Here is a 121,896-nt window from a genome sequence, read left to right as displayed (position 1 = left end):
ACTACCATTTAGACTACCATTTATCTTCCCAATAAATTCAGTAGCATTCAGAAATTCCATAAGAACATTTTCTAAATGGGCTTAATTTAATACAACTAATTTTGAATAAATAATTCTTAATTGAACGTAATTACCATAACTTGAATAACCTTTTAAGAGCAGCTTTATTTTGGATTAAGGTAACAAAGAGCCTAAATTCAGCAGGCAAGTAACGACAAGATCTCTCCAAAGACCATGGAACATGGTCCTTCCTGGACATCATTGCCTTCTTGGACATCACTGCATTCCTGGAAATCATTGCTGCCTATGATTTTAGTAAGGAGTTCAGTCTCAAATTCTGAAAGGAAGAAGAAAAAAATAAAGACTTCAGAGAATCCTTTTCACAACCAAGACTTTCCGATCACTTTCAGCAGGACAAACTGCTACTCTGTGGCTAAAATAACCAACTATTTCAGTGTAGTAGGCTTTTACAAAGATAGCTGAACTCTGTTTTTGTTGTCTGCTTCCCTATCTTAAAGAAAATACATTTACAAAACAGATACATCCCCTGTTTCCAGAAAGGTGAGATTTGGCAGCCTAGCCAGACTGCCCTTGTATATACTAACGTTCATGGTTAGCATAAAGAAAATGCCATCTGTAACATGTGTGAATACACAGATAGGGATGATACATCTATGCATGGCATTTTCAGCTAAACAGTTTTTTAGAATCAGAAAGGAATGTGCAGAAGGCAAGAGCATGGATAGAAGTCCAACATGGAGTCACTAATCAAAGCTGAGTCAGTACAAACAGATCTATGAATTCAGAGGAAGCACCATTAGCGTCAGGAATTTGCCAGTATGGAATAGATTTTTTAACCATAGGACAGAGGCTGAAAAGGAACCCAATAGAAGGGCCGCAAACACAAGATGCGGGGATATAAATTTCATTCTCAGACCCATGTTGGATACTAACTCTGGTCAGCATCATCACAGATGGGCTTCATCGCTCAGACTGTGGAGTGAGGGACCTATCACACTCCCATAGCTATTGTTGACAGTTGACCATAAATCTTGCCATGCCTAATTCACATTGGCTCTATGAGGCCTGAAGTGCAGAAATAGTATGCATAGGATGCATGGACAAACAATTAAATGTTGTATGGCAGGTGGAGACATTCCAACAGCTGACTTCCTGAGCTGAAGGCAAAGACAAGAAAGAAGTCTTCTCTCTATCACTGATAACAAAATTCCTATGGAATGACATAAATTTTATATATGTGTGTGTGTACATATATATGAACAGTAAGATTAATATCAAAGAAAATAAAATCAAATCAGAAGGAGCCAACCACTCATATCCCAGGGGACTTGTAATAATAGTGTTTTCTGCAGGTCTTATTAGTTAGAAATTCAGAAAAAAAGTAAAATGTTTTATAATTTATATGGTATATACATACCGCTGAGTACGAAGAAATCTTTCTGCATGAAAAGCCAGCAAGTGGCACCTCATTAAACAGGACCTAGACTTAATCTAACTTGGAACAGATAAAAAAGAAAGAACTCATATGAAGCTATCTTGCCTGGGGGTTTAATCTCAAAGCTTTTGAGAATAATGAATGAATTAAGTAGGGCAAGTGATTAACAACAAAGAAGTGATCACATAATAAAAACAGAAATAGAACTGATTTTAGAGTAGTGTTTCCATTGCTTATGGACAAGACCCTGCTGTGCTATTTTTATTGTTTTAACTCTTAAAGAATAAATAAGCGAACCATATGACAGATGCATGTTCTCCAGGTTCAAATGGAAAGATGTGGGAAAAGGCCATGAGCAGAATGCTTAATGGTGCATAAATAATAGACTATTTGGATATCAATGTATGTATCACTATGAGAATAAAATTCAGTCTATAGAACTCACCAACATTTTAAAACATATTTCTCTTAATGATGCAGATGTGGAATAAAAGCCATCAAAATTACAATGCCTGAACCACAGCTGGTTTGCCTATCAGCTAAAGTATCACGAGGTATAGTTAGAAAACCATAACAGCACTTGGTGCTCAGTGCCTGGGCCTCCAGCTGTCCCCTCCTGCTGCTGTTAGGGGCTGCCTAGGTAGGAGGCAGTGCTACTTTTCTTGGCTGTGCTAGGAAGCACAGTGACAGAACATGGAACTTTGCCTGGACTTGCGCTTGTATGAGGTGTAGACAGGTACATAGCAGAAGAAGACTAGGGAAATGTCTTTATGGCATAGAGCTCCCAGATTAGCCTATGTGGCATGAAGGACAAATATCCTATAGACTGCCAGAGAAACAGATAATTGCTCCCAAGTAGGTTTGGCAGCACTGAGCACTTTGCCACCAGTCTTCCACTTCACAGTGCCCAGTTTCTTGAGGTAAGAGGATTTAATAGCACTTTCTGGGTCATCGGTTCTTTTCATAGTATAAGTTGAGCAGTATAATCTGTTTTCATTTCACGCACAACAACAGACCATGTAAAACAGGTAGCATGGTGGCCAGCAGACTGAGCTTTGTGATCTTTTTATTTCCAAAGTGAAACTTGTGGACAAATAAGGTAGCAACAAAGTAGTGTATTTTCTTCTACTAAATGAAGGTACTGGTGCAAAAAGTGCTTCATGGTCTAAGAGATACAAAATGAATTGCAGATAATCTTCCTCTCGTGGCCTAAAATTACAATTCTAGTGTACACTGAAGTATGTCTAACGGAGGGATATAAACACAAGCAGTTTGAAAGTTGAGATTTCAAGACAGAGATCACTAGGGAAAAGCCCAGATTTTCTCAAGGCCTTTGATTGGCTCATAAATTTTACTTCCTATTCACTAAAGCTTTCAGGATAAAGAAAGAGAGGATAAAGGCTGTAATTGATGGTACAGTGCTCACAAGCCTCGACAGATGTGATCCCTCTTAATGAAGCATGTGGGCCTAATTTGGCATTACTTACTACCAGGAGGATCTTCTGCAGGGTATATTTCTAAATCTACGTTTGGTTGGCACCTGTGCCTTGTTGAAACTGGCATAGCACCTTCTGAGTGGGCATAATGCCATTCTAGCAGATGGGCCCATAGGATGCCACAGATCTAGTATTGCATTTGCAACAAACTTAAAGTAGCAGGGGCTGGTGTCTCATTGCAGGAGAGCTGAGTAGGGAAGACGTATCCAGAAACTGGCCACTCTAATCTGCTGCTCAGAGCAGGATGAGCTGGAGAAGACTGCCCAGGGCCATATCCACACATCCAGTCAGGTTTTTATTATTTTCAAAGACGGAGACTCCACACACTCTCTGAGCAATCTGTTCCATGTTTGACCACCCTCACAATATAAAATAAACAAATAAATAAATAAATAAATAAGATTATTCTTATTTTTGAATGAATTTTTCTGTATTTTAGTTTATACACATTATCCCTTGTTTTGTTACTGATCATCCCTGAAAAGATCCTGGCTCCATCTGTCAGGTATTTATGCACACTAACAAGATCTCCCTGACCCTCCTGTCTCCAAGCTGAGCAGTCCCAGCCCTCTCTGCCTCCCCTCCTATGGCAGATGCTCCAAACCCTTAATCATCTTAATGGCCCTTTCCTATACTCTCTCTAGTATGTCCATATCTTTCTTACACAGGGGAGCTCAGACCAGGACACACAAATGTAGCTTCCAAACAGGCGAGTAGATGGGAAGATTGCCTCCCTTTGAGATGCTAGCAATACTTTTTTGTGCAACCCAAGGGACTGGTGGCTCTTGTCACAATCGTGCATTTCTGCATTATCTCAAAGTAATGAATATGAAGGGCACATTCACACATTTCTTAGGCCCAAATTATCTCTGAAAATCTAAAAAATATTCTCTGTGTTTGGGAAGTCATGGCTCTATCAAGTCAGGAGGGGAGATGAGGGAAAGAAGAATGACAAATACAGTTTACCTAGCACAGATCCCAGAAGGAAGTACCAATAAGTGGGTGGAGATACCAGAATTTAACCTGATTCCCAGCTAAATAAACCCATGTGCTACGCTAGGAAATGGAAAAAAATATCATCAGAAGATTCCTAAATGATGAACAGAAAAAAATAACAAATACATATAACAAAAATACAAATACAAATACAAATAACAAAAGTAACTCAGCTGATGTCAATGTACAACAACTTACAGTTAGGTCTAGTACATTGGAATAGCCTAAAGTTTTCCTTTGGTCCTTAAAGCCTTACTTAACTCATCAGCTGTCACATCCAATGGTACCTTCCTGTAGTGCCAGTAAAAGAAACAGTTCACAGGCAAAACAAAACACCTGATGTGAGTTAAATCTTATTTCGTTGGGAAGATGTACTGGTTTAGGATTTTTTGATTGTTTGTTTCTAAATAAATAAATAAATAAATAAATAAATAAATAAATGAAATCAGATCTCCTTTTTTTTTATTTTTAACCTCTAAATCTATGCCCAGAATTGTTATGGAATATATACATTCACATCAACTGAAAATAATTGCACTGAGCTAAGTAGAGTGGTGCAAGATATTGGCCCAGAACTCTTATTCTACTGATCAGCTGCAGGAATATATGAAGAGAGAGAGCAAACAAGCTAGATTGTAATCTTTAATCTTTTTTTTTTTTTTTTTTTTTCCCTCACACTAGTGAGGAGTTGCTAGGAGTGCATGCATCTTCAGAAATAGAGATCACTGGAGCCCATAACTTTATCTGTTTCTTTTTTTTTTTCCAGTTCTTGGTGCAAAGGGTGCTCCTCTGACTGAAAGGTATCAGCTGAAAGGAAATAATTCATCCTAGATGACAAAATGGTTCATAAATTGTATCCTAAAAAAACCTTGCTCCAAACTCAAAAATTACAGAGATTGAAGTGACTCTGTATGCACAGTGATTTGCATGGTATTCATTGTGTTAAGGTTGAAAACAACATTAACATCTTTACTCTAAACCTAACAGATTTATTTTAAGTTGCAGTAATAAAATATATTAGCAAACAAAGGTCAGCAGAAACCACAGCAGACAGAATATGCAGAAAAATAACAGACTTTGAGAAAAAAAAAGATCAAATTACTTTAAGCTTGCATAGCACAAGTGGCTCAGAACATCATTCTAAAAAATGAAATCTATTATATAACCAGAAGCATAGTCATCTATTATGCTCAGTATTAAAGCAAAACAGTACTTAAGGAAAGCAATGCAGAACAAAATTATATTAGTTTCTTGGATCACCTTTAATGACGTGAAATTGAAAGTATGATGTTTCTGTGCTCATCTTCTTATCTTTTAAGCCTGTATTTTGAATGCAAAAATTCTAGCAAATTAAAATGCAATTGCTACCACTTATTTGCAGCATGATAATCTAATTCTGATGCCTTTGCATCTTATTTTGTTGTTTTTAGAACTGACCTGCAATGTTAATAATTCAAGAACGTCTGAGACTCCAAGGCATTTTGTTATGACACAGCCTTGGTCTTTGCTATTGGATCCAAGACTTTCAGAATTTGTTACAGGTGTTTAAACCTCTCACTGTGCCATAAGGAAAATATGACCTGCTCACAAATTAAAACACATGCACACATTCAAAATCACACAAATGGACAAGGAGTCAAAGATAGCATATGATTCTATTAATATTAAGTTAAATATTCTGGATGAAGTCTCCTTGAACTGCTTGAAGATCAGACCCAGGACTGTTGCACCTCAACTCACAGAATCATTTCTTCCCTTAGACTGCTTGAGCACCCCTACTCATCTTCCTATTTAACTTCTATTTTTGTATTGCAAAGACAAATTTTATAAGTTGCTGTGATTTCTAGCCATATATATACAGTTAAAACTGCTCCCTATAAGGAATCCTAAACTGTCTCTAAAATATAGCACATTTATCAAATGAAGATTTTTTTGTGCAGATTATTTGGATGTACAAAGTTCTTTCTTGTAGCTAGTATATTGAATAAATGAACTTTCAGGGGAAAAAAAAGACATTCAGTGAGCCAGTTTTTCCTCTACCGGTGAAGTAGTAAAAAGCTAGATGGCTGTCTTTCCCTCTGTCTCAAATATATTTATTCCATTCTTGCACTTACATAAACATCCTGTGCATTACTTTTAAACACAGCCCTTAAGAAGCCTTGATTTAAATACCCAACATAAGCTTGTATTTCACACTCATCGAGAAAAGAATACAATGAAAACAGAATACATAAAGAAGGCAATTCACAAACAGTCTACAAAATGCACTGTAAAATCAGAGACACAGAGGCATTTTGAAAATAGCAATTTCTGTTATGGTATTCAATTTAAAATCAATGATAATCATATAAAATATGTGTGAAAGACAAAACTGTTTTTCTTTTTTTTTGTCTCAAAGCTTGCTTTATGAGGCCTTTCTGGTGATAAGACTAATTGATAACTGCTAATTATCTAGGGGGGTGAGTGGTGGGTGTCACCGTGCCACATGCTTACGATTGTAAAGATAAGCAGAAGAGGGACAAGCAGACTTTTTTGGGGATGCGGGTTGAAGGATCTGACCACTGCAAAAGGCAGTAATGCTTGTGCATGGCAGCCAAAGCACCACTCCCTGCTGGCTTATCTGTTGGGCCAGATATGTCACACTAACAGAAAAGAAGACGAAAAAAGAACTGAGAAATGGGGGATAAAAGGCCCTCACTAAATTAAGAACTTTGGAGAAGAACTCCCAAAGAAAAGAAACCTCTGACGGAGGAATTCCCTGAGGGGAAAAACCTCTTTGGAAGAACCCCGAGGGCCTGTTTGGTGTGAGGCTTTATGGCTCTCTCCCATCCCCCACAGTGACAAGTTCCTGAGATCAACAGATGTAGAAACCTCGCTGGACCCACGGTGGTGACTGTCTCTCTACAAAGACTCCTTGCTTTTTTTTCCTCTTTTCTATCACCCATCTTCCCTTCCCCATATCCCTAAGCAACAAGGATTTGTAATAAACTGGTCAGGCTAACATGTGTCTTAATCTCACCATCAGGTATACATGTACTAAAAGAACTTTCTCTCCCTCCTATAAATTGGAGCGAGACATATGTTAATGTTAGTCTCTAACCATGTGTTTTATGCACCCTTTTGAATGTTATGAGAGAGATAGAAAATCAGTGAATTAAATCCACTATGTGAAAAATGTCTGCTTTTATGATGCTTGGCAAAAAATCCGGTGCTCGATGATAACATGTTAGACTTCAGTTCAGTATGGATAAGGCAGAGGTAATGGTGGTTGGCAAATGAAAGTTTTTGAAGAACTGGCAAGGTTGAAGAGTACTCCCTTGCCTGAGAGCATCTGCTAATCCATGGTGAAATCACTTTATAATAAAATCTCAGGTTATCACTCTTCCTTGCCCCTGGGTTTTATGTAGCAAAAAGAATCTATCAAGCACTGCTGTATGTTGCTTTTATCAACAGTTTCTCTGTTTTCCCCTCTGATTCAACTTCTGTCCAGTTTACCTGATGCCATTTTTGGCTCAAATTGAACTTCTGACTATAGTTAAGTCCTGCTGACAGGTTTTGGTAAGTGGTGCTGTATCCTTGGAGCAACACAATCTGCTGAACACCATGCTATGGCTGAATTCTCTCCTCCCCCACCCCTGCACCAGCAGTGTAACCTTTGCATCACTGTTCACAACCAACACATGAAAAACAGCAGGAATGTAATAAAAGTGAGCAGCTGTTTAGTCTCAGATTCCTGCTGCAAGCACTGTTTGCAGTTCATGCACAGCCACACACAGGTTTGCTATGGGAGGCTCCAGTGTCCAAGGAAGCCTTCTTCTGTTCTTTACACTCTCCAAAGTGCTGTTGTGCACTCTTCAGCCTCTGTCTCACTATTCCGTGGATCTGCTGCTTATATATGCATGCTTAGATTTGGTCAGGTCGACATCTTCGAAAGTGCTCCCCTTCACCCACTCCCACTGTGCCCTTCATACTCTCAAAACACAATGCAGACTGTAGGGGCCACCATATCTTAGCAAGTATTTAATAATTATATATATATGTGTGTGTGTGTAAATATATATATATAAAAGTATGCATGCCTCAAATAATTTTGACCTAGATAGAAAATGCTTTTATTAAATTGCCACATCTATTACCAAGGAGAAAAAGTCAAGTAGGCTATAGTACTCCAGTGGTTTCTTTCACAAGCTTTTCTCTTAAAGGGAAGTTTTTGAAACATTGTTCTCTCTCATCAAAGAAGATGAGAAAGAATAGGATTAGTGTGAAGAGAAGGATTTCTTTGAATAGGGAAGATATAATTACACATTTTCTACAAAACATGTTAGAAAACGTGATATTGGATAGTGCGAGTAACCTAGAAGTTTTCATTATATTTTAACAGAGAGTTCTCTTAAGATTATATACAGTATGTAGTTGTATCTGTAGGCACTTCTCTCACATAAAAATAATTGAAAAGAAATCAAAGAATAAACTCTTCCACCCTAATCACTAAGGAAGCCTGATAAAGAAGGACAATATCTGGTTAGCTACAAATTTTCCTTCTGATTGTTTCCTGAAAAATAAACTTTTATAGTTTTAAGTTCAAGGACGGAAGATTTAGGTTGGAAATCAGGGGGAAGTTCTTTACTATGAGAGTGGTGAGGTGCTGGAACAGCTGCCCAGAGTGGTTGCGGATGCCCCGTCCATGGAGGTTTTCAAGGCCATGTTGGATGGGGCCCTGGGCAGCCTGGTCTAGTATTAAATGGTGGCCCTGCATTGGCAGGGGGTTGGAGATTCATGATCCTTGAGGTCCCTTCCAACCCGGGCCATTCTGTGATTCTGTGTGATTATAATGAACATACTCCATACAAGCTGTGCAGAGCAAGCATCTCTTCCAAAAATGCACAGAGCAGTAGTAAAAATCAAGCATGGACTCAACGACATCTGTTGTGGCATTGTTATCAAATGCCATATTTTTTATACAAATCTCTAACAGTCACTACTTTTTTCGTGTGGAAATATTAGCTCATCTGCGGTTTCTAAACGTTGGCATACAAGGCCTGACAGATGCTTTAGTTTTACCTCATCTTCAACTTACTTGGCTTCTCTTTACACTAGCTACAGCTCAGCAAATTATTCGTCTGCTTTGGAAAGCCAACAAAATGCCATCTGTCTCTGCATGTTTATCAAAACTAATATTGTAGTCTGAAAAAAAACTATGATCTTAAATTGTACCTGGCAACTATATGGTGAGGTCAAGTATTCTGTTAGGTGCTCATCTATATGAATTTCAGTTAGTAGACACCTACCTACCCCATCATGCTCTCAACCTAAGGAACAGTCACTCTCTGAACTTTCTGGCATATAACTATTTCTCATGCCATTGATTGACACCAATTATGGCTCAGAATGCAAATTGAGGTAGTTGCTTGCCAACTGATATTCCAAGGTCACTGTGATTCAAGTATAAGTAGCTTTTGTTTTTTCTTATAAAAATGAGAGGCTGAATGCATGGAGGAGACAGGTGGAAAGGTCAAAGAAAGAGAGAGAACAAGATTACATCAGTATAGTTCAGCATGCAATCAGTTTGGTCCAAAGCTGCAAGATTTGACACTGAGACTTCAGAGAAAACAAAACATGAGTGAGGTCTTATTAGATAAAGAAAAAAAGAAAAAAAAGGTATGAAAAGGCCTGATTGTTCTACTTTTAATCTAACACAGAAGAGCTAGATCGTCAGAGTATTTCTTCATTTCTAAGTACCATGGAAAATTCCTCATCAACTAGTGAAGTGCAGCCTGAAGTAAATAGCTCATACAGGTACAGGTAACTAAGCTTTATTTTCTATACCGAAAACCTTTTTTAATACCCAACTCCAGTGCTAAAATGCATTTTAGAGCTAAAATTGAGGTTATCCTATGGATCAGGATATGGATATGGAGATCTGGTCAAAATCAAATCAACACTAATTTTTATTTCACATTAAAATTACTACAGAATGGATATCAGTTTCCCTCTACAGTCTGAGACACATTTAGCTGGGGATTAATTTTTTCCAAAATTGCATAAACATAGTAATATTTAATATGAGAAAGGCTAACTCCAAAATCTTCTATCCTTCATGGATTTTCATGTTGAAATTATTCCTGTTTTGCACTGATGTATGATAATAATAAGGTTCCCTGTTGATACAAATGTGAGTTTATTTAAAGCAATTAAGGGTAGAAGGTCATTAAGATGAGGAAAAAAAAAAAAAAAAAAAAAAAAAGATAAATGGCTTTTATTTTCCCTGTAGAAATGCATTCTTAAGTTTAGCTTAAGAAAATCCACACCTACTCCTAAGTTTCTACCAGTTTTCCTTTAAGTCCATTTGTCAAGATATTTTTTAATTTAAAATATTTGTGCAAAATACTGCTTTTCAAGCAGTTCTAGAAATGGTTACTAAATATTCCTTACAGGCACTCAGTGCCTGTGCTCTAGTGAGAAGTCCTGTGGCATTTGCCTTGAGAGTGATGTTACTTTAAGTTGTCTTCTGCTAACCCTTTGAACTGTCACCATAATGTAGAAATAAGAAATCTTTATATCCTGCTACAGTTCCTTTCTGCAGAAGAAGTAGTATGCATTGCCTATCTGTTACATTCACACCTCATCTAGGAGAGTAGAAAAGAACAGAAAAACAGAGAAAGCTCAGTGCTTCCTCTTTTCCTTCAAGATTTCCTTTTTTCCTTCCATACAGCATTCTCCCTTGTGTTCTTGGGTACACTATATTATCATGAGCTCCTTCAGAAAAGACCTCTTCCACCTATCTACAAAGAAATCATTAAAAAACAGTAATGTCTTGGCTTCATTGTGTAGTTGGTTTCTCCTTGTATGTTCTTGCTCCCAGCAGTGTTAAGTCCATGTGTAGCTCTTATTCACAGGAAATCCTTTTAGTCTTACAATGAAATCTTTGTAGAGAGTCTTTGGTGTTATTCTTCTGTATTTGCAAGGACTCTTGAATACCAGGCTGTCTGAGACACAGTTTCTGGGGGAATAACTAATATAGGCTAAATGTAAACTAATTTTTGGAAACAAAAGAAGCCTTCAAGATAAATGCAAAGTTACAACAGGCTGTTTTTTCAATGAGAGTGAGTGATACTTACAGTTCTTTTGCACTTAATGAGCTAAAGCAGCAGAGACTAAAGAAACCCTCTAAATTATTTGGATGTTAAATAAAAATCCAATTTAAGTCTTGTGGAAAGTAAGAGCTGTGGTTCAACTATAGAATCCGGGTGCATAAGCAACGAAAATAAGCAGTCTTTTAGACCAGATCCCAAACCAATAACAGTTGATTATATAAAAGCCAAACATAGAAAATAAGGAAAAGAATAGAAGAATATGCTAAAGGGGGAGGGGAGTGGATGGGAGTAGAAGGGAAGGGAGGGAAAGGGTGGGGAGGGGAGAGGAACGGGAGAGGGAGAGGGACAGGGAGAGGGAGAGGGAAAAGGAAACGGAAGAGGAAGAGGAAGAGGGAGAGGGAAAAGGAAACGGAAGAGGAAGAGGAAGAGGAAGAGGAGGAGGAGGAGGAGGAGGAGGAGGAGGAGGAAGGAAAGAGAAAGAGAAAGAGAAAGAGAAAGAGAAAGAGAAAGAGAAAGAGAAAGAGAAAGAGAAAGAGAGAGAGAGAGAGAGAGAGAGAGAGAGAGAGAGAGAGAGAGAGAGAAAGCCTTGGGAGACCAAGAGGTTTGCTCAGTGTTACCATCCATGTAAAATTGTACCCATTCTAGAGAAATAGATAAACTTTGCTATTGCTCTCATTTGGGTCAGGACCCATCAGAAGGTTCACAATGAAGCTGATGTGGCAGCATATTATATAGAACTACAGCAGCAGCCAGTTCTTCTTACCACTGTTGCTCAGAAGTGCCCATCTTTCAAGCACCTAAGTCATTCTGTGAATACTTGGGAAAAAGACAATGCACTACAAGAGACTGAAACCAGTAGAACATCAACAGAAGAGCTATGAAAAGATTTACAATATGGAGGACTTCAGCCAAGTATTTTCAGTGTTTTTTATCTTGGAAAGTCCCACCTGCAGCAGTCGGGGAAGTTTTTTCATTTCTTGGTTTGTTCACAAGCAAAAGCTGTAACTTTGCATTGCTCAATTCCAAAAAAATAAATACCAGCAGAACTTTGACAGTTACCACTGTGGTATATATTTTGGAGTCTATACATTTTTTTTTTTGTTGTTATACAATCTGAGGTTATTTGGGTCAAAGATTTTATACTTCTTTGAAGACCATGTTTGCCCCTTAAGTAAAAGGAATGCTAATATGTGTATACAAATAAATATTGACTATTTGTCTTCCTGAAAAGTATGATTTTCTAGATGACAAAGTAGTTTTAAAAAGTGAAAATACACTACAAACAAAAATAACACATACAAACACATCTTCCCAAATGTCAGCACATACTTTAATGAAAATTGGAAATCTGTGTTTCTATTCTATTTCATATGAATAATCATCACACCGAGCTAATAGGAGGAGGATGGAAAGGAGTTTCTATGACATAGTCATTTTACCTCATTTCTGAAAGAAATAAGTCATAAACCCAAACACAAAGATGGAAGAGTAAGCTCAGGCTACAGATAATGAAGTTTCCCAATACAGATAAGCTAATCTAATGCTTGGATGAATCCACAACATATTTTAGGTAATCGTTGAATACAAATTTTTAGAGCAGAATGCTGTGTTCAGACTGTAAAAGGTAGGTCTTTGGTTCTGGTGACTGTAAAATTCTCACTAGGCTACCAAGATTATATCTTCCTTTTATCTTCTTTGTTTGATCCTATAAATACTGAAGAAAAGACATGATGAATCAATGAGTGATTCAGATTTTGCCTTCAGTGTTTATCATCAGGCATTTATCTATTTTTTGTGTCTGGAGTTTTCTATCTTACTGTAAATTTATCGTACTGCTTCTGAATGTGTTTTTTTTTTTTTTCTTTCACTACACTCCCCCAGTACTCTATTGATTTTCCCATTTTTACAAATAAGCATAGCGGTAAATAAAATTACAAAAGCTGAGGACAGAATCATAGCTGAATAAAGCTCATCAAGAATAAAAATTATTGGCTAGAATGGGGACGTTACAGCTCCCTCGTGAACATTCTTTATTATGAAGTGGAAATACAATTAGTAAAACACAAGAATGTTAGAGCCTAGCTTCTATTTCCTGTCTTGATTCAGATGCTCTGTGGTCACAGATGGTGTATTTAAACTAACTGAACAATATTACCAAAGATTAGGGTAAAATAGAGGTGTTTAAATCCTCAAGCATAACTGCTTAACAAGGAGGTCATTGCATAACCCTTCCATCACTGTCACAGTTTCATGCATATATGCGTATTGATATTAATCTCTCAGGTTAACAGAGAAATGTAAAAATTGAATGTTGGGAAATTTATTTTTTTATTTCTTGGATTAAAAGACTCAGTTATGCATTTCATATAGAAATTATATTCTTCTGAATGATCATTGTAGCTTACTGTTCCAAAGTATTATGGAGTTATTTTGTGACTACACGTGTTTGTCAGATCAATGCACTCTGGTCAGGAGTGATGCTAGAGCTATTTCACAATGCAAGAGAAGATCTAGCTTGTACTTCCTACTGCTAAGTTTCTGATTACTCCAGATAGTCTTCTGATACTCGAAAATAAATAGCATACAAAATATATAATTAATGGTTTCTGACAGAAACTATTTAGATCTGTTTCACAGTCAGTTAATATGCTGTTGTTTTTTTCAAATATCTTCAAATTCTGAAAAGATTTTAAAGATGTATATTTTTTTCTAAAAAAAAAAAAAAGTAATTTCACTAGACCTGAAAAACTTTCTGTAAGAAACATTTTCAAGTAGTACATTTGCATTCTCTGCTCTTCTTATGCATAAAAACTCCCTTAAAAAGTTAACAAAATATAATAGAAAGTGACCATACTTCAATATTTCTAATACCTTAGAAGTACTTTGTGAATGACACAAAAGGATGTGACTCGCTTTCCCGGGCCCCGAGGAGGCAGGGGCCGCCACGTTTCTTCTTCAGTACCTCGGCCAGCGCCCGCGGGGCCCTGCGGGGCGGGAGCAGGGCTCTTGGTTGCACCAGTGTTTGGCAACGATCTCTCCAGGATACTGCCAGGAGCTAACCAAAGCTCATGCCTTGTTGTTGACTACTTTTTTTTTTTTTTTTTTTTTTTTTTGCATTGTCTCCAATCCCATTATCCCACCATTTTGTCCCTAGTTTTTCTTCAAGTACTCTGGAGCAAGAGCAGCAAGCAGAGGAGAAACGTTGGCAATAGCATTGACTTGCTCCTGTATGTTCAGTGGCTTGGGCAGCAGCTGCACAACTGCCTTCAGCTTGGCCCTTGTCCACAAAATACATTTTTCATTCCTGTTGTATGATGCATTTGAAAAACTAAAATACTGAACAACATAGGTAATAAATGAACAACAAAGAAAAAGACACATAAGGGAGACAGAACTGAAAGAAAACATAAAATCAAAGTTGATAAATCTTTTGGGTGTTTTTTTTTTTCTTCCTCACTCTGGCATAAGGACGACAATACTATATTCTTGTGCCTTTTTCAGGGGGAATAACAATAGGGCATGGGGACAAGATTTAGGACAGCTGGAGAGAAAGTACTTCACGGCAAGATGGAGCTCATTGGAAAGAAAAAAAAGAAACGATATTCTCAGCTGAAAATAGAGAGTGTGGTTGAGAAACTGACTGTGCTGGACATGGACATGAAAGGGGGAATGTTGATGAGAGCCAACTGACTAGAAGGGCCACAAACAAGCTGGCTGGGCTGGTTAGCAGGGCTTTAAACTAGATATGATGGGGGAAGAGGGTGTACTGAGTGACAAAGAAGCGTGTGGGTACACTGTCACCTTGGGAGGCAGTAAGGGAAAACCCCAGTCTTTTCCCGGAGGTACTAGGGAAGGCTCCTCTGAGAAGGTAACGAGGCCAATAGCTAAGCTGAAGTGCTTCTATACCAATGCATGCAGCATGGGAGCTAGAAACCATGGAGTAGTTGGGAAAGTATGACCTAACTGCTATCACAGAAACATGGTGGGATGAATCCCATGACTAGAATACCCTGATTGAGGACTACAGGCTTTTCAAAAGGGATAGACAGGGTAGTGGAGTGGTGGATAGAGGGGTGGTGGAGTACAGGATCAGTCCAGTAAAGGGCATCTAGTGGTTGGGGTCTGCTACAGGCCACCTGATCAGGGAGAGCCTGTTGGCAAGGCCTTCTTGCTTCAGCTGCAGGAGGCGTTGTGCTCGCAGGCTCTTGTCCTGATGGGGGATTTCAACCACCCGGATATCTGCTGGGAGAGCGGCACAGCGGGTGGCAGACAAACCAGGAGATTCCTGGAGTCTGTTTAGGATGGCTTCCTGGTCCAGGTAATAAGTGGACCAACCCGAGGTGAAGCCTTACTGGACCTAGTGCTCACCAATGCAGAGGAGAGCATCAGAGAGGTTAAGACTGGAGGCAGCCCTGGGCTGTAGTGACCATGCCTTGGTGGAGTTTGTGATCTTGAAGAATGCGGGCCTGACAAAAAGCAGAGCTAGGACCCTGTGCTTTAGGAGAGCAAACTTCCAGCTGCTCAAAGAACTGCTGAGTGGGATCCCCTGGGGAACTATCCTTAAGGGCATGGGCACAGAACAGAGCTGGCAGCTCTTTAAGGACACCCTTCTGAGAGCGCAACAGCTCTTCATCCCCCAGCACAAGTTGAACAGGAGAGGCAGGCGACTGCCGTGTATGTGCAAGGACCTTCAGCTTAAACTGAGAGAAAAGAGGGAAATGTACAGAAAGTGGAAGCAGGGTTGTGTAGCCTGGGAGGCATACAGGACTGTTGTCTGTGTGTGTAGAGATTGGATTAGGAAAGCCAAGGCGCAGCTGGAGCTGAACTTGGTGATGGACATGAAAGATAACAAGCTGCGGTTCTACAGGTACATAGCAGGAGGAGACAGGCCAAGGACAGTGTTCCCCCTATGATGAAAGGTAATGGGAGCTGGCTTCATCAGACTTAGAAAAAGCTGAGGTACTCAATGAGTGCTTTGTCTCAGTCTTCACGGGTGGTCAGGCTTCTCATGTCTTCCAGGACCCTGAATCTCTAGGTGAGGGTGTGGGGAGCGGTTTCTGTCCCACTGTAACAGTGGAACAAGTCCAAGACCTCTCATGAAATTGAATGTCTATAAGTCCATGGAGCCAGATGATATTCATCCTAGGGTTCTGAAAAAGATGGCTGATGCGGTTGCTGAGCCGCTCTCCATCATATTTGAAAAATCATGGCCATTGGGTTTAGTCCCTGGTGACTAGAAAAAGGGAAACGTTACTCCCATTTTTAAGAAAGGGAGAAAGGATGACCAGGGAACTACAGACAAGTGAGCCTCACCTCTGTGCCTGGTAAGATCATGGAGCAGATCCTCCTAGAAGCTATATTAAGGCACATACGAGACAAAGAGGTGATCCAAAACAGCCAGCATGGCTTCACAAAGGGCCTTGCCTGACTAATCTGGTGGCCTTCTATGATGGAGTGATGGCTTTGGTGGATGGGGGAAGGGTGATGGATGTCATCTAGCTGGACTTCTGAGAGGTCTTTGACATGGTCCCTTACCCCATCCTGCTCTCTAAACTGGAGAGGTGTGGATTTGAAGGATGGACAGTTCGATGAATTAGGAATTGGCTGGCTGGATGCAGCCAAAATGTTGTGATAATGGTTCTGTGTCAGGGTGGAGGCCGGTCACAAGCGATGTCCCTTGGCTGTCAGTCTTGAGACTGGTGCCCTTCAACATCTTCATCAATGACAGATGGCATCATGTGCACCCTCAGCAAGTTTGAAGATGACATCAAGCTGAATGGTGCAGTCGATACACTGGAAGGAAGGGAAGCCATCCAGAGGGACCTGGACAGGCTGGAGACGTGGGCCCATGAAAACCTAATGAGATTCAACAAGGCCAAGTGCAGGGTGTTGCACTTGGGTCGGTGCAATCCCAGGTATTTATACAAACTGGGGGAAGATCTTGAGAGCAGCCCTGTGGAGAAGGACTTGGGGGTCCTGGTGGATGAGAAACTGGACCTGAGCCAGCAGTGTGTTCTTGCAGCCTGGAAGACCAACTGTGTTCTGGGCTGCATTAAAAAAGGGGTGGCCAGCAGGGAGAGGGAGGTGATTGTCCCCCTCTACTCGACTCCTGTGAGGCCCCATCTGCAGCACTGCATCCAGGCCTGGGACCTCAGCACAGGAAGGACGTGGAGCTCTTGGAGCGGGTCTACAGGAGGGCGCTGAGATGGTCAGAGGGCTGGAGCAGCTCTCCTGTGAGGAAAGGTTGAGGGAACGGGGCTTGTTTAGCTTGGAAATGAGAAGGCTGTGGGGAGACCTCATTGTGGCCTTCCAGGGCTTGAAGGGTGCATATAAACAGAAGGGGGAATGGCTGTTTACAAGGGTGGATAGTGATAGGACAAGGGGGAATGGTTTTAAACTGAGACAGGGAAGATTAAGGTTAGATATTAGGAGGAAGTTTTTCACCCAGATGGTGGTGACACACTGGGACAGGCTGCCCAAGGTGATTATGGATGCCTCATCCCTGGAGGAATTCAAGGCCAGGCTGGATGTGGCTCTGGGCAGCTTGGTCTGGTGGTTAGTGACCTGCACATAGCAGGAGGTTGAAACTAGATGATCATTGTGGCCCTTTTCAACACAGGCCATTCTATGATTCCATGATTCTATGGTTCTATGATTCTATGACATTAGAGACAGTAAATGAAAGCTTCATCAGGATCAGTCTAACACTGAAATAAGCTGCAAGGAATTCCGGCAAATTGACTAAGCTAATCAGAACACCCAACAAAAAAAATGAGAAAAACAAAAAAACAAAATAGACTTAGAAAACTATGTGAATATGGATAATGAGGGATGTGTTGGTGGTTTGCATCCCTGAGATAACATGCAACACAGGAACTGTATGAAGGGAGGAAAATAATATTTCTGCATGAAAGTATCTAGACTGTAAAGGCTGACAGAATTCCAGAGGAGAATAATATTGCAGAAGTCACTCATGCAAAGTTGTGTGGAATGATGATATGAACAACATCATAAGTGACCTCATCTAGCATTAGAAAAGCTGCCTCTGGCATAGGAAGTGAAGGAGCTGTTTCCAAGCACAGTCCTCATTTGTTTTTGATAAATCTTAATTAGATAGAGAAAGCAGAGGAACTTACTTAATGGTATGCTCAAATGAGAATAGCTACATTCATATCTACATGACCAGAAAATATTTACTACTATATAAAGTGGGCTTAAGTTTGCTGCATCTCACTATAGATATTGCCACTGCTGAAGAAATCACTTCTTGAGTCTAAAGAACAAATATCACTTGTGTCACTATGTCTATGCAGTGAGAAATTTCACCTCTTTTTGATTGATCAGTTGCCTTGGAGGAACTGAACTTTACATTTGTAAATTCTGTATTTAAATTCAGTGGGTACTTTAATTTTATTTTAAAAGATTTTTGTCTTTGCAAGAATGACCCAGAATATTTCATGGAAACCTGCCATCCAATATCAAGAATTTCTAGAAGGTACTGCAAACTAAACTAAACTAAACTAAACTATAAAAAAAACAAAACAAACAAACAAACAAAAAAAATCCAAAGAAACAACCACAGTCAATAAAATTTATAAAAAAAATTAAACCTAAGGAACTTACAGTATGTAAAATTAAAAGGGGAAAAAAAAAAAAAGCAACCCCACCCAAATGTGATTAAAGTTTTCAGAAAGGCTTATTCAATATATTTTTGCCTTGAAGGTGGAATCCTTCACTTGAATACAGAATAAATTGAAATAAATTTCATTAATTGGATGTATTTGAAAAGGTTACCATGAAGTAAACTGTTTCACATTCCTTAAAGGAAAGCAATGGTGTTCCTAAGTTTCCTCAGCCCTTACAAAGAAAAAATGTACTAATAAAGAGGGTCATAAGATGTACTGACGAGTCAGAACAGATTGCAATCAGAGATAAGTTTCAACCACACATTATTTTTCTGTATAGGATTCTAAATTATATTTAACACGTTGGTAGTTGAGAACTGATAAAACATAAGGTCCCTTTCCAGGGAAGAACACTTTTAAATCAGTGAGAGTAAAGTATGCTCAGTGATGTATGAATAATACCTGGTTTGCTTCTCCATATTACTACAGGAATCTTTTCCAATTTACTTGATCATCTGCCTGGAACAAACATAATGCACTGGGATGGAGAGAAATGTCTGAATTTCCAGTAGCTCAGGGGCATGCAGAATTTGGTCTTATCCTTAAGAGCTACAAAAATTGTCATAGTGGAGATATTCTACTTAATGGTGACATTTGGTCTGATGTATACAATAGCAAACAAGGAACTAATAAATAAGTAGTCTCAATATAAGTAGCTCTCTGCACTTCTGTGTCCTTGACATTTTGTCTATTATGAGTCAACTTGCAAGATGAACTCAGAGCAAAAGAAATCCCTGCCTATATCTTCTCACCCCGAACATCCATAAGTATAGAGGTATCTCTTTGCATTCTGCATTTGTTATTACTTGAAATTATCTGTTTCTCAGGGAATACATAGCTTTTTATTTTCATCAGTAAGAAGCCAAATAGGCTATATTCAGCATTAAATAAAAACAAACAAAACAAAACCAAAAACAAACAAAACAACAACAACAAAAATCCCAACCTATTAGTAGTAATAGAAACAGCAATTTTTCCTGGCAAGATGACTCCTGATGCAAGGACAGGACTGGGAGATAAGAAAGCTCATCACCTCTGTGCCACTACTTCCCTTGTAATCTTCACCAAATCCATTAATCTCCCAGTTTCCTTTTCTGCACAAAGCATTCCTGCCTCTGGGGGACACTGAGAAGACAAATTCATTAATCTCTTTGATGCTGAGAGGTCGGCTCACCACCAGTTTCAGGCAAGTATCATTATGACACTAGATCGGTTAGAATGGAAAGAGCAAAAATTATTTTGTTTGGATCCCACATAAGGGATTTGAATGATCATGACTGACAGAAGTGTGTTAGACTGAAGGACAAACATTTCTGGCAGTACTGGGAAACCTGCAGGAAGAAAATACTTGCTGAACAAATCCAGAAAGGATTAAGAAAGTTTGATGGAAAAATCTCTACACTTTTGAACTTAAGGTGCAGTGACAATGCAAAAACCCATCTGGATATAAAGCTGCAGGAAATACAGTGCATCAACAAGCAAGGCATTTGTGCTTTTTTTCTGAGTCAGAAGTATCCAGCATTTTTCATGACACCTTTGAATAACAGTTATGTATTATCTGAGTGTTCTGTCTAAAGCACACAGAAAGAAAAACCTTTAAGGAAATGCAGGCTTTTGGTGGGAAGAGAGTGCCTCCTGGCTAACATGAACATTCCTTCTATTTCAAAAGGAAACAGTTTAACTAATTCTAATAAAACCTTCAAATTGTTAACACATATGGGAACAGCTTTAACTTCAGGAAGATAATCAGAGTTTTTATCTTGCATGCATTTAAATAGAGCATTTTGATCTGAGCCTTGCAAATAAAAGATGAGGCTTAGCTACCAAGAACCACACCCAACATCAGCTTAACAAAGGTAAGCCATGGTTCTATCATAAAAGAGCTAGAACTTGCAAATGGGTGAATGAAGAATCCAGACTAAACTAATAAAAAAAGCATGGGCCTGTCAGGTCAAGAACAGCAGGGGCAAGAAGGAAGAATTAAAACTACTTCTTTTTGTCTACAATTTTTTTTTAGGGCAGTTGACTTCATACCTTTGTGGTCCTGCTAGCAAAAAGGACCACTCCTTCTTTCCTTCCATGCTTGCTTGCTTCCACAATGTACCTGTTGGTGCAAAAGCAGAGGAAAGCTTTCACACATCCAGCAAAACATTTTCTTGTAGAACAGAAAAAGATAAAGAGCCCAAATACACAAAATCAAGAAATTTCAGATGGCATTGTGAGAAATGGAAAAGATTGTATTTAAGTGTTGTTTATGCCAGGGTGATGAACTTACTACACAGCAAGCTCACAAGATAGCTCTGCTAGACACATGTGTATACTTCAGTAAGACATTTTATTCACTATTGCCCTTCAATGTGTGAGGGGAATCATTTTTTAGTGCCACAAAGATATAGTAAGCTACCCAAATTATATGCTAATATTCAATACTCTCTGACACTGTATAATGTGTTCATTACTGTAACTTTTAAGCAAATTTTATTAAGGATCTGTTTAAATAATACAATTTAGAGGGTGGAATTAACAAGCAAATAAGGTAGGAAAGTGAAGCTGAAATCACAGCACACACTGCATATTCCTTGAGGTTACTTATGTTTTAAACATCCTCTTTTAGAGAGTTGCATCGAACTTTCTGCCAAACATGACACTGTCCACTGGTGATCGACACTCTGCTAGTGCAGCTTTGTCAGCAGGCACTCAGTGAAAAAGTGAAGCCAAACATCTTTGGATACGTGTGCACTCCTGAAAATGGCCATAATTTACTCAAGAATTTTCCACTGATACTCATAGGAGTAACATTTTAAGATAAGACTGTAGGAAAAAACTGTAATTTTCTTTTTTTTTTTCTTTTTTTTTTTTCCCCAAGAGAATTAAAAAAAAAAAAAAAATCAAACAAACCAACCCAACAACTTGTTTCTGTGGGAAGAAGAAGCCCCAGGCGTCTGAATGTAAGTTCTCAGTCAACCAATGACTCTGATCTACAGAGCATAATACAGAACAATCACACCTCCATAGGATAGCTATTTGGAGACACTTGAGCTAATACAGGTGAGCTGGTTTCTTTTTTTTTTTTTTAATTTTCTTCATTGAATTTCTGCCTGGGGCCAAATTTTCTTCCCTCCTCCATATTTATTTATTTATTTTTTATTATTTCACCTCCTTCTTTGCCTTTGCCCCCCTCAAAGGTACATCAATCATCACTTCAGGCTGAGCTAGGAAAGGAAGGCTACTTCAAGGTCACTGTGTAAAAGCCCTAATGCTTTCCAGTGAAAGGAAAGGAAAAAGAAGCTGTAACGGGCTTCCTGTTTCTATTCATTGTTTAGGGAAGCTTCTTAGGAAGGAAGGTGAAAGCATGCAGAGGGAAAAGGATGCATGATCAGAGAAAAGGGGAAAGGCTATACACAAAAAGAGTAGTCCATAAAGATAATGTCTCACAAACCAGAAAAACTTACTGGCATGCTAACTGATGAGTTCAAGCTAGAGAAATGTGAAAGGGCAAAATTCTCTGGGGACAAGTAGTTCCTTGTGGCCAGTCAACAGTGAAAGGGGTTGGCCATCATTAGCAAGGACAGATACCATGGAAGAGAGACGAGAGAATAGCAGTAATAAACTCAGTATGTGTTTCTTCCTGGATTTTCTCCATGCTGCTGAAGGACCAGGCTACATACATCAGCTGCTCTTCAGCTTGGCTCTGATGTGACCTTTCAAGCTGGTTGGTGCTTCTGCTTGCACTACTCAGGTGGATACACGGGGCAGAAAGTGCTTTTGCCATAGAAGCAACTTGGTTATCTACTTCCCCTTCCTCCTCTTTTTTCCTCCAAGCTTTGATGTTAGTGATCTGTGAATGAGAGGCTGATGCCAAGGAAGCCAGAGCAGCAGAAGAGTAAGCCAAGTTTAGCTCGTAGATGCAGTGTTTGTCTCCTAGAGTAGGCTTTAGAACCAAGTCCACGACATCTCCAAGGCTGTTTCTCTTATCCAGTACTTTGAACTGCAATTCTTACCATTAGCCTTAGTTAAGAATAAATAATTTATATTCTATATTAAAATTAATTAAATTGGCATATTTTATTTTGTTTTTTAAGTGAGGGAATGTCATTCAGCCTTAACTGAAGTCTTAATTAAGAAGCACATTTGCAAAGGTAAAACTAAGTTACTACATACTATTTCTTGTAGCAGAGTATTTTCTAACACTGGTTTCTCTAAGTCTAGAGCTTTATGTTTTCTTGACTGTGGGCACAGAAGAGACAAGGGAAGTGTCATATTTTTTATTTTTATATTGTTTACCAACTACAGATTGCAATAGAGCCTTTATATATCATCTTTCAAAACACATTTTGTGTACTGTAGCTGTTGAAATATTAGGTTTCAATACCTTTTCTCCTACAGTCAATTACAATGACACTATTGCTCTAGGTATCCTACTAGCACAGGACAAAAGACAATCTCTATCTCTGAGAATTTATAATCTACAGATTGCACGTCAAATTTAGGCAACAGGTATTCTTATTTTATTGTTGGCAAGTTTAGGTACAAATCTTTTTTCATCAGCGTGAGATTTTTATAGGTGTCTAGAGAACATCAAAGCCATTAAGAGGAAACTGGTAAAAGAATACACTGATATTTTTAAAAATGTGAATATTCATGCAGAGTCATACCAAATACAGATTAGTTTTGTCACAGACAGAAATACAAGTGATTAATAACGCAGACATCCTTGAACTTTCATTTCCTCTCAAGTACTGCGATGTTAGCTTTTTGATTCTGAAGTATTCCTACATTATACTACAGTGACAAGCTCTCATCTTTAATTATCAGTTCCCTCCGAAAACCAGAGAGGTGAAACATACCTGAGCCAAGATACAGAGTTAAACAATGCCCTTCAGCTGCCCTATCGCACTGCAGTCCAGGGAGTCCACGGAGAGATTGCAACACAACAAGTGAGCTAAAAAAGGCAACCCTGGAACCTGAGATAAGGAAGCTCTGAGAAAAACAGCAGCCACAAGTTCTCATGGGATGAGGCTTGGCTGATGCTAAAGCAAGAAATACATGAAAGAAGCAAGTGAACCACGCCCATGAAGTGACAGCTTCTGTTCAGTGATAAAGACCCAGATAGTTTCTTGCAAGCTGGCTCTTTGCCTTGGTTATTTATATCAATCAAATAGGAAAGACTACTAATAAATAAACAAGAAGTCTGGAATCCAAAGCAATCGGGGATTATCTATTTAGTCCTCTGTATAAGTTTTTTGTTTTGTTTTGTTTTTTAAATCCTGCCAAGCATATTCTGTAAGGAAAGATTAAACTGTGATAAAAGCACTTTCTAATTAAAGGTTAATAAGCACATTAGTGCAGGGCTACTGACACAGTTGAAATGCGTAAAATTTTTTGTCTTAATATCTCTGTCTCACCAGTACTTTTGGCAGCAAGACAAAAAGTTGTTTCTTAAGCCTGTATTTGCATATATATCAATTTAATGTAGACAATAAATAAATAAAAATGGCTGTGCAAGAACAAACTACAAAATGTGCTAGAGCAGAACTACAAATTTTGTTCCAGAGTACAATTTATCAGTATGAAAATAAAGCCTCTTTATTTCCCCTAACATTAATGTTTTGTTTCATTAGAACAGAGCTTCCTTAATACTTCTTCTCATTTCCCTCAAAGTTAAGCAGTTTTCCCTGAGGATCCATAAAAATTAAAAAAAAAATACAATTCAACATGGCTCTTACCTATGTTATTTTTTTAACTGGTACATTGGTGTTCTACAGACAGCCACAGCAAAAAATCAATTTCTCATTTTGACATGATTACATTTACCATTTCAACAAGTATGTAAAGTAAACACCTAGATCTCCCTTTACCCCAACAAAGTGCTGTGAAGACATCCATGCATTAGTGTTTGGCACACCAGGCACACATTCCACAGCATTTAGAACTAAATGATTCTATTTTAATGATGTTGCTGTTATCAGAAAGATTCCTGTAGACCCAAATCAGTGTGTTGATGACTAGCGAAGTTGAAATAAATTTGGTCTATGTTGGATAGGTCTTAAAAGACTCTTCAGTGATGAAAGGAGTTAATTTGGATTAGGCATTCAGAGGTATGGGTCACACACTTATTTGTTCATACACTAATGAATATATACAGTACACACCTTTCTCTTTCATCTTTCTCTCTCTTGAGAAGCCTACACTGTTGATTCAGCTCTGTTTCTACATGTTTTATTTTGCCTGAACAACCTAATCGTCTATATATAAAACTCTCAGCTATGCATGTACTGATGTTTCAAACCTGCATTAAGTACATGAAAGTTAATCTCAACTGTGCTTTAGCTCCATTTAATCTTTCTTCTCCATGCAGTGAAGAGGCAGGTTTCCCGTGGATCTTTATCCACAGCTTCATCTCAGAGTGCAATAGTATTCTTGTCCAAGAGCATCCTGGCACAGGGAACTGTATGGATGTCCAGCCACACAAGTATGAAGAGAAATGCACAGAAAGTGAGATTCAACCAGAAGAGCCTAAGAAAAGTAGAATCTGTCTGGATGGATCTCCACACACTGAGGCTTACTGCACTGCATAAAATTCTCTATATTTTTCATATAGATAGGTAAGCTGCTCTTACCTCCAGAAGAACTAAATTCTGGAGTTTATCCTTAATTGTCTCATCCTTTTGCTGGGTCGTGTAGTAAAATCAGAGCCCTCCAGCACAAGAAGGACTGGGTAGAATTTAAAAACCACCATTGCATTATAGGGTGAAGAAAAATACCAAAACAGAATTTGAAAGCAAGTCCTATCAAGTTCAAAAAGAGTAGTGTAATTAGAACACATGGTAAGGAAAATTAAAAAACTGCAAGATGGACAGAATTGCAATGATGATGTGATTTAGTACATAGATAAACGCATACTAAACAGAGCAGAATTGAAAGTCAGGACTTAAGTTTATTGATTATGGCAATGTTTTATATTTCTTATGTCTTTCAATAGTATGAATGAAACACTATATGAAGTTACTGATGAAAAACAGGCTTTAGGTTGTAATCTGAAAATTAATAAAAATAATATAAGTAAACTGAAATGAAAGCAACAATGTACTGCTCATCACTATTCACTGTTAATCAAATCATTTTCAAGTTTGGAAATAAAGGAAAAGTCACATGCTGTAAATACTATTTACATAGTAGATCCATGAATAAATAAAATAAGGGAAAGATAGAAATATGATGTCTAGTAGTCATATTTGTAAAGGTTAAGCTAAAGAACACTACCATGTTTTCTTTTACGCTGTATTCAGAAAACTCAAATCTTTGGTCTTTAAAGAATCAAATTGCAAAAATAAGCGACTTTTTCAAGTACATACATTGTATGCTTAAATATTAATCTGTTTAATTCTGCGCTGTGCATTCCATTTATGGCTAAAACATAATTTCTTCATGGAACGTCCAATATTAATTCTAATTTCAGAGTGCTCTCTACTGGTAATAAATTATGCTCAAACTCATTAAGTATATGCAATACCAGAGACATGTGAAGAACACTGTTTGGCATGTATCCTATCCTGGAATCTGCACAGAAAAGAGTGCCCTAAGAAGACAACATGAATTTGAAGAGAAAAATAAATGAAAATGCTTAGGTCAAAAGAGCATTACACTTGATATTGATCCATCCTCACTCCTATCCTCACTCCCAGTGAATTTAATACCAAATATGCAAGTATCCCAGATTGTTTGGAAGAGGCCTGGTCTTTTGAAAAAAAAAAAACACCTATATGCAAGGACTGAATATGTTGTCTGCAAGTGGACAACAAGGACAGTTTGGTTCTGGCTATTTCCCTTTTTGTTGACAACCTGAGATACCTTTGTGAAGTACCTCAAGCTTGTTATCCTTAAACTTGATCTTTTTCTTTTTTTTTTTTTTTAATTACAGATTCTGCGTGCAAAATATGTCATCGATTTCTTCTCATCACTTAATAACCTGACAAATTGTTGAACCACGGAGGGGAGTCAGAAGAACTGCCACCTTGGACTTTTGCTGTGCAAGAACAAACTACAAAATGGTGTTAGAGCAGAAGTACAAATTCTGTTCCAGAGTGCAGTTTATCAGCATGAAAATAAAGTCTCTTTAGGGCAGATTTTAACCTCTTTAGGACCATATTTGAGAGAGTCCCTTGGGAGGACGTTTTGGAGAGCATGGGAGCCAGGAAGGCTGGGAATACTTTAAGGAAGTAATTTTAAAGGTGCAGGAGCTGACCATACAAAGTCACAAAAGATGAGCCAACAGGCAAGAAGGCTGGACTGGCTGAACAGAGACCTTTGGTTGGAACTCAGGAACAAAAGGACAGTTTACAGTCTCTAGAAGAGTGGGCAAGCTATTTATGATAATTACAGGTATGTTGTGAAGCTGTGCAGGGCGAAAATTGGAAAAATCAAGGCCCAGCTAGAACTGAATCTGGCCACTGAGGTAAACAATAAATATTTCTTTAAATACATCAATAGCAAGAGGAGGGCTAGGGAGAATCTCCATTCATTGTTGGACACCAAGGGCAACTTGGTGACCAAGGATCAGGATAAGACTGAGGTACTTAATGTCTTCTTTGCCTCAGTCTTTAATAGTAAAGACTTGTTACTTGCTGGGTACACAGCCCCTCGTGCTGGTAGAAGGGGATGGGGAACAGAATAGGCCTGCATGATCCACGATGAGATAGTTTTGGACCTGCTCCGAAAGCTGGATGCTCACAAGTCCAAGGGGCCGGATGGATTGCACCCTAGAGCACGGAGGGAGTTGGTGGATGTGGTTGCCAAGCCACTCTTCATCATTCTTTGGCAGTCCTGGTTAACCGGAAGTATCCCAGTGGACTGGAGACTGGCAGATGTGATGCCCATCTTTAATAAAGGCCAGCAAGATGATCCTGGTAGCTACAGACCTATGAGTCTCACCTCCGTGCTGGGGAAGGTTATGGAACGGATGATCTCGAGAGCCATCATGGACCAGTTAAAGGTCAACCAAGGGATCAGGCCCAGTCAATATGGGTTTACAAATGGTAGATCCTGTCTGACAAACCTGATTTCATTCTATGACAAGGTGACCCGCTCAGTGGATGAAGGTAAGGCTGTCAATGTAGTCTACCTGGACTGGACTTCAGTAAAGCCTTTGACACTGTCTCTCACAACATTCTCGTTGGCCGCTCACGGTTTGGATGGGCATACACTCTGTTGGGTGAAACACTGGCTGAATGGCTGGGCCCAAAGAGTTGTGGTCAATGGAATTAAATCCAGTTGGCGTCTGGTCATGAGCAGTGTCCCCCAGGGCTAGGAACTGGGGCTGCTTCTATTTAACATCTTTATTAACAATCCTGATGAGGGGATTGAGTGCACCCTCAGTAAGTTTGCTGATGACACCAAGCAGGGAGGGAGTGTTGATCTGCCTAAGGGGAGAAAGGCACTACAGAGGACCTGGATAGACTAGGCCAAGGTTAACTGTATGAGTTTCAATAGGGCCAAGTGTCGGGTCCTGCATTTTGATCACAACCCCAGGCAACCCTACAGGCTTGGGGAGGAGTGGCTGGAAAGCTGCCTGATGGAAAGGGACCTCGGTGTACAGATGGACAGTTGGCTGAATATGAGCCAGCACTGTCCCCAGGTGGCCAAGAAGCCCAATGCATCCTGGCTTGTATCAGCAATGTTGTGGTGAACAGGACCAGGGAAGTCATCCTGCCCCTGTGCTCGGCACTGGTGAGGCCTCACCTCGAGTGCTGTGTTCAGTTTTGGGCACCTCAGTACAGAAAGGACATGGAGGTGCTGGAGCAGGTCCAAAGAAAGGCAGCAAGGCTGGTGAAGGGCTTGCAGAATATGCCCTATGAGGAGAGACTGAAGGAACTGAGACTGTTCAGTCTGGGAAAGAGGAGGCTGAGGGGAGACCTTACTGCTCTCTTCCAGTACCTGAAAGGTGCTTACAGTGAGAGCGGGGTTGGTCTCTTCTCACTGGTGACAGGATAAGGGGAAATGGCCTCAAGTTGCACCAGGATAAGTTTAGGTTGGATATCAGGACAAACGTCTTTACAGAAAGGGTTGTGAAGCACTGGAATGGGCTCCCCAGGGAGGTGGTTGAGTCACCATCCCTGGATGTGTTTAAAATCCGTTCGGATGTGGTGTTCAGGGGCATGATTTAGCGGAGATTTGTTAGAGTTAGGGTAGGATGGTCAGGTTGTGGTTGGACTTGATGATCTTTAAGGTCTTTTCCAACCTGAGTGATTCTATCATTCGGTCATTCTAAATTGTTCCATAATACTGGAAAACCAGTCTCAGCCTGTAATGTACCACATATTGGAGCACTAGCATTATTCTTATTCATGTAGCATACATACATAGTCCATTTGTAAAACCCACTGTTCACAGTCTCCTGCTGCCACTGAAGGCAATAGTGAAACTGCTCTTTAAGGCCACTGGGAGACATACATGCTCTGAACCCCTGGGAAAAATGATTTTATTTTCCTTCCATGTTAGAGTAGTCAGACAGGGCCATGCTAAGGTCCTAGCTTTGAACCTCCTTAGTTACTGAGACAGGAGCTCTTGACATAGAACAGATACGAATGCCAGCCAGTCTGGTTTCCATTTATCTGAGAGTGGCCTCCATGAAAAAATGAACTACTACATTTCTGAGCCAAGCACTTTGGCCTCCCTTTACTTCTTACTTCAGTACTTGACCATGTTTTCCCATAGCTCTTTGAAACATCTCTTTCAACTCTGGAACATATTTGCAAGGGGGGGCAAAGAAGTTAATGGTAGAGATTATTCACTCTGTCCAATATGGTATGTGACAATGTTGGCCTGCATTATCTCTGTTGGTCTATTTAATGTCTTATCCCATCTGTGGCTCATTTTGTTTTCCACGTGTTCCTCAATAACTGCCCAGATATAGAAATTATGTTCTGTTTTGTTCTCATTTACCACAGACTGCCTTTGCTGAAATGTTTAATTAATCACTTCTAAAGACCGGTCAATATACTGTATATTGTTTTGTTCATCCTTAAGTCTGTATTTCTGTCATTGAAACAAACAAAAATCTAGGACTTAAAAGAAAAGAAAAAGCAAAGAAAGCAGGTTGGAATAAAATCCCATAAAATTAGGGTTATGAAATACTGGCAGATTTGTTGCCCCCATCTGTGTCAAATTAGTCCACGGTGATGATTGTTTACAAACATATGTATCACATGAAAAGGACAGAAAGTTTTTGTAGGTCTGGAGAGTTCAAAGCATCTCTCATCATGAGATCTTTCTTCCACTGAATTGAACTGGGTTCAGTTCATTTCACAGCCTAGTAGGAATTTTAATGAACTAAATCTGAGTTGCTCCATGACTCTAGAATAATTTAAACAGCATTTGGGACATCATTAACTTATGAGAACTTATTCCCAAATACCACAGTGTTGCATGACACACAACCTTTCCAGTGCTATCATTTGAAGGGTGATCCCAAAGGTGGCCCTAATGCTGACAGACTCAAAGTCTGTGCCACGGAACGCCTCGTTGGGTGGACACTTTCACTGCACTGGTACTCTTTGTTTGACTCTCATTCAGAGAATCAAAATCAAGGCAAGATCTCACTGCATAATTGAATAGCACTTCTTAAAAGGCAAATGGCCTTCATTTTTTTCTAGCCATTATATACTGAGCTGTTCAGGAAACATGACAAGGTAGAATATGCAGCTAGGCATTAACTAACATAGCAAGTCATCAAAATACCAACAAAAACAAATAAAATGATGGAAAAGTTAAAAATTAAAAATAAACACTAAAAAAAAAAATCCCAAACAACAAAAGGAGGCATTATTCCAACTATCATTGAAACAACTGAAGTTGGAGAATTTACCTCCCAATTACTATGTGACCAGCTATTGGATAGAGTTGACAAATATTTCCTCTTCTTTCTTTTGCCTTGGAATTGGCACTGTTCTGCTTTTGGAAGAACAGGAGCTCTTTCCAGACTGCTTGGCACTGCTGTAATTGACAATTTTAGGGCAGTAAATTAGCAGGGCTTTTCATGTTTTTTTACTTCTAATTTTAATCAGACACTTGGCACACCAAACCATACACTCTCCCGTGCAAGTTCACAGTGCCTCCATAAAAATGCCTTCATTGAAATGTAACTTAACTTTAAAAGAGTCACACAAAAGCAATGCGCTGACTGAATGTGCTAGTACAGCGCATTGAGAGACTGTGAATTCCAATTTCAGCCATGCCAGTCATTTGGCATTAAAATATGCACCAGCTGTGAGTGTTTGGATCTCGATAAGTCAGAGTGTGCTGGAAAGCTGACAAGATACTGCTGTGAAAATGTTTCCAGCCCCTAATCTCTGCTCTGTCTCTTCTTTTCCATATTTTGCTACCCATGTTGGTGTATAATGTAGGGAGAAATAAATGCAAAATCCAAGGAAGATGTGCATGGAGTGACACCAAGTATTTATAGAACTTGCAAGATAGTGCTGTCACTCACATGGGTCTAGACTCTGCTTTGGTGGATTGTTTCTGGTCAACCTTTCTAAATTGCTAATTTATTTACCTCACACGGGGAAGAACTCTTTATTAGAAAAACTGGGAGATATAACATTGCTAGGAAACGGAGGGATAATGGAAGTGAAATCCACAGTCTGTCCTTCAAACTGGGACACCAGGTACTGTCAAAGGTGTTGAAAAATGAGTCTTGAAGTATTTTTGGACTGATTTATCAGTAGGGCACATCATTCTGTAAACCCTAATTTTAAGCAAATATGTCTTTCCCTTCTATTATTTATTTATATCCACATTAAATCTCCTATACAAACCGCCAGATTATAACCTGCTGAGGAGGGCAGAGCAGTATGCTTCCCATCTGTTCTGCTTAGCCAGCGAGATGCTCTGGATCTTATCCTCTATTTTCAGTCTTCCTTCCTGATAGCAACGATCTACTAGTTCTACAACAGGGATAAAGCATTGGTGGAGAAGGCTGCACTTTCACAGCCTAAACAAAGCAAAAAGGACTGCTTATAAGCAATAAGCCATTGTTTGTTTTGTGGCAGTTTCAGCTGCTTAGAGGTTGATCCCAATGCTCTTTGAAGGGTAACTATACTGTTCAATTATCCTCCCTTTTTTTTTCTTTTTCTTTTTCCCCAGTTTCAAGGGATACAAGAAAGGTCAAGATGCAGAATTATGGGAAGCCATGGCCAGCGTACAGTCCTGCACTGCCTGGGAGATGACAACCTGCAGAAGGGTAGGAGGAGCTACGGGATAACTCCATGCCAACAGAAGATGTCTGAATTCTTTGCTATTTCAATGAAATTCTTGAAAGATGGGAGGATTTTTAGCTTAGCTGTATTAATGAAAAAAAAAAAAACAACCTCATAAACACTCTGGCATGAAGAGAATTTCATCCACTAAGGCAAGACAATTATCAGAATCATGCATTTATACAAAGGTGAAACTACATTTCCCATCTGGAGCAATGTTATTCCAGTAATGCAGCTTCAGGTACACACTCTCCCACACACTCCATCCAACTCTATGCACACACTCACACTATTTACTCACAATTTTGATGAAATACTAATTAAGTAGGAGGTAGATACCAATTACAGAACCTGACTTAAAAAAAAAAAAAAAAAAGAAAGAAAAAAAAAGAAAGGAAGCCTGCTATAGTAGATCCCTTTTTTTTCCCAGTGAGATCTACAAGATAAAAATGCAATTTAAGGTATATGCACAAAATTCAGAGCTGGTCAATGCAATGTTTTATAATCAAAATACTGTTCGACAAATTCAAAGGTCACCTTGTATAAATCAGATAGAGAAGCAAATTTTTTTTTGCTTTCTCATAGAAATAGACACACACAGATGCCTTAGAGCTAGTGTCTGGAAGGTTAAAAAAAATAAACGCAATCAGGTGCAACAGTTAAATCCAGGGGAGTTTCCCATTTCAAGTCAAGCTCACAACAAACTAATCATGATTCAAATCCACAATGAATGCTGCTGAAATAGCACACAATGTAAAAAATAATTTTGAATTTCCTAGTTTGTATTAGCACTGATCTGTTTTGTACACTCTAGAAGTATAACTCAGAAATTGTATTTTGTACTAACAACTTTTACTTTTTTGCAAAGAATAAATTAAAGCATTTTCAAAAGCATGCCAGACTCATTAACTAGTTCCATTAAAATGTAAAAGATGACTACATACGTTTGCCTCACTTTGGGCTTACAGCTTTCTACCTTAAAAATGCTATCACGTATTATCACAAACATGGCTGGAAATAACATCTATTATTGATATTCCTTGATGTTTCTCATTAGAAAATCCTGCTTTAAATTGTTTAGAATTTACCTAAATTATAACTTTCAAAGTGGGTATTTTAGAGATTTTCTGTCAAAATATTTCTGTCTTTTCTAAGAATATGATAAGGGAATATATCTGTGTCAATAACTTCCAGCAATTGTTTATTGAACATAAAAAACTAAATTCATCTATTAAAAACAAACAAACAAACAAAAAAACCATACACATTTTGGAAAAAAAAAAAAAAAAACTTGAAATCTATGAGAAGACTAATTCATACTGACTCTATAGAAATCTACTGGCATTTAGCAGTTTATTATCAGTCCCATTCTTCACAGACCAGTTTATTCATCAAAGCTGGGCTATGCTTTATTCCAGAATAGGGCTACTGCCAACTACCCACCTGGCTACAGTGACTTCCCTCTTAGGCTCCCTCCTCTACCAGGTCAGGAGCTCCCTTTCCTCATGAGAAGGCTCACATTCCCCCACGCAGAAGATGATAGCATGCTCCCTGGTTAGCTTCTCTAAGTTGAAGCGACTTTAAGCACTTCAGTCCTTTCACTCTACTGACACCTCCAGTAGGTAAGGTCAGTGCTCCGGGACAGAATTGTTACATATTTCATTTTCTATTCAAAAGATATACAATCACCTTAATAAAATATCCTTACACAATTTTTCTGAAATATCTTTCAGTGGTCACACATCACTCAAAAGTGAGAAAATGCTAAATTTAAGCTTGCTTCTGTGACCATAACTCATTCCTCCTTTTGTAAGAATTATTGTAGTCTTTCTATTTTCCCCACGGGATCAATTTCATCCAGTGCACAGCAGGATTCACGTTCACTAAATGAGCAACGATTCAATAATTTTTCCTTCTGTCACTGTTCATTACCAGTCTAGAGCCTTATTTTTTGCATATTATTTAGACCAACTTCTAAAACTGCATTATATCTCTGTGTTTGTCAGTGCAGTATCAGACCATTTGCAATACATTATTTGACTTATTTTCAGTTTCCCCGCAAGATAAAGGAGCTCATAATTCTCACTTAGAAATTGCAAACTAAGGCATGGTGTCCTATTGTGTATGTTGTGGCATAAGCTAAAGGAGTTCTATAATATGAGCTGAGTAGTGGAAGGGGAAAAAAAAATAAGAGTAGCCCTGTATGTGTAACTACTGATCACACTCACAAATCAGAATTGTACCCATGTCCAATTATGCATTCCTATATAGAATTAATCAAACCTGCGAAGTCCAGCCTGGAGAAGAGAAGACTGAGGGGGAATCTTATCAATGCATATAAATATTTAGTGAGTCAAGTGGCTGTGGCCAGGCTCTTTTCAGTGGTGACAGAACAAAGAGCAATGGACACAAACTGAAACACTGGAAGTTCCTTATCAACCTGAGGAAAAACTTCTTTATTTTGAGGGTAACAGATGCGGACCCCATGATCTGCAAAGGCAAGGCACCAGTGACACTTGTGCAGCCAGGCCAACTGTCTGGTTTGAAAAGAACTGCCAGCTCGTGAGGACGCTTGTCTGTAACAAGGAAATGCATTGATGTCAGTAGGGGTAGAAAACAAAAGTTACACAAGACCCACTACCACCTGAAAGACGGTGGTCCATCAACAAATATATGCTGAGCAACTCGCAAACTGAGTTCTCAGCTAAGCTTCCCACCAAACAGAAGCCAGGCATGGTTTGGTCAAAATGCTTCTCTTCTACACCCACATTTTAAAGCAGCTCTATTCTGACAGCTACCTTGGCTGCTCAGAACGAACCTTGCTGCGGCTTCGCAATCACTTCCAGCCGGGCACACATGCATGCTGCAGGCAGGGCTGGAGCAGCTGTGCTTTCCATGAGAAAGGCAATTCCATTAAGCTAGCAGCTGTGAGTGGAGTGAGAATTTACTCTACTCTGACTTTATTTTCTGTGATTTTATCTACTTATCTTTACTGAATAAAGCAATTCGGGTCTGATTTTATTGTGGCATTGCTCAGACTAACAGGTGTCCAAATTGCAGGAGTCTCCTCTGAAACTGAAAGAATTTGAAAGAATTCAGATTTCTTTTGCTTCTGGCTTTTTTTTTTTTTTTTTTTTTTTTTGTTCTTTATGAAAGAGATTCTTCAGAGAATAAATCCGCAAAGCAGTGTTTGTTTCTTGTGGTACTAGCACTAGATATTAATTGGTAAGAGTAGCAAACCCAGCCCATTATTATTATAAATGTAGAAAGAATCTAAAAAGGGGATTTCTTGGAGCGAGCATACCAAAAATCTCCTTGTGATACTAAGCCCTAATCTGTGTGGGCTGACAGTGCCACCACATTTACTGCCTGCTGACAGCTGAGTTAAGAAGTGTAACACTATGATCCAGAAGTGTCAAGATTGCTGAAATTTATACTGGGATGTGTGGTGTTTAGCTTGTTGACTCAGCTGACACAGGTGTGTTAGAGGAGCAGTATCATAAGACAGCAGAGGCACTGTAATTTAGCATTAAACTATTTCTTTTGGGAAACACTTTTGGTGCTTTCTTAGAAAATATATATTTTATACTAAGTGCGGGAAAGTGATATCTTCAGCTAAAAGACAAGCACATGTCTGTTATCACAGATAGAGAAAATGTAGTAGAGAGAATGGGCAAGAGAATGATTTAAGACTCTGAATTATGACGCTATCTTCCCACTCCCTCATTCTAACTAAGCCTTGGAAGACAAAGGGTTTCAACTCTTGCAGTGAGCGGCATGCTTTCAGAGCTCACTTGTTGTCCCTGAAGTGAGCAACAAGATGACCAAGCATCAGAACATTAAGATGTGGAGAGATCTGAGAACCTGCCTTATCGAAAGTATAGGGCTATTATCTGATCAGAGGAGAGTCTGTTCAGCACAAACAGTTGAGGATATAGTTTCAGACTGAGCTGTTCCAACACTCCAGTAGATATAACAGTAGCTCTCTACCATCCACTTTGTCAAATCCCTTGCAATGACTGTAAGGTTCTCTGTTAAGATCAGTGATTAAAAGGACCTCGCTACTTGAGCAGCTATTAGCAGAATGTTTTCTTCTTTTTTTTTCCCTTTGGGAAATTAAATTAGTCCAAGTTGGGAAATTATTAGGGTACTTTGACACAGCCAGCTAACAAATCTGCTGCTTTGAATCACTCAGAAAATACAGATTTGTCTTCTACTGAAATTTTTCCAGTATAGATGACTCAAAATTTGGAGAGGAGATGAGGAATCTCCTGTCCTACCCAAAGAACTATGAAATGCTTTGCATTTGCTTTGCCTCAGGGACCTCTTGATATCAGATCTAACCTCAGAAAAAACAACAGACAACCTTGGAAATTCATGACAATGAGCTTACTGAGCTACTGATACACATACCCTGGCTTCCTACTGCTCTTTTCTTTGTTTCCAAGAACACTAAATTCTCACCAACTAAACTTTGGAGTAGGCTACATTTTAACAATATTTGCATGGATGTTGACCCTACTGCAATGAATTCCTGTGTTTCCTCATCAAACTGAGTACCAATCTGTGCAGATGTCGAATTTCCTCAGAACACCCATGGTTCAGAATATCCTACAGGGAATTGAATCACCTCAGACTGAGCAAGAAATTAAATGCAGATCTCTCATTATCTAGGTATGCACTTGGACCACCGACTTGTGTAAACCCCACTGCCCAGATGCTATCCTCCTGAATGTATTTTCAAAGAGGAAAAAGGAGGAAACAGGCTGTTATCAGGCTTCTTCACCACCCTATGGTCAACTCACCCCAAAATGTATAGAGTCAGTCTCCCTTAGTCCCAGCACATCTGTGTAACCATGTTAAGATTGTTGCTACTGAATGAGCAGATGTTGTAAGCTCTGCAACTCATTACTGCTTCAAAGTGTGAACCTTGCAACCTGATCTTGTGTACACTGGAGCAATTGAGAGTACTCCAACTAGCCACTCAAGAACAAACTAATCTGTTGCGCAGGTTCTGTATTCTTGGTCTTCATGGAAGAGGATTCCAGCAAAATATTACAGCTTTACTGCTGTCAGTCAGAAAATTGATGTACCACACTTACTAAATGCAAGCCATGAGAGCTTTTGAAGAACTGGAAGGCCAGTTTTTTTTGTCTGTTAGTTTGTTTTGTAAAACTACTGCTTTTACTACTATATAGAGAAAACACGTTCCACTGAAAAACTTTTGGAATTGCCTCCAAAGGCAATTCTACCTAGTTCTTTGGGTAGGACAGGAGATTCCTCATCTCCTCTCCAAATTTTGAGTCAGAAAACATACTTCTTGAACTCACATGTCTCAGGATCACCTTGAGTCAAGAATGTAACAACCTATGGACAAGCCTGATCAGACATATAAGAAATGATAACATAAACATGTTAGAGAAAAATACATTAGTACAGGAAAATTTTTTAAATTAGCATGACATGAAGAACATAAGCAATTAATTTCTTCTTTCTTCTCTATACAGGAAAGGACATAATAAATTTTTAGCTATCTATACCTGTATCTACATATTCCAACCTACATTTAGATTCAACTTGCATTTTTCTTTTTGGGCTTGAAATATTTCACTGGCCTATCAGTTTCAGACAAAAGAAAATTACTGAAAATTCTCAAGTATCCTAGCCAGGCACATGTTAACATGTTAACACGTGGCTTATCATAGCATATGTACAGAATGCCACTTATTTTCAAGGCTCTGTAATGACCACATTTTTGTTTTAAGAGCATGTTGCCTACAGACAAAGAAATCTGAAGTTGTCAGTCATTACATTCATGTTACCTGAACATCTTGTTTTTTACTAGTTTCCATGCACAAGCAATATCAACATCTGTTTCAAGGATCTCTGCTGGAATTGGAGCTTCACACAGCCAAATTGCCTATGTTTCCACTGAGGAAACAGCTATTTACTTTATGCAGCCATCTGGGCTCTAAACAGTATGTTTTGTTATTTGTGATCTTGTTTTCCAGGGTTTCTTGCACAAAATTTAATTCCTTCGTAACTTTCTTCTATAAATGACATTTTTTTAAAAAAATTGAACTTGTGAATGAGTACTTTGCAAGAGGCTTATGCCATCAGTGTAAATTCTTACATATTTTGGATATAGAGCCAAACCTCAATTGCAACAGTTCTGATGATCTATATATTCCCCACCTCCCTCATGGAATTACACATGAAAACAATATTTACAAAGCTCTCTCCCAGCTAGATGAATTACATATATTGTTGTAGTTCAATAATTCAGGATGACACTGGTGAAGTCATTCACATGGTTTAAATATGTATCCCTGGAGTCTCAGAGCCCTCACCCCTTCTATTTAAAGAAAGGGACAAACTGCAAAGGCTAACAGCACGAACACATATGTAAAGCTTTACATATAGGTCATGAGAGAATGGACATGACTATACTGCCTCTGCTAAGATAATGATAGAAATGCAAAAGATTTTTTTTTTTCCCCAACATATCTCAGATTTTCCCTCAACCAATTTTAGGCTCCAAGCTACACGTCATAATTCAGAAAGAATCAGGTACCTTGGAAGATCATTTGTAGAGATGGTAAGAAATCCTAAGTCACAGACAAGAACAAATGAGTTTCCTAATCCCTTATCATCACTCTCACAAACCAGTTTGTGCTATGCTATGGAGCTCACAACCTCATACAAAGGAACCAAGGCCCAAGCATCTTCAGATTTGCTCTTAGTTCTCCAGACATGCAACCAATGTGCCTTTTTTATCCACAAGAGTCCTTTGCATCATAGATATAACACTCCACCATTCCATGCAGGTGAATCAAAAAATCTTTTTTTTTCCCAGGAAACTATTCCACACAGAGTCAACACACTAATCCATCGGCAATTCCTGGTACACCTCTTTTCTAGTCACAGCTTGCACCAAGAAAAGCTGCCTAGCACTTTCCATCAAGAGTTAGTTTTTTTCCTATTAGTGCTCTGTCAAGGAGGCCAATCACACAAACTAAGTAACACTAACCAAGCTGCTCTTCCTTTTATGCAAAGCCATGAAGGGATAAAGCAAGTAATAAACTGTACCACAAACCACACAATGCTAAGGAAACTGGGGAGTGCTTGGCTAAACCAGTCAATATAGACTCACTCAGTTTACTCTCCTGTATCTCACAGTCTAATAAACAGGAAGAAAAAAGCCATGCTTTCTCCACTCTTCATCCACTCCTAAGGCTCTAAAAAAGGAGATACCAAATTTTAGTAGATACAGAACATACTGCTGTCAACTCCCTGGATCGATTTATTTTGCTCAACTTATCCTGACCATCATTTTGTGTTACTTGCTGTCCTCATTAACTCTGCACATCCCAGACTGTTTCTGCTCTCATGTCTTGTTCTCTAACTTCCTTTTACTCAGGCTCAGTGGCCTAATCATCAGGTTCATCTGCTTTACCTGTATGCAGTGAGCATCTTAGAGATTAAAGTGTTATCCAGAACTTCCATAATGTTTCGTAGAACCTTAATTCTGGTCTTTTTATGTTGCTGGCATGTAGTCCCGTCCTCCAAAGAACCACTGTACCCTTTCAATATGACAGACATTGAAGGAGGAAGATATCACATATTCAGAGTAATGCATTAAAAGTGAGTTTGCCTACACCAGGGTCAACAAATTCACAGCATTTGTGAGAAGACAGTAAAGACTTGTAAAACTTGTAAAGAGATGAAATCTTTTTCAGCTGGTTGAATGAATGAATGAATGAAGAATTATTCCTTCCTCTGAGGTTAATCTCAGCCAAACTGGCACATTTGCCCCCTTGCACAGTACTGGGAAATATGATTCTGTAATATGGGTAAAACATATCTGGGTGGCATTCTGCCACTTTAGGAGTCCTGGCTGTGAGAAAAGTTCAACCTCTTTTCACTCTTTTCTGTGACAAAAAAACATTGGTCTCATAAGAACATTGTTACGTTTTTTTATCTGAAGTCACTGAGTTTAGGAAAACAACAGCTAAGAGGAGGCTAACTTTTCTGGGCGATGCAGCAAATTAGATCAGACAAGCCAGTTCACACATTAGTAGATAATTAACAGCTAGGTAAGGAGGTGAAAGGCACAGGCTGGAGGGCTGTATGATGCCTGCTAGTGCACTATCGGGCTGAAGCAAGAGCTGCTCCGATTCATTGCAGAGTATAAGCAAACTCTCTATAAAGTAGTACACATTAGAAATAAGTGCTCACAACATTTTTACTGTCAGAAGTGCACAACATAAAAAGTTTGGAAACCCTAAGGACCGGTGTTCCAGGTAGCACTAGCTGAACTCTAAAAGCACAAGTAGTGTTGAATCAGGAAGACAGCTGTAGTAGGTAAGTGTTAGTGCAACTAGCTATTCTGCTCACTAAGCTAGTACTAGGATTTGAACATCAGCCCACTTGGAGAATGCAGTACTGTAACCATTCCTCTGGATGGTAAAAATACATGCAAAAACAAGAAAAATTCAGCTGCTTTTTATACCTCTTGTTGCTGTTTCACAATAATATATGTGAGGTTCATTCTGTAACTACTATTACCTGTCAAGATGAGCTACAGATGAAGCATTCAACTTACCTTAGTGCTCTGTGCAGGCTTCACAAATTCTGAGTGTGTCATTCAATATTGTCTGTGTGCTTCTTTATTAACAGTGTAATCAAGTAGAAAAGCAATTGATTAAAGAAAAAAAAGTTTGTTGAAGTAAAAGAGAAATAAAGTTGTTGCTGTAGATCACAACAATTCCTTTGGACATATATTTGCATACTTAACAGTACAAATTATTTGATAGATAGTAACAGCTCTTTTAAAACTCCTAGGTCTAATACATGAATACGTGGTCTCAAGCCTGTTAATGTGCACCACTGCTACTACAGACCATGATGGCTGCTCTGCAGGTGTCAGCCTAGTTTGTTCAAATCCATCTTCATGCGAACAAATCTTGATTAGTTCTTAGCTGTCAGTGGACAATCTAAGCTGACTGCTTGGTGTCATAGCTGAGCACTGTCTGAGCATGAAGGTGTAGTATTAAATCAATTATGAACAGGCATTGCTGATGGATCGCAGGGAAATCAAAATCAAAGTTAACAATGGAGACACTTACCACGTATTTACAGAGGATAAGCAACAAGAAAACAAAAGGATGAGAGACAGACTATTATTCTGTTTAACTCTGTACTCAGCTAGTTTAAAAAACTATAAGGAGCCATTAAGGCTATGCTTGTAGCTAAAAGGCTGCAGTGGCTGCTTGCTACTTTCCCTTCTTTGCTCAACTGACTGCTGATAGGGAACTATATCATAGAATGGTTTGGGTTGGAAAAGATCTTTAAGATCATCTCATTTCAACTCCCCTGCTAGAGGCAGGGACACCTCTGGCTAGACCAGGTTGCTCAAAGCCCCATCCAGCCTCACCTTGAATGCCTCTGAGAAAGCTCTGCTACGAACAGAGTGGCGTCTCCCAGGGGTCTGTCTTGGGACTGGTGTTCTTTAACATCTTTATCAATGACATCTTTACCAATGTCATCTTTATCAATGACATCGATGACGGAATCGAGTGCACCCTCAGCAATTTGCTGACGACACCAAGCTGAGTGGTGCGGTCGACACGGTTGAAGGAAGGGATGCCATTCAGAGGGACCTCGAGAGGCTGGAAAGGTGGGCCCGGGTGAACCTGATGAGATTCAACACGGTAAAGTGCAGAGTTTTGCACTTGGGCCGGAGGAATCCCAGGCATCCCTACAGACTGGAAGGAGAGGTCCTTGAGAGCAGCCCTGTGGAGAAGGACCTGGGGGTCTTGGTAGACGAAAAACTTAACATGAGCCAGCAGTGTGCCCTTGCGGCTCAGAAGGCAAATGGGATCCTGGGCTCCATCAGAAGAGGGGTGGCCAGCAGGGACAGAGAGGTGATTGTTCCCCTCTACTCTGCTCTTGTGAGGCCCCATCTGGAGTACTGCATCCAAGTGTGGAGCTCCTGGTACAAAAAAGGGAGCTGTTGGAGAGGATCCAGAGGAGGGCCACAAGGATGATCAGGGGACTGAAGCACCTCCTGTATGAGGACAGGCTGAGGGAGCTGGGCTTGTTCAGCCTGGAGAAAAGAAGGCTGCGGGGTGACCTCATTGCAGCCTTTCAGTACCTAAAGGGAGCCTACAAATGAGGGGAAATGGTTTTAAGTTGAGGGAGGGGAGATTTAGGTTGGACGTCAGGCGGAAGTTCTTTACAGAGAGAGTGGTGAGGTGCTGGAACAGCTGCCCAGAGAGGCTGTGGATGCCCTGTCCCTGGAGGTGTTCAAGGCCAGACTGGATGGGGCCCTGGGCAGCCTGGTCTAGCATTAAATGAGGAGGTTGGTTGCCCTGCATGTGGCAGGGGGGTTGGAGATTCATAATCCTTGAGGTCCCTTCCAACCCTGGCCATTCTGTGATTCTGTGAACAAGGGCATCATCCATTGTAGCAACATGTTTGGATGCAACAAGCACACTCAATGGGAGGAACACAGGCATCAATTCCTTTTCCTGTGTTGTGGCTCTTTGGCACTTTTTTTTTTTTTTTTTTTTTTTTTTCAGCTGCACTGTATGTGCAGACAAGTGATTTTACAAAGTCACTTAAAATGGTATATCTCATATATAAGAAATGCATGGGGTTCAGAAAGTAAATATCAGCTATTCTTAAGTGCAGGCAAAAGCTAGTATAAATGCCCAGAAAATACAGCTCTATGTCTCTACCACTTTTTCCTCAAAATACGATTCTCTGTAATCATGTCATTCTTTTTTTAGACTTTTTTTAGACTTTTGCTAAGTACTGAGGGAAAAGTGGCTTCCTCTGGTAAGGGGAGGAAAATGCCTGTTGCTGGGAGCTAGCCACCATCCTAAGTCTAAGAGGTATTAAAGCCCCTAAAATTTTTATTGCCAGCAGAGCCAGTTAGGACCAGTGTTTTCCTGACAGGCACTCCTATGTAAAAACCTACTTCCCAGCAGTTTTGCAGACGTACCTTCCAGCTAAAGCAGACAAAGAATAAATGTCCATTATGATTTCATTTGAGAAAGATATTGTTACTGTTCCTCCAGTCCCTCCCACCCACTCCCATCTTTTTTTTGAGTGGGTGGGAGGGCACAGCTTGGGGAAGATAACCTTCCCCCCTGTCAGGAAATAGTCATTTCAAGGCAAGACCTTAAAACTGATGATTTTGAAAGTTTTCTCAACTGCCATGCTGTTCTGCTCCTGCATTCCTGTGGTGCCAACAGATGAAGTTGTAAGTCTGCTCGCCTCCCTGCATCTAATCCTGATACTACTCAGCAGCAGGGAAGGTGGGCAAATGTTCACTAGCAGTTGTTGGCAAAGAAACACAGCAGGAATTAAACTGGATGATGCCACCACATGTGTAAAACAACCATTTGAGCAAATGCCGCTGTAGAAGCATCTTTAACCAGTATAACAGAATGTGCTGTTAACCTTTTTCTTCCTAGCTAGTAGTGTTGAAGAGTTATGATTAATTGCAGCTACACTGTTTTTGGTTTTTTTTTAGTGAAACTATTGATAAAAAGATGATTAATGTTTGCAGCATTCGATGTGATGGACTTTTATATTTGACCACAGTAACAATAATAGATTTTAAAAGAAAAACAGGAATGAGATCCTGGTGCACTATGATAAAATGTTCTACATAATTTTTAACAATTATTTCCCTACGATCTTTCTTCTCTTCCTTTATAGAGGCACTGCAGATCTTTATTTGACGTATCCCCAGCTCAGATGTTTCACAATCTAGCCACAGTGATTTTACAGCATTTGAGGACTGTTGTGAATGAAGGATCCAAAACAGTCATTTTCCATGCTTATCCACTGTTCATGAGCTAAATCTGTCACCGACTGTGTCATCAAGATAACCGGTCAGCACCAGCCCAATAACAGCATTTTTCCAGGCTCTCAGGTTCCTTGCTTTTGACAGTTCTTTATACAGACCCATCTTTGATAAGAGAGTCCCTCTCTTGAAGTTAAGCTGTCATTCTCTAAAGCTATCAGTTTGACATCTGTGAAATACAACTTGAAAATCCAAAATATCAGCTGACAATGCATGGAGCACTCAATCTTAGGAATGGGAATTAAATTTTTCCTGTCACTGCTTGAGAAAGATGCAAAAAGATGAATCACATAATTAATTGCAATTCCTTAATATGCTTAGTTACTGCAGTTCATAAGGCCATGTTTGATTGAAGACACTGCCTTTCAGTAATGCTGCTTTCTACCTGGTGCTCTGCTTAGGAGACAGGCTCTCCTAATGGGAGAAGTATGTAAAAGCTTCCCTTCCTAGCTGTGTAATAAGGCCTAAGCACAGGATGGTATCTGTTCTTTTGCTTGGTTTGGTTCCCCCATGACATGTTTAGATCAAGTGCCTTAAAAAAGAAAATAGTAAAAACTTGGAGCGTCTATGAGTATCTCAAATAGAACTTCAGCAAGAGGACAGTGCTAAATGACAGCCAGAAAACTTTTCTAAAGGAGAATTATTTTAATAGTTTCACTTCAGCCCAACTGATAATGTGCATACTAGCGACGAGGGCTGCTCCAGAAGTAATGCCTTTATTTTATTATGTTGGCCCACAATATCAGAGGCAGATGTTGGTGGAATGGCAGTAGGGGCTGAACCTTCCTGCCACTATTCGGTTACATTTTGTTGCTTTGTGACAGATAGCAGCAGAGGGGTAGCGTGAAAGAAAGGTGCCTGTTGTAAAAGTGTGTAAGAAGCAGTGGAAATGAATTCCTCCATGAGGAAAAAATGGCACCCATAGACATTATTTCTTGCTGAATGTTTATGGAAAGTGAACAGTGAATGAGAGCACAGTGAGGGGTAAGTGGTGCATTTCTGCAATGGCAACAACAATGGGGCACTTCCACTGGTGAAGATTTCTATAAGCACAGCATGCAGTTCATTGTTGGTGAAATATAGTGTCTTGCAGCTGAGGATTTTCTCTACCAAATAGTGTTTTGTGTGCTCTATGTCTGCTGTAGTTCTTATGGAAACAAATAGAAGACACTACCTTTGGAGCAACCTACATAGAATAATGATCTGTTCTATCTTTAAAGAGCCAAATATCAGATATTTGAAAAATCAGAAAGATAGGATGCATGGCTATAATACTTATAGCCATATTCTATTTTGAAAGGCAGCTCTCTGTAGAATTGCCATCACCTTCCCCACATTGTCTATATTGCAGCTGACACTGTCATACTTGCAAAGCTGCCAGAACAGTGATGGTGGTTGATGCAGCAAAGAAACAGCTTTTGCAGAGTGAACCTGTTACACAGAATAGAACACAGGCTCAGAAATTTAGCAGCTTGGATAGAAGATATACGTAGGATAGCAGCTTCTGGAAGGAAGCACTGACTAGAAACCATGCCTTTTGAGAAAGGACTTGGAAGAAGGGTGGTGAAACTTAGACTAGAGTATCACAGGTGTGGACTTCTTCACTTTGATCTGGCTGAAACCATTTTTTAATTTTCCAGTGTTTTGTGAAAACGAAAAATGGGAGTAGAAAGATCAGAAGTAAAACAGAGTTCTGTGGAGCCACTCACTCCCCTGGACCTTACAGGAGAACATGAAACACTTTCCAGGAGGACCTTTGCACTTAAGTTTTGGTATGCAATCCAAGCCTAGGTCAGCAAAGAATCAGAAGACCCATAATATTTAAGTATCACACTCTTTGCATGGAGAGAAGCAAAAAATATTATAAGCAATGAAATAATTCATCTGCTACATCTACACTCCCTGGCACTGTAGAATCTCAGATACGTGAAATTGGTCGCAGAATTGAACCCCAGGCCTCAGAAACATGAAACAATTTGCCTAACCACAAAGGTTTTGCTTAAATACAGCACTGTATTTGGCTTTTTATTCTTGAGCTTTGCAGTTAACAAATTTCACTCCATAGTATTTCAAGTTCAGTTCTCATGGCTTTGAAACATTTTTGAAAATCAGATAGTGAGAAGTACCAGAATCGTGCCACAGTTTTGTCAGCAGATCTGGTGCAGCCTCTGGCTGGTGCACGAAAAGAGCAGAGGACTTCTCATAGCTCCTTCCCTATGGTGTCAGCATCCACTCTTGGACACAGCTACTGTGCACTGAGTCGGGTTGTTAAGCTTTGTATTTATTTAATCTTTGGGAAGATAAGGATAGAAGTTCCACTGAGAGGTCTTTTGTTTCATTCTGTACTGGTTCACTAGGATTGAAAGCAGATTTAGAGCCGCAGGCAATGGTTTATATCTCTTGTAAGTCTGCTAAAGCCTTGTCATTATATGCAGTATTATGTTGTCTTTTATTTTTTTTTTTTTTAAACAGAATGACCATTGCTCTATTGTATGCTATCTGCCTTCTTGTGACTTGATGAACCACGCTGTAAAAAGCAGAGACCTAATGAAGTTCTCCAGAAACCAAAACCACTGAGTGAAAAACGTTTTCCTGCAGCACCATCTCGTGGTCCTGGATTTTAGTACGGAAAGTGTCTCGGGCTGAAAGGCAGCACTCTGGCAGATTTGGAAACGGCACCTAGCACCAAGTTGTTTCTTTCACCAACTACAAAGGCATCCCATTTAAGAACACTTGTGCCTTCTCGCTGCAATGGGCCCTAATTCAGTTCTTTGGAGAAAAAGAAAGGAAAGCCAAGCTTGGCTCAGCAATGTGCAGCTTGATACACAAAAAATAGATCAGCAGATGGGAAAAGATGTGTTACAGGTGGATCTGGGTCAACTCCATATTGAAATTATTCTGTGGTACACTCGAGTCCACGACTAAAAAACAGAAACGATAAAATCATTATCAAAGTGATAATTCAGAAATTTTAATTTCTGAAATTCTGAACATAATGAAAACATCCACTTGTATGTGATGATATCAGTGCAGTTGGCCTGTAAATGAGTATTTGTGAAGTGCCCTTAAGGTGATAATCCTGACATGATTTAGCAGAGGGTTGTTAGAGTTCAGGTAGTGTGGTTAGGTTGTGGTTGGACTCGATGATCTTTAAGGTCTTTTCCAACCTGAGCAATTCTACAATTCTATATTATGTATATATTATTCTATAGAATCAGATTCTATGATTCTAACAGAATAGAATTCTATGATTCTATATTTTCTTATTCTATATTATTCCACAGAATCATATTCTGTGATTTTTATGATTCTAGCAGAATGTGGAATCATAGAATTGCTCAGGTTGGAAAAGACCTTAAAGATCGAGTCCAACCACAACCTAACCACACTACCTGAACTCTAACAACCCTCCACTAAATCATGTCCCTGAGCACCACATCCAAACAGTTTTTAAACACACCCAGGGATGGTGACTCAACCACCTCCCTGGGGAGCCCATTCCAGTGCTTCACAACCCTTTCTGTAAAGAAGTTTGTCCTGATATCCAACCTGAACTTATCCTAGTGCAACTTAAGGCCATTTCTCCTCATCCTGTCACCAGTGAGAAGAGACCAACCCCGCTCTCACTGCAATCACCTTTCAGGTATCAGAAGAGAGCAGTAAGGTCTCCCCTCAGCCTCCTCTTCCCCAGACTGAACAGCCTCAGTTCCTTCAGTCTCTCCTCGTAGGCCATATTCTCCAAGCCCTTCACCAGCCTTGCTGCCCTTCTTTGGACCTGCTCCAGCACCTCCATGTCCTTTCTGTACTGAGGTGCCCAAAACTGAACACAGCACTCGAGGTGAGGCCTCACCGGTGCCGAGCACAGGGGCAGGATGACTTCCCTGGTCCTGCTCACCACAGCATTGCTGATCCAAGCCAGGATGCATTGGGCTTCTTGGTCACCTGGGCACAGTGCTGGCTCATATTCAGCCAACTGTCCATCTGTACACCGAGGTCCCTTTCCATCAGGCAGCTTTCCAGCCACTTTTCCAAACTACAATCAGTGCTCCAGGGTGCAATTCATCCGGCCCCTTGGACTTGTGAGCATCCAGCTTTGGGAACAGGACCAAAACCATCTCATCATGGATCATGCAGGCCTATTCTATTCCCCATCCCTAGCCCCGTGCACTGGTAGATATGTGCCCAGGGAGTAGCTAGTCTTACTGCTAAAGGCTGAGGCAAAGAAGGCATTAAGTACCTCAGCCTTATCCTGATCCTTGGTCATCAAGTTGCCCTCCACATCCAGGAAGGGATGGAGATTCTCCCTAGCCCTCCTCTTGCTACTGATGTATTTAAAGAAATATTTATTATTGTCCTTTACCTCAGTTCTGGCTGGGCTTTGACTTTTATAATTTTCTTCCTGCACAGCTTCAATACATACTTGTAATCATCAAAAGTAGCTTGCCCACTCTTCCAGAGACCATAGACTTTCCTTTTGCTCTTGAGTTCCAATCAAAGGTCTCTGTTCAGCCAGTCCGGCTTCCTTGCCCGTTGGCTCATCTTCTGTGACTTAGGGATTGTCAGCTCCTGCACCTTTAAAATTACTTCCTTAAAGTATTCCCAGCCTTCCTGGGCTGGAAAAACACACACACACACACACACACCATTTTAGGCAGAAATAGCAGTTAATTCTGCAATATCCATGCAGAACATCTGCCAATTCAATTAATTCTCAAACTGGTATAGAAATTACACCTGATATAGAAATTACAATCTAAAATCAAAGTTTTTGCCTCCTCCAAGCAAAATCCTTCTCAGCTTTTAAGAACATCCTTATAATGGAACTGCCACATATGAAAGGGACAGGACCCAATTCCACATGAGGTGCTCTTAAGTACCACTCCAACAGGGAATATAAGCATTGCTAAGTCTTTTCCATCTCGTATCCTACTCTTACAGTGCATATATTTTGTTTATGTTCATTTTATTCTGCAGGATACATTTACTGCAGATGCATTGAATGCTTTCAGTTAAATACATTTGTTTTATCAGTACGTGTCCATTTGTCAGAATGTTCTGTGACATCGAAACCATTTGTGCTGTCAATGACATGTAAACAAAGGAATTTATCACCCTTCAAATCAAAATCATGAAGTATCAAGTCAAACTTACTCGGGAGCACAGCTCTCTCTCATAACTACCTTCACCCAGGAGAATGTATGTGTTTGTTGCATGCACAGTTGCAACAGTGCCCCTAAATCCAAGAAGCAGGAAATTGTTTCTACTTTTGTCAAAATGTTTGCAGACATATTTCAGAACACATAAAAATAACATCAAGAAGCAGTAAACAGATCAGATTTGGAAGGCAAACTGAACACTAGTCTCCATCTTTCTGCTGCTCAACATCAAAAATACTGCAGTTCTTTTTCTTACAAAATTATATCCCACCCATCTCTAATACAGTGCTACTGGCAATGGTTGCTATATCAAGTTTTAAAACTTCTGCATATGCTAATTTTTTGTGATGGCTTTATGCTCTGTCAGTTTCATGAGACTGCCCATATATGTACTTCAACTCTATTACACTTGGGCTTTAAGAGATGTCTTTTTTAGAGCTAGGAAAACTAAGAAAAATGTATAAACTGGGTAATCCGAGGAGTATTCAATTTCAAAGTATCACTATTCTGATAAAGGCTATTGTCTTTATTTTTCAGGTAAACAGTAAAGAATCATTTACCACTATTCTTGGAAATTCTACTACATGTATTTCACAGACACAAGGTAAAAGGGCCACTGGTTGCTTTACTATTGGGAAATTGATTTCTACTGACTTTTTTTTTTTTTTTAGGTGCCTATTTTAACTTTGTACTCTGCTGTTCAAAACTATTACACGTTCATTTCTTATTCTGCGTTACTCTTCAGGGAAACTGAATGAAATTACATTCTGGTATCACCTGCCTTGGGAGACAGGTCTCCTCAAGATCTAAGGAAGTTCTATGGTGCAGTGATATACCATGAACAGAAACAACAGCAGAAGAAATGCTACTAGTTTCCTGAAGTTCTTTGCCTAAGCATGTTGTCTTTAAAGGAACTGCCCAACAATACATTTCCTAAATCCTTTGCAGCCAGGTAAAGAATTAATTGTGGTCTCAGTAGGAATAGCACTGCTGTGCTACAGTGGTGTCCACTCCCCGAAAATAGTAAGCTTGCCACTCAGCACCAATTTAATGAATGTCAACCACCTCTTCTATCACTTCTTAATTCAGATAGTACTCTAAGGCTGACCTCTGAATTGTGAAGATGCTTTACTAGTACCTAGAGTGGTTTTAGCATTCAGGAGCTGGAATGAGCACATTTTCCCTTTCTGCATTGCCTTTTTTTTTTTTTTCCTCCCCATAAAGGAGATATGGAATGAGTACAAAGAAACAGAAATGAACAATTTCTAATGCAAAATCAATAACATTATCAAGGGTTTGACAACATTGTATTACTTTGATGCTAAAACAAATCATCTCATTTTCTAGAGCATACTCATGGTTAGCGCATAATCCTGGTGTCTTCCTCCTGCTTGAGTTCATTAACATTATTACATGGATGGTCCTCTACACCAAAAGAGAAGAAAAAAAGAAAAAACCTACGTGTCAGTATAACTTGATTAAGGGACATCTTTGCAAATTTGGTATATCAATACTCTCACTGAAGTACTTCTTTGTTGTCTAATAAATAAATATATCAGTGAGGTTATTATGTCATTGTCACCTTTAGAATGCTACAGTTTGGCAAAGTAAATAGCATTTAATGCCTAGATTACATGCATTTCAGTGTTCAGGAAAAAGAGTAGGATTTGAAGCTATGTGAAAATACCAGTATAAAATACCCTTTTCCATAGAACAGAAAAGATTTCTCAGTGACTGAAAATAGCCCCTTGTTTCCTGCAAGCAGCAAAAACCTTACTTTTCTTCTCTGTTCTCCCATGTAACCCAATTTACACATGGGATAAGGGACACAAAAATGGCAGAGATTTAAGCCTAGGACTGCAATATTCATTGAATCACTGAATGGTTTGCGTTGGAAAGGACTTCACAGTCCCCCAGCCCCACCATGTGCTGGCTGCCCAGGGCCGAACCAGCCTGGCCTTGGGCACCTGCACAGATGGAAACCCACAGCTCTGGTCAGCACTACCAGAGCCTCACCAGCGCTTGCTCTGCTCTCATTTAGCATCCCAGGACAGGAATCAAATTCTGGCAGATTCATTATTTGTCCCACAGCAGAAGCTAAAGGTGGCTTGTGACAAAAAGTGCTTTTGTGACAAAATCTACTGACTGGGAAGACAAAAGGAATTTAAGTGGCTTGTGACAAAAAGTGCTTTTGTGACAAAATCTACTGACTGGGAAGACAAAAGGAATTTAATATTGCTTATGTCTAATACTCTATATAAAATCAACAGTAAGATAATGCTAAACTGAAAGAACAAAAGAATGTTCTAAATTTAGTTTACCTTTCTCTCATTTTTACGATCCTCAAAGTCTTTAAGTCAATTTGGTAACAAGCTACGCATTTCTTCACTACTTGCTCTCTTGTTCCGCACAATTTGTTCTATTTTTTTGTTGGCTCTTCGTAAAGGATTGACACATTTACTGCAACAAATTGAAACAACAGAAGGAATTGAGACCAGATCACCTAGGCTTTAGCTGCAAAAGCCTAGCTCCAGAGAATTCAAAGATACTACTGATTTCAGGGGCCATAACATTTCATCAATCTCTTACCTTTTCTTCATGAATTTCAGTTGACCAGCTGATTGATTCATCAAATTGCCACCATTACCAGAAATTCCCAGTAATTGGTCAACTGAAATTGAAGGCCTACTTCCCATAACTGCACTAAAAATTCAACAGAACAAAACTGAGATTTTACTGATTTTTATTTAAAACCTACACAACATTGTTGAAGTACGGCATCAGTAAGTGCACCTCTGTTCTCCTATTCTTTAGAGTCTTATTCTGCCCATCATGGCTTGTGACTGTTAGTGAAAAAAAGACAAAAAAAAGCAGAGAAAGAAGATAGGATAAGACAGGTATGGGGATTACAAAATCAGAGAACATCTCAAGAAAAGAGACATTGTGCTGATAACACACACAAGGAACTGTGAAGGAACAGGCAGCATCAACTCATTTAGATATTGCTTCCTGCCTAGAAAATATCCTATGAAGAAGGCAAAATGCACAGGTCACCAGTTAGACGTGATAACTCAGCCTTGCTGATTTCGGAACTTACTCATGCTGTGGAGGAGTATTGAGACTAACCTGAGCAACATAACTTGACTGCTGTAACTCAACCTCTGAAAACTAGCAGCTTCCTTAATAAATTTTACAGGAATTCCATGCTCCTATGTATAGGTTCTCTCAGCCTGATCATGTCTTGACCTCAGCATCTGTAGGGAAACAGCCACCTCTACACAGCACAAATGCCTGCAAAAGCTTCCACATAGAGCTACTCAAGTTTGGAGTCTTTTTTTCCCCTAAAATTAAATAAATGCAGGTTCCTATGGGAAACCTTAGAATTTGCTCTACAAGAAGCATAATGGAATTAATCAATTATCCCAAATTTCATCAGAGAAAGCTCTCTTATTTTTTGGGTCAATCTAGAGAACAACGTTTTACTTCTGTGCATGTCCTTTTGTATTGTGCATGGGAGCCTCTCAACACTTACCAAATAGCACTGTTAATGAGAACAAGAATTTCCAATGAAAATAGAAGGTTTCAGACTTTTTAAAGGAATGAGTTTTGAAGCCATATCCTCTAGCAACAGTTTCTAAAACTAGTAAAATCTGATCAAAGTTAATATATTATAGGATTGCTTTTTCCTTAGAACTGAAATGTGTGATGTTGGAAATTAAAACCATTTAGCATCTGGTTAATCACTACATGAAAAAAAGAAAAAAGCAACAATAAACAAGCCATAGCAGAACAGCAATTCTAGTTTCATTGGCTATGAAAAAACCACAAAGAAGATCATTTAAACATTAATGTGAATTATCTCAAAATGAATACATATTAATTCATTTTCCAGAAAATATATGATAATTTCATGTTAATGCTTTGCCTCCTGTTTTCCATGTCACTGATGACTCAGTGTAGCTATCTGTATGCTCAACATCAGCTGTTGAGCATAGAATAAGATGTAATGTGGAGATTTTCACAGCAGGTTTTGTCTAAATGTGGCACACCATAGCAAACAGCCATCTGCTAAACAGTCACATTTCTAGAGTCTATGTGTGTGTACATGCATGTATATAATCTCACAGTCTACTAATATCTTAATAAAGGAAAAATTAAAAACTTCAGAAAAAAACCTACACAGAGAAAGACAATTATGTTACATTAACTAAGCTGTAGTATTAACCATGCTATATGAACCACCACCTTAGTGAAATAAAGCCCAATTATGTCAATATGCTCCATCTTAGTTTAACCATTTCAATACTGTACAGCTTACATTTTCCCAATTATTATAAGAATGCATACTCATGTCAAAACTCTTTGCAATATCAAACACTGAACTGATTACAAAGCACACATGGGCTATAATATGTTCTATACATTCAGTGGGAAAAACCCACTAAAAAGAGCTACCATAAAAAAAAGACGCAAAGCAACAAAAAAAATTGTTATACGTTAGCAGCATTCAAATAATTTATTTCCTTCTCTCTGAAGTATACTCTTTCTCCTTCTCTTCTACTCTCCTAAGGCCTACTACTTTGTTCTTCCAGCATGTTATTCCATCCTATACTGCATAATTCTATGTTTAGGCCTTACAAAAACTCATTTCTACTTCTTGATCCTTTCAACTTGCCTTTGCTCATTCATTTCTTCCATATCATCTTTCAGACAATTAATTCCCACTTGCACATGCCACTTTCTGTGTAGCAGTCGATTAGTTCTCATAAGCAATGTCATGCTTGTAGAAATAATTTGAAGGTAATGGTAAAAGAACAATTTTTTCTCCAATTTTCCCATGGCTTAGAGAGAAAGCAAATGGCAAAAAAAAAAAAAAAAAAAAAAAAAAAAAAAAAAAAAAAAAAAAAAAATTGCATTTGTTTGTTTTAAACTTGTGAGACAAACTTCTCTCAAATCTTCCTTTTTTCTTTTTTTTTTTTACTTTTTTTTTTTTTTTTTTTAACTGATATTCTTGATTTCCCATGCACTGAGATCACTGTGTCCTAAAATCTTATTTTGGACAGAACAGGACGGTCTGTATGTAGCATCATGCCCTAAAGATTTGTTTGCTCTCAGAGTCTCCTTCCCTACCTTTTTTGCTCCCAACTGGCAGCTGTTGATTTTCCCTTCCTGCTTAAAAGGAGATGAACCAAGTTGTTTTAACATATATGGATATGATACGAAGGCAGGTCTGGCCTGTGGTAGGAAGCAGGTGTGGAAAGGAGGCGATGGTGTTAATGGGAAGAGAATGGGAGAAGTGAGGGAATAAAAGTCTGGTCTTCCATGTGCCAGCAAACCTGCCCAAGACAGGATCCAGTTCCCACAGAGCTGAACTCAAATTCAGTCACTACTGTTCAAATTCCATTCAGGTCTTTATGTGGAGACTTTATGTGGAGGTCTTTATGTGGAGACTGCTAACCTGCAGCCGGTGAGCCCACATGATCTACATGCACTTTCACCGTTAGGGGAAGTAGGACTAAGACCAGTTCTTTAGAATGTCTTTAGAATGGCTGCTGGAGCATTAACACACTATTTTATTTTATTTTTTCTCTGAAGTCAAATTGACTATGTAGCTCCAAAATAAAAGGATTTATTTTTCATGATGTCATATCACTTTTTCAGCTTATTTTCCCCCAGTCTTTTCTCTGCTCACTGGCTTTAAGTATGTCAGCTGTCCATATCCTTGAAATTTAGTAGCAGTATATTGTAAAACTAGTTGTTTGTGTACTAATTCTTACCTCCTCTGGAAGCAGGCACAGCAAAATAATGGTAGACAACCCAAAATTAAAAATCCTACCGCCCCAAGCAGAAACAGTCGAAATGTCAGTTGCAGATCTGTAGGACCAGTGGAAGTTTGTATTAGTTACAAACAAGCCCAAGATATATGTTGAAGTACAGATGACAGAGATTAGCCTTGAAGACAGACATGCCTGTATTTTGGTCATCAACACAACAGGAAAAGGACAAATCCTAAAAAAGCATGTAGATTAGAAAGATCAAGTCAAATTTGACCACTGGATTTCAAACACTCTCAAACATTTGGTTAGTTTCAAAAATAATTACTTGAGTAATCTCATCGTGTGAAAAATTTTAGTCCTTTATCAAACGAGTCGTACACAGATGTATATGCAGTCCTATAGAGCTTCCTAAAAATGGAAACAAAATCATGAAAATTAATGCTATTTATCTATTTCAGTTCAAAACTTTTGTAACGTCTTCTATAAGCTTTATTTTATTCCTACTGAAGTTAAAGACAAAACTCTCAGATGAGATCCATTCAAGTGTGCAGCCTATGACCATAAAACAGAAATGCAAGTGTCATGAGTCTAATGTCTGTTAAGTGCTTCTTCTTCAACAATTGCTACAAGGCAAACAGCATATACTCCCAGGCAGTAAATGCTGATGTTTCCTTTGGACATATGTTGTATATTCTGGAACATTCAAGTAGCTAGCTACAAATAATTTGATAAAATAGTCCATTTTTGAAATTTTCTTCCAAACCATAGAAGGAATCAAGCAGTCATGGTTTAATAAGAATATCTAATTTTAATATGTTAAGTATATGTCCTAAATATGTGCAAAACATCTAGAGTTTTCACTGTATAGCTTTTCTTCTCACTATAGTCATGTGTCTTCTATATGTATTAAGGAAGCACAACTAGGGAATAATATTCTTAAGACACTTGACTTCTGCATTATGCTCCTAACAGAGTCTGGTGGCCTTGCATTCAACAGTAGCTTTTTTTCTATCAAAAGTAGCATAATATTTATGGCTGCCATAGCACAGGAACGTGGTGTTGCTCAACTACAGGAAAATATTCCAAGTTTGGTTCTGATCCCTGTTTGCTTTTGAGCAAATACATCAAGCAAAAAAGTTAATTCTTGTTAGCTCACAAGTATTTTCTCAGGTTTCATAAGTATATTAAGTCAGCTCCAGAAAATGAATATAATCTCCAAAATCAATGTATGATGAATTCTATCAAGAATACCTAAGCCATTAAACGCTATGTCCTGGTTTCCTTTTTAGTAGCTTGTACTAACATACTAACTCATTTGGCAATATTGTCTCTGTCTGAGAAGTCTTCCTGTTAAATTGTCAGCGAGTAAAAATACAACATAAAAGGAAATACTATGTTGGAAAAATTAAGATAACATTTGGCTCTGTTTCTATTCAAATCTACGACAAGTCTGCAAATACCATTCTGATATTTGACATTGTTCTTAACAGGTAACTGCATTCTAATGCTACAGACTGGAATGATTTGCCCAGAGGGGTTGTGCTGTCTCTATCCTTGGACATATATTCAAAACTTGTCCTAGGAAACCTGCTCCTCTAGCTGACCCCACTTGAGCAGGAAGTGATGGGATTACATGATCTCGATGGATCTGTTCCAAACTCACTGATGGAGTCTAAGAAGAGCCTTCAACTTTGTACATCTTTCAGTTTGTTGAAGGAAATTCACAATGAAAAGCAACAACTCTTTCTAAATGCTATACAAACAGGGAAAAATATGATAAAAATTAAGATTTGTTTCAACCCTTTTAGTGAAGCTGCGTGATATAAATGTGATATAAAACAAGATCGCTGAATTCTCTCATAAGAGGAAAAAAATATCATGCACTCCAAGTCTATGTTTAAAGAAAATAATAAAGGTATAACGTTAGGTTCGTTATGTTAAAGGTAGAATTTGAAAAGACAATTATCAAAAATTTTAGTAGTAAGGGATTTCTGCACATCCTGAAGCCCAGTCTTCTGCTTGAAGCAACGTTACTATCAGCATTAGGTGAAATAACCTGTGTCTTTGTATGGCCATGTCATAAAACTCACTAAGGGTGATACATCTCTTTTCTCATGACTTCTTGTCATGGTTTTATGATTTTTGTTATTGGTAATCCACCATAACATCATGTAAAGCACGGGGAGTCGAAGAGTTAATGCCCCACTTCTGTGAACCACTCATTTTCTGAATACCTGTAGAAGAGAACTACATTCCCCAGAGGACTTTACACTTAGAAAGAAAGATAAAGCTCCTGGCAAGTCATGAGACCCTCTCTCTGTCTCTCTGCCTGGCAGTGTGTGGGTGTGATTCCCAGCTGTTTTGCCTTCAATTCAGAGTGAGGCCTTCAGTTTTGGACACTCTCTCTCAATCTATTTCATTTAATAGCCTCAATTCTAGTTACACATTGTATTATATTGTGCTATCTTGCATTCCGATATCATATGCAGTAAATTAACTTTCCTCCTCAGATTGTTGCCGCTGTCCTGTTTTTAGGGCCATCTCCCTACCCTCCCCCCCCTTTTCCCAGGGCATGGGTCTGTGGGTCCCCTGCCCCATTACTCACGTAACCAGCCTGTAAATTATGGACACCCCCTCCCTTTTCGGGACAGTGGGCCTGCTGTCCCCCTGTCACAGACACAGATCTAGAGATCACTCTGTGACACGTGTTCAAGAGGTTCACTACTGTTCTAATGAAGTTTTGTTTCCCAATATCCAAGCTGAATTTCTCAAGCATCAATGAGTTGCAATTTCCTGTCACATCATTCAGTCCTACCAAACAGTTTGGCTTTCTTGTCTTAATAACCACCCTTCAAACAGATTTCTATGGCTATTTAATAACCATTTAACCTCCTTCTCAACAAATACATCCAATTTCTTCAACTTCTCTTTACAGCACTTTCACAGATTCACTTCTTTGTATTAAACTCACCACCCTTCCACTTCCACAGAGAGAGCCTTCCCTCTATTCTTTGTACTAGCTGACGTAGCTACTTTTATTTGTATTTCATCATATATCCTTTGTGCTGAGATTTACAAGCTACCCAGACAATTTCTGTATTTCTATGCAGAAATAAATGCCCACTTAAGCTTGCTTCAAAGAGAATGGTGACCCAAAAAACCAAAGGAGAGAACAAAAATGAAAAATCACATTGTCTTACCAGGAAAAGCACTTGGCTATGAAGCAAAAATTTACAGAAGAATACTTACTGTCTTTCAATGGGATATAACATTTCAGTTCATCGCTGCCTTTGGAAGGACAACATCTATTTTCCAAGCACTTTGTTGCATTAATGCTCCCTCCTACATGACAAGGGACTAAGGAGTGCTTTTCTTTGTATCGGCAAGCTTTAAAAAAAAGTAGTAAAATGTAAGAATTTCTGTTCTAGAAGCAACACCTAGATAAAGAGAGGCTATTATTTTCATGCTCCTAGCATGAAAATGTTTTGAGGAAGTCTGTTTAAAAGCAGTGTCATTGACTTTCATGTAGAATTCTTCCACAAAAATTAATCAGTCTTTAAAATAAAGTCAAGAGAAAACCTACAATCATGTCATATGAGATCTTAAGTAATTGGCTTTCTTACAGTAAAAAACATTTAAAAAACTGAATTAAAAAACATTTTTAATTCATGTTTCTAAAGCTGAAAGACACTAAGTTTCCTGAGTGCACTGTTTCTAATTAAGAAAAAAAAAAACAAATCAAACAAATAGAAACATTAAAATATCTTAGTTTTTTTGAAGGGTTGATTATACAGTGTATTGCAATAAACCATTTCCATTCAACTAATTGCATGATTCTACAAGCAGCTGATATGAGCAAAGACCTAAGATACCCAGTCAGTTAATGAACACAACATGTAAAATTTAAAATTTGCTATTTAAAAATAGATTTACGGATAACCATAAGACCTTCCCTGGGAAGCACTGTTACGTATAAATGGCGTATAAACTGTAGATATCTGACATATAGTCTGTGATTTAATTTCTATAAAACTTAGTATCCTTCATGTGAAACTTTCACAGAAGCTACAAAACATCATTTGGTTCTGCCTCTCCCAAGATAGGCTGCACTGTCAGTTTCACCTTTATCACATTCATTATTGCTAGTCAAATTCAGTTATATTAAATGTGAGGTCAGGGACTTCGCAAGACCTCAGTGTTCATTTAGGGTGAGGCAGAATATCATCAAGACCTTCATTGTTATTACTAAGCATTTATGTATTAAGTGATGAGTGATATTTGCCTCATATTTGTCAATAAACCAATTCTGGAATCAGGCTTGCAAATTTTGTACGTGCTGTGCACTTTCCACATTTCATGGATTTTATCTTTCTTATTGCTATTAGCAAATACATTCTATTTTGATTTCTTTCTCAGTAGTTTTCTGGAACTAATGCACATCTCATCAATTAATTTCAGCAGTTCAAGAGACGTCTTATCTAATGGCCTCAAAACCTTCCTTAGCTAGTAGAAATGAGAGTGACTACTACTGAGCAAAACATGCTTACACAAGCAGACTAGAAAACTATCTCAAAATGGATACAAGAAAGTATGGGAAGGTGAATTCTACATCAAATTGTCCAGCGTTTCTAGGTCAGCTCATTGATGATGGATAGTTTTATAAAACAGAAGTAATGTAATTGAAGCAAACTTGTGATGGTTCAAACAGCACATTTAACAATCTATTTTTGATGAGAACTAGTGAATTTTACAGTATCAGACTGAGGGTTTTAAATAGACTGAGCGCCAACAGTTAAGGCGTGAAAAGCTGTACTAAAAGTAAGGTGGAAGAAGAGGAAAGAAATAGTGCTGCAATAATGAAGTGGCACTTACTCACTGGCCTGAAGAAGTTTAAAAGAGCTTCAGATGCATCTTTCAGTTTTGTGATAAATTTGCTGGCTGCCACTTCATTTTTTTCCAAAGCATGATCAGTTGGTGATGTAAAACCTGAAAGCTCATAATGATTAGCTCATTACCATCAAAATATCCATAATTAATTAAATTGAATGACATTTTCATACTGATTATCTTTTATTATGAAGGCATTTATAGTCACTATGAATTATGACTGCTGATGGCTAGTAAGGTTAAGCATAGATGTCTTTCCATTGCATTCAACTATATTACATCAAACTGCTTCATGAACCACAATGAGTAAAGAATTAAAACTATGAAATCAAAATAAAGGAGTGAACTCACATGGAAAATGAAAAGAGGGAAAGCACTACTGTTCACATAAAATGTGCAGGTTAAATGAAAATTCTGTATTACAGCTGTGTTTGTCTTATGTATGCAAACAGAACTGCTGCTTATACCCAATCTAAATTTCCCCTTTTAGTTGGAAACAATTTCCCCTTCTTCTTTCACCACAGACCATGCTAAGGAGTCTGTAGTTCTCCTTTAGATACTGACCAGCCGCTCTCAGCTCTGCCCACAGCCTTCCTTTCTCCATGCTGCACACCCCAGCTCTCAGCCTGTCCTCGCAGGGAGGTGTTCCATCCCTCAGATCATTTCTGTGGCCCTCCTCTGGATGCTCCAACAGCTCCGTGTCTCTCCTGTGCTGAGCACTCCCCATCTGGACGCAGCGCTCCAGCTGAGGTCTCACAGCACAGAGCAGAAGGGCAGATCCCCTCCTCGACCTGCTGGCTGTGCTGCTTTGGATGCTCCCAGGATCCGGTTGGCATTCTGGGCTGTGAGGGCACAGTGCTGGCTCATTCCAGCTGCCATCCACCAGTATCCCAGTTCCCTTTTGGCAGGGCTGTGCTCTATCCTTACATCTCTCAGCTTGTCCTGGTAATGGGTGTTGCCACAACCCAGGTGCCAGACTTTGCACTTGGCTTTGTTGAACCTCTTGAGGTTCTTCTGGACCGCTCAGCCTAAGTCCCTCAAGATGACATCCCATCCCTCAGGCACGTTGACAGCACCACACAGGTTGGTGTCGTTTGCGAACTTGCTGAGGGTGCACTTGATCTCACCATCAATGTCACTGACGAAGACGTTAAAGAGCACTGGTCCCAGTACTGACTCTTTAGGGATATCACTTATCTTCATCTGGACATTGAACCACTGACCACCACCCTCTAGGTATGATCTCACAAATAGTTCCTCACCCATCAAACAATCCATATCTTTCTGATTTGAAGAGAAGCATATTGTGGAGGGACTCTGTCAAAGGCCTTACTGAAGTCCAGATAGATGACATCAGTGGCTCTTCCCTTGCCCACTGACACAGTTACACCATTGTAGAAGCCAAAAGATTGGTCAGGCAGGACCTGCCTTGATGAAGACATCCTCATGTGCCTTAGCATAGCTTCCAGGAGGATCTGCTTCCCCAGCACTGAGGTGATGCTGACAGGTTGGTAGTTCTCAAATATTCCTTTCTACTCTTCTTAAAAAAGGATATGACATTGCCTTTTTTCCAGTAACCAAGGCCTTCACAGGACTTTCATGACTTCTCAAATATCATTGTGAATGTCTTTGTGACTATGTCAGCCAATTCTCTCAGGGATGCATCTCACCAGGACTCATAGACCCCTATACTCTTTACAGGGTACCTGTCCCTTCTTCCACTACCTGAGAAAAATCTTCTTTCTCTTCAGTCTGACCAGCCACTCCCAGTTTAGCTGTGCTGGTCTCTTGCCTTTCTTCCCAGAATTCTTACTTTCAGAGGAGAGCTCTTCTAAGAAAAACTTCCTTAGAGACCCACCACCTGTGTTCTGCTCCCTTGTCCTTGGTGACAGATTCCCAGGGAGCTCTGTTGACTCATTCCCTGAAGAGCAGAAACTGGCATTCCTAAAGTGTAGTGTCCTGATTTTGTCTGTCTCGTATCCCTTAGGAGTGTGAACTCCATTACTGTGACAGTGGGCTCCCCCTGCTCACCACTTCTCTGCCTGTCTTTGTCCCTCTGTTCCATTCTTCAACCTGACTTTGCTCACAAGGCCCTGTACAGGAAGAAAATGAACAGCAGTACTCGTAACACTCTTGCTGAAACAGATCAATAACCATCATTCTGTCTCAAACTAGAGACTGAAAGAACTGATAGCAGACCCCTGGTACAACAGCTGAAGACCAATTGAGCACATGCCTAAAAAGCAACCTATGAATCAAACATCTTACCCCACAAACAGTGAGAAGTACAAGAGCCCCTTTGAGCTCCCCTGCATGTCTGACCAGAATTCTGCTGGAGTAGGGACACCTCTTGAGGTTACACCTGCGCAGAGATCCCTTACACCTTGATATCAAGACACCTTAAGGATACAGATCCTTGGTAAGTGACCAATTGTTTAAGACTGTTAGCCTCACTAAGATTACATCTTTGACTGTAAGCTTTGTTAGCCTCACAAAGATTCTATCTTAGATTGTTTGTACACATACAAGCCCAACATAAACCACTGACCAAGTCTGGGACTAGGAGGGGATTCAGCTGCACTGTGGCTCTTTATCTCTGTGTTTCAAGGAGTTCAGAAAGGAAGGGGGTCAACTCTGAACCTCATGACTCAGTGAGAGGGCTTCCTGTACGTGCATTTTTAACCTTACTCTCTATGCAGCAAATAACCAAGTGCATACAACCATCTCAAATCTTGTTAAGTTGCTGCCTTAGCTACAATTAAGCTTTATTAAATCACTATACTGTACCCATATTATAATCAATAAAAATAACCTAGCTTTTCGCCTACAAGTGTTTTCCATCCACAACATCAACTGCAGTTGAAGTCCCCCAGCAAGAAAAGAGCCTGTCATTGCAACAACTCCTGTGGCTGGAGGTATAAGGCTTCAACAGGCTCTGCTGCATGAGGTGGCCTGAAGCAGACCCCAAACACAAAGCTCCCTTTGTTGCCTAAGTCTCTACTTCACACCCATAGGCTTTTGACTTGCTCATGGCCATTCTTCAGGGACAACTCTTCACACTCTATTCTCTCCCTGATGTAGGTAGGGGGCAATGCCTCCTTCCCCCTTCCTTCCCTTGTCTCTTCCGAATAGCTTGTAGCCATTGATAACCACACTACAGTCATGGGAATCACCCTACCAGGATTCAGTGACAGCAACTATGCCATGGTTTTCTAGTAGTACGGTGGCTTCCTGTTTAAGCTGCATGTGTTGCTGTAGAGGCACTTCAACCGGGAAGCTGGTCCTGCCACCTTCTTCATGGATAACTCCTTAATTACTTCTAAGCATTTTCACCTAGTTTCTCTCTGCCTTCTCCTGTTACCTCAGTGGTTCCGAGCTCATCATTGAAAGATTTCAAGACTTCTCAATCACCTTACAACTATACTGCTTTGAGGAAAGTATTATCAATAAGCCTTTTTGTCTCACTCTACCTTTTTTTCATCAAAGCAGAAGTACAAGTCACAGTGGAACCTTACTGGAAATCAACTATTTTACAGTGTGGAAGAAACTCAGAATTACTATTTGCTTGCCTTTCCCTCCCCTCCTCCCCCCACAGGGGAAACTTAAGTCATCAGAACTTTAAGAGCTTTCAGTGACAGATTATTGAAAGGCATTTCACAGTTCTACAGTGCCTTATAAGACCATGGCCTAACCAAAACCTAATGTATTCAAATAACTTAAGGGTTTTTTGTTTGCTTGTTTTTTGGAGTTATTCTCAAGTGAGGAGCACCACTAGTTCCAAGTACATAAACGCACTGTCTTGGTGCACAATTTACATTTCCAGTGCCATGTGACAGCCTTGGGAAAAGAAGTATCATAGGCATAACTGAATTCACATCAAAAAAGGGACTGAGATGAACATGTAACAGGAAACTGACCAACAAAGTTCACATTAGCAGATACATCAGTTTCTCCATCAGCCTTGGTGATCAAGTTAGAAATTTTAAAGGAATTCAGGTTTCAAACAAAGTTTTGTAATAACTTCCTAGGAAGTTCATGCAATGAGGTATCTGGCAATCAGTTTGATAAGTAACACCAGAAAAGATGACCACAGTTGTCTTTCTTACTACTCCCTCATCTTATTAAGCCATATCAAACTTGGTTTAAAGAGACAAACCATATAATAGACACTGCCAATGACATTTGTATCTATATTAGATTTCATACATGCATACCTATTAAAAATGTTTTAGCTTATTTGTGAACAGAATGGCTTACTCATCTAGGTACTGCAAAAGCATTTTACAATGAGTTTTGCAGCGATTTGATAGCTTTTCAAGAAGAAAATGTCTCAGATGTGGGTTCTCAAAGCATGAAGGATTAATAGCAAGCTTAATGTGTGGGCTGATACTTTAAGCACATTTCAGATGACATTTAACTTCATTCGAATGAAGTTAGCAGCTTAACAAAAATAATCATTAACTATTTTGAGCCACCTGCTGCAGTAAGCAAATATCAGATCTCAACAGGTTACACGAACAACAACTGTATCTTGGAAAATGTAGTGTAAGTGGGAAAAAAAAATCAATAAACAAATTAAAGCGAGACAGGTGTATTACCAAGGATGAAACAAGCAGCACATTTCTCACAGGTATAAACAGAAATGGAAACGACAGTTTTCGAAAAATCATTTGCTGTATTTAAGTGACAGACTCTGACCAATCCCACCTAGAGTACCTAACTTTATCACGCTCTTCAGTATTTTCCAATCATTGCCAAGACAACAAGATCATAGGCATGTTACTTGCTTCCATGAAATCACTTTTCACCTTGAAAACTCACTTGAATTGATGCTATGAAGCAGTATCAGTATGACATAGTTCCATGCTAGATGAGTGCCAATTCCTTCTTGCAGCATTACTGTAATAAACCGAACATCAATAAGGCATGTGGTTATACACAGAAACTTCTGTTCTTTTAACTTTGTACTTATGCACTACAACAAACACGACAGATTGCTGCACAGAGCAGAATGTCTGCTACCCTCCCCCCAAATAAGGAGGCTACACTCAACTAAATTTAAAACTATATTTTAAAACTATATTTGGCGATAAGAAGTGATTCTGAATAAATCACTAATTTTTGAGCTTATGGGGAGGCAGCTTGTTAAACCGGGACTAGGGCGGAGGAAGGGGAAATATATCTCTTCAAAGTATCTCAGAGCTAGATAATAACACCTTGAAAGATCACTTGTGGCTAAGTGTTCTAATTTGTATTTAGTGAACAGAACAAGGACTGAAGAAATTCAAAATTGTCAGAAGCTTACAACAGAATTCCAGTTTAGCTTACAGAGTTCTTCAGTTTTCCCAACATCAGAGAAGATGAAATGCTTTGGATAAAAACATTTTTAAAAAGGTGGCAAAAAAAAGATATAATGGATAAAAATACTTTTAAAATCCTTAAGTCATTTGTATCAATTTAACAATAACTCAAGTTGGGTTTTACACCTCCAACCACCCCCAGAAAGAGTGCTGCACCAGATGCTACATTTCACTGCCTGCTGCTCCTGTTCTGAAACTCTAAAAGGTCTTTTTCAATTACTATCACATGTATTAAGACAGCTTAAACCAGGGATTTGGTTAGCACTGGTAAGGGAACAGAACCCTATTTTGTTAAGTGCTGTACAGAGAACAGAACGATTGCGTTTTACACAGGTATTGTCCTTTGAAGGGTCTGTTGTCTGTGCTCCTGCTGCTAAATGAGGAACACTTCCTTGCAGTTTGAACATTCCTATACTGTAGAGTAATATACAAACACATTTGCTGTCCCAAGGAGAAACTTTACATCTGGCAGGTTTTTTTTTTGTTTGTTTTGTTTTTTGTTTTTTAAGAGAATAGAAATCTAATTTTTAAGACACCCATTATAGTTTCTCCCCAACATACTTCCCTTACGTTTTCTTCTATAATTGGATCAGTAAGATCACGGCTATCCTGTGCAACTCCAGACAGAATCAAACCTCCTCGTCACAATGGACTACTTGTTACCTATGATGTAGCTCAGAACAAAGTACAAATGTGGATAGATGTGGAACTGATGCTAATGTTTGACAGACCAGAAGAAGCAGCTGCATATGTGATTTGAAAACGTCAGCCTCCCAAGGAGCAGACTGCTAGAAGATTCAGTCTTTTAACTCACTAAGTTAAGATTATGTCTGTCTGTGCCATTACTAACATACAATACAGGGATACTGTCTAATAGACACATATGCAGACCAGGTAATGGATACCTCAGGCCATTAAGATACACTCCTCAAAAAAGACAATTGATTTTATAAAATCTAACTTGAGCCTTGAGTATAGACGAAATCCACCAGCAAAAAAAAAAAAAAGTCATTTAATACCCCCATATGACCTCAAACAAACTTTCATTATACCACTTCTACAATAGCTGAGTTCCTCATCATTTAGAGACTACATCTATGAGATGCTAGTTTGGTTTAAATTACCTGCATTTATTGGAAATCAGTTTTTTTTTATTCAGAACAAAAATATGAGAAAGAATCTTGTCTTATTGAAACCTCAGTAGAAACTTAATGCATTCATCTATAATTGTTGCTTCTTTTTTTTTTTTTTTTTTTTTGTTTATGATCCAGTTTCATAGGGCACTCAGAAATTACTTTAAGGATTTCTTTAAAATAGGCTTGAAAGAACAACAACAACAAAAAAACACAGTAGCAACCAGTCCATATTCAATTTAGTGTTATTTATCTCCCTCAGGAACTGCTCAAGATCAGTGATCTTATGCATCATGCAAGCAGAGGTGGCAAACATGAGGTACAGCTGAAAATGACTGTTAGGAACAGAAAGATTAATTACTTGTTGCGGGCATAAGATCCACAGGCTGCCGTGGATCTCATACTTCCAGAGAGTCGAGAGCTACTGCAGTGAAGACAACACTTCCAACAGTAAATAAGTATGAAAACATCACGTGAAAGCTGACTTGATTTCAGTCAAACTCACAACAGCACAATCCTGTAGACGGAGCCGGACTCCATACAGAACACTTAACCCTGAAGAACTAGCATCAATTTTCATAACTTATGTAAAGATGCCTTATGCATTCAGATATTACATTTCTTCTAGCCACTGTGATTTAATGGATGTGAACACAGCTGGAGAAGACTCTGACTAGCATTCTTTAAGATGAAAACATAACTGTTATGTTCAAGTTGATGGTAAACTCATCATGCAACTGAAAAAACTACATTAAATAATATTATCAGCATCAAAACACGCACTCAGTTCTACTATTACAGCTGATACTGTTTCAAGAAAGTCTTTAACAATACACGGAGTTAAAAAAAAACCCTGAGACTCACCTTTCCTTTTGTTGTTTAATACAGAACACCACTTACCAGAACCATACATCAGGGTTCCTGAAGCGACTGTGGAATACACTGTGAGTACACTGGGAACTACTTAATCTATTCTCCTTTAATATTTGACATATGAGTTTTGAAGAGAAGATATGCTGCAGCTCAGAAAAATAAGTTACCTTTTACAGTAAGTGTTCCTACAAAGAACAGTCTACGCACTCAATTTACTTGCAGCACTTTACTTGTTTTTGGCCTGCTGAAATGGACAAGCAAAAAACATTTTATTTTAGTGACACAAAACGGTAGAAAAAGCCGATCTACAAATAGGTCATCTAAAAAAGTTTCCATACTCAAGTCAATTGATTTGCTTCTTGAACTCACAAATACTCATCAAGAGCACTAACATAGATAGATCTTTTCCTGAGAAGATTGATTCCTGACGGTATTTCAAGCAAATTCTGAGGATCATAACTACCCAACAATATTAGCAAAAATGCATTCAATACAGAAAGTAAACACAGACTTTCTATTTTCATAAACATTTGTTAATTTATAAGGCTTTGAAGTTAACTCTACTGAATTTAAACTCTGGCATCATTCATGAATACCTCTCACTCTGTTTAAAGAACTTTATTTTTAAAATAATTTTAATTCATTAGATCATACTTTATAAGTTACCGATACGACAGATCTGAACTCAAGGATCAGACATTTGTTGCACTTTCAAGTTGTTGTTGTTGTTTTTTTTTAAACCATCACATGATTTTTCAAAATAAAACTAAACATTTAGATTCACAGTTTAATTTGTTGAAATTTAATAACATTTAAAAACACTAGAATTTGAATTGAAAGGGATACATGTTAAGTACACAAATACTGAAAGGTCATAATTCCAAAATGCACTTGAAAATGGAATGTGACTAATTAGTCAGAAATGTAGTTTTAACTTCACATTTAACCTAGTTAACACCTTAGTAAACTCACCACTAAATGTAAGAGATATAGTGCATATAGTGTGACAAATCAACAGATCTTGTACCATTTCATAATGAGAACACTTTCTTGAGCATTATGTGCCATATTTTTGAAAACTGGTAATACTTCAGAATTTTTTTAGAATGTGGAAGTAACAAAGGCTACAGTTAAGGTCTAAACAGAAATATATTCTCTACTTGCCTTGAGATTTTTTAAAGCAATCATTTATAAGGATTGCATGAACATCAGTTAGCAGAGGAAGATCAAACTTTATTGAAACTGCTTGCATACAAAATATATTGCACTATAACCAAACAAATGTCAACATAAAATCCAATCTGTTGTAGCTAATATGTACAGAGAATATTGCCCAAGAGCAGTTACATTACAAGGTCAGTCTACCTCGGTTAATTATCTACAGTATTTTAAACCAAACAGCTTACAGATGATGTGTGCAAGGTACCAATTTCTGTTTTCAAATACTATACATTCCCAAAATAAATAACTAGAAATCAACATTAATGTTTGGCAATACTTTTTAAGACATTTTTATATTTGTTAAATCATGTGCAGTTTGTTGCCATTTTTAGTATTCTCACCTGTATGCAAGGAAAACAGTGAATGTAGGAAGCAAAGAAACAAAACTCACAAAATACATCAGAGGCAAGGTCAAGTTTGTACAATTCTGTACATAATGAGTGGCTCTCATTCTGGAGTAATTTGAATAAAAAAATGGATTAAAACAGAGGTCCTTATATAGCTGTGCCCATTAAGCTTAATGTGTGATGAAAAATAAAAGAAAGCACAGCTCCTCCAACTGCTTCCCACCCTTCCCTAGTGTATCACTGCACTTTGGATCAAATTCTGCATCTCATTCCAATGGGCTGGTAATTCAGACCTTGTACCTCAAAGTATGATGGATTTGTTCCACCTACAGCATCTCCAGTTACTACACCAGGACTTTCCAGGACGGCGATTTTCTTTCTACCTCTCCTGAGATAGTCCCCAAATTAAAATAACAATGCAGAACTTTTTGGGAGGATGAAAAACATTAGCGCTTTAAACTGGTCATCTGGCCGAACAGCAGGCACACATTACTACATGTGAACAAATTACTTTTGTTCCCTCAGTAACAATGAGTTGTATTTTTTTGTTGTTGCTTCTTTTTCTCATTTTTTTTCCTTTAAGTTCTCCACAACGTAAAGGTTTTTTTTAGTTTTTTTTTTTAAAAATCTATACTGCCTACAAAGAAAAAGTTACAACCCCTTTTTCAGTAACACTATTCGCCAAATCTTCAGTGCAAAATAAATTTCCTATTCTTATAACTGCCTAACCCAATGTTTATGTAAGGAAAAAATTATGGAAAGCATGCACTTGTCTATAAAGTACTAACATCTGACAAAGATTGCTACATATATTTTACATTTAGTGTTACCAACTCATCTTCCCTGAATTCTGCATCCAAATATAGTATTCCTACCTGCCAAGATATAAAAAAGGCACAGATCATACAACTTTTTTGCTAATGAAAATGACAACTGTTACATCACACATATTTCAGGGTCCACTAAAATACTGAAAAAGGTGGACCAGAACGTGACACAGGACATAAAACGACATAGCATTTCATGAAGAACTTGTAAGTTAGATTGAAAACAGAAGCCAATTTGATTACTGCAAACACTATTTATTCTGAGAATTGAAATTGAGCAGTGATTTTGACCCAGTGCGTTAAAATGGTACAACTGAACAGAAAGTTTACCAATGCACAGCTCAGTATTTTTAAAACAAACAAAAAAGGTTCTTTAATTGTTTGAAGTGCAATATGTACTTGAAAGCAATTTTCGGAAATTCAGATATTTTTTATGCAAATATTTTAATAACTTTTTATTCTGAAAACAACTGCATACTGTTGATGTTAAAAAAAGGCTAACAGAGAACATATGTTCATTTCATGCCCTGCGCCATCTTGCCTACTATTTGTCTTTGGCCTAACAAGTTTCTCTAACGTGGAATAGGAATTACTGAAACAGTATAGGAAATATGACTTTAGACTTATGCAGTTTAGGGTACTCCGTTCACCAGCGGCTGTTGACCATCTGCGTTGTCCGCTTTCTCTTTCTTCTGATTACGTTCTTTACCTGTGCGCAGCCGGCTGCCTTCACTGGAGGTATTCTGTAATGTTTTAGTGTGAACACTCCTTTCATTATTGCAGTCAATTCTGATCTGGAACAAGTCAGAGTTATATAAAGCATTCTCCTCCTTTTATCTACCCCTTACGTACTTGCAACCTTTGCAGCCAGGAAGGAGAGCTTTTTATTAAAGTCAGAAGAAAAGTAGTGCCAGATCATTAAGGTTTTGTTAAAGACAACTAGCTGAAAACAGGCACCATACGATTATGTTTCTGTTTGAAAAAGCTATGTTCCTTGAAACACGTACACAAAAAAAAGCCACCCAGAAATGTGGAAGTCCTCACACTCTAGACTACCTAGTCTTTGAAAGGTGCTCCCTGCACTCACACCCTCTTGCGACTGGAAGAAAAAGTTTACGTGCAAGAAGAAGTTGAAGAACTTACAGTATAATATGTAACTCTGAAATATTATTTTACTTTTAATAATTCAAGTTTCGAGTTGTATAGAAGCATTCTGAAAAAACAGTCCTAGAAAAGTCATGAAATGGTATCAACAATAAAAAGTCACCTACCCTTTTGAACATGCACCTTTTGAACCTGAAAAAAGTCACTTAATCGAAAAAGACTTACATGCCTGTTACAAATAGCCACACTTTATAAACATTCAAATAAGCATTAGATGTTTCTTACTTGTAGGAGGTAATCCCTTAGTACTACTTCTAGCTTATTACTTAAAATACTACAAGAAGGTTTTATGATTTTGTCAGATTTCAAGCATATTTCAGTGCTAAGTTAAAACAGAATATTACCTCTAAATCTCAGAGCAACAGAAAAAAATGATGACTGATGGTTTTCTTTGTTTCTTTTTCCCAATATCAACATCTGCCTTCATCTATTTCATCCTCCTTTATCTACTTAAAGTAGGTAACAGCTTATTAACTATAAAGTGAATTGCTGATTAACCGAAAAGAATCACCTCAATCTGATCAGAACTCCCTGTAACACCAAGCAAAAGGTAGCAACTCCTCATTTTTTCCTCCCAGTGTAACTCATCTTACGCAGTAAGAGATGGTTGGAGGTCTGCAAATTGCATACAAAATGAGAACAGTTTCCATTTGGGGAAACTTCAAGTATATACAAAACCCTGCCTAATTAAATGTATTTGAAAAACTGTACTAGTATTTTTATAAAAATCTACTGAGCATTTCCAATATGTGACTTGAACTGTTTCTTCATTTGCATACTTAACTTCTCTGGAGATTATGGCTGCAATACACATACCTTTCTACTTAAAGCATTTTTTTTCTTCAGTTACACTCTTGTGTTGAAAAGATAGAAACAAGAGTAGACAATGTCTCAAAGAAAAAAAGAATTATAGGCTAATGATGATAAAGAATACAATAAAGCTGCCTAATAAGACCTCAGGGTTCAGGAGCAGAGTTCTAATCCAAGGGAAAACTAAGCTCAGAAATAAGATCTAAACTATCAGTCAATTTGTGGTCAGTTTGAGCTAAAAAAAAAAAATCAAACAATGCCACTTACTACTTTCAGAGACTGATAGCAAAACAAAGACCAGCAGTCTCCACATTAGCTAGCTGCATCTTGATGTATCAAGTAGCATGAATGCTAAAAAATACAGAACAAGGCTATTCTTGTAAATGCAATTAGAAAATGAGAAACCACAAGGCTATCGTGTCAGCTGCTGTTCTGAAGAATCTACTGTTAGTATATAACAATCATGAAATTTTAAACACTGCATAGTTCTAAGAAGATAAAAATTACCAGTAGAGATCCATCTGCTGTTCTCCCTTTTGCATCTCTTGAATTACGCTGACGGTTATCTGTTCGTGACTGCTCATCATTTCCTGCAAGAAGAATTACCTATGTTTTTCAATAAGGACGTAAAATTTTATTTAAAAAATTCACGAGCATAACAGGTAATTACTTTAAAGTTTCCATCCTAAAGAACATTAAAAAATACCCTCGATAAAATAGCAACAGTTCTTTAAGTATGACTGAAGAATCAACACAGAAAATCTTCTCAGGTGGTAAATCACAGTAGACAAAACCACAGCACTTAGAACAGTTTAAGAAAGACCATCTCCTGAAGGAACTGAGGATGTCTTACGAAATGATCAACCACAGGACAGAAAGACACAGTCAACTTAAGTACAATTTAACATACTCACAGTTTCTGTAATGGCTAATACTGCAGTACTTTTCTTTTGGAAAAAAATCTTGTTAAATTAAGCAATATCCATAACTTGAAAAAGCATTTCAAAAAATACGCAAAGTTGTAGAATAATTATTTAAGTATACTCAATGAAAAAAATCACATCAGTAAAGAAAATTTAACTCCAATGAGTTCACCCATTTTACTTTTGTCTCTTCTTTTCCATTCAACATGTAAATTCCAGATTTATATAACCCTTGCACGGAAACCAAATACAAGAAGATGGGAATATGGATGATAGGAATGTGTAAGATTTTAAGAGATCACTCTATATATATATTGCCAAAATAGAATTTGATTCCTTGACCTCTGTAAGTAATGACATAACCCACAAGTTTGAGTCAAGACGCATGTTAGGAGGGCAAATTATATGAAACGTAATCACAACTAACTCGTATAGGGAAGAAACTTGTTACAGAATGCATGAAAGGACCTCAGAATGCCTCCTCAGCAAGTCTCCAGATGACATCAAACTCTGGGCAGCAGCTTATGTACTTGGAATTTAGGGCTGCCAATTATAAGCACCTCAGTGAGCTGAAGGAATTGACTGACTGGAAACTCATTAATGTTACAGATGAACTTAAAGTCCCACAGCTTCAGAGTAACTCCATCCAACAGTGTCTGTTGTAGACAGACTGCCTATATAGGAGGAGCTATGGTGGTCTGCTGGACAACAATTGAATAGACATAAACATGCTATCACAACAGTGACAGCCAACTGAATAATGAGTTTGTTACTACGTGTAGTCAGCAGGTAAAAAGAAGGGATTTCCCCTCTGCTCAACATTCAGTACACGTACTAAGTGTTCAGTTTAAGGAGACTGACAAAGTGCAGAGAATTCAAAAGAGGGCTTCTGGGAAGACTAGGATGTTGAAGTACATTACATGAAACAATAGGCTGAGAAAACTTGGCTTAAGAATACCAACACTGACCTTCTCCAGAATTAAGACTAGATTTACCTTTGAATCCTCCACGACCCCTCCCTCCTTGCCCTCTTGCACCACCTCCACGTCTTCGCCCATCTCCTCTGCGAAGGTAGTTGTCTCGTTCCTCTTCTGCTTGGGCTAATGACCAATCACTAAGTTCATCTCTGTGATCAGATTCTGTTTCAGAAGCATTCGATGCTTCAGAATTAGTTCCTATCAAAAGGATACAAAAAATCCAAAGTTGCCAGTGTAGCTCAGTATGTCAACAGAACAAAAAATACACATGTGCACTTGAAAATTTTAGTTATCAACAATTTTGGAATTCTTGTTTCCCAATCTCTACCACATATGTACTTCTCCAAACAGTCAATACAGGTATTTTCAATAAATTAGAAGTACACATCAGTTTAAATTGTGCACCACACTTTCACAGTTACTTGGTTTTAATAGTCTTATCAATTATTAGGTCTGTTGTGCAAATGTAGTAAGCCTAGTCAGACTAAAAAGAAACTAAATTCCTGAATTTGACTTGTCCTGTCTCAGCCCATATCCAATACTCCTTTATTAAAATGGGGAAAAAAAGGCTAGAAATGTATCAACTGTCAATTCCATAATTTTTGTAGCTAATAGATCACCTTTGATGATAGTTTCATTCTTTACACCAATCTTATTTTCATGTAACACTTCTTAGCCAGGTCAGCCTTTATCTCTTTGAAAAAAATCATAAAAGGGCTTCAGCAGAAAAACATTGGTCTTCTACTACACTGAATATATTCCTGAATTGTCTTTACCAAGCTCATACGGGCCTTTCAGTCAGGACAAACATCAGCAGGCCTTTATTCTGGATACTGAGGTTATAAACAGCTCTGAAGTAAGATCCCAAAACTATCCATTTATAACTTAAAGTCTAAAAGAACAACCTTATTTTCTTGACTATGTTCTTCTAGTAAAAAAAAATACAAATTGAACTTAATATGAGGTAAACACTTCTGTAAATTAAACTACATGCAATATCTTTTCTAACTTTATTTGTATTTATACAAAAATATCCTCTTAGAGGGTAAAAGGAAAACCAAGACTTCACTAAGAACTGTTTAAAATACAGATAAAATAATCTTTGCCCTAAACAGTTTATACATACATGTGCTCTTAGAGACAGAAGCTTTGTGAAAATATTAGCAGTAAATTTCACTTCAGAATAATTTCTACAGCAAAAAGCTCTTAAATAGTCTTCAAAATTTTATTACCTGACACGAATTGAACTTCTCATTGAACACTCGTGTTTCCAAAGTATTAACTACTAATAGAACAGGATTCAAGAAAGCAATATCTAATTGACTACTATTAAAACACACATTAAGCACATTTCTAGTTACCTACCCGAAGCGTAGCCTGGACCACGTCTGCTATGCCCTCTGTTTCTGTAAGGTCGACTACCTCTTCCGAGCCCCGGACCATCATCAGTCATATACCCTTTTTCTTTATCTGTACGATTTGGTGGTGGCCTAGAAGTAGCTCCAATCTGTCGAAGCTGCTCATCAATTTGCAGTCTTTCCAAACGTAGCTGGTCCACCTCCTATGCAAACAGAAGCATAACAAAATCAGATGTAACCATATGTAATGATCCAACTGCATTTATCAGGACAAAAATAGAAGTGTTTCTGATGATAATCTATTTAATACTTCGAGAATAATCTGTTGTATAGTTATGAAAATGTTAAATAAACAGTGAAATTTACATTCCTTTATTTTTTAATACAGTAATATCCATTCACACTGTCCCAACAATAGCATGGTGTAAACATTTTAAGATAAGATTTCACCACAAGCTTCCTATTCTTGCATATAGTAAATATGAAAATTAAACAATTATGATGTAATAGCATGGTTTCATATAAATGCCTAGACCTTACATAGTTGTTAAATTCTACCTAACTATAATGAATAATATCAGGGATGTAAAGAAGCATCAAAGCATAGAGCAAAAAGAGCTGTAACTCAGACACAGAAAGACAGTCTGCACATGGAATTTCTGAACACATATAACAACTAGAAGAGATACACAAACAGAAGCTATTGACAGCAACAGACTTAGAAAGCACTTCTGTTATAGACTGAGAAGTTGCCTAGTTAATATCAACAGCAGGTAGCAACCTTTATTCTCACTCATTTGTTTTTTTTCTTTTTGTTCTGTTTTTTGCATTTTTTTTTTTTTTTGTAAGTGGGAAATCTATTTACAAAACCTGAAAAAGTTTCCTCTCCACCAGAGAACAGCTGAGGTTGGAAGGCATTTTTTGAGGGTCACCTACTCCAATTAAGACACTGGCAAGCCCCTTCAACACTTAGGGAAATGGAATTTCTCTCTTCCTTGCATTTGAGATTGATTTTTCTTCTGTTTCTTATTCCATTGTATTGTGCATTCTAAAAAACCATATTTTTTTACTCTACCCTTTTGATAGTCGATTCTTTCAAAAAATAAACAAGCCAAAAACTAAACCAAGAACCAAGACCAAAAAACCACTGTGGCTTTTACAATAAGCCTTTTTAGATTGACTGGATATAATATCAATTTTTCAAAAACCTTTGGGGCCGAAACAGATTTTGTTTATCATCCTCCTCTTACCTTAAATATTAGAAAAATTAAAGTGGCAGAGAAGCAGTTTTATCCTCACCTTTAAATAATTAAGATGATAATCCAGAAGAACAGTTGCATTAGTGATGCTATCCTTGGTTCCAACAAATACAAATGGTACCATTCCCTAAAAGACAGCAGCACAGTAATATTAATCCAATGGTTACCGATTAACCATGAAGTATCAAAGAGAACCTAATGTTTTTATAAACCAGAAAACAATTTTTACAATATGGATAAGCATAAATTCAAAATAAGACAACAGTATATTTAAGTTTTATGCTAACTAGATCATCTAGACTAAATTCTCCTGGTGCTAAAAGCTAATCTTGCTTAAAAAAAAACTTAAGACAACATCCACATTTTTTTCCATATCAAATGAAATAATAAAATATCATATTTCTTCCCTTCTTTCATAACTAATGTCACCTTTGTTGATCATATTTGCTCTCACTCAGCTACTTTTATGCTGCAGGTCATTTTAAGTCATTCATAAGATAACCGGAAAAAAATAGAGCTAAAGTTGTAATGCCTGGAATTATGACCTTTTCAGATAAAATATCTGAGGATCAACTTAGGTGATTAAACAGTCCAAGAAATCTACCTAACAGGGCCCTGAGCACTGAAAACAGCTAAACTTTAGCACTACTGCCCTCCCAAACATGAGCTAGATTTAAACTACTTGAGACTTATCAGTTGCAGCCTCAAAATAGTACAAGCTTCACTGTGAACTGCAAAAGTCAAACTAAGTCTTCTAAAGACTCAAGACACTGAAACCTATGTCAGTGCAGACAGAACTTGATTACCCTAACTGAACTTATCTATAATTGAATAAATAAATAATCACTAGGTTATCTCATCACAACCTCTAAGCATGTACTTCCACCGTACACACAGTTGTTAAACAACTGCATTTGAAACGGAGATTTGCTTTTGTCCCCCATACTCCTTCAACTGAGAGTGACTGAAGATGCTCTTAAAAAACAAAAAAATAAACACTCACAGCTTGCTGAAGCTCCCTGAAATGACAGTGACAAAACTGTAATATTTCTATTTTTTTTAAATGGGCAAATGACCCATTAGATTTTATACATCTGCACTAAATATACTGCAAGGAGAAAAACGTATATAATTCTTTTATTCTAGGAAGCCCCAGTACTAACACTAGATTCTATGAGGATTAGAAATCCTTTAGCCACAAGCATGTTCAACTGAAATATAAAACTTAAAGTACGTCAGATAATATAAGTATTTAATAATTAAGTTGTTTTTTTTTTAATATAAAAAAAACAACAGAATGGGCATTAACTACTTTATAATATCAGATCAAATAAAAGACAATTGACTCAAAAACAACTTAAGGAAAAAGCAGATGCACACTGTCACTTTTAGCCAAGGAACCTGTGTGTACAAGTGACAACTCATAACAATTTGAGCTAGTAATAATGTCAAGCAATTTCAGCCCCACAAAGAATTCAAAGTGCTTATTTATCGAGCCTTATTTCTAACTTCAAAGCAAAAGCAGAGTCTTCCACCTAGTTTCTGAAGTGAATTCTGAGCAACTTATGGGCATAAAAAATTTAGGGACAAAGAATATATACCACTGTAACAAACAAACAGAACTATTTCATTTAAAAAATTGTTAAATCTGGAAATCCTGATATAAAATTATGCAATTTACGAAACTACACACAAAATCTATGGTAAAATCCTGATCTGCTTCAGTGTTAAGAAAAAAGAACCCAATGCTGTATTCAGATTTAAAACCAGACTACTGTTCTTCGCAAAAAGGAAGTCTGCAACATTTGTCTCTGCATCTTGGAAGACTAGAATACATTCTTTTCTAATACGACATAAAAATAAGTACCAACTCTTTCCTGCCATGCTTTGACCTGAGGAGAAAGAAACAACACCTACATTATAATCAGAACTTCACCTTACATTATGAAGATAGAAGGAAGAATCTATTTTATCACTGGGCAGAATACAACCATCAGATAACACAGAAATCACATTAAATGAAAACATACCTCCTCTTGTGGAATATTTTTATCATTTTCAGCCTCAATTCTCACTCTTACAACACCAGATTTGTCCACTATCTCCTGAATCAGTTTTCCATTTTTTCCAATTACTTTCCCTACAAAAAGGACATATAAAACACTCAATTCTCAAGGCTTTTCCCCTAAGGATTGAGAGTATTATTATATTGTAATTAAACAAAATCATTTAGTTAACAGTGAAAGAACTTACCAAAATAGCTTAATATTCCACAACATATTTAACAGGAACACAGAATCTTACAACTGCTGAAGAGCCTACAACTTAACCTTTTTTTTTTTTTTTTTTTCCTTTTAATCACACAGGACATTGTTCTCATTATTCAAAGCTAAACTAAATTTTCATGTCTGTTTCATTTTTTTTTTTTGAAACCATGAAATTTTAAACTCTAAATATTTGTAGAAAATATGAGAAAAACAGCTACCAAGGTCTTCTTGACCACAAATCAAAAGCTTCGTTTGAATAATTTACTCCATTACATATCTTTGGTATAACAGTTTCCTAATAAACAAAACAAAACAAAAAAGCATTGGTGGCGAATTAAAAAAAAAAGTCAAACCAAAACACAAAAATGAACATTAAATTATAAAAAATGTATTTCTTGAAAACAAATATTAAGTAGAATTCAGCAGCACGATGAAATCCATTAAAAATTATGTATACATACAGTCCATTTTGTAACCTACATTTCAGGTTATTGATTTCTATGAAACCTTCAAAAAGACAACAAAAACTTTTTAGTTTATTTGAAATTTTTTAAAGGATAATTAGGTAGAGAAAACAGATGTCAAGTTTTTATTTTATCTATGGAAAATATAAAGATTCCAGTAATGTAGTAAAAGGGTTTTGACTTCATAATTCAAACTCATTCATTTTCTGGCAAATTAACTAGAAATTAGTAAGTGAACAAGCACTATTTTTGATATGAGATATGGTTGGTCCAATTATGTATTTTAAGGAATCTAGGCCAAGAAGCAGACTAAAAGTAAAATGCTGCCAAAACCAGAAGTTGTAAACAGAAAATAGACAAAGTAAAATAAAATTCAAGTTAAAGTAATAATAGCAGCCTATCATTTCACTTGCCCCCTAGAAGTAACAAGGAGTGGGATGAAGAACCTACCCTAAAGCTACTGTTTAAAACAACTCCAGATCTGAGCGATTGTAAGCACTTGTCCCATTGCAGAATTTTAGTTTCAACACAAGCTTTCATAAATTGCTCCATACGAAGTATGTTGGAGTTCATAGTATTCTCCCTCTTTGTAGCAACAAAACTCAATAAAAGAACTTCCACATATACCCCACATAATGAGGGCCACATGCACTCCTGTGCACTCATGAGGTATTTGATAATCAAAGTCACTATTATCTTTGGACAGCTTTCTTGACCTTCAAGTGCCTTAACCAGGCCTTCAGTTTATCCTACAGGGCTGCTTCTAAACAAACAAAAGCACGGGAGAAAAATACAAGACAGTGCAAGTAGTACTTATCTGTTGTAGAGCTGAAAAAAATCACAGCATCTTTGAAGGAAGTCATTCAATTCTTAGGCTCAATCAAGAAACTGTTCTACTTTGTATTAAGGCACATTTGAACTGCAAACCAGCAGGTAATTCCTTACAAAGGACTGAAAAATTCTACACAGAATGGGGGGGGGGGGAAGGAGGGGAAAGGTGGGCAACAAAAAAAACATCAAGAAAAGCATCTCAAACTCCAAGGCTTTCTAGCTCCTAAGAACTGCTCACAAATAACTTTTTCAGCTTTTTCTTAACCTGCCTCAGTTCTAAAATTAAAAACCTCAGAATGCATTTTTCTTCAACACTAATCTCTAACATACCTACTAAATTTCTTGGGACTTGTATGACATCTTCAGCAAACTCAAGATAACTTCTTGCCTTTTTCACTGCATCTTGATCCTAAAACACATAGGGTATATAAGAGAAATGAGATGGGTTTTCCTGAAGCATTTGTTGTTTTTTGATTATTATTATTATCTGAAAGGTTAAAGAAGGGATCTTACCTCTCCGTAAATATGGAATGTGCAGGTATCTTCATCAAGATCAATGGCAGTCACTCCAGGGACTTTTCTGGCTTGCTGAATATTAGCACCATGAGTGCCAATAGCCAAACCCATTAAGTCTTCACGAACAACAAACTGTTCATGAAATCGTGATGCAAGTTGTCTAGAACTCTGAAATGAATCCGGATATTTGTACCAATTAGATCAATACAATGGGAAAAATATTACAACAAAGTGTGATGATAAAAGGGCTGGCACAATAGAGAGGTGCTATAAAGGAAGGGAAGAAGATTGCTCACCTGTGTCAGAAGATTCTAGGTTCACAGGGGAAAGCTTCACCAAGGAGGGATCACCAGGAAGAGATCCCTCCCCAATGGCAGTCAGCCCTTAAATAATGTCTAAGAGCAGTGGAGCCAGGCTCCATCCCTTCCTGTCTCACAGGTGAACTGCCTATGCTCCCAGGGCTGACTGGGTCCTTTCCCCTGTTGCTCAATCAGTGTTTCAGGGGTGACTCAACAGATACCATACAATAGTGATTAAGGGAAACCCTATGATCTGTGTAGAAAACTGCACCATTTCAAGTTAGTGGGAAACAACGGTTGCTCAATTAAAATTCAGTCCCAAAGCTACAAAGATAATACTCTATAGATAGATGTCCTCTGTGTATAAAAACAAAAAAACTGGTGTGTACAGAAGGCAACAAAATTAAGGTGAAAATCCAATACATTGCTTAGACTGAGAGAACGCATTAAAATATTCACCCAGGAATCACAGTTCTACCCATTAATCTGAGAAATTCAGATTCATACTATCAAGACAAAATTCTATTTCAGAAAGGGGATAGAAGAAACTAAGCTATTAAATGAACACTCAATCATGTGTTTGAGACTCAGGTAACCTCAAATTAAACATCTGGTAATTGCTTCACAACTCTTATCACTTTTTCGTGAAACTGCTATGGTATAACTAAACATACAAAATGACTTACAGAATCTTAATGAAGGTTTCCTATATGAAAGAAGACACCAAGAAAAAAGTAATTAAAAATAGCTTTAAAACAAAACATTGCTAGAAAGACAGATAAAAACATACAAAAAAAATCAAAAAAGGAACAAGTTAAAAATAACACTAATAACTACAGTAAACAAATTTTTGAAGCAAGCCTGAGCTTCCAAGAAAACCACATCAGTGAACTTCAACTTATAGAAGTATATATAAAGCAGTTTCAATGTTTTTGTAATTGTATCATTGTAGCATCCATCACACAACAAGCAAGAAGAAATGGGAACTGAGGATAACTTTTGAGAACTATCTTGCAGCATGCTGTGGAGTTGGATTGCATGGAAAATACTCAGATATGCAGGAATGACAGATTTCGATACCATCATAAAATCTTGTCTTGATAAGAACAACCTGTCAACACCTCAGGTGTTGCCTCAGGTTACTGGCATGACCAGATCTTAAAAGTGCAAAAAAAAAAAAAAAAAAAAAGCTTGGTAAATACTGAACAGCGTGAACTTCACAACCTGTCAAACAAATGGAGAAGCTGCTAAAGATAGGTGGATATTTCATTAAAAAAAAAATATACAAATTCCATAAAAATCTTTTGTTTATAAACACTAAAACAATGGCTGATAAATTTCTACTACATCATCTTCATCCTTTCAAAGAAACAGATTAAGTTTTCTTATAAGATGCCTGTGTTATATGAAACCAGGCGATCACTAAATTCAGTTAACTAGCATATGGAAACAAATCAGAGTATGAATATACAAAACAAAACTAACATTGTTTATGACAATTAAGTTGTCACACATTTAAATAAAGTTACAGTACTTAGATCTACAGAGAAGAGCAAATATAAAACATGTAAAAAGTCTCTATTTACCATAGCAAGACTTATTAGTAATAACTTAATCCATCTACAGAAGATTATATCATCACAGGCAGAAAGTATTAAGTAAAACGGAAACAGTGTTCTGCAAGAAAAATAAAGTTCTATTATCATTCCAGAATCAAGAAATAATTCTATATGAATAATTTTCCTGCACTGCATTGAAGTTGTGAAGACACAAAGCCACGCTTGAAAATTGTTCAGGTGATAACAGCTCTTTAACCTCTTGCAACATGAAACTCTACAGAAGTTAAAAACTCCGTCCTATCTGAATTGCTACTGTTACCTGACCTGGTCAGGTTAAAACTGCTGATAAACATCTTGTGGGTAAATCACTGTCCGGGAATACTGGCTACAACAAATAGTGGGAAAATATCCAAAATTCATGAAATACTCAGGAATCACTATGCAGCATTTCTTTAACTGTGTTACAGGCAACTAAGACAGCAAGTATTATTTTGAATGTTTGCACATCTACATTCCAACAGTTAAACCAGTAGCTGTTTTACTAGTTAATGTGTTACAGACCACCAAATGAGAATAGAAAATAGGATGACCAAGTCAATCAGTGGTTAACACAACTACCTGTGATTTGTAGAAAAGATGAAACCACATCATCGCTGCTGTCTTCAGCTATGACAGTTAAAATGCATTTATATCACATCTACTAAAATATCATTAGCTTCTCCAGAAGCTATATATTACAAGACGTATTGTGTCAAAACACTGCAAAAATCTAACTATTTTCTTTGAATAGATTAATGAGAATCAGATACAAAAAGAATATATTAATACTTAGAGGTCATGTCCAAATTGTATTCATAGATAATAAAAACCAAACCAGAATATTAAAGTAGATTTCCACGTTTGTTTTTTTAAAATCTCAAAATAATTAAGCCATACCTAATAGGTAAGGGAAGCAAACAAAAACTGATTTGTTCAGTTATTTTACTTGATTTTCTAAAAGTCTTGTTTAAGAAGGAAAGCCATGCAAGAAGCTAATATGCAGAAATGAAAGAAGGTATAAAACATAACAAAGAGAAAGGGAAAAAGAAAGAGAACCTAGTGTAGTCATCATAGCAGTTTTACCTTTCCTACTCTGAACTACAGAAGAAAAAAAAGTAGCAGACATTCAAAGTTCTATGAGACAGAAAGGAGTTTATTTGATCAAAATAATGAACTATTAATATTGCAGTAAAGCCAACTGCATTCACTAAATATTTTTTCTGCACATGGATATGTGCAATATATTTGTATACCAATTAGCTTTTCAACAGAAATTATGAATACAGTTTTTGCTATCCGTCGTTTTTGAATTTGGCTGAAATTGTCTTTATAGCTCTTAATGGAAACATGAAAAATATCTGCCAACTTCTATCACACTAATTATAATCATTTATATATTTACCTCACAATAACCCATCACTAAAGTATGGCTCAGGTAGAACAAAGGCTTTCTAAGCAGAGTTGAACAAAATTCTTCAGCCTTTTGCAGCAGAAAAAAAGTTTCACACTTAGAACGAAAGCAAGAATCCCAGATTAGTTAGGGACAGGCATTAATGACAGCAGCTTCTGGTGCACACATCTGTGGGGACACAGAATGAGCTCTGAAAAGGCTGTTGTTCTTCCCACCTCTGAAATAATACTTTACATTTCATGAGGTAAATTGCTCACATGATTGTCAATTCTGGAAGAAGACAAAAATGCATGACTGAAGAACTACAGTGGGAATGCTCAAGAAGGAAAATCAATGAGAAGAATCAAAGAGAACAAACTGGTTCCTTCTTGGTCTTGAGAATATTTAGACCTGAACTATCTTGGATTACAGCTCTCTATAATACAGAAATCAGGAGACTAACAAGAGTAACAGAAACACTTCCTATAAGCAGTTGTGAGTACATCTACTGGATATAAGAAGTTTGAACTACCACACTATATCCCACTTAAAGCTAAAACCACAGTGGATCTAATCCTTCCTGGAGAGCAGAGTGGGGAATAATGAAATCTGGCTCAAAACCAACATCCACGTAAAGTTCAAAGTTTTAACACCCTTTAGTTCTTGTTGATGAATCTAAAAAGAAGTTTTTGGAAATGCTGCTATGTTTTTCTGATTTGTAGAAAAGAGAAAAAATACAAAGATAGGTTAATTCTAAAGATTCTCTAATTTCCTAGTATACTCCTTCCTCCCCCCCCCTCCCATGGACAAGTATGAGTCAAACTTCTTGCCAGTCAACACCCACTCTCCAGTTACAGAAATATCAGAAGTTTTATCTGCTCTAAGATAATTTTATCTAGAGACAAACCAATCCCTTTGTACATACTGACAACAGTCTCACCCCCTCCCATAGACTCACCTCTCATTTTCATAGAATCATAGATTCTTTTGAGTTGGAAGGGACCTTTAAAGGCTATCTAGTCCAACTCCCCTGCATTTGACAAGGACATTGATAGTTACATCAGGTGCTCAGAGCTTGATGGGGCTTTCACCACCTCTCTGGGTAACTCCTTCCAGTGCCTCACACTCTTATTTTTAAAAATTTCTTCCCAATCTAAATCTCCCCTCTTTTAGCTCGAAACAATTTCCCCTTGTTCTATTACAACAGACCCTGCTCAAGAGTCCGCCCTTCCCTTCTTATTGCCTCTCTTTAAATACTGACAGGCTGCTCTCAGGTTTCCCTGAAGCCTTCTCTTCTCCAGACTGAACAGCCCCAGATCCTTTAGCATGTCATTGCAGGGAGGTATTTCATTCCTCAGATCATTTTTGTTGATTCACTCTGGACATGCTCCAACGGGTCCATGTCTCTCCTGTACTGAGCACTCCCCATCAGGATGAGTGAGGTCTCAGAGCACAGAGCAGAAGGGCAGATCCCCTCCCTAGCCCTGCTGGCTATGCTGCTTTGGATGCACCGAGGATCCACTTGGCTTTCTGTGTTGTGGGGGCACAATGCTGGTTCATGTCCAGCTGCCATCCACCAGCACTCCCAGGTCCTTTTCGGCAGGGCTGTGCTTTATCCTTATATCCCCCAGCCTGTACTGGTAATGGGGCTGCCATGATGCATGTGCAAGACCTTGCACTTGGCTCTGTATACACCCTTTGGGCTATCCACTCAAGGGCTGTGTGTAGAGTAGTCACCAGTGAAAACTGAGGCAAAAAAAGTTGAATACCTCAGCACTCCCCCTTTGTTGTTACTAGTCTGTCTGAGCTGCTCACTAGGAAGAGTACACCCTCCTGGGCTTTTTTTTTTCTGGCTGAAGTACCTAAAGAAGCCTTTCTTATTCTTCTTTACACCCCTTGCTGCCAAGTCCAGTTCCAGTTGGCCTTCCTGACCCCACCCCTACAACACACAGCAGCATCCCTATACTCCTTCTTCCATGTTATCTGTCCCTAATTCCACTGCCACTATGTTTCTTTTGCAAGATCCTGTTCTAGTTTATCTTAGTATCAAGCCACACTCACTCCATCTATTTTTAAAAACATTGAATCAAACCTATAAAATGTGGCACTATCTATGCAATAATGACTGATTATTTTATGGTTCATACTATGAAGTATAGTATACACATACACATGTATACACACACATTTACTTTATAGTTTGAAAAAATATATACATTTATTCTTATTTAGTAACACAAAATCCTGTGTGATGGGAAGGACTGGGTATGAGATTGTAGAGATCGTACAAAAATGAGTATTTGTAAGAACAGGTCTCCTAACTATAAACTTATTACCTACTGTATCAGTAAATAATTATTTTCATCTCCCATTCAACTCCAATTAGCTATCTAGTGTTTGGAAATTATTTTTAAATCCAAAATTACTTCAGAGAATAAAAATCCATACCTCCAGTTGTTTGCTAGCTTCTTCATTTCTCAAAATCAGGGATAACTTAGTACGAAGACTTCGAAAGTGCATATCAATCAGCATATTTGCCCGCTTCGTTGTTACATCATTGATTGACTAAATTATTAATAAAGAAAACAATGTTTTATATATGAAATTTTCAAAGAAACTATTGCATTCGGCATGGTTAGATGTTCATACTTACTAAAATAATAAGCTGATGGTTTTCGGAATCATATATTACAGAAAAAGCTCCAACTGCCTTTTTGAAGTCCTTATGTGCAGACTCTTTGGCACACCTAAAAATAAAATGCTACAAAGTTAAAATAATAAACTGCTGCATTTACCGCCTAAAAGATTCCTTTCTTAATACAAAGAATCTTAAACCCATTTATCAACCTATATCCAGCTTCCCCCTTGCAACGAAGGTATTATTTCATTCGGACATAATCTACTTTACTTGCTTTACTTTGGTTTCTCTTCATGAGTAGGATGAAGTTTTTAAGCTTCATGTTAAAAAAGCTAAAAATCATTACACCAGCAAATCTAAAATTTTAAATGCACTATGCACCAGTAGGACATGTGACCTCACTGTAACTACTGCAGCATTGTAACAGCTTCCTGCTCATCTCACACTGATACTTTGCTTCTCTCCAGACTTCTACTATCTACACATTACTTAGTGAACTTGTTTACTGTAACTGTTGTTACTAGCCTGTCTAGTAACTTCCACAGTAACTTACTAACTTCCACAGTTCCAAGTCTAATCTGAATTTATAACTTCTTTCATATTGGGGCAATAACATAGGCCTCAAAAAATAATTAATTCTGAAGCTAAAAGAGGGGAATCACTATTATTCTAGATTTTAGAATTATATTCAGAAAAAAAAAGATGTCAGCATTCTGGGAGAAAACTAGTTTACGTACTGCACTACGGGAACTTTTAATCATTGCACAACTACTTGCAGAGCCATCATCAGAAAATCTTATGCCCTACAGTATGTTTTTTATTGTCATTAAATACCAGCTTTGACATTGTCAAATACTCCATCAATGAAGTACTGAACATTTACAGATTATCAATGAAGACGACAGGGAATGGATTCACATTAATTTAAACATAATAGAACAGCTGTAAGACAACAAATGGCAATAAATAAAAATCTTACATCTGTTCTGCACAAAATCCTTTAATCCAGCAGAAATTACATTTTAAAGATAATATTTTAAATTTTTGAGCTATGATCATATTCACATTTGTACCAAATATTTTAAAAATTTCTTTAAAGCAGTAAGACGCTTTTTTTTGTTCCTTCTTGCCTCAAGCTCAAGAAGCTACCCATGTTTTGAAACAATTTATAAAGAAATACTTGCACTTACATTTGCCTTAAATCCTCTGGTACTTCCAGTTTGATTTTATGGAAAGTATCTTTTGTTGCGGGTTTGTTAGGGTTCACAGATCTCAAACGCTCAATTGTGACAATTTCGTTGTACGTAGCATCACAGGCTGCATATTCTATTACATAAAACTGATATAAAAATAATAAAGTCATCCAAGACACGTTTTATTACAAGAGTAAGAACTACACTATCAAGTTAGAGGCACTTTTGTTAACTCACAAACGAAATCTGAACTTTTCTAGATCAAAGTTAACGGTACTTGCAACTGTCCTAGCCAAGAAACTTTTTGAAATTGAAGAGAGAAATACTAAAGTCATTATATCAAAATAAATGAAAGCAACACAAGAAAAACTGTAAATAAGTATATATTATATGCATATTCCTACCTCACCCTTTATCATTCTCACTTTAGCCAACCACCAGCAGCAGGGTTCTTTTTCATTTGCCCTGGAATAAACCTGAACAAAATACACATGTTATACAGCTGTAGCCCAAAAGCTGATACTGATTAGTATTACCATCAGCTCTGCAAAAGACGTGAAGACCAGCACAACATATGAGTACTTACAGTCTCTAATCTAAGAACTAAATAGCATGCACATTGACAGCTGAAATAGCTATCACAAATATAAGTAGGATATAAAACTACTTATATAAGATCATAGAAATCTACCAGCAATTGTTGCTTCAGTCTTTCGTGCAGTCAAAAAAGAAAATTCAGCCTTTTGTATGTTATATAATGCTTCTTACCTGTATGCAGATCTAAAGAATGGGGGGGATGACAGGAGGACACACCTTTACTACTTCAGTACATATATGATATTGGCTGTAACTACAGTAATTTTTTGACGTTTTCTTATTTTTCAAATCAAGTTTTGCTTGCATGCTATTAAGTACTCAAAGCTCTCACTTTTTATAAGAATTTGAAAATTTAATATTATTGCTTTATAAAACGTTGAAGTTTCAGGAACATGTTATACTAAATCCAGGCTGCTGCTAGCTTTACAGAGGTATTTACAGATATATCTTTATATTTACTCGTATTTTGCAGGAATACGTATAAAGGCTGCTCCAAAAGTAATACCTGCTACTTTTACATCAGAGATGCAAGCTGGTGGTATGACAGTAGAGGTTGAGCCTTCCTGTCCATATTCTGTTATAGTTTGTCATCGTGTGACAGACCGCAGCTGAGAAACAGTCTGACAGAATGGTGCCTGACAGAGAAGTGCGTATGAAGCAAAGGTATGGAAATGAACTCCTCCATGCAGAAAAAACATCACCCATTGACATTTATAAGGTGACATTTGCTCGTGCAGATTTTTATGAGCTCAGCCTTTGTTCATAGCTGGCAAAAATGCTAATGGTGGCTGACTAGGTTGAAAAATTGTGTTTCACAGCTGAGAATTTGCTCTGTCAAATAGTGTCCAGCAGAGGGCCAAAAAGATGATAAAGGGTCTGGAGAACCTCTCTTATGAGGTAAGGCTGAGCAACTTGGGTCTGTCCAGCCTTGAGAAAAGAATACTCAGAGAGGATCTGATCATTAAATAAATATCTAAGGTGCAGGAGGCAAAGGGACGAGGCCAGACTTTTCTAAGTGGTGCACAAACAAGGGGAAATGGTCACAATCTGAAGTACACAAAGTTCTGCACAAACGTGCATAAGAACTTCTTCACAGTAAGGGTGATGGAGCGCTGGAACAGAGTGGTTATGGAGTCTCCTTCTCTGGGGACATTCAAGACCCCCCTGGATGCCCACCTGTGAAACCTGGTCTGGGGAGCCTGCTTTGGCAGGAGGATTTGGACTTGATAATCTCTAGAGATCCCTTCCACCCCCTACAATTCTGATTCTGTTATTGTGCTCTTTATAACTGTTGTAGTTTCCATGGAAGTAAATAGAAGGCAACACCTTTGGACCAACCTACATATTAAACGTTTAATATGTAGGTTTAATACATACTAAAATTTTCATTTTTCATTCAGTTTTAAGTTTTGCTAACAAATGACATTATTAAATGCCTATGTAGATAAAAGTTATTATAAAGTCTAAATGTAGTTAAAGAACTATTGTCCAAGCTAACATAGCATATATTTCCAAATCACTGAGTTCTGACAAAGAAAGGATCCATAATCAAAGAAAATCTGATCCCATTTGTAAATCAGTGTGCACATAATGATATTGCCATACTGTCCAAAATACCTTTTGATGGCATGTTTGACATCATTTTCTATGTAGTGTTTGGAATCAAAAGAGTTACAACATATAATACAGAGACAAGCCTTCCACTGGCTTGGCTGACATTCTCATCCCAAATTCTCTCACTTCTCAAAAACAAACTTTGTTAATGGTGTATACATACCTCCACTTCATCACTTTCATTTATGTCTTTATTATAGCCTGCAGGTGGTGGAAACCTCACATCGTGGAATGGTATTTGTCTCTCCGGTTGCCAGCTACAAACAAAAATACAGTGAATGACCTAAACACTTTCACTTTCTTTTTAAGAAATAAAGAAATCAGAACCGCGTTGAAAATTCATTCACTTCAAGTTTTCACAGCTTTGCAGAGCTTTTGTGCACATATATCAAAATCTTGCTCCTATCTGTACTGTTTTGAAATCTTCCAGTTGTTTTTACAATTCATAGCTACAGGTTTTATCCCCAACATCAAAATGCAGGTTAAAAATTTCTTAACACTTTTGAACTTCTACTTCAAAAATCAGTCTTCTTCTTTCATCTATACCTTACAAGGAAGCAATCCAGATTATGCCTGAATTCAGGTTGAATTTTAAGATTCTTTAAGATTTAATATAATTAACATTACAAGAAAAGATTTTTTTTTCAAAAGTAACTGTAAAACAATTTCTAAAAATACATGACTCCATAACAAAGATACACCAGATAAAATTATACACACACACACCCCATCTTGGTTTTACTTCCTGAAGGAAACAAAACCTGACCTAAACAATGTAACAGAAGGCTAACTTGCTCTGCCACTAAATGATGGTAAAAAATTTAAGCATGGGAAACTGGCATTCATCACCATCTATAAAACAAATTTTGTAATAATGCAATCGGGAAAATCTATAATAAAATATTCTCATGAGATAGAAGCAGTCATGGTATCACCACCTCCTTAGAACTGGTTGCTATTACCTAAGTCCAATAATATATTTTCTAGAACATACACTTTTTCCCAGTTTCATTATTTAAAATATTTAAACAATTGAAAGCACAGACAACATGTAGACAGTAGTTAATCTCTTAATTCCCAACACACCAGCAGAAGCATACACTATCTTAAGGATACCACTCTCCATCATCATAAGTTCTATTTAGGTTCATCAAATTCAAGATAGAAACTCTTAACTCTGTATTTGTAGATATAACAGCAATATACTTACTTGTTTTCAAATGCAACTGTTATCGAATCTTCATGTACATCCTTTACAAATGCCTGTGAAGAAAATAAAGGTACAATTACAGCATGCCTACAGATACTTTTAAAGAGCAAGCCTAAAACAACGCTTTCCTTCCACAGAAATTAATATTATTCAGAATGTAAATATGTTCTTGAGTCAATCTTTTGCATTTTCCAGTAGACTAATATAAAACGCATACTGAAAGCTGATAACCTCCTGAATTTATGATTGTCAACGTGCAGACAGACAGAATGCCCGAGTAATACGCACAGCCTTTCTACTTTTCAGAAATAACGGAAGAGGTCACTAACAAATGACAAAATCATTTTGAATTATGAGATGAGAAATGCAATACATTAAACCTGAGTTATAGCTATCACTTTGTACATTCTGCAAGAAAACTACAGAAATTAAACACAACTACTCTTAAAAAAAAAATCCCACCTCTTTCACCACAACGTAAGCCTGAATACTGATCCACCAGAAATCACACATATCCATTCTAGTACAATTTTCACTCACAGTCAGCATCCTTAGCACACAAATTTAAGCAAAATGCCCTGCAGCCTTCCTTGTTTTCTTCTGGGCAATGAATAGCAGCTGTGCTAATGACTCGATCATTTCTCAGCCTTATGCTCAAACTTCCCCATCCACCAAACACTAAGATGATATTCTACTTAAACTTTGGGATTCACTAGGGAAGATATTTTTCATAGCCTCAAAAAGAGGGCGCATAGCAATGACAGTTGCAAATATTGCATTGTTTGTTTCCTTTAAAAAATACCTTTAAAAATTACTGAAATAGGCATTAGCAACATGCTGAGTATTTCAGTAGCATTTGTCCACGCTTTTCATGCCCTTGCAAGGTAGAGGTGGATGAAAGTCCAACAACAAGAGAAATACAGAAGTTAATCTATCAAAGGAGGTGCATCCCAGTAGTTGAACAAATTCTCAGTAAATTGAAAGTAACTTAGCAGCAACTTTCTTGTAAATTGTAATTAATGAACTGTAGCACATTTCTTTCTCTCCACTTTTCAAGTTTCTATGAAAAGAATAACACACATTTTAAGACTGTAAGACTGTTAGGTATGGCACTTAAGAGGTTAAAAAAAATTCCAGCAGCACTTCTTTCATGAAGTATTCTCAAGCATGTGCTAAATCGCAGCAGCATCTCACAGAATCAAACAAAAGCAGTACCTGATGACCAACATGGAGCTCCAATAACTGACTATAATTATAAGTAAGCAGTACATGTTCACAACTACCATTAGAGACATTCACTACAATAAAGAAGTAGAATGCTAGTTAATAATCTGAAAACAATAACATCACTAACAGAAGTCAAAGCAAAGTGACAAGAGCAAAAGACTGTTTTACATCTTGCTCGTCTCTCACAATACCATAAGAATAAAGTTTTTATTCTGAAAAGTTTTTATTCTGAAAAGTTTTTATTCTGAAAAGTTTTTATTCTGAAAAGTTTTTATTCTGAAAAGTTTTTATTGTTAGCACCCAAAGGATGCTCTCAGGCTCTAATAGTATTTAGATACTTATTTTGAAATTCCAAGATATTCTTTCCAAGGGAGTGGGAAACATAGGTTATGTTTTAATAATATAAAAGAGAAGATCTAGAACTGTATCTCTGCATCATGTTGACAGTAGAACATGAAACTATTCATATAAAAAGGCAAAAGAATTCCCAGATGAATGTTTATGTACTGTCTCTTCTGCAAGAGTTTACTGCTGTCTCTTCTGCAAGAAAACTCCAGAAAAACATGCATTTCACAGATACTATGTTAGTCCTGATTTGATTGGCATCACTATACATATCACCAAAGATTCTTTCCACATTTTGTCCAAGATGTTTGCCATGCGTAGCTCTGAATCCCCTATTCTTATAGATGGAACAGAAATTGATGCCTTTACTACCTGAAATAACACTGCAATTACTAGTGAGCATTTGCTACGACTCCTTCACACCACAGAATGGAAAAGATAGGACTTATAATTAGTTACATCGAGTACACAAAAAGTAGAAGAATTTTATAAAGGAAATCCAACAGAAACACTACCAAGAACAAGAATAGCCTTGAAGAAAACAGTTAAGAGTAACACAATACAATGTTCTGAGAAATAACTTGTTAATACTTGATTATCACGTTCACAAAACAGCAAAAATTGTTTCTGCTAAAGAAAGATGAACGATCCTTTTGGAGAAGTCATCCCCTCTCTAGTCATTAAAACACCAGAAGATGCTCCAATTATCATTCTGTTGAAGAGTATGGGTTATGACAGAAATACATGAGCGCAGTTGTTAAAAAACATTCTCATATTCAGGCCTGACAGCTCCTAACATCCAAATCATGCTGAGCAGAAGCTCCTGATTACAGCAACATAAGCAACTAGTGGTACTCATTCTGCAATCTACCATCAATAAACAAACTAGATAGTGACACAAATGCAAGTTATCAAGCTGAAGACTAATCTAGCACTTATAAAATCTAAAAAATGTAAAGCAAATAGCTAATTAAAAGAATACTTAACTACGGGCAATCATTGTTTTCAATTTAACTTCACGTCCTAATTTAAAGATTGAAGAGTTAGTACAGCAGTTGCAGAGTTTTTGTCAGTTACTGTCTGTCACACAATAAAAGAAGGGTGAGCTTCATTAGGCCGAAGATGATCTCAAAAACGTGCAAAGGTTTACAAGTTAGTTATAATAGTGTTTTCTCACTTTCCAGCTACTATGAAGGCTCCTCTTAAGGAGATCTTCAACATCGCTTTGGCCTTAACCCAGAAATCTGAACATGCCTGAATCAACAACTTTTGACCGTGAATAAGTAGCATTGGTACAGATGTCTCACTGACTTCAGAGGAGTCAGCCACAGGAGCAGATAGAATATCTGCTTTTTCCACCAGCCTGGCCAAAAACACTGATGTTACTTATTTGCCCTTTAATTTCTAGCCTTGCTGATCTTACAAACATAAAATTCCTAGCAAAATATCCCAATCCAAAAATACAGCATATACAACACCCCAGTCTACTTCTGTAATGAGCTTTATGCTTAGAAAACAATCAGACAAAATATATTAATAGCCTAAACATACAATTCCCTAATTCTACCTAACCAGAGAAAGCTGGCTTCCCTTTTTCCAATCTTGTGACATCGAAAAAAATCTGATACCTTGATCAGATCAGTTTTTATAGCCTATATTACAGCATTATGTCTATTCTCCACAGGTATAAGAAGTTAAACAGACCTGTATTAAGTAAAAATGGAAATTCAAACCTAAAGGTGCATATATGTGGACTTGAATTGCACACTCAAAAGAGACAAAACACTGGCTACGATAAATATGAACACACACGAGAAGCACTAAAAACAGTGAAACTAGATGGAACTAAAATAAGGAAATGAGACACTGTGACTACAGTAGCTACGATATCACAATTGCAATGACATCAAATTAGAGTACATAAGAAGAAATTCAAATCACTGGAAGTTGTGCTTTTAATTCTGTAAATAGAAGTATTACAGAAGCTAGGACTGCTTCTTCTTCCCTGAGATGAAAAAATCGAAGTGTGGCACATTTCCTACACCAGATTTGACTTTCAGTCACATTAACAATTAGTATTTTTCTCCATGCTTCAGACATAAACAAAAAAAGATTACAATCAAACAGCGACAGTATCTTTCTCACACATATGAACACTGACATTCTAGGAAGAGCTGAATAATAAAGATATGGTCTAAGTTTTATGAATGACTAAACAGAAAGTAAGAATTACTGGAGACACCTATATATTTATTTATGTGCTAAATGGCATAACGGACACTTCAAAGGAATAGCACAGGCTCTAGCTGTCATTAAGTGTCTTTGCAGTTGTTGTCCTCCCTAACCCTTAAATCAGATAGAACCATTTTAATAATGAAGGACAATAAATCTAAGTGAGAACAGGCAAAATAATGACTGTTGCATTTATACAAACCAGTGTCTACATCTGCCTAACAGCTCTGTAACGTTTTATTCCTGTTGCAAGGAAAGAGTCATAAGGAACAGCAAGTCAAATCTGAGAAAAGGCATACCATACAAAAAGGTAGGCCAGGAAAAGAAGAACAGTAACAGAAATGAAAACTGAATCAGAAAAAATAGTACAGGCTATCATCCTCTGAAGGACTGTGAATGAACAAAGAGAACGATGATGCTTGCTAGGGGTATGCTGCCTCCAACAGGATGCTTCCTATCTCCAGCAGATTACAAGCGATAATTACTCCCAAACTGGGGAAAGGAAAAAAAAATAAAAAAATTCCATCCTAGAAAGAAATCCACCACATTCCCTTTTCAAAACAAATTATATCTAGAGCTAGCACTGGAAAGATTGGATAACAGACTGTCTGAAAATAAGAACGTGAGAACTTTGATTACTGTACCTACGTGAACCAACACAATGTTAAATGATGTACCTAACAGCACGCACCTCCACAATTCAGCTACTTAGCTGAGGGCTGCTAAGAGGCAGTTCCTTCCCCTTAAGATACACAGCCCTGGCTGCTGGAATAGCCTTAAAAGTAAAAAAAAAAAAAAAAAAAAAAAAAAAAAAAAAAAAAAAGAGTATTTAATCTTTTATTGACAGGGATTATGGGCCAAGCAATATATTAAGACATGACAAAGCATTTTTAGGCACTAAATTAGTGATTAAGCCTAAATCATGCTTTTTGACTACACTGTACTTTCCATGGAATAATTCATATGGGAAAGGAGAAAAAGTTCATGGAACTGTGAAGCATTCTTAACATAATTAAATCATTACTCCATGAAAGAATATCCAGTTATCAAAATGATACATTCAAGAACTCTTGTGGAACAATGTACCTGAATTAAAATTTTCCCCACTCTGAATGCATACTCCACCTACTGAAGTACCAAAATCATCTTCTGTGTTATATGTGGAACACAGGCCCTTAAGATGCATCTCAGCATGCATTCTGGATCAAGTCCCATAGGCAACATAAGCAGAGAAAAGCCTAGTTTATCACTCTCAGTAGAGTCTAGGTGACAATTAGGCACCAGTTTCGTACTTTCAAGATCAAGATGTTGCTGGGAACACTCAAAATCAGAACATGTTTATGGACTTGAATTCATATGGTCTCTAGAGAGTCTATGAAAGCCTCAAGGGGAAATGAGGTACTCACTTGTACCACTCCACCTGTTCACGACTCTAGCAGCCTCATGTTCCTTCCTTCTATATTCTCATAGCAGCAGGTTTTGTTTGCCAAAACATTTGTATATAATAATGAAGATAAGAATGATAAGATATAATAATGAAGATAAGAATGATTTCAAGCCAAAGAAACTACCACTAAGTATCAGTAAACCTGAAATGGAATTCAAAAATTTTGCTTTAGATATGTTTTGCATTATTGTTGTAAAACATTTCTAAGGAAACTTTTTAAACAACAACAACAACAACAAAAAGTCTTGTAATTATGTCCACACTTAACATCACCACACTTCTTGTTATCTTGGATTAATCAATTCATTTTATAATCAAATCCGAGATCTGCAAGACAAGTATAAAACTCAGAAGAAAGGAAGCATTCAGATAAATTACTTAATAGAAGCATGAACTCATCATCATGATACATGAAAGATCTGTAACTAAAACTCCAGCAATTTAGGCTGGAGGAAAATTGCTGATCTACATTGATTAGTACTGTGTGAGATTGCTTTAAAAAAAAACTAAAAAAAAAATTAATCTGTTGCTCCATTTATCTTAAGTGTAATGCTCCATCTAGACAGGCAATACACATGAAGTGTAATAAACCTACATGTCCCATTTAAGTTCCCTTAGATAATTCAACCAATCCCTCCCAACCAATCCTTAGAGACTAAGGAGGGGAGGGAAAAAAAAGTAAGATTCCTCTATTTGAATTTCTAAAAGTTAAAAAGCAAACACAACACACAGCTTGGAGGCAACGCTCGTGTCATAACTTAGATACGCTGAACTATACGTAAGGAATAAATTGCTGTGAGTATATGCCTATCTGTAATTATTACCTTAACAACAATCAGAAGCGTGCAATTCGTTTTGGAGGAAAGGGAAAAAGAACATAATGACATTAGAACTACATGTGACTTAAAAAAAAGTTTACAGAAGTTTTATATTCTCCCTGGTTTCTTTAACAACACTGGTTACTAAAGAATGTACAATATCATTTTCAGTATCATTTATTTTGCAGTACTGTATAAATATTGTTATATAATTTGATGAAAGCCTCATTAGAGCTTGTCTCTTAAGTAATATATTTATGCGTGTGTTTTTTTCCTGTCCAAATACTGTACCTTTAAAAACCTTAAAGCTGATTTTTCAAAGTACTAAATAACTTAATTACAGGAAGTGATGTGCAGATCCAGGACTTTGACTTCAACATCGAAAACCCACAGCATACATCTGTGTACCAAGCTTTCAGACTTCTTCCGTACTTTCCTTTTTTCTTTATTTTAAACTTCTCCAGAATGAGGATGAACAAATGTACTTTAGAAATAAGTTTTTAAATTGTCTCCGTGGAAAAAACTCAAGTCAAGTGTGTTGGACCTGTATCATTCGGCCACCAGCCTGCCCTACCACATTAACATCACAGCGTGAAATTCTACCTCCTCCTTCCTTACTAACATAAATATTTGATGCTGCACAATAACAAGTCCAAATTTTAAAATACTACAACATTTAAATAACAGTAAACTTGCAGAAGACGACGGAGGAGTGCTCCTGGTATGTTTGTAACAGGTGTACGTGACAATGATAGTAGGCCCAAATTCACTGTGCTCAAACTTGGGTTTTCAGTGAACAGGGCAGAACCACACCTTGCACCCTAATAATGCACTAATTAATGCATCCTAACACAAGCAAAGCCACGCCAATACTACGCAGTATTAACAGAAATATTAAGACTCAATTCGTGTATTGAAGAATCAATGATTGCTTTATTCAGCACACAGACTTGGAAACGAACACGGAACGCTGTTCAGTAGTTTCAGGAAAAGGTACAATTGATGATAAGATGCATTTAGCAGCTCAGCAAACATTTTTGGTCAAGCAACACTCTCTTTAATGTTAATGTGCAACGTCCCCAGCCGTGGTATTAAGAAAAATAATTGACAACAGCTCTCATCGCGAACGTGTATGGAACAAACACCCCTCTCCTCCCCCGCCTTAAACGCCGTGCAGCTCCGCCGGGAACCTGGACAGCGAGAAAGACTTTCCTTAAGCAGCGACAAAAGCCAAGGATTTAACAATTAACGCCCCATCCCCGGCCCCGATCCTCGCTCCGGCGCCGACAGACCAAGGCCCCGGCCCTCCTCCCCCGCCCCAGCGGCCCCGGGGCCTCCCCTTCCCACAATAGGCTTAGGCCCGAGGCCTCCTCCTCGGCCGGGGCCTCTCCTCCCTCCGCCGCCCGCACAGCTCCCGGCTCCGGGCCCGCACCTCCCGGGCACGGCGACGGCCCGGCCGCGGCCTCCACTCCTCCCTCCCGCCCCGGGGCCCCGCTCTCCCTCCACGCGGGGAGGAGCCGCCGCCGCCGTCGCGTCCTCCTCCTCCCGTCCCAGGCCCCGCTCCCTCCCCCGAGGCCCGGCCCGAGCGCGCGGTACCTTGTAAAAGGCCCCGTTGGAGCCGCGCACCTCCACCACCAGCTCCTCCATGTTGTGCGCGGCGGCGCAGTGCGGGAGGCCCAGGCTCAGCGCCTCGTCCTCTGCTTTCCTCTTTCTCTCTCTCCCAGAGCCGGAGGAAGAGGAGGCAAAGGTGTGTGTGTGTGCGGTGTGCGTGTGCCGGGCGGGGGAGGGGAAGGGGAATCTCAGTTCACCGCGAGCCCGCGGGGGTGGGGCCGCGCGGGGCGGGGCGGGGCGGGGGGATGGGGGCGGCACTGCAGGCCGCTCCGCGCCGCCGCCGCCGCCGCCGCAGCCGCAGCCGCTCGGCCTCAGGGAAATGAAAGCGAAACGGCCGCCGCCGGGCGGCGCGCGAGGAGCGGCGGCGGCGAGAAGGCGCCCGCTTCGGCTGTAACCACTGAATCCCGTCACGTGACGGGCCGCGGCGGGGCGGGGAGCCGGCCCCAGCCGGCATGCGCCGCTCGCCGACCGCCTAACGGCCGGGCCCCCCACCGCCCCGCCCCCCTCCCGCGAGCGCGTACTCGCGCGCACTCGTACACATCCGCAACGGCGGCGTCAAGCCGCAACCGAGCCCAGCCGACGCGAGTCTGCCGTCGTGCCGCTGAGTGACGGTCCCGCTGGCCAATCATGTTGCGTTCTGCCCCTGGCGTTCTGACGAATCAGAGAGGGGGCAGAGCGGAATGGGCTTTTCTTCGAAGCGGCCCCCGAGCGGGGGCGGGGCTCAGGGGCCGAGGGGGCGCGGGGCGGGGTGGGCGGCGGGGTGATGCGTGGGCGGTGCTGTCCGTCCTCGTGCCACGGCGGTGATTGCAGCCGAGAGGGCGGGACAGCGTCCTTGCTGTGGCGGTTCTTATCGAGCTTTGCACTGACTGATGCTCTGACGGCTGTGGCCTAAACAGCGCATAAGAGGCATAACGGGACATCAACAACACAGTAGATCTGGAGAGCTGGTGTGCCGGTGCCTTCGCGAGAGAGTGGGGCATCCTTCAACCAGCTCTGTGCATGGAAAACAATAAAGTTTGCCTGTTATTATAACTGTACCTGAGAACTTAGTGTGCACAGTCGCTTAGTGTGTGAATCCCAACCCTTGTAAGTGTTCTGACAAGAAATTGGAGCGGCCTGCACGCAGTGGACTACAGCTTGGTGCTGGTCTCTCTGAAGAAACGTGGCTGTGGCAAAGCTTTTGCAGCTGGGTGTGTAATGGAACAAGCGCTGCCTGTGCAGCCTGTCATCAGAGATGCACAAACACCAGTGTGATCTTCCAGTGTGCTTTTCCACTAACCGCAAGGAATAAGATAAGACAGAATGATTTTATTGCTACCTTCAAAAATCACAATATGACCATAGCTGTGATTTCTCTGAGTTTGTGGTGCTCTTGTTATGTATTTGACACTGTCTTCCACAATATCATCACTGTCCTTGATAAAGATGTTAAAGAGCACCAGTCCCAAGAGAGACCCCTGGGGGACACTGCTCGTTACCGACCTCTGCCTGGAGAGCCATTGATCACCACCCTGTGTCTGCAGCCTTTCAACCAATACCATATCCACCGAATGGTCCACCCGTCAAATCCACATCCCTCCAATTTGGAGATAAAGATGTGGTGGGGGACCATGTCAGAGGCCTTGCTGAAGTCCAGGTAAACGACATTGATTACCTTCACTTTATCCACCATCACTCCATCATAGAAGACCACCAGATTGGTTAGGCATTACCTTCCCTTGGTGAAGCTGTGCTGGCATCTCACACTCACTCCTCATGTGAACACTCATAGAATCATATCATAGAATCATAGAATCACAAGGTTGGAAACGACCTATAAGATCATCTAGTCCAACCGTCTTCACACTGCCACTGCTACCACAAGCACTAAACCATATCTCGCAGCTCCTCATCCAGATGCCTCTTGAACACTGCCAGGGACGGCCACTCCACCACCTCCCTTGGAAGGCCATTCCAGTGCCTGACCACTCTCTGAGAGAAGAAGTTCTTCCTTAAGTCTAACCTAAACCTCTGGTACAACTTGCAGCCATTTCCCCGGGTCCTGTTCGTTGCCTGGGAGAAGAGGCCAAACCCCTCTTCACCACAACCTCCCCTCAGGAAGTTGTAGAGTGCAATCATGTCATCCTGGAGGATCTGTTCCACGATCTTCCCAGGCACAGAGGTGAGACTCACCAGCCCGTAGTTCCTTGGGTTCTCCTTGCTCCCTTTTTTATAAACAGGAATGACATGACCCTTTTTCCAGTCACCTGGGACCTCTCCTGACAGCCACAACTTTTCAGTTATCATGGAGAGCAGTTCAGCAACCACCTCAGCCAGCTCCTTCAGAACCCTGGGATGCATGTCATCCAATCCCATAGACTTGTATGCATTCAGTCTCATGAGGCAGTCTCAGACTTGCTCTACCCTAGTAGATTTATTTTAATTATATTGTATTACAGTTTGTTACCTTGCATTCCGATACCATATTTAGAAAATTAGTTTGTTTCTCCTCAGATTGTTGCCACTGTTTTTAATTATTTGGGGTCCCGTTTCCTTTTTCCGTAGTCATGGATCTGCAGATCCCTCTACCCTGCTAGTCATGGAACTGGGCTGAACCAGCACGTAAACCATCAACATTCTTGGTGGAGAATGCCCACAAAAGCTGCTTTTTAGCTTTTAGAATGAATCTCTCTCTGCTCCTGGAGAGTTTGTTAGGGAACTTTATCAGCACTTCAAGTTTCTGTGCTGAAAAACTTGACCTTGAAAGTCCAGGAGGACTGCCAGTATTTTGGGATATTTGTAAACTTTGAGCACTGCTATCTTGCTTCTGTAAAGAGAAAAAAAAAAGTGCTTTCTCTTGTAAAACTGCTTTTCAAGGGACTGCATGCCATTGTTTTTTTCTTTTGTAGTGCTCAAAACATGTTGGGCCTTAATTAAGTTTGCCACTTTGCTCTATGGAGCTATAGGTATATATCATCGATTGAAAACATTGATGAAAATAACTACCTGGTATCTGCATACAATGTGGCATACAACTCCAGAGGGAGCTGCTAATTCTACAGAATTTGTGGTTTTTAAATAGGCTCCCAGTCTCTTCCTTGAACCCTTTATGCATTTTTTGAATGCTCATCTGATCATGTTGTTAATCTCCCTGAATGTACTACTCATCATTTCACTCAGTATTCGTATTCATCATTTTTTGCAGAAGCCTTCCCCAAAACCAGAGAATACTGAATGGCAGGGAGTGTGGAGAGGTTTGGGAGAGACTTTAGAGAAACAGACATCTTCAGTGTTGTGGAACTTTACTCCTGAACACCTGAAAAACCCAGAGAGCCAAAACAGATATTTGAGACAGGAATGTTAAGGCTCAGGCAAATCTGAGGAGGCACAAATGATTTGGGGCCTGGATAATGCTTATTGGGCCTTATTAAATACTATCCCAGAGAGAGAGAGAGTTTCTGAAATTGAGAGTGTCTCTGTGCTGAAAGAGAATGTTTCAGAGCTGATTGGAGATTCTCCATGTTCAGAAAAGGAGTCTTCTTGTTGAGAAACAGAATCTCCAGGCTGAGCAAGAGAGTCTCCAAGCTGAGAAGGACAGTCTCCGATCTGAGAGAAAAGACCTCCAGTCTGAGCAAGACATGCTGTGGTGTGAGCAAGACGCCTTCCAGTCCAAGTAGGACACCATCCAATCCGAGAGAGATACCCTCTGAACTGAGACTCCCTTCAATCCAAACTCAACAACCTTCAGTTTCAACAAGACACCCTCCAGTCCAAGCAAGACGCCCTCTGGTCCGAGAGGGACATCCTCAAGTCCAAATGGGATGTACTCCGAACTGAGTGAGATGCTTTCCAGCATGCAAAATTCAGTCTCCAAATTGAACTAAACAGAACTCAGTCTCATCAAGTCATGCTTGAATCTGAACTAAATACCCTCATAATGGAATGAGACAGACTCCGAGCTGAGCTGGAGAGTGAGAGCATCAGAACTGACCAACCTGATTGACTACAGGAGGCACCAGAATCAATGTCGGTTGCCCCTGTAAGAGGACAGAGAATGAAATGAATCTTGACTCATTTAGAACAGAAGAAAAAGGAAGAGGGGAAAGTAGAGGAAGCAGACACTGCAGGAGAAGAGGAGGAAAGAGGTTCAGAGGAGTGGCTCCGAGATCCAGGGGAAGTGAGTGCCCCCGAGTCCAGGGGAGGGGCCCTCAATAAGACTGCTGTCACCAACACCCAGGAGGGTGACAACAAGAAGCCCTGAAGGAGTAGGAGGTGAGCAAGACATTGTTACCATTAGTGATCGATCTCTGAAAATGAATGAAATTTGAGGTCTGAGAAAAGACTTTTCACACCACCCAAATGAACCTGTTCTTGCCTGGTTACTTCAGTGGTGGGAAAATGGGGCCAACAGTGTGTCACTAGATAATAGAGAAGTTCACCAACTAAATGGCATTGCTAGGGACATTGACATCTGCCACTGACAGAGTGGGTCCTTCACTCTCTAGGAGTGAATGCTGCTAGCCATAAAAGAAAAATACCCCTTCAAAGATGATCTGATGCCTGTGAAAAAGAAATGGACTGATATGGGAAAAGGCGTCCGTTATTTGAAAGAATATGCTGTGGTGGAAATGTTACATAGCCCCATTTTCATTCCTGACAAGCCAAACCAAGAGCGTGATCCTGAGACAGTCAGGTGTACACCAAATATGTGGCATATATTCACAAAGACTGCACCAGAAAAGTATGCCAGTGCATTTGCAGCAATGTATAGCAAAGGGGAAAGACGACCTTACAAATGAACTTTGATTAATAAACTTCAAGACTTTGAGTTGCATTTAACAACTCTACGAGCTTATGTTTCAGCCATTACAAAAGTATCTGAGAAACTGGACAGAATGGAGAGCAATCAAGAAGATATAATAGATGAACTGTCTACCGTGCTTAATGCTGATGGATGGTATCAGATACATCTGATGGATCAGAATTCCCAAAACAGCCTATTGGAGGGACTGATCAAACTGTTTTCCTCCCAGCCTGTTGAGAAACAGAATCTCCAGGCTGAGTGAGAGAGTCTTCAAGCTGAGAAGGACAGCCTCCAATCTGAGAGAAATTCATCCAACATCTCAGCTATCAAAATGGCATCAAGCATCCTCCTGCTTGAGCAAGTGACAACAGTAAGACTATGTCATGTATGTCCGTGTGGCTTTACCTACGTGACCATAGAGAATATATGAAGAAGTAGCATATAAAGCCCACTCCTGCACTTCAAGCACGGGTAAGAGAACTACAAGACAAATCAACCACCAAGGTGAACTTCTCCAAAAAGGTGATTGCTCCAGTTGCTGCAGGACATGGCAATAGCCATAAGAACAATAGAGGTAACAAGTAGAGGGGCCCTGCCCCCAGCCAGGGGGGAAAAGGGACATTAGAGTGTATTGGACCGTATGGATTAGATGGCCTGGCACATCAGAACCACAGAAATATAAGGCCCTAGTGGACACTGGTGCACAGTGCACTCTAATGCCCTCGAGCCACCAAGGAACAGAATCAATTTATATTTGTGGGGCGACTGAGAATTCCCAGAAGTTGACTATGTTGGAGGCTGTAATAAGCCTCACTGGTAAAGACTGGCAAAAGTACCCTATTGTGAGCCAAGGGGCTCCATTTATATTTGGTATTGATTACCTCAGAAGGGGATATTTTAAGCATCCCAAGGAGTATCGCTGGGCTTTTGGAATAGCTGCTGTAGATCCAGACAACGTTAAGCAGCTGTCTTTTTTGCCTGGCCTGTCAGAAGATCTGTCTGCTGTGGGGCTGCTACAAGTGGAAGAGCAACAGGTACCAATCACTACAAAGACGGCAGTACCACAGCAACAGGGATTCCTTGCTCCCATTCATAAGTTCATCAACTAGAGAGTCAGGGAGTATCAGCAAAACCCATTCATCTTTTAACAGTCCCACTTGGCCAGTGTGTAAAGCCAGTGGAGAATGGAGGCTGACAGTAGACTCCCGAGGACTGACTGAAGTCACAGTCATGACTGTAACACATGTGCCACAATTAAACAATGGCAATGCAGCACTCCAGAAAGAACTGAGTCAGATAATGGGACTCATTTCAAAAATTCTCTTGTAATATTTGGGCCAAAGATCATGCCATTCAGTGGATTTATCATATCCCCTATCATGCAGCAGCTTCTGGTAAATTTGAACGCTGCAGTAGGTAGGTTTTTAAAAACCATGTTGAAAACAATGGATGGTGGAATATTTAAGCACTGGGAGAAGGATTTGGCAGAAGCCACCTGGTTGGTCAACACTAAGGATCTATCAATCACTATTGGTCCTGCCAGCTCCCTACATACCATCAAGGGAGATAAGGTCCCTGCAGTACATGTAAAGAGCACATTGAAAAAAGCTGTTTGGGTGTTTCCCTTCCTTCTGGGAAGGGCAAACCTCTCCATGGAACTGTGTTTGTCCAGGGACCTGGATCCACTTGGTAGGTGATGCAGAAAAATGGAGATGTTCAATGCATACCACAAGGGAATTTGATGTTGGGGGAGTGCGGTCAGTAATTCCATGTATATGTACATACATGTTTAATGTTTGGTAATTATGATTTGTTTGTATATATTAAGCATGATGTAGTGATGTGGAATAAGGGGTGGGATGTCATGGTTTTATGATTTTTGGTTATCATTATTCCACATCATAACATCATGTAGTGCACTGGGAGTTAAAGAGTTAATGCTCCAGTTCTAGGCACCTGTCTGGAAGAGAAGAACTACATACCCCAGGGAGCTTTGCATTCAGAGAGGAGATATAACCCCTGGCAAGGTCACCTGATGCCCTTTTTTCCTTCGGCTCTCCTCACTGCTACTCCTCCAACTGCGCATCTAACCTCAGCACGTGGTGAGGCCTTCAGTTGTCAGACACTCTTTTGCTCATTATATTTGAGTTATTAGCTTCAATTATAATTATATTGTATTGTAGTGTTATCTTGTATTCCGATACCATATTTAGTAAATTAGTTTGTTTCTCCTCAGATCATTGCCGCTGTTTTTAATAATTTGGGGTCCCCTGTTTCCCTTTTCCAGAGGCGCGGATTCACAAATCGCTCTGCCTCACTAGTCATGGAACTGGGCCAAACTAGCCTGTAAACCATGGACAAGAAGGAAATACAGAAGCCTGAATATCACTTCTATGACATGCTGAAAACCACTGTGCAGGGGAAGTAAGTCATCAAGGATAGGCTTCTGTCTGAAATGATGTTTGCATACAGTCAGTAAATAGTGATTTGAAAAGATAAATTAAAAGCTCTATCAATCTCAGAAATACTGAAGTGCAAGATGGTTGTGTAAGAGACAAAAGGAATTGGATGAAATTCCATTAACAGACTTTAACAGTTATGAGATAACCATCTTCTAAAAAATGTTTCTTCATTGTGCCTGACCAAACCTTAAAGTAAATAGCACCAGGTATGCAAATACTCAGTTCTTCCCACTGTTTATATCCCAGTGCCTGTATGAATGGTTTTTCAGAAATCTAGAACCATTTCCTAATGATGGGAAACCTCTGCTTGCTGCTTTCATTCTGAAATGCAGATGTCAATGCCTGCATTTTAAATGCTCAGTCTTACTACCATTTCTGAGGAAGATGAATAGACAATGAAAAGGTACACCTAAGAGAAAAGTCCCAGGGAAATAATATTAGCTGAACTAGTACCAAAGATAAAAGGTAAAGGACTCTGATATACTCTGAGACATGCCATTTACCTTAGCTTCCTGCACTTCAACATTCCAAAGGACAAGGTATGAGGAAACATTTTTCCTATATTCTCTACAAATGTTTAACAAAGCTTCTGAGTAAACGCATAATGAATAAAAGCCAAGGTTTTTTATTATTATATTTTGATGAAGAAAACATTCTAATACGCAGCGTGTTTGAAATACCTCCAGATTAGCAGATCAGTTTGCAAGCACAAAGCAGCATAGATCTGAGAACTGAGCTACTGAAGGACCAAACACTGGACTTACAGCAGATGAACTGAGATTTTTGGGGACTATGAAAAAATACTGTGGGAATGGAGAGGGCAAAGTATTTTGATCAAATCATAATCCTACAGTCTGTGTAACAGCATTTAACACCAGTTACATATAAGAAACCAAGTCTAACATTTGAATTAAACATTTTATTTTGATCTTGTAAAAGACTGAAGTCTTCTAGTATTTGGATCTCCACTACGATATTTTTGCAGAGTCAAGTGTTTTAGATAGATACATTTAAAAGGATCTGGTTTACATTAAACTAGTTAATTTACTATATAAAAACTAGTTAATTAGTGAACATCACATTTCAGAAGGGAGTGACAGTTTAGTCTGAAGACAGTTCAAAGTAAAGTAGCAGAAGCAGTAAACAAATTGAAAAATACAAAGAAACATCAGGAGTCAATGAGCAAAAAAATTTACAGTATGCTCTTAAAATATGTAAATTGAGCTAAGCAGACAAGAATAAGAACATTTGCTAGTCAAGACAAAATAGAGGATGTTGAATTTATGTAATGGCAAGAAAAATTTAAGAATTGGGGAAGATTTTATAGTACTGCAGTGTTTAGCATAGAGAAGTAGTGAAATAATCACTGAAAGGCAGCTAAATTAGACATCCTGAGATTGTCTGTTTAAAGATAATATACCTGCATGGCAGCAACCTATTTTGTTAAAAAGAGAATTAGAATAAATAATGAATGCCAAAAAAACTTCAGCTGACTTTGGTCTAGAACAGTGCATGATCTCTCCAGTAGAATTACTCTGAGTTTAAATAAAAAAGGTATTCCTAACATGAAAAATAGTGACAAGAGGTCTGTTCTTCCTAAAGTTTTTCATGGTACTAACACTATGATACCTCCCTAGTGTTTTATTTCATATACAAATATTGTATCTTTGCTCCCCTTCTTTCAGCTTCTCCTCCTCTGGTTCTCTTAGACCAATATCAAGGAAGTCAGTAGTAGGACAGCCTGCTCAATGAACAGTGCAAGTTTTACAGCAAGTCTTTACATTGAAACAACCCTACACTGTACTCAAGAATTTGCTAAAGTTAGAATCATAGTGCTATAGAATCATAGAATCACCAAGGTCAAAGACCTCTGAAGTCATTCAGTCCAGCTATTCACCTACCACCAACATTTCCCCAGTAAACCGTGTCCTTTAGTACATCATTTGAACATTTCTTGAACACCTCAACAGTTGATGACTCAACCACCTCCTTTGGCAGCTTCTTCCAGCATGTGACTACTCTTTTGGAGAATAAATGTTTCCTAAAGCGCAACCTGAATAGCCCCTGGCACAACTTGAGGCCATTCCCTCTAGCTTTATCATTAGTTATACAGGAGAAAAGGCTGACCTCTACCTCACCACAACCCCCCTTCTGGTAGTTGTAGAGAAATATAAGGTCTCCCCTGAGCCTCCTTTTCTCCAGACTAAACAATTTCAATTCCCTCAGCCTCCCCTTGTAAGATTTGTGCTCCAGACCCCTCACCAGCTTCACTGCCAGTCTCTTGGCATGCTCCAGGGCCTCAATGTCTTTCTTGTAGTGAGGGGCCCAAAACTGAACACAGTACTCAAGGTGCAGCCTCACCAGTGCTGAGTATAGGAGGACAATCACTTCTCTGCTCCTGCTGACAGCATTATTTCTGATACAAGGCAGGATGCCATTGGCCTTCTTGGCCACCTGGGCACACTGCTGGCTCATGTTCAGCCAAGTGTCAACCAATATCCCCAAGCCTGTCTTCTCTACACAGTCCTCCAGCCAATCTGCCCCAAGCCTGTAGCATTGCCATTGTTGTGGCCAAGGTGCAGGACCCAGCACTTGATCTTGTTGAACTTCATCCCACTGGTCTCAGCCCAGCTATCCAGCCTGTTCAGATCTCTTTGTAGGGCTTCCCACCCATAGGGCAAATTGACACTTCCTGCCAGCTTGGTGTCATCTGCAAACTTACTGAGGGTGCACTCAGTATCCTCATTCAGGCCATCAATAAAGATATTGAACAGGACAGGCCCCAGTACCAACACCTGGGGAACACCACTCATGATCTGGATTTAGCTCCATTCACCGCCACCCTTGAGGCCCTCCAGCCAATTTTTTGTCACCAAAAAGTGTACCTGTCCAGGCCATGAGCTGCCAGCTTGTCTACGAGAATACTATGGGAGACGGTGTCAAAGGCTTTGCTGAAGTCTGGATAGACTATATCAACAGCCTTTCCTTCAGGTCTGTAAATCCCCATATCCTCACTACAACCCTTTTTCTAGATAGGACTCCCATTCGCAAGCCTCCAATTCTCTGTGGCCTCTCTGAGTGACCAGGAATATTGATAGATGGTGAAAAGCAGCTTAGATATTACTTCTGCCAGATCCCTTAGCACCACTGGGGATCCATGGACTTGCATCAGGTGAGGGGATTGTAGGCCTTTAACTGTTTCCACTTAAATCATGAAGGGTTTATTCTGCTCTCCATCCAGGACTTCCATGTCAGGGGGTAGAGTACCCTGAGGATAAAGGCATTGAGAACCTCAGCCTTTTCCTTATCTTCAATGATCATATTCTCTGCCACGTCTAGTGACATATAGAAATTCTTCTTAGACCTCCTCTTCATAGAATTGTAGAAGTGTTTTTTGTTCTCTTTTACCCCAACTTGTGTTCAAGTTGGGCATTTTCCATTCTAGTTTTCTCCCTACATAGCTGTACTGCTTTTTTTTGTACTCTCCCTGAGTTGCCCACCCTTTCTGCCACCAGAAATAAACTCTTTTTCCTGAAGCCTCAGAAATAGTTCCCCATTCATCCACGCTGGTCTTCTTCCATGCCCACTCATCTAATGGCATAGGAAGACAGCTTGCTCCTGTGCTTCTAAGACTTCCTTCTTGTGAAGTGACCAGCCTTCCCAGCCCCCTTTACCCTTCAATACTGAGTCCCAAGGGACTGTCCCTTCCAGGGTCCTGAATAGTTAAGAGTTCACCCTCAAGAAGTCCAAGGTAGCAGTTTTGATGCCCCCCATCCCCCTAGCTTCACCAATAATAGGGAACTCTTACTATTTCTTAGTCACTCTGTCCAAGACAACTCTCAACCTCCACATCTTCAACCAGTCCTTTTCTGAGAACAGCAAGTCTAGTGGAATCTCTCTCCTGGTCGGCTCTTTTATGAGCTGCATCAGGAACTAATCTTCCACGCTCTCTAGAAACCTCCTAGACTGCTTCTTCTGCACTTCATCGTATTTCCCTTATATATTAAGGAAGTTGAAGTTCCCGATGAGAACAAGAACTGGCAACTTCTGCCAGCTGCTAGTAGAATGTCTCATCCATCACCTCAAACTGGTTAGGTGATCTGTAACAGAAACCATTCAGAATGTCAGCTTTGTTGGCCCTCCCCCTGATCCTTACCCATAGAGTTTCAGCCTTACCATTCACAGTCCTGAGCTCAACAACATCAAAACACTCTAACAGAGAGAACCACACCCACTGTCCATCCATCCTTGACTGTCTGACTTCCTTGACTTCTGAAGAGCTTATAATCATCCACTGCAGCACACCAGTCATAGGAGCGATCCCATTATGTTTCAGTAATGGCAACAACGCTGTAGTTACCTGCCATACGATAGCTTCCAGCTCTTCTTGTTTTTTTGCCATTACAGTGTACATTGGCATAAATGCTCTTCAGCTGAGCCCCTTGCTTCACACCCAATCCTGTCATCATTCCCTCATGCTCATCTCTAACAAGCCTGGTTTCATCCTCTTTCCCGTTCATACCCAGTTTAAAACCCTCTCAACAAACCGTGCCAACTCCTGGGCTAGGATCTATTTCTCCCTTTAGGGACAGGTGAGACCTGTCCACAGCCATTTGGCTAGATGACAAGTAAACCACCCCATGGTTAAAAAAACAAAATTCCTTCAGTTGCACCAGCCTCTCAGCTGTGTATTTATGAGATGGTTGTATAAGCAATAAATATACAGTTATAATTAAGAAACACACAAGAGAGTTCAGCTAAACAGGTTATTACACCAAAAAGAATAGATAGAGGGCTTACCCTTGACCTGGGCTTGCTAGAAAACTCCAAAAGGAAGGATCTCCAGAAAGAGACCCTTCCCCACTGGTAGTCAACTCTTAAATGGGGTCTTCCGGCAGCACAGGTGAATTGCCTTCACCTGTGCTCCCAGAGCTGACTCACTGCTTGCCTCAGGTGATCAATCAGAGGTTCAGGCCGTGATTCAGCAGTTCCCATACATGGGTTTTCTTGCTCCTTTCAGTATCCCTTGCTGCCACTGAGGGGACAGAGGAAAACACCACCTGTACTCCTGCTCCATCAACTAACTGCCCCAATGTCCTGAAGTTTCTTTTGATGGTCCTTAGTCTTTTCTCAATGTCTTCACTGCTGCCAGCCTGAACTATCAGTAAGGGATAATAATCAGAGGGGCAAATCAGACTAGGAAGTTTTCTAGGAATATCCCTAACCCAAGTCCCAGGTAGGCAGCATGCTTCCCCATGGATAGAATTGGACCGGCATATATGGCCCTCTGTTTCCCTCAGAAGGGACTCAGCTATGGCAATTGCCCTTCTTTCTGTGGGACAAAGAAGGTCATTACCTTGCTAATGAGTAAACAAGCACAGCAGTAACTTGAGTCAGACATAAATGTACACCAGGCGCTTGGCTCCAATAAAGGTCTTCTTTGTTCTCACCAGCAAAGCAGTCCACATCTCTCTTGCCACATCTTCCCTTCTTGGGGGAAGCAGTCTTGAGGCATGGAATCAACCTCCTCACCCTAGGCAACCTCTTTGGTGGACCTTCTACCGCATCCTTAGTCACCTCTCCCTTACATTCCAGAACTTCAAACCTATTGTATTGGGGCACCTAGAGATCCAGAGTAGGTTGGGATGGGAGTTGCCTGTGACAGGACAGGGGGTCCACCACTGTCTGGGGGTGTCACCCCAGTATCTTTCTATTAAGTTTGATAAGGAGTTGCTCCACTAGTCTTATCTCTTGCTCACGCTCTCTGATGCTTCTTAAGCTCTCCACTTCCTCCTTGTGCTTTGTCACCATTCTGAGCAAATCCACTTGTTCATACTTCACACAGGTGGAATCCCTGCTGCCTTTCACTGATAGCAACAGGGTACTGATTAAACTGAATAGATTGCATGACTCTTCTCAGTTCATAGCAGAAATGATGCTGGGCAGAAATAGGTCTATATTTCAAGGGCTGCATATGCTAGTACATTTATATGGCCTTAACATTATTTGTACTGACCTTGATGGTGACTGCTGTGGAAGTACTGTAAAAAAATAATCTTGCAGACAGAGATATTTAACTCCCTATTACAAGCATATATATCTTAAAAGATTTCTATTTTCCACTATGTTGCTACAGAAAACGATGCTATAATCTTATACTGTGGCAGCAGGTGAATACAGGGGGCGTTGAGGAGTTGGGGGAAGCGAAGGAAGTGATCAGACTATAATCATGGTCTTTCTGTCTTCTTTTCTGTTTTGCTTTCAGCTGTCACAGGTAACATTTTGGGTCTCAATAGCTGACATTTTAATCTTTACCAGCTTGAACAGTCTTTGACATATCATATATATGCTTATATTCTGGATATATTTGATAAATGAATTTAATATGATTTTCATAAATAATTTGATATTAACTTACTTTTTTATAACTTTGCAAGCTCCAGAAAATAATGTTTGAAGACATAACTCAAGGATTTTCTAAACACGAAAAAGAATTAAAGTGCAGTAATTAAGTCTTTACCACAAGAGGTCCCCCAAAGACAATTTGTCTTGAAGTGAGAACATGAGGTGATGAAAATTTGTCTTCAGAATAGTGATGTCCCATATGTTTTAGTAAGTTTTAAGATGCATTGAATATTTCACTGAAGTTTTGAAAGAAAATGTGATCTGAGTTTCTTTAATACTGACTACAGGCTAGCTTAGGACCAGTAACTTTATTTGAACCTAATTAGACATTAAAAATACGCATTGCCTTTTGTTATAATTTATATTAATAGTGAATTTAAACAATTATTAAGAAAGATTATTATTGTAAATGTATTTTAATTTTGACAACTGTCCTGTAAACTATCACCTACATTGTTCTTCCCTTAATTTCTCCTGAGTAGACTCAGGAGGCTATGAAACACATAATATATGCTTTGAATCCTGAAGTTCCCTTGTGAACTCTTGAACTAGATTCTATCTAGATTCTGCTCTATTGGTCATGTCCCTTTCAGCTCAGAGTTCTTACTCATTTTCACAGGCTTTCAAAGAAAAAATCTTATGTACTAAAAGTTAAGAGTGAGTTTGCACTCCCTTAGCTTATAATGAACAATCAACTAGTTCTCATTCTACAGGAAAGATATAGGTACTGCACTCTTCAAAAAACTCCGATAATTTATTTCTGAACCAAATAAAATGAGATTTTCAGCAAAACCATCATGATATTAAATGGAAAGCTGCTAAAAGAGCATCCCTTCTAATTTAACAACAACAACAACAAAGGTATATCAAACAAGAAATGAAAATGAACAATTATCTGAAACATTCAAACTATCTTTTTATGACAAGTAAAAAGCACTCTATCTTTATAAAACAACAGAAAAAATAAAGTTTAGAAAAACAGTCAGTTTACTATTCATAAAATTTGAAATCAGGACACTTCGGTAACTGTATGTGTAAAACAATAACCCACTAAAATAGTCTAATTTTAGCAAAAGAAGGGGTAAATCTCTAATATAAAGAGTATAAGGGTATAGAATCAAGGCCTTTGCCTTATAGATAGTAAGACGTGGACATTTCCCCATTACTTTTTAGGGAAAAAAAGGAAGTGCAAATAGTTTATAACGCATGTACTATGGGAAGTACTAGACAGAGAGGAAGCAGAAGTACTACTAGACTTAATTTAACAAATAACATTTCCTGCATGAATTGTGGTATCTTGTACCAGGCTTGAACAAAGGCAGGAGTTGAGCAAATTGCTAATCTGGCCAAAGCACCTGATAGATGTGGAGATGTGCAGTCTAATATTGCCCTAGACCTGGTGACTGCAGTGACTGAGAGAGGCCTGAGGTGAGGCGGAGGCCTGGCAGACTGATCTTGTTTGGGTAAAGTCAGAAGTGCAACAGGGGGCACCAAACGTTAGCCTCAACCCAACCTCCTCTAATTAACTACATCGTAAGTCTTGCTGAGATGCCTATCAGCATAGGACACATGATTCAGTCTCCCCGAATCAAGAGTATAAATCTGCCTTTCTGCCACCAATATGCTGTTTGGAGACACTCCATTGGCTTGGGTATGTTGATGGATCTCACTCATCTTCCTTTCTTAGGAAGGAGCAGGGACTCCTTTTTCAGTAAGAAATTGTGCCTGTTATCTTGTAGATGATAATTTTTATTTTGTAGGCGAATTGTTAATTAATTACTGACTAGCCTTAAGATATTTAGTGCGGTATAGCTGGTGCATTTATCAGTCGCAATTCCACAGCCATTATGTGTCACCTCAATAAACCACCTATTTTTAACTTTGTGAAACTGTTTCAGTGCAAGTCCTTGAGAGGGCTCTAAGAGGGTAATGTTGATTCTGATAAGTATCCGTACAGGCAATCCTTTAGATGTATATTTAACCAAGTCAATTTAACTAAGTTTGAGTTTAGCAGCACCCAGACTTCTCTGAGAAGTTTAGAAAGCCATGGGTCCTTTCTGAACCTTGTGAATTGACAGGAAGGCTTCCCCTTCTAGATACATATGAAGATTACTATACTTAATGTGACAGTGTTTTAAAGCCGTGGACTCAACATAGTGTATGACTGTTTTTTTATTCACAGAGTGAGAATTCTAGGAGTCACTTGTCATACTTCCAGCATGGACAGTGGGATCAAGTGCACCCTCAGCATGTTTGCAGGTGACTCCAAGCTGAGTGGTGCAGTTGACACACACTAGAGGGAAGGGACACACCATCCAGAGGGACCTGGCAGTCTTGAGCTGTGGGCCCAAGCCAACCTTATGAAGTTCAACAAGGCCAAGAGCAAGGTCCTGCACCTAGGTTGGGGCAATCCCAAACACAGATGCAGGCTGGACAGAGAATGGCTTGAGAGTAGGCCTAAGTAGAAGGACTTAGGGGTATCAGTTGATGAAAAATTCAACATGAACTGGCAATATGCACTTGCAGCCCAGAAAGCCAACCACATCCTGGGTTGTGACAAGAGAAGCATGACCAGCAGGCCAAGGGAGGTGATTCTACCCTTCTACTCTGCTCTTGGAAGACCTCACCTGGAGTTCTGTGTTCAGTTCTGGGGCTCCCAAGAAAGACATGGAACTGTTAGAGCAGGTCCAGAGGAGGGCCATGAAGTTGACCATAAGGCTGGAGCATCATTTTTCCTTTCATACTTACAACAGTTTTCAGAAGAGATGGGGAAAATGAAATGTAATTTTATTTTAAGTGCTCTCTGAATCTTTTGGAACAATGACACTGCTCAATCTGGGAGTTGGTGGAAGAAATATTTAAGTATGGAAAATATTTCAGTGAGTAACAGACATGGATATGACATGTACAGATGTGTAGAGATTATGTGCCTCTACGCAGATTACTTTTTTTCTATTAGTTACCTGAAATCGTTGGCTACTTAGCACTGCCTAGACTGCCTGCAAAGTACCTGCTTGGGCTGGTGACATGCAAAAAATCATCACTAGAAATCACAAGCTGTTTTTTTACTTTATCACAAGCCAAACTACTGCACAAATACTGGTGAAGGGATTGAGTGTACCCTCAGTAAGCTTGCAGATGACACCAAGTTGGGAGGTGGTTGGTCGATCTGCCTGAGGTTAGGGAGGCCCTTCAGAGGGATCTAGATAAGCTGGATCACTGGGTTGAGGTGAATGGGATGAGGTTCAAGAAGGCCAAGTGCCGGGTCCTGCACTTTGGCCAAAATAACCCCATGCAGCGTTATAGACTTGGGGCTGAGTGGCTGGATGGTTGTGAAGAGGAAAGGGACCTGGGGGTGTTGGTTGATGCTGCTGAACACAAGCCGACAGTGTGCCCAGGAGGCCAAGAGGGCCAATGGCATCCTGGCCTGCATTAGAAATAGTGTGGCCAGCAGGAGCAGGGAGGTGATCATCCCCTGTACTCAGCACTGGTGAGGCCACACCTTGAGTATTGTGTTCAGTTTTGGGCCCCTCACTACAAGAAAGACATGGAGGCCCTGGAGCGTGTCCAGAGAAGGGCAACGAAACTGGTGAGGGGTCTGGAGCACAACTCTTATGAGGAGCAGCTGAGGGAGCTGGGATTGTTCAGTCTGGAGAAGAGGAGGCTCAGGGGAGACCTTATTGCTCTCTACAACTTCCTGAAGGGAGGTTGTGATGAGGAGGGGCTTGGCCTCTTCTCCCAGGCAACAAACAGGACCCAAGGAAATGGCCGCAAATTGTACCAGAGGAGGTTTAGGTTAGACTTAAGGAAGAACTTTTTCTCTCAGAGAGTGGTCAGGCATTGGAATGGCTGACCAGGGAGGTGGTGGAGTCACCATCCCTGGCAGTGTTCAAGAGGCATCTGGATGAGGAGCTGCGAGATATGGTTTAGTTTGTAGTAGCAATGGTGATGGGAAGACTAGATAATCTTGCAGGTTGTTTCCAACCTTGTGATTCTATTATTCTGTGATTCTATGAATGGAAATTAGAAACAGTCTTGAGAAAATGAGGAGGTAGGAAAATGCTCAAACCACAAGTTAGTGAGTTTTTTTGTTTGTTTCGTTGGTTGGTTTTCCAATTTCTTTTTAGAATTTGAATCTATATAAATGGAAGGAAATTAAATTAATATGGTATTCTTCAATTGCTCTTGTTAGTGACATATATGTTAATAAAAATAAGTGCCCTGAAAATTTTACTTTACTTGATCAAATTAATCATTATTAACATTTTATGGAAGCTTAATAAATATAACAATGTGTCTATCAAAGCAGGATGCTTTTTTCCTAATCTTAGTGAGAGTCTTAGTAGGAAAATAATAGGTACTCTTACTAAACTCTATAGTCTAGACAGTTAGTTAGTTTGGTTATGGCACAAAAGATTATCAGATGGTTTTCTGGGAAATTTGTACTGTTACAGTGTTTTGCTATCTCTTGGAACTACTTTCTTGACCAGCCTGTCTTGTACAAAGATAAAAAGAAAGGTGTTGTCAGCTTGCATAACAGGATTTTTGATCAGTACCTTAACAGAATAGCTCAATACCTTAACAGAACAGCTTATGTTTGTTCCTTTTTTTTTTTTTTTTTTTTTTTTTTTTTTTTTTTTCTCCTTCCTCTTATCACACCATTGTTTCAGATAAATCATAGTGCGAAAGCACTGCTTTTTCTATCATGGTGTGAAAGGCTATCATTATCAAGTGATTATTCTATTTATTTTTCTTTTTCCCTAAAATATGGCATGAGCCTCCTAATCATTAATTCACATGAAACCAAACAGTTACAATTTTTTTTCAGAAGCAGTGCTGAAGATATTTTGTACCCTTTAATAGGCTGTGGGTGGTTGATGCTTGCAGGGTTTTTTTAAAGTCAGATTAATTGGTCATTTTCTACTGGGAGCTTTTAAAGCAGAGGTTAAACATAGGAAGATTTTGTCCCTGGTAGGACTGAAAGAGATAAAACAGAATTTTTCTTTTCAGTAGAGTTTGGCTCCTGAACCAGAGGCTATAATAATAACAATAAGGGACATTTTTTTATCATTATCTGTAGGAAATACAATAAAACATCTACAAGAGGAAATGTGTTTTGAATTATCTCATTGAAAATAATATTCAATAAATGTTAGACACTAGAAACAATAACATCTTGTTTCCTGTAAGTGCTTTGCCTCAATCTTCACCAATGGTCAGGCTCCTCATGTCTGCCAGGATCCTGAACCTTTAGGTGTGAATGAAAAGAGTGGATTCTGTCCCACTGTAACAGTGGAACAAGTCCAAGACCTCCTCATGAAACTGAATGTCTATAAGTCCATGGGGCTGGATGATATCCATTCTAGGGCTCTGAGAGAGATGGCTGATGTGGTTGCCGAGCCGCTCTCCATTGTATTTGAAAAATCATAGCTATCTGGTGAAATCCCCAGTGACTGGAAAAAGGGAAACATTACATTTTTAGAAAAGGGAGGAAGGATGGCCCGGGGAACTACAGGCAAGTGAGCCTCATCTCTGCGCCTGGGAAGATCATGGAGCAGATCCTCCTAGAAGCTATGTTAAGGCACATACGAGACAAAGAGGTGATTCAAGACAGCCAGTGTGGCTTCAACAAGGGCAGATCTTGCCTGGCAATCTGGTGGCCTTCTATGATGGAGTGACGGCTTTGGTGGATGGGGGAAGGGCAATGGATGTCATCTAGCTGGACTTCTGAGAGGCCTTTGACATGATCCCTCACCACATCCTTCTCTCTAAACTGGAAAGGTGTGGATTTGAAGGATGGACTGTTTGAATTGGTTGGCTGGATGCAGCTAAACAGTTGTGATCAATGGTTCTGTGTCAGGGTGGAGGCCTTGGAATCCGTGCTCTTCAACATCTTCATCAACAACATAGATGATGACATCAAGTGCACCCTCAGCAAGTTTGCAGATGACACCAAGCTGAGTGGTGCAGTCAATACCTTGGAGGGAAAGGAAGCCATCCAGAGGGACCTGGACAGGCTGGAGAAGTGGGCCTGTGAAAACCTAATGAGATTCAACAAGGCCAAGTGCAAGGTGCTGTACTTGCTGGAGCAATCCCAGGTATTTATGCAGACCTGCGGAGAAGAACTTGGGGGTCCTGGTGGACAAGAAACTGGGCATGAGCCAGCAGTGTGGGCTTGCAGACCAGAAGGCCAACTGTTTTCTGGGCTGCATTAAAAAAAGGGTGGCCAGCAGGGAGAGGGAAGTGATTGTCCCCCTCTACTCAGATCTTGTGAGGCTCCATCTGCAGTACTGCATCCAGGCCTGCATCCAGCACAAGAAAGATGCAGAGCTCTTGGAGTGGGTCCAGAGGAGGGCCGCTAAGATGATCAGAGCACTCTCCTGTGAAGAAAGGTTGAACTGGGCTTTTTTAGCTTGGAAAAGAGAAGGCTTAAAGGAGACCTCACAGTGGCCTTCCAGTACTTGAAGGGAGCGTAAAAACAGGAGAGTGAATGACTGTTTTTGATGAGTTGATAGTGATAGGACAAGGGGGAATGGTTTTAAACTGAGACGGGGGAGATTTAAGTTAGATATTAGGAGGAAGTTAGATATTAGGAGGAAGTTTTTCACACAGAGGGTGGTGATGCACTGGAACAGGTTGCCCAAGGACGTTGTGGATGCCCCATCCGTGGTGGCATTCAAGGCCAGGCTGGATGTGGCTCTGGGGAGCCTGGTCTGGTGGTTGGCAACCCTGCACATAGCAGGAGTGTGGAAACTAGATGATCTTTGAGGTCCTTTTCAACCCAGGCCATTCTGTGATTCTATGATTCTACGATTCAGGTTATTGTAGAGAGTGATAGAATCTCCCCTGTGCCTCCTCTTCTCCTGACTGAACCATCCTAGTTCCTTCAGTTCTTCCCACAGGACTGTGCTCCAGACCCCTCAGAGCTCCATTGCCAAGTCTGGAAGTGCTCCTAGGCCTCAATAATTTTCTTGTAGTGAAGGGCTCAAAACTGAACAAGGGACTTGAGGTGTGGTCTCACCAAAGCTGAGTACAGGAGTAAATTACTTCCCTGAACCTGCTGGCAGCACTATTTCTGGTACAAGCCAGGGTGAGGCTGGCTGCCTTAGGCACCTGGGTACACTGCTTGCTCGTGTTAGTCGACTGTCAACCAGCACCCCCAGCTCCTTTTCTGCCACACATCTTTTCAGCAATGCTGCCCCAAGCCTGTTGGGTTAGGGGATGAAGGGTAAACATGGGCGGGCTGTAAAGGAAGCCAAGAATGTAGCAAGCAGGATGAGATAATAAGCTGAAGAATACAAGATGTAAGGGGTCCATAACATCATTTGTTTTTGCTAACTCAAAAGAAATTCACAAATAGCATCGCTTAATTTAACCTCTTGCTAGCTCAAGGGGAACTTAATGCTTAACCTTTTGCTAGCCCAGACACATTCTCAAAAGGGAGCCTTCTCCAGTCAGCAGGAAAGGGCCCCTAAGAAAGCACGGGGGAGGAAAGATAGGCAGAATTAGAAATTGCTGAGGTATGCAGGGCGGGAGAAGAGCTCAAAACTGGGACAAAGGTTGGAAGGACATGGCAAGGAAGACATCTGACTTCATCCCAGAACAACCACCAGAGGGGGAGGAAGACTTCGAGCCTTCATTCAATGGAAGCTACTGCGCATGCACTGGTGAGGGGGACAGTATGTAAATGAATTCCCAGAAAAGTAATGAATATGTTAATGGGTCTTGGGTAACACTACTGAATGTGTATGGATTGGCTTATAAATGTATCGGGACCCTATTCTTTGCTGTGCAAGCTAGGACGAGTGATCCCCCTTGCACCCAGCGTGTGGTGCAGCACTGAAATAAAGATGTAGCTGCTCTTACAACCTTACGTGGGTGAGAGAGTTTGATTCCGCAAATCACTGTGATGTTGAATGGAGTTGTGACTGATGTGCAGGGTCCAACGCTTGGTCTTGTCGAAGTTCATACAATTGGTCTCAGCCCATTGATCCGGCCTGCCCAGATCATAGGTGATGGTCCCTTATCTGTCCTGATAACCCAAATCTGTCTTATTTCACAAGATAACAAATTGGTTTTCTGAGAACATGATTGAGAGAGCAGCTTAGCAAACAATGAGTATTATCAGAATTTAAGAGACGAAGAATTCCCTCTGTATGGGAACTCCTGAATCATGGTCGACTGCCTGTGGCGAGTGGTGAGGCAGCTGTAGGGGCACGGCTAGGAGTGGGCGGCCCGGGGCGATGCGGGGCCGGCCGCGGTAGGTGGCTCGCCTGTGCTGCCAGCGGGCCTGGCTCCGCCTCTCCTGGATCCATTTTTGGAAGCTGACTGCGAGTGGGGGGGAATCTCTTCTGGAGATTCACTCCACCGGAGTTTCTCACACGAGCTCAGGACGAGGGTGAGTGTCCTTCTTTCTTGCTCCAGTTTAATAACTACATAGCCAAGCTCATGGATATACTATAACATCTGTAAATTCATTAATTGTACACCCTCGAAGTGTATTTATTCTTAATACTGAAATCATAATCAAGACTCCAAGTAAAATCTTTGAAGCCGCATTGAAAATAGAAATTGGCAGTATTCCTCAACTGAACTACCCTTAGCATTTGGTTAAACTGTTTAGCCATTTCCTTGAAATCGTGTCTTTCTGTTCTATCCCTTCTTCAAGAAGGAGGTACACACTTCTTTATCCTGGCTGAATACATCATGATTAGTGATTGTACTTTGCTCATTGCACTTCCCAGCAGGGATCCATGCAGTTTGGCTCTACAGTCTGTGTGGCCCAAATATACCTTCCAGACAATTAAAACTACCATTTTGCCTCATCTCTGTACTTCCTTTAGTCTTCTGTCTCTCACTTAAACCTGTCTTTTTGACTTGAAAACTTGGCCCCTCTTCAATGTCTAATTATTTGTTTCTTTTTCCTTGTTTGCACCATATCAGGTAAAAAAAAATTGCACTGAATGATTATGAAGTATATGCAAGTAATTCCTTAAAAAGAAAAAAAAAAGTGATCTGAAAAATGACCTCTGAACTGGTATTTCTGGTACTTTTTCATTGACGTTTGCCCTTACTGTGTTTACTTCATTGGAAAGAGATAAGAGTTGTGAGAAACTTTCAAGATAAAAATTTCTAATTAGACAAAAATCTCTGTGAAGAGTAGGGGCACACGGCCCCTACTGACAAAGAAGAAATTGCATACCTGATCAGTGAAATCTATTCCGTTATATACCGTGAGTCCGATGCAGGTGAAGCCTCTCCTGGCGCTCATTGGTTGAGCATTTCAGGTTCACCATCTTCTGAGGCTGTTGCTACCTTACATTTCCATACAATGTCTGTCACCAACCCATTGATTTTAGGTATGTTCTGTACGTTTTATGATGATAGGAAGACAATATTTTCAACAATTAGCACACTTGTTCTGTCCTGTACCAGACTCTCCCCTACCCTGTGTAATTACCTTACATGGTGCCTGTGCCAATTCTATCCAAGTCGGAACACTCCAGTCTCAGCTTTACTCAGCAGCTTTCTTTGTGAAAAACAACTTATCCTACACTACATACAGAAATACTGGAAATTTCCTCTGCAAAAACACAATCTACCTCTCACAGAATGAGAGTTTATCTTGACATGGTACATTTACATAGTAGTAGTTCTGTTGTTGCTTTAAATCATTAGCAATATGGGTAGGCAAAATCATTTTAGAGAAAGAGTATAAAGCATAATAAATGTAAGCTATCTGCTTTTGTCTATCAAATTTATGCCATAATTTGAAAAGTACTTCTTAGTCTGAGTAAGGCCATTAAGTTAAGCAGACACTAGGAGGGGGTGGAGGGAAAGAAAGGGTATGCCAAGGGAGGCAGATGATAGAAAATACATTTATCACCTCTTGCAGTTCTAGAACATAAAATATTTCACAGAGCAAGGCATGCAATAGGCTTTGAGGCAGAGTGTGGTATCTGTGGAAATAATTGAGAAGAGGCAGGTTATTTAATCAGAAAATAAACTACAATCTG

At 39.1% G+C, this 121,896-nt stretch overlaps 2 protein-coding genes and 1 long non-coding RNA gene across 8 annotated transcripts; 1 reads left to right on the top strand and 2 right to left on the bottom strand.

The window, feature by feature from the left end:
* Positions 1-201: 201 nt before the first annotated feature.
* Positions 202-67,826, bottom strand: FMR1NB (FMR1 neighbor). Of its 5 annotated transcripts, XR_016471231.1 has the most exons (9): positions 65,603-65,683; positions 64,503-64,580; positions 59,667-59,780; positions 58,044-58,181; positions 54,795-54,891; positions 51,339-51,477; positions 50,372-50,442; positions 20,762-20,831; positions 202-337 (listed from the first exon to the last, which is right to left on the bottom strand). XR_016471231.1 is itself a non-coding variant. In XM_090150593.1 (7 exons), exons 2-6 carry the CDS (start codon positions 64,576-64,578, stop codon positions 51,375-51,377), a joined length of 528 nt encoding a protein of 175 aa, XP_090006719.1. In that variant the 5' UTR covers positions 64,579-64,580; positions 67,215-67,826; the 3' UTR covers positions 39,754-50,442; positions 51,339-51,374. The 5 variants fall into 5 exon arrangements, 4 of the variants coding, with proteins under 4 accessions (XP_090006719.1, XP_031458530.1, XP_090006717.1 ...); XM_090150593.1 differs by lacking the exons at positions 202-337; positions 20,762-20,831; positions 65,603-65,683 and adding an exon at positions 67,215-67,826 and having other exon boundaries at positions 39,754-50,442; XM_031602670.2 differs by lacking the exons at positions 202-337; positions 20,762-20,831 and having other exon boundaries at positions 39,754-50,442.
* On the top strand, positions 65,847-66,643 carry LOC116234852 (uncharacterized). The gene is made up of 2 exons (XR_004168215.2): positions 65,847-65,935; positions 66,437-66,643. It is a non-coding gene; the product is annotated as an uncharacterized LOC116234852 (long non-coding RNA).
* Positions 67,827-68,253: 427 nt separating the features above from the next.
* On the bottom strand, positions 68,254-98,471 carry FMR1 (fragile X messenger ribonucleoprotein 1). 2 transcript variants are annotated; one of them, XM_031602668.2, is made up of 15 exons: positions 98,216-98,471; positions 90,551-90,603; positions 89,504-89,597; positions 87,534-87,605; positions 87,127-87,275; positions 85,952-86,045; positions 85,747-85,863; positions 80,009-80,179; positions 79,826-79,904; positions 77,964-78,073; positions 75,974-76,060; positions 74,682-74,877; positions 73,335-73,514; positions 71,924-72,006; positions 68,254-70,236 (listed from the first exon to the last, which is right to left on the bottom strand). In XM_031602668.2, the coding sequence occupies exons 1-15, from the start codon at positions 98,264-98,266 to the stop codon at positions 70,075-70,077; spliced, it is 1,698 nt and encodes a 565-aa protein (XP_031458528.1). In that variant the 5' UTR covers positions 98,267-98,471; the 3' UTR covers positions 68,254-70,074. The 2 variants fall into 2 exon arrangements, with proteins under 2 accessions (XP_031458528.1, XP_031458529.1); XM_031602669.2 differs by having other exon boundaries at positions 68,260-70,185; positions 98,216-98,469.
* Positions 98,472-121,896: the final 23,425 nt, after the last annotated feature.

Source organism: Phasianus colchicus, chromosome 14 (genome assembly GCF_987193195.1).
Source record: "Phasianus colchicus chromosome 14, bPhaCol1.hap1.1, whole genome shotgun sequence".
Taxonomy (NCBI): domain Eukaryota; kingdom Metazoa; phylum Chordata; class Aves; order Galliformes; family Phasianidae; genus Phasianus; species Phasianus colchicus.
The sequence above is the reverse complement of the archived record's forward strand: the minus strand, read 5'-3'. Positions and strand labels throughout refer to the sequence as shown.

Excerpts from the sequence above, each read along its gene's own strand:
- FMR1NB (XM_090150593.1), bottom strand. The coding sequence starts at position 64,578 with ATGCTGCAAGAAGGAATTGGCACTCATCTAGCATGGAACTATGTCATA. Across the intron at positions 59,781-64,502 it reads GCTTCATAGCATCAATTCAA|GTTTTACATCACCAACTGAT; the intron begins GTGAGTTTTCAA and ends ATGAGCTTTCAG. Across the intron at positions 51,478-54,794 it reads TGTGCCTGCTTCCAGAGGAG|TAAATGTGTCAATCCTTTAC; the intron begins GTAAGAATTAGT and ends AATTTGTTGCAG.
- FMR1 (XM_031602668.2), bottom strand. The coding sequence starts at position 98,266 with ATGGAGGAGCTGGTGGTGGAGGTGCGCGGCTCCAACGGGGCCTTTTAC. Across the intron at positions 87,606-89,503 it reads ATGAAAGTGATGAAGTGGAG|GTTTATTCCAGGGCAAATGA; the intron begins GTATGTATACAC and ends TATTTTGTTCAG. Across the intron at positions 74,878-75,973 it reads ATCATCTTAATTATTTAAAG|GAGGTGGACCAGCTACGTTT; the intron begins GTGAGGATAAAA and ends CTGTTTGCATAG.